Genomic DNA, 137,155 nt, shown 5'->3' with positions numbered 1-137,155 from the left:
TTCTGTTGATCCCGGACAAAAATAAACCGAGTTCATGAATTTCCGAACTGATCAGTGGAATCAATTTAAGATGGGCGTAAATTTTCACGAAAAGCCGTCGGGCCGGGAAGAGGAAGGAATAGGGAAGTGCTGACGGCAGTTTCAGGACCCATCGTGACTTACTTTGAGGCGTGTTTCCCACGTTATGTGGGCCTGTCGTCCTCCCGCTGTCTTGAGTTTGGAACCACATATAGCCGGGAGAGGGTGTGCGAGTGTATGTGCAGTCATAGATAATCAAATTTGGCACTAATTCACAGCAGACACGCAAAGCATAAATAAACTTGCAATAGTCTGTCTCCATCATGGCTTTTGTCGATTTTTCCGTTCGTTTTTTCTGAGTTGTTTTCCAACCACAAGCCAAAAATCAACAACAGCAACAAATGGTGACATTTTTCTATGGTCTGACATTTGAATACTCTAATTGAGAGCTACACTCTTTGTGCTGTTTACTTTTTCGCCATTTGATTGATTTGTGAGCCAGGCATTGGCTTATAAATCGATTAAAATATCAACCAATAATTTAAACAAGTGTTATCCATTACCAGAAAGCCAAAAATGTCTCTCCTTTTTTGATAAATATAATTCATAATGTATGCCAAAATATCCTCATAAATATTCATAAGTAAAGCTGTTTGACGTATCCTGCTTATGGCATTATTCTGAAACGAAATTCTGTGATTTCTTAATAACATAACCTCTCCCTAGTCTTATGCACTATTCAGAAGATCTTTTTTTCCCCTGCCTGCACCGCCACGTCGAGCAACTTTAGTGATTTCCCTCACTTTTTTATACCGACCAAAAAAAAATAAAGAAATTGGCTAAAAAATTGTGAAAAACCCGGCGACAGCAAACTTCAACAGCACACTATCCACTGGCCCCAATCCACCCGAAACCATGGCCAAAACAAATTGAAAATGGGTGAACACAGCGAAGCAAATATGAGTTTGGGGCCCGGAGTGGAATAAACAGAAGAAGTCGGAGGGGTTTGGAGGGAAAAATAAAAATGGGTGCCATGTCTATGGCTATGGCTCATTTAAAAGTGCATGCTAAAGTTGCCACAGCTCGTGGCACGGCTGGCAACGTGGCGTATGAGTAACATACTCCAAATAGAGAACGGAAAACTGCAGAATTATGCGCAAAAGCCAGAATCATAACAATAATTTGCCCGCCACGCAAAAAACTAACGAGCATAACTGCAGTGAGTGTGGGGGAAATGGTTGTCGTTGCGAGTCACCACCCTTGTTAACCCCTTCCAGAGGTCAGCCTGACATTTTGGTTTATTGACTTTGGCGAATAGTTGTCGGCTCAGGTAATAACATCAATGCAGTTGCCATTTTTTTACAGGTTCGAATCGACCTCATCACCCTCTTCCTGTGCGACTGCCACTACACGGAAATTTACAATCTTTCGCTCACTTTTTTTTTCCACGCTGCCCTGTCGATGGGCATTGCATTTTATTAGCAACTATTACACGTCCCCAGAGAAGAAGCCTTGGGGCAGCCAAAGGCAGCAGCAAAAAAATATAAGGAATCCAGACCAAAGGACTGGCCACCACGGACCACATAAAGCCAAGAATTATTATAATGTGATTATTATTATGATTATGCGATCGTTATCGTAAATAATTTTCAATGCTTCGCATGTACTTCGACTACAATTTCCCTACTTCCTTCGCCATTTCCGCCTTCTTATGGAAATCCGTTTCGGTCTTCCCGTTTTTTCCTGCGCTTTTCCGCCAAAAACAAAAAAAAACCTTCTGGGCGCCCCAGACCTACCTCCTATGTCCTGTGTCCTTTGTCGCAACGGTCGGTGGGTCACCGCTTTTATGACAAAAACATGAAAATGTAACTATCGGCCAGCAGAATTATCACATACTAAGTCAGCTACTTAGAACACTTTGTTCTATGCAGCAGTTCATAAAGCAGAATGCAAAATGAGCTAGAAAACTTATCATTTTGGCCGCGGACTCAAAATGCAAAGGACTGAGGAAGTGGATCCATCCAGGATGATGGCCGATAGAGGAAGCCAAGTATGCAAATGCAGATTAGATGGAAATGAGACAAAGAATTGCGGTTGGACGAGAGGGAAAAAGTTTAAAGCTATGAGCCCTATTTGATTGGATATATAGCGCTTACATTTAAGGGAAAAACATGCCGTCCAAATTATAATTTCATTTCAACTACCCGTTGACGTCGACAATGTTGAAATTGGTTGCACAAATGCCACGAAATCGTTGGCCGAAATTTGTCATCGAACTCTAATTGGAGTTGGCCAAATTGATATTTCGGGTTTTGGCTTAATTAGTGACCGTCACTGGCAACTAAAATGAACTATTAATTGGGGCTAATAATCGATAAGTGAGTTATCAACTACTGGATTCATTACCCGCAAAATAACTTTGGATGCAGTGATTCCACTAATTATTAAAGCACAGATTTGATTAATCCTGATATTAACTGAAATTTTATTTATTATTATTTTAAAAGTTTGAAATATAGCTGTCATCATAAATGGAACTTGGCATTTAACAACCTACTTCCCTGCTGGACTGATTTAGTGGCTTTCTTGTTTAATTTGTATAGCTTTTAAGCCTCCTAAATCTCATCGCAGTCTATATTTTTCACCGCTCATGAGGTCAACTGCTTTTCATGCATTTTTTAAACCTGCACCTTCGTCCTGCAATCTCCGACAGCTTACTGGGCGGCAATGCCGTGTGATTATTTCGAAAGCATAGAACACATTTCAAGACGCACAGATGGGGGATTGGAGATAGCCAAGGACGAAGGAGTTGGGGCTCCGGAGTAGAAGCACACAAGCAAGGAGAGCCAGCGAAGCAGCATCAACTTATCGCCTAATGGTCACTTTGCAGATAATTACCAAGGCTTATAGTTGCTTGTAGGATTCTATGATTAAAGGCACTGCGAAAAGGAATACGGGGAAAGAGGATTGACGCTCCTGGCAGGACGAATCAGCAGCGGACAAAGCAGTGAACTGGGTGTCTTGGTGGACAGCGGTAAAATAGGAGTAAATAATGCGAAAAAGGTTAGGAGGTAGGGCGTAAGCTGAATGCAACAAGCTCCACAGTCACCCTAACATTTGAAAAGGTCATAAATACAACTGAAGTAGTACTGCACAGAAAATTATTCATTTTTTATGGAAAAGAGTTGAATATATTAAGTATATTTTCTTCTATCCATTCAAACACCTTCATTTAGTTATAGATTTCTTCAAAACTTTGTAGTTAATTATGAATACTGACATTTTGTATTGGATAATAAAGGAACAGTATTTCAGTGTAGTCGATTCCCTAAAGGAATATCACGAAAAAAAGCTAAGAAAATAAGAAGGCTGGAGTGCAAATTCGCAAGGAGGAGTCCTGCAAAGTGCGAACCAAGTCTTTAGGCTCGTGGCTCTTCTCACCTTTCGCACTCGCATGCCGCTTCCTCCTTGGATGTCCCTCTCCAGGGACATCTGCCAATCTGTAACGAACTAAACCCAATTAGGTCACATTAGGATTTGCGTGGTTTAATTAACTCAAATTGGTTGCACGGACTGCAAATAAGCCCGAAACGGAATGTGCCTTGTCTTGGTCTTTGGCCCAAATCTATTTTCATTTCCTCGAATCAGCAGGACAGCGCCCAGGCAATCGGGTTATCTTTCAAAGGGATCGGGAAGAGCTGGCGTCGTATTTTCCAATCTATTAGCCATGTCATAAAGTGGTCTGATGATACTTCAACACCTCCATACACATATACATAGATTCTTTCACATATTTTTCTTAAAGGAATCTTCTATCAAAAATAAGTAAAATTTAAGGTTTCCTTTTAAAGCTCAGTTATCTCTTGTCCTTTGACTTTTCTTTACCATTTTTGGCCTATAATAAAGGAGTTTTCCTTTCGCAACTTCTTCGGACTGCACGTGTGTGGAGAAGAAACTGGTGGTTTGGGGCATCAACAGTAACAAAGGCACCAAAGCCACCGAAAAACTACTTGAGAAACAACCGGCCAAAGTGGACTTGAAAAAGTTCGAGCACTTGAGCGTCGTCAGCATGTGTAATAAAGGTTATTTATGTATATTTTAACGCCCACCCCGCCTGAAAAGCCGTTTCCACCCACTCGAGCCTCGAGATTGGCCAGGTTGGAACTTGTTTGAGTAGTTCTGGCCATGGTCAGGATTTATTTCGGCCATCTAGCTCGGCAATTAGACGAATGAAAAGTTGCTCATATAAATGCTAATTCCCGAAAGGAGAACCTGAAGCGGGAGCGGGAAAACTTTCTTTCGAAATTGCAATTGCAATTTGTGCTTGCCCCGGTGGTGGCCAGCTCATTACGCGAAAGGAGAGAAATAAATTAAAATTCAAACGGTGACACGGCATTAAGCTCAAGGACCAAGCACAAGGCAGGAGGCAGCAGGACCCAGGCGAGCACCTTGTGCCACGCCAAAGTGTCGAAACGGAAGTAATAAGTGATAAAACGGAAACACATAGACAAGACGGAGACAAAGGTGAAGTCGCAGGACGAAGGACGAGTTGACACGCCCACACCGGATGCGCATGCAGTGCCAGGAACTATTGCCAAAGCTAATCACAAAAAAAGAAAAGTGGCAGTGAGCTAAAGTTGGTGGGGCGAGTTGAAGTGGTGGCACATTGACATGCAGCAATCGACCTTTATTAAAAACTTTTTTTTCCACCAACCGCCAAAGCCAAAGCAACCAGCATACACAAAAAAATAAAAATGGAAGAAAAGTAAGCGGCCCCCAAGACGCAATATATGTGGGAAAACTTCCACTTACTTTTCTGCTTCTGCCCCTCTGCCCCTACCCCACACCGGAAAACACATCTGAGGGTGACCCCTCCGGGAGTCTCTGCTCTGCTGGCAAACCAATAGAAAAATGTTTGTTTGCGGCAGCATCAGGCATCAGGAGCAAGTCGGAGCAGCAGTTGGTGCCATTGTCCTTCTCGAAAGTCCGGGAACCAGAAGCACAACTAGGACCCCGGGCGATGACAATAGCTTATTGACAGATTATTCAACTGTTGGCACATATTGCCGCCATAGTTTGGCACCATCGGGTACGGCCAACACCCACCACATCGAAAAAAGGAGAAGGCAACACCAAGGACAACAGATCAACCGGCAGCAGCGAATAAATCGACAAGCGTTTCAAGCAAATAATTAAAAAAGTTGCCAATATTAAAACCGAGCCACATCAGCCAAAGTTCCAAGGGGAAATTGCTACGGATATGTATAGGTTTTTGGACACTCCCCTACCCATTGGGGGAGGAGCAACTTGAACTCGCATCTCTCAAGATTTTTGTTAACAGCAACACAAAATAGAAGTATATCATTTAATAGTTATTTTTTATTTTTAGCTACTAATTTTAATATAATTCCTGCCAAAATTATTAGCCAAATTACAGTTCTTATAATAGTTACATTCATCACTGTCTTTTCAACCTATTATTATCTCTTTTCTAACAAAGTTCATTGGTATTCCGTCTTGAAAATTCGTTTTGATGCCATAATCGGTCAAGTCCAGATTCCCAAGACATGGATGAAGACTTTCTGCTGAGATGGCCTCGAGGAAAGTGTCTGTTTATTGAACCTCAGTCCCACAGTTTTCAACCCAAACTCCCTTTTCACCCTCATGAGGATTCTGCATTCAACTGCTTTATTACTTCTCAGAAATGAAGTATATTCTGCAGAAAACAATATATTTCAGTAAACACACTCCCACACACCATATAAAAAAATATTCGAGGCTTGATGTGATACCCTTTGAAAGGGTGGATGGGGGCACACTTTAATATTTTATTTAAAAATTTAATTTTGAAAAAATAGTCAGTCAGCAGAACCTGGTGAAGCCATAATTTTATTGGCAGTCCTTAAATTATAGAGTATAGAAAGTCATTTAAGTCAGTCAGTTATCCTCTACATTTGCAAACACGAGTGAGATGTGAGCGATAAGTTCGGCATATTGTGCAATATCCTTGAGCGACCTAGAAAGGCAGCTGCCACTTTCCATGACTTCTTCTCACGGTACCCACGGCGTATACTTGATATGAAAGTGCTACCAAAAATGCAACTTAAACAGCACCACAGCAGAACACAGCAAGGCTCAGAGATAGTCTGGAGGTAAACATACAGAAGGCCTGTTCCAGTTCGGTTCTCACTCCTGGCAGTCACTTTGCAATCGGGTTGATTCATGAGCCAAATCTAATAAGCATTAGGCCAGAGTATAATTCTGTTTTCTGGCTCTCTCCGGCTTCTGCTCTGTCCCCGCTCCATGGCCAGTCATCTTCAAAGTCTGCTCGGGCATGGGTTCATGAACCACAAAAGCCCAAAGAGCAAATGCATAAAACCAGAAACCAATGGAAGGCAACAACAAGGAAAAATACGGAGAGAAAACCAAAAATGAATGAAGGAAATTCAAACAGTTTTCCGAGAGTTGCCAAAACCGTTTTCTTCTGACCAGCACATATACACTCCAAGAAAAAATTGGTTGGAATTCGAAAGTGGGCGGCAGTGGGTGGCAGGAGATAGAAGGAAGGAGTGGAACGAGTGAACCAGTGAAAAACAAATCAAGTTGAAGTTTTCTCATTTCCATAACTAATGCAAAAATCCAATTTCTTATGCAAACATAAAATTTTCCACTCGCAATGGGCTGGCCAGAAAACGGAGGCAAGGGCCAGTGGGTGGAGCGAGGTCCTTTGGTTGGCGGAGAGGGCTCGGTGGCACCATGCATGCATACTATAAAATTCAGGTCAAGCAAACCATAAAATCATTCATCATTTTCGTGTAAGTGTTGGGCCACACGTACAAACAAAACTCACACACACCCAGTCTTAGAATCCTTGCCTTCAGTGGTGTGTGAATGTGTCTGTGTATGTGTGCTTGGGGGCGGGTAACTGGTTTCGTTGTGGTGGCTTGTGGCTTTAAAAAACGGCCGACGTTCGCATTTCCACAATAAAAATCAAGAAGCGAAAATGCCTCCCAGGAAGACCCAACCCACTTGCTCGGATATAAAACAAAATAAAAATAATAATAATAATAATGAAGGCTATCCGAGACTGTGCAAGGGAGACAGGTGACAAGGGCCTAGACTCTAACACTCACACACACGCAAAAAATTTGCATGCACTCGAAAATAAAACTGGATTTCCCATTCTCTCTTCAATTCAATTTTCCAATTCTCTCATGCTAATGTCATCTAATATTTAATATTCTCTATAAATAAATAAAATTTAGAGATTTTTTAAGGTCTAGTTCACTCTAGGTATTCAATAAACTCACAGATTTTATTCAAGTGATGGACAAAGCCAGGCGGGGCAGGAGATAAGTGTCAAAAAAATTTGGCAATGCGTCGGTTTCTCTCTCATTTTACTGGGCTCCTCCTGGATGGTATGCCCATTTTTTATGCATCGTGAATTGTTGTTGTGCTGTGGAGTGTGTATGTGTTTTTTTTTTTTAATGGTAAATAGGCTTCGCACACCCATCACCCCACTCTCCTCCTGCTGGGCCTTTGTCCTTTGTCCCTGCCTGCGTAGGCAATTTAGGCTTTGCTGAGTCGGCCGCCAAGGAAGTTTTTCATCGCTGTCCCTCTGATTTTATTTTTTAGATTCCCAAAACAGCCCACTCACACATTAATTTATAAGAATTTATTGTTCTCTACCTCAGAGCACAGATAAAATAGCATAGCAGCATGGTGCTAAAAATAAAAGCCAAAACGAGAGCATAATAAAAGTTCAATTTAAATTCGTTTAGATTTTCCTTTTGCACATTTTTGCTATCTTAATTGCTGTCAATATTGCCTACAAATCAAATGAATTGTACTCGATCTGAGGCATCCTTTTTTGTGCCACAAAATTGAAAATGGTATTTTTGTCGAAATAAGTGAATCTGCAGCCATTATACCCAAATAAATTTAACGGAGCATATTTATTTATTCTTTCTAAGGGAACTGTAATATTGAATGGAAGAGCTGAAACTAATACTAACTAATTATAATTTAAGAACAAAATCATTTCATCAATAGAAAAATTTGGAGCCAAGCCACAATCTCATCAACTCTCTGGAAATGTTCTTCCAACTTATAATTGCATAACACAATGAGCCAATCTGGGCTAGAGTCTTCTGGACCACGCACGTCCAGAAAGTTGATAACTTAATTTTTTACCATCGACACATGAGAAAGCTATCCGATGGGGCAATGGACAGACTCACTTTTCACACATCCTTGCAGCCACTAATTTTGTATTATTTTGCATCACTTTCAGGGCAATGGAGGCAAGTAGCTGGCTCTTACGATTCCCAGCTAATCAAGGCCAAAATGTCGTACAATAATTTATTATAGTTTCCCTAACCGCTAACCACCAAGCCAGATACACGACATTGTACAGCTCTCCGCCTCCTCCTCCGCTTCCGTCTCCGGCTGCGCCTTCCAGGAGCATACGAATGGAGCATGTTGGGGCGAAAATTAATTGAATTTTTGTACCACAAATTCTTGAGAATTTTCTCGGCCCGGCATTTTGTATTTAATTGCTGCCATCAGCGTAGCGGTTAGCTTTTAGAACCGAAAATGATAGAGCGAGCGTGGGGTGCTGCCTGTGGGAGGGAGTGGGTGTCCTGGAATATAGCCTGGCAACCGAAAAGCTCTCTCCGGCTGTTCTGGCTCACTAGAATGATTTTTATATTTAAAACGCATTCCCCCTATCAATCGGCCTTGCCACCATCGTCGCTGTACAACCTTTCATCCATATCATAGTTGCGGTTTCTGGTCGGAGGGATGTGGCCTTGGAGGGTTGGAAAAGATGGAGGAAAGAGGGTGGAGCCCGCTTGCCTTGCGGTTAGTGCCGCCAGTAATCAAAGCAATTGCTTCTGCTAGGCCCTTTTTGTCTAATATAATAATTGAATTGCGGCCATGTGGTAATATCCCTCCACTTCAAAGCCAATGAGCCAAATGCAATTAACCATCGGGCTACAGCAACGCAAGTCGAAGTCGCTTTAAATTCAATTAATATAGGAATTGGCTAGCTAGTCGAAAGGAATTTGTCTATTGTATTAATAGCTGACACGTTTTTGGGAGAAGAGTTCATAAAGTTTATTTTTCAAAAAGTTATGCTTTTGATTTCAATTTCAAAATTACATTTTTTGGTTTAGGTTTTAAATGATTATGGATTTAAGTCCCTAGATAAGATCTTCTATTCTTATAGAGGATTTACTAAAGAGCTTATAGATTTATTGATTTTGTTTAGAATATAATGTATATGGTATACTATTTTAATCCGTCAAGGCTCTCCAAAAACTGCCGCCAATACCTTTCATTCCGTCAGTTCGTTAACTAGCAAAGTACGGTAGCTCTGTGTGGCAATCCCCTTAGCTCCTTTTAAGCACTACAAATTGGTAAGGAGTGGGCTGTCCGCCTAACTGCAACAAAGTGTTTGCTGCCAACGTCGCTGATGCTCCACTTTACGCATATGCAAAATATTTAAGTGCAGACGGCAAAGAGCAAAGCAAAGCCTCAAAACACACTCGACAGGAATCCAGCAGCGGTGCGGCGCACCTACGCCTCCACATGACATGAAAGCCGGAGCGGAAGCCGCCCTTTTTTCAGCCCACATCAAACCATCTCTGAGGCAGGCCCCAATTCCAACCGCGCACTCAAAAATGTTAACCGTCTTATTTTTGCCACGGCGGCGTTGACGACGTCGTCCTTTTACCCATTCCTGCTCCCGTTCCCGAAGCCGATCCTGCCACTCCTTAGCACACTCCTCCTCCAACCCATTGGCAAACCCCTACCATGCTGCTGCACTGCGTCTGCAGCACACATTTCGAGTGCTGCACAAACATTTGCACAGTGAAACGAAGCAAGCTGATGAAAATAAGGAGTCGGGAGAGGAAAAGCGACGCCTAAATGTATGCAGCATATAATTATTGATGGAGTGTGCTGGAGAGAGAGAGCAGGCAGGCCTGAAAATGATGACTATGCTCACTGGGTGCTGGAAGGGTGCTGGGGAAGTCCTTGCTAGTTAATGTTGTTAGCAGGTGCTCGAGACATTTGCATATGTTTGTGGTTCATTGCAAGTGCGAATCCATTAACATCAAGTGAAGCATTAGACACAGTGCACTTAAAAAAATGATTTCCTTACTTATTTAGGAAAATGTTTGCAAGAAACGCTTAATATTACAAGCTGAATCACTTTAAGGGATAATTTTTGATCATTAATTAAATACCAGGTACTCTCCTACTCCTTCTTGGGAGCCTATGCCCCTTAGACTAGTACCTCCTTAAACCAGAAACTAAACTAAATAAAAAAAAAACTAAACTACAACTAAATAACAGTAAGAAAATTGTAAGGACTTTTTATTTATAATAAATCCTATTCCAATCCGACTCCAATCACAATACCATTTTCATACCTTTACTCCATTTTGCAAAACACAAATTTTTAAAATAGATTCTGTTCTATTTTCTAAATTAGTTCTAAGAAGTTCAATCATTCATTTTAATGAAGAACTAGCCGATTATTATATTTATAACTACCAACTATTTCAATCAAACCGGATTGATAAAAAAAATGTGTCAAGTGTAAAGCAATCTCTTGCAGATGCAAGAAAACATGCTTGGGTATTAGGGACTTTAAGATGAAGAGCTTTTCAGTGTGACGGGAGATTCTTAAGTACCCCGAGCCTGGTTATAATTTTCTCATTAGTCAGCCAAAGAATTTCTATATACCACAAAGGCAATAAATCCAAAGAATTCCAAAAAAAGCAAAGGAAAAGAAATATTCCTGAGAAATTCTACAAAAGGCAACGGAAATTGGGGAAAGACCAGAGTGGTGGATAGGGAGTAAGGGAGAAAAAAGTCAATATAAGGAAATTAATTTCCAAAGTCCTGACCAGGCTTGTGTGCTGGTGCTGGTGGAGAGGGGGTCGTAAGAGGGGAAGACAATCTTAAGGATTGGCGACCAACACATAAAATTCAATTAACCCGCAAACACACACACGGCTGGGGTCGGGAGGGTGTTGAAGAGAGTACACCCCTAACACTTGTCAGCTTGGTTGAAGGAGTTACTTCGCCTCGGTCCACACACACACTACATATCCTGACCCTCCTCCAGCTCACACTCCACAAAAATAAAAGCAATTGAAAGAACATGCGAAAAACAATAAAAAGAAATTAAGGTGAAGTAGCCTGTGAACGGTGGCCCGAACGGGGGTAGAAACGGGTAAAAAGGAATCATTGAATCATTTAATTAGCGTTTAGATTACACACACACATGCAGCTTATATAATATGTAAGCCAGTAGAGTGCGACAAGGGGAAAACCGCTGGGAAAAGAACCATTTTCAATTAGTTTGCCAGCCAATTTATGCGGCTACAACAAGAAACGAGCCAAAATAATGAAGGAAAGAGGATAACATGGCAATGAGTCTACTTACACAAGTATCCTTCTTCTGTCTGTGGGAGTGTTAGTGTGTGTGTGTGTGGAATACAGTCAATGCTTTCGTCACATTTTCAGTTAAGGCTAGAACCTTACCAGCCGAAAAAGACCAGACCAAACTGAAGAGGCCAAGCCAGGACATTCTCTTTGCAGCCTGAAAAGGATGAAAACCACAAAAACCGTTACCAACAACATATAGGCCCGCCGGGCTTCAGTTCCACTGATAAAAAGCCAAGTATATGAATATATTTTCTACGAATTTTCTGGAGCAACAACCTACCATTCAATTTTAAAATGTGAAATATTTTTTTAACTGCATTGTTGACCAACAAGCAGCATGGATCTGAATCCTCAGCTTCGACTTCGTTCGCAACCAAAACCACAACAAGCCAAATAAAATGTGTTCGCCTTACTTTGGCAGGACTCTCTTTATATGCCTGGTACATTATAAAAAAGAATGCACATTAAATACCTACATTTTCTTTTTGTTCATTCAACGGAGCTGGCGCTGGGCCTGGAGCTGGGTGCTGGATGCTAGGGGACGAAGAATGGAGCACAGAGACAAACACAAAGTAGCCGCGGGCGTTTTACAAAAGAGTATAAATTATTGATTTTTTTTACCCATGGTTTCATTATCCTCCCACTGCAGCACCATTGCCGAGATCATTTTTGCATATGTATATGGTAATAAAAAATACAACAAGCGGGGCAGCGACTGACACCACACCGAACAGAAGCCAGACATCCTTTAACAATTATTATTCAATATTTACAGACATATACACCATTGATAATCAAGATTAATGGTGGAGAAAATTTATGAGTAATTTGTCGGATAATTTTTTAAAAATTTAACTTGATTCCTTGAGAAAAAGGCTTTCGAATTTCATAATTAAAATAGATTTGTGTTGATTATTTATTTAACACTTTCCATTGGCAAGAATTAGTTAATTGTAAAGTCTATAATAATCCTTTTTATCCCTTATGTAGTTATTAAATTTGAAATAACCCAGCTATAGTACCTTAAACTACACCCAATAGAGGCCTCAATTCCGTGCACAAATAAGAGCCAAAATAAATAAATCGAAATTTGCGATTGATTTCTGTCCAATATAAAATGTGCAAAAGTAATTGTTGTATGTACTTAATGCATGAAGTGCACATATAGTTTCATGTACCATGTTGTACCACAGGATATATGTGAAGAGGGAGAAAAAAGAACCAATCATATGCAACGGCTACATAATAAATAATGTCAACACTTACGGTCCTGGAGTCCCTCGATGTTGATGGGCGGCAAATCATATATACACACTATTATATATGCATTGCCTGGTCTATTGAAATGGAATTGGATTCTGTCAAGGCATATATCCATAGTGCTATGGTATGAATCGCAGTGGGATAAGGGCCAACGAATGGACAAACTCACATTTCGATTCATCGTTGTCATCGCCGTTGAATGACACAAATTTTTATTGCCTTTTCAACGTCCGAGCGGACACCGCCGAGCAGGAGAATATTAATAAATATAGCATGCGAATGCCTCAACCAATCTGAGGTTGACCGACAAGTGTATCGGGTCAAAGGACTCATCCGTTGAAAAGGAATATACTCGGGAAAGTGCGGATGCGTGTGCACCAGACCAAACCGCAGACAATAATGATCAATAATTATATAATGGAGCTATCACCTGAAGACAAAATTGCCTTCGTCAAAGCGGCAGAGACGCCCGACAAACCTTCAACCACAATTCCCTTATCGCAATTTTGAAAAAAAAATTGTTTGATGGGGTTTTCGATACGAATTATGGTCCGGAGATGCGGTAGGCTGAAATGCATCACCCCAAGCTGAAAAAAAGGGCAAAAAGGGAGAAAGCGACGCAGAGTTCAAGCCAGAAACTGTCACAGCAAATATTCTTCGACATCCCGTCCGAAATGTGCCGGAATCAGTCAGACGTGGCTTAAATGCCTCCCGCTCCCACATACACATGGAAAGGTCGAAATAAAGGAGCCGGGGCGAAAAGGACTCGTGGCGGGACATGGGCCAGATGAAGGCAAAAGACCGCACTAAAGCTATTTTAACAAGGAAAGGGACTGGAAACAACAACACCCGAAGAAAAGGGGAAAAACTCCATTTACGCTTGCTTAGTTCCTTTTAGAATAAGGTTTAAGCTTAACCCAGCATAAAATCAACTGGTAAATTTTTTATATCCCCCCCAAATACCCGACCATTCAGCCATCAAGGAGATTAAAGAGTTAAATTTTGTACCCGATCCGAGCGCACAGCGAACTGACATCGAATCAAGCCTAAAACTATATACTCGAATATACATATTCGCATGGAATATGATTATAGGGGTTCATTCATGCAATCTCTTTCACTTTTCCCTGTTATTTTTTTTTGCCAACCACTCTGTGCGCAACTGTATGGCATCGTAAGCCTGTTATGATGGAAACGACATGTGATCTAATCAATTGGCTTACAATATATTTGTCGATTGAACCCCGCCCTAGTTTAAAAGTACATAATGGCACGGCTAAAAATAAGTTTAAAGACAAAAATAAGAGGCTCTAAAAACAGGCGGAAGAAATTTTAAATCAAAGCCTACTAGGCTTAGTTTAGGGTGGGCTTTTCATGTTGGGCTGATAAAAAGCACAAACAAAAATCGTCTTACCTACTTAATAATTTCTGGCAGTGCATCCATCACCAGGATTTATCCAGAACCAGATCCGGCTTCAGGTCCAGGTCCAGGTGCGTCCGGAAACACGTCTGCCGGCCATTTTGTTTGGAATCTGAAATCAAACCGGAAATGTTAAAATATGCAGTGTGCCTCGGACTCTTGACTCGGCCACACCCCTGCCACCCACTTTCCCATCATTTGTTCATTTGCATTGTGTTGGATGATTGTTGACGTTGGTTGGTGTCGACAGCCAAGCTGGAGGACAAATTTAATGTCGTCTGCAATGTGCCTGGTCCTTTTACAGCTGGATTTAAAATAAAATACAGCACTCAAGCTCTTAAGTCCTCGTCCGGCTTGGCTGAAAGTGTCTTCATTGGCCTTAAAGATTGCCAAGCAATCGGCTCTGAGCCAGAACAACCGGCTCAGTCTAAGGATAAGTTTTAACACCAAAATCGAGTTATAATCTAATCTCATCAACTTGAAATGATTTCTCGGACAATTAGAAATGGTCATTTGAAATGGAAATGGCTTTTATTCAAATACAAGAAATTGAATAGGCTCTATTGTCGGTAGATTAAATTTTGAATTAAGGCAGACACTTAGAATGAATTGGACAATTGTTTTTGCTTAAAATAGTTTGATTAAGTGAATAATTACAAAAAAGGAAAACTAACACCGGTGGGGGATTGACACTTGCTCAAAATTGGCAGTTTAAAAGATGTATTTCGCAAACATAGGATATATTTATTCTAAGATTTTAATGAATATTTAAGAAATCGTTTAAGAATCTGATAGAAATTGGTCATAATACAGCCATCGCTGTGATTTATTAAAAATATTTTGTTGCTTGATTTTGATGCCAAATGATGGAGAATCGCTCTACGAATCGTTTGAGGTATTCCGCTTAAGAATCTGACTGAAATTGGCCAAGATACAGCCATCGCTGTGGGCCATAATGTCCTTGCAAGCACTTTTCGGATTTTTGTAGGGGACCCCCCACAAAATTTTACAAAAAATCTAAAAAATATTTTGTTTCTAGATTTTGATGCAGAATGGTGGAGAATCGATCTACGAATCGTTTAAGGTATTCCGATTAAGAATCTGTTCGAAATTGGTCAAGATACAGCCATCGCTGTGGGCCATAATGTCCTTCCAAGCACTTTTCGGATTTTTGTAGGGGACCCCCCACAAAATTTTACAAAAAATCTAAAAAATATTTTGTTCCTAGATTTTGATGCAGAATGATGGAGAATCGCTCTACGAATCGTTTAAGGTATTCCGCCTAAGAATCTGAGTGAAATTGGTCAAGATACAGCCATCGCTGTGGGCCATAATGTCCTTCCAAGCACTTTTCGGATTGTTGTAGGGGACCCCCACAAAATTTTACAAAAAATCTAAAAAATATTTTGTTTCTAGATTTTGATGCAGAATGGTGGAGAATCGATCTACGAATCGTTTAAGGTATTCCGATTAAGAATCTGTTCGAAATTGGTCAAGATACAGCCATCGCTGTGGGCCATAATGTCCTTCCAAGCACTTTTCGGATTGTTGTAGGGGACCCCCACAAAATTTTACAAAAAATCTAAAAAATATTTTGTTTCTAGATTTTGATGCAGAATGGTGGAGAATCGATCTACGAATCGTTTAAGGTATTCCGATTAAGAATCTGTTCGAAATTGGTCAAGATACAGCCATCGCTGTGGGCCATAATGTCCTTCCAAGCACTTTTCGGATTGTTGTAGGGGACCCCCACAAAATTTTACAAAAAATCTAAAAAATATTTTGTTTCTAGATTTTGATGCAGAATGGTGGAGAATCGATCTACGAATCGTTTGAGGTATTCCGCTTAAGAATCTGACTGAAATTGGCCAAGATACAGCCATCGCTGTGGGCCATAATGTCCTTGCAAGCACTTTTCGGATTTTTGTAGGGGACCCCCACAAAATTTTACAAAAAATCTAAAAAATATTTTGTTTCTAGATTTTGATGCAGAATGGTGGAGAATCGATCTACGAATCGTTTAAGGTATTCCGATTAAGAATCTGTTCGAAATTGGTCAAGATACAGCCATCGCTGTGGGCCATAATGTCCTTCCAAGCACTTTTCGGATTTTTGTAGGGGACCCCCCACAAAATTTTACAAAAAATCTAAAAAATATTTTGTTCCTAGATTTTGATGCAGAATGATGGAGAATCGCTCTACGAATCGTTTAAGGTATTCCGCCTAAGAATCTGAGTGAAATTGGTCAAGATACAGCCATCGCTGTGGGCCATAATGTCCTTCCAAGCACTTTTCGGATTGTTGTAGGGGACCCCCACAAAATTTTACAAAAAATCTAAAAAATATTTTGTTTCTAGATTTTGATGCAGAATGGTGGAGAATCGATCTACGAATCGTTTAAGGTATTCCGATTAAGAATCTGTTCGAAATTGGTCAAGATACAGCCATCGCTGTGGGCCATAATGTCCTTCCAAGCACTTTTCGGATTGTTGTAGGGGACCCCCACAAAATTTTACAAAAAATCTAAAAAATATTTTGTTTCTAGATTTTGATGCAGAATGGTGGAGAATCGATCTACGAATCGTTTAAGGTATTCCGATTAAGAATCTGTTCGAAATTGGTCAAGATACAGCCATCGCTGTGGGCCATAATGTCCTTCCAAGCACTTTTCGGATTTTTGTAGGGGACCCCCACAAAATTTTACAAAAAATCTAAAAAATATTTTGTTTCTAGATTTTGATGCAGAATGGTGGAGAATCGATCTACGAATCGTTTAAGGTATTCCGATTAAGAACCTGTTCGAAATTGGTCAAGATACAGCCATCGCTGTGGGCCATAATGTCCTTCCAAGCACTTTTCGGATTGTTGTAGGGGACCCCCACAAAATTTTACAAAAAATCTAAAAAATATTTTGTTTCTAGATTTTGATGCAGAATGGTGGAGAATCGATCTACGAATCGTTTAAGGTATTCCGATTAAGAATCTGTTCGAAATTGGTCAAGATACAGCCATCGCTGTGGGCCATAATGTCCTTCCAAGCACTTTTCGGATTTTTGTAGGGGACCCCCCACAAAATTTTACAAAAAATCTAAAAAATATTTTGTTCCTAGATTTTGATGCAGAATGATGGAGAATCGGTCTACAAATCGTTAAAGGTATTCCGCTTAAGTATCTGATCGAAATTGGCCAAGATACAGCCATCGCTGTGGGCCATAATGTCCTTCCAAGCACTTTTCGGATTTTTGTAGGGGACCCCCCACAAAATTTTATAAAAAAATCTAAAAAATATTTTGTTCCTAGATTTTGATGAACAATGATGGAGAATCGGTCTACGAATCGTTAAAGGTATTCCGATTAAGAATCTGATCGAAATTGGTCAAGATACAGCCATCGCTGTGGGCCATAATGTCCTTCCAAGCACTTTTCGGATTTTTGTAGGGGACCCCCCACAAAATTTTACAAAAAATCTAAAAAATATTTTGTTCCTAGATTTTGATGCAGAATGATGGAGAATCGCTCTACGAATCGTTAAAGGTATTCCGATTAAGAATCTGATCGAAATTGGTCAAGATACAGCCATCGCTGTGGGCCATAATGTCCTTCCAAGCACTTTTCGGATTTTTGTAGGGGACCCCCACAAAATTTTACAAAAAATCTAAAAAATATTTTGTTCCTAGATTTTGATGCAGAATGATGGAGAATCGCTCTACGAATCGTTTAAGGTATTCCGCTTAAGAATCTGGTCGAAATTGGCCAAGATATAGCCATCGCTGTGGGCCATAATGTCCTTCCAAGCACTTTTCGGATTTTTGTAGGGGACCCCCCACAACATTTTACTGTTATTTTTACTATTTTTATACTCATTTTGTTTAACATATTCATGATTATAATTTTGCTTCCATATTTTGTTGTCCTTGACGCTTGAAATAACAAATATATTTCCTTTTCGTCAGGTAGGTGCAATTTCCTTTTAGAAGAAGCCCTTTGATCTTCCATGCATCAAAAGTTAAACCTGACTTAAATGTAGTTCACTCCTTTTATTCCCATTTTTTCTCTTTGCCATTATAAACTGATTTATTGGTTCATTTCCAGGCGCATGTGGGTGAAGTGCAGCCAGTCCCGTAAAAGTTGGTACGGGATATCGACAAAGGATGGAAAGGACTCAGGTCCGGGGCCAAGGTAGACAAAGTAAATTAGATTTGGCACGGCACTGCCTTGATGATGATGCATGCGACAAGTGAGTTAAATTTCCAGACCAGGTGGAGCTAGGTGCTGCCTGGCGAGGATGTGGGGGAAAGAGGGTAAGTGGGAGTACCGTCGTAGTGTGTGCTGTGGGGCTGAGCCAGTCAGGTGCAGCAGGCAGAAACAATAAGAGCAACAGACGTACGGGCATAGGTAACTTTAAGCCGATATCAAATCTTTCAATAATTAATATGGCACACAGCCGCACGCAGAGAAAGGAGCCGAGCCGAGTCGAGCTGGTTGTGAAAACAAACGCCGGCTCATAAATAAACAGAACGTTTCAGTTGGTAAAGTTTTCCGTTCCGCGCACCTACACTGAAAACTAAGGTGGCATAATAGAACAAATAAGGCTCTAAATACGTAAATTGAAAAGGTTAGAAATAAATGTTTAATCAAATACTCATTACTCCATTAAATAACCTAGACTCTTTCCAAAATAATCACAGATTTTTGTTTAGTTTAGTTTCTTCAAGTGCCTGGCACACATCAGCACGTGTTCATTTCCGGCTACAGCATTTACCGTGCATATCCTGCGCCAAGGATGCTTGGCCTGCTCTCCTTCCCTTCCCAGCCGTGTCCCGGTCTGGCCCGGTATGGCCCGGACCGGCTTTACCGGATTGGTCTGGTCTGTTGTGTTTTGTTGCAAAGGTGGCTGCCTAAGCCGTGCTCCATCGTCGATACAGAAAGCTTTCAGATTTAATTTTAATTAGGTGCTATTGAATTTATAAATTTTTCAGCTCCTGTCGCCGTGCTTCGTCCTTCGAACATATCCTCTTCACACCCACACCGCACACGTAAAACTTTCACAGCCATTGCCAAAAGTTTCCGGCCGGCTGCCTGCTACCGGCTGCTATGGGCTAAAGGGAGTTCCGCTGCCTGCTGCCTGTTGCCTGACACTAATAACAATAATCGCAAATTGTATTTTCATGAATTTTCAACTCGTAATTACTAATATTTCAATATACACACAAATTCATAATCTATACCTATACCCCAACTCCAACTGGGGTAGCTCCCCAATAGAAGCCAAAACTGGCGGCACATAATTAAAATTTGTTGTCCGCGAACTCGGTCAAAAAGGGATGGTTTGCTGGTCGCTGGGCTGGTGTTTGGGAGATTTACCTTTTACAATGAATAACAATGAACAATGTACATTAATTTTCCGTATTAATTGTTTATTTGCGCAGGCTGCATATTAAAATTTCTACTAATCAATATTAAGCCCCATTCGAAACAGATTACTTTTCAGCTGGCTTTTTGTATTGTTTGCTGGGTTCTGTCGGCCTATTGGGAAAACTGTCTTAATTGGATTTTAAAGGTTACTTTGAATTCTGAAATAAAACAAGGTTAATTCAATTAGATATTAGGTTTTATTCTCAATTCAAACACTAATTGATGATGTACCTGTATTACACTTCTAATAAAGCCAAAAATTGAACGAAAAAATATGTATTTTACTTTATTTTCAGTAACAACTCAGTCGTCACTTAGCATTCATTTAATTCGCTAGAAATTCTTTCTAATACACATCACAGTTATAAAGAAACCTTCCAGACTTGACCGGAGTTAGAAGACAATGCGTAGGCTCTTGGGTGTGCTGTTTTTGGTGATTATCCTGATTTTCGTCCTGACTGCAAGTTCTACGTACGATGAGGAGAGCTTTTCCTGGGATTTGCAGAACCTCCAAAGGTTTGTTAAATGCCGAGACAAGCATTACGTGGGCACCAAGGAATTCTACTTCAACTACTGGGTCCTGAAAAACTACATCAGGGCGGAACACGGGCAGCTGTCCTGCTTCAGCAACGTTACCTATACCACCCACGCAGACTACAGGTATCTGGACAACTTGGTGCCCCTTCTGGAGCGATGGCGCTCTCCACTTAGTCTGGCTCTCTATGCCCCTGGCGCCGATTTCCAGCCTACGCTAGACAGTATCCTGTGGCTGCGACAGTGCCATCCAGGCAGCCACCTGGTGCGCGAACTGACCAGCTTCCACTTCTACTTCGATGTGAATCACTTGCCGCAAGTGGTGCCCAGGAGCAAAGTGGCTCTCCGGAGGGAGGTCAATTGCAGCGCACCACCGCCATATAAGAATGTGAAAATGGACCAGATGTACAGGGGGCAGAAAAGACTCGATTATCCTGTCAATATTGGACGTAATCTGGCGCGTTTTGCCTCGCTGACACACTTTGTTCTGGCCTCCGATATAGAGCTGTATCCCACGCCGGGATTGGTGCCCAACTATTTGAAGTTTTACAGCAGAAAGGTATGCCATATTAACCTTTTTATTCAACTGTATGAAAACCACTTAAAAATAGTACGATTTTTTAATAAAATGTTATATTTACGACGAACTCCGCAGGTACTTGGGAAGCATGGTAGCGTATCCCTATCGCGTTTGGTACACGTTCTACGTATCTTTGAAGTACAGGCTAATGAGACCATTCCCAAAACCAAACCGGAACTGCAGAGAATGTTTAGATCCGGAGCGGCTGTGTTATTTCATATAAATATCTGTGCAGATTGCCATCGGGGACCATTGCTAGAGGAATGGATGAATGAAACGGTAAACTCACAGGATCTAAATGTATTCAATGTGGCCCACCGCACTCAGCCATATAATACGTGGGAACCGATCTTTATCGGCACTGTCGACGATCCTCCGTACGACGAACGTCTCAGCTGGGAAGGACAAAAAGACAAAATGACGCAGGCGTATGCAATGTGTGTCCTTGGCTACGAATTCCAAATCCTGGACAACGCCTTTTTGGTCCACAAACCAGGCATCAAACGGGGAAGACCCCGTATGGGCTTTTTCCAAGCCCAGCGCACCGATACCTTGATCAATCGTAAGATCCTCCGAGAGCTGCATGTTATGTACGGATCGCGTAGCGGATGTTTAATATAGAAAAAAAGCGAGAAAACGGCTTAAATTTTATGTTTAGTCAATTTTTTTTTTATCTTTTGGCAATGTAAATTAAATTAGTAGCCAACAATCTCGATTATTTATTTAGCACAACTCGTAAATGTTTTAACAATAACCGTTTTCAATAAGGAAGAACTTTAAATTCTCTGTAGAATGTAGTCCTCAAATGATTCTTAAAATCTGTTAAAATAATTGAAAATATATTGTACTTTTTCAATCCAAAATATCAATAAGGAAAAAATATATATAGTATCATTGTTACGTAAAAAGCCAATTGAAAACTCTTTGTGCAGGGCATTCAGTATTCGAGGCGCCCCAGGGCCAGAAGAGCTCCTCTCTTCCGTCAATGTTTGCTTAACTTTTTCTGCTGGGCAGTTTACAGAAAAATAACAACGCATGCAGCATAATCAATAGTATAAAATATGAACTGCAAACCTGAATAAATATTTATTGTTTGCTTCGTCCTAGTTGGACGAGTGTGTGTGTGAGTGTTTCGATTTGTGCACCATATCCATGTAGTAAAAAGGAATTTTAGTTTAATTGAATATCAATTCATTTTGAAATGCGCGCAATAAAATGGTTTGCTGAGGGCTGATATAGGCGAATTTTTAGACTGAATAAAGAATTGGAATAGTACATATAAGGCTTTTATGATTTTCGCAGCGTATGCCGGAATTGGAAAGATGCGTGTTTGTCGGATTGTTGGGTTGTTGGGGGATTGCCCCGGAGGTGGCAACGAAAATGTTATGGAATATTTATTGCGCAAATTATTAGCATTCAAAATGCAATTGATGCCCTCCAGTGATTAATTAAAATGTTTCCGAGCGCATATAAATTCATATTGTTTATTGCGGTTCATGAACAGACACAATGCTCTCGTATGAGTGCGAGGTCAGTCGCGTTTTTGTGGTTCACTGCACACTTTTGTGGATAATTCGAGAGTAGCAGGCCTGAAACGGAAGCACTATTATTTCACATATGCGGTTTCATAATTTTCGGCTAAATAATTCACAGCTAATTAAAAAATTCAAGTCAAGAATTCTATTGTTAACGGGTTAGACCACTTATGTACATCAAATATTTTTGAAAAGTGCGTAAAACTCAGCCTTCTGGCTATTCGGAACTCCATAACGACGGAAACAGCCACAAGAACCCCCGTCCAGAACATAAATATAAACAACAAAAAAAGGATAAGTGACCAAGTCCTGGGCAAGGACTTGCAACGATGGGCTGCATGGACGGAAGTATGTGTCTGTCCCATCCCCGTCACAATGACATGGCAACTTGGCGAAACAAAGTGAGACGAAAAGTTTCCCAAAAAGACAAATGACCCTTAAAGTTGAAACTAACAGTGACTAAATGGAGACAAGAGAAAAAAATTTGTGTTTACTCAGAACTGGCTGTAAAAAAGGAACAAGATGGTCGGCCAGCAAGGAGGTCCTAGAGGCAGAACCAAGGACATGGGCCCTCCAAGGGATTGGATAGATGAAGGAGTAGAACGGAAAAAGAATCAGCTGAAGCAACTGAAGCAGCATGAAAATCTTTTAATTGCTGCCACCAGTAGCCAAGCAAGCAAAAGCTTTCCATTTGTCTTCCAGCCAACTGCTGACGTTGTTGGATTTACCAAATGCAGAGCAAGACGGCCAATGCGATTAACTTGGCCAAGTGCGACCGAGAAGGCCAGAAGGAGAGTGGCGAACAGGACGAAAAGGAACAAAGCCTGAGGCCGCGTGAAATTGCAAAACTGTTTCACCTGAATGCATGAGGCAATGTTCCAGCTGCCCACCTTCTGAGCTTCGGACACGTCTGAGACATCGCTACAATAAGATGACAGCGAAAGAATCTTGTAAAAGACAAACGACTGTATCGAAAATTGGTCAACTTTAGGAATAAAAAGGATTTTCTATTAAATCTGGAGCTAGGCTACCAAACATCTATTCAACTGCTGCAAAAAAAATCTCATTATTGTCAGATTAACTTTAAAATATTAAAATAAATGTGCAACTCACTTTTTATAGACAGCCTGAGGGGTCTGGGTTTTTATTCATAAACTATGTTTATTAATTGAAAACAATAATGGCTGTAAGTGGCCGGAAATGTGTTTTTCTATCCATGCAAAATGCGCTTAATTGAATTACTAACAAACTTAAATGCCCCCAATCGCATCGCACGTCAACGTTTACCTTCAAACACTTTATAGTTCAAGAAAAACTCGAAAAGGCTACTCGACCCAAGATGCCCCATCGACAACCTTTAGCATTGACCACAATAGGGGCCGGACGGAGAACCTTTCAATAAGTCCTTTACCCCCAATTTCCCAAGCTGCCTCTCCATTGTTATACAGAATGAAAAACTAGAAAACCGACGAGAGAAATAAACAAAACTGGAAAATACAAAAATGTAGCAAAGGGAATACAACAAAAAGGAACAGCTGCGGAGGAAAAACTTCAAACAATGGGTAGCCGTCAAAGTGAGCGATTGTTGCAACGTGTCGGGGCATCAATAGAACGTCCTAGTGGAAACCAAAACGGGGGCTAATTTCCCAAATGCCTAACCAGTGGCAAGATGGCTTATTAGTTATAAAAAAATACACCTGATAACTTACTATTATTTTATACCAAGATCAGGAAGTCTTATGAGCTAACCATCTATTTTTCTTGCTATCCTTACAACATAAATTTTAAATTATCCTGAAAGAATGGACTCTTTCATGGCTTAGAACTGGCTATTTATAAATGGGCGGAGACTTTCTTAAGGCGTTTCTGCTTCAAAAGCGAGCCTGGGCAAACATTATCAAATGAATGGGCTCTTCTTCATACATATGCCAGAAAGCACTACAAAAAAAAGCGAAGCGTCTTAAGAAAATTGTAATTTTGATGTCAAACAGCGATTAAAAGCAACGAGATTACCTGCTGCATATTGCATGAATGCATTTATTGTGTTTGCCCAGCGTTTCCTCCCCTTACCTTATAGATCGCTCTTGTCTTTCGTCCTGATTCTAAATACCTTCAGGGAAGACAAAAGGAAGGCAGGGGAAGGGGAACTAACAGGAGGACAGACAGCAAATGCAGACATCGTTGAGCTCATTTGCACTTTGACGCATCCTCAGCTCAGAATTCCATGACACGGCATCGTTTGCCAGGACGAAACTGCAGCGTCAGACCGGTGCAGGTGCACATGACAGCTATGGCGATGTTAACGAGTCCACAAAACAGCACCAAAGCACAGAGCCCATCCGAAACCCATCCCCTTTTGGCACCACCTATTCCCTTCCATCCTTTCCCACACCACCCTTCCATTTAACACCGCAAATCGATGCAAATAAGTAAAGGCGTCGCTATTGCCCAGTTTGGGAGTGTAGTCCTCCCATATCCGCACAGGACTCTATTCTGCAAAGGCTATTGGTGCTTTTGGAAAAAGCTGGCAAGTGGAATAGCTAATTTTTGAGTTAGTACACAGAATATTTTAAACATTTCCATGTGAAATTTAAATCCAAACCAGTTAGTTCTTTAAACGAGTATATTTTAAAAGTAAGCCCTTTGTTTATCTCGAATTGAAGTTTGTTCAGGTTCCGATTTTTACTTTTTTCAGCTCGGGTTGTCGGTTAGCGAAAAGTTCAACCGCAATGTTCAAAATAGCAGCGGAACAGAAGGGGAAAATCTGTTAAAATTTCAGCAGTGAAATTGCCAACCGCGATGGCAATAGGCGCTTAAAAAAAGCTAATGGAACATACGGCTACATAGGGCTGGGAAACGGATCTTGGCCCCACTCCTCTTATCCACCAGGCAAAAATAAAGGAGCTTACATCCCAGCCCCTCAAAGCTCTTGAAATATTCTGTGCACTGGGAACAAACTTTGATAATTATTTTTGTTTTAATTTCTATGGTGTATTTTTTAAAGAAAGATTTTACTTAATGATTAAAGTAATAGTTTAAAATATACCTTTCAGAAACTTTGTAGAAAACTTTTTATACAAAATATTGCCTGCAAGACATTACGTATACGTAATGTCAAATATTACTCATTCGCCCTGTTGTCCGATTGCCGAATTTCTCTTTGTGTGGCCCCTCCACGTACAATTTCCGGCTGAACACATTTTGTGGTCGGGTGCAAATGCATTTATATTTGAGCAGAAGTAGCAGCGGCACCGCCAACAAAAACAGCACTGAGAAAAATCATGGGGATGGGGATGGGGGGCAGAAGTAAAGCAATCAATGGGGGAATCGAGGGGTTAAAAAAGAGTAAAGCCACCATTGGCGACGTTTTGGAAAGCTTAAGCCATTTCATTTTTGGTTCGTTGGCGTTTGTAGCGATTGCTATTTTGCACTATTTTTATGACTCACTGCGGGGGCAGCAATGCGGAGGCTGGGAACTTCAAGCAGCCGCTCGACCAGCCACAGGGCACTCATATTTCTTCAAACACGAGCAAACACTCACAAAAACTAATGGAGAAGGCAGCCGAGAATCGAAAAGTAGAATAAACATGGTAGAACCCAGAGAACAAATACAAAAACTCAATCAATAATGAATGGTATATGGGATATGGGATATTCTTTTGCTGGAAAATGCTTCTTAATTACTACAACAAAGGGTATTCAGTTTGCCAGTCACTCCGGACTACCACTCTTCATGGAAGCGTAAATAAATTATGAGCATATAAAGCATAATTGCGTTTTATTCAGCATATCCAAATGTTTTTAATCTTCTTCACTCCTTTGAGCCACTAGATTCCCCATTTATCCTATTCTCTGTAAAGAGTAAAGAGGCTCGGACCAGCCGTGATTCCTCCCTTAACCACATTTTCATTGCATATTTTTCCATCTAGTATTTTGCTCTTGATTGTTCAGAGACCAGAGAATTCCCGCACCCGCACCCGCACATTGTACCATACGTGGAGCCAAGGATCGAATGCAAATGCCTTTCGTACAATGGCTAATCATGGAACAATCTACGACAAGGAGGCCTGGCAAGACGAAGCCACTAGGTCCAAGTTCATTTAGCAATTTATTAAACGCAGCTATAAACAAATCGAAAGCGAAATGCTCGCCATGGCACCCCAATGACCGCATTTATGTCGATTTAAGCCATATCAGCTGGACCGAAGCCATAAAGGAAATCAGGGACATTGAGGGGAGTGTGGGCCCAGTGCTCTGAGGGATATATGGAGGAGGTACTAAGCCAGTCGATGGAACTACACCCGTAGTCTCTCCGTCCGGCCGGCCGGCAATGGACTTGTGGCACGGCGTATTTTGTGGACTGGAGACACGCACTGGCCTATGGAACATGCATGAGGTCTGATGGAAGGGGGGCGCAGATTGCACATAAATAGCTGCCAGAAGTCAGCCAGGGTGCACTGAGAAGAATATCAGTATAACTTTCAGAGGTGATTATGCGGTCAAAACCCTATTTAAACTGCAAGGTTTATAATTTCAATTAATTAACATCATTTTGTTGAATTTGTTGCGGAGTAGAATTAGAAGCTAAGGTAGGCTCTACGGTAATGGTATTATGTTCATCTATTTTGTAGAGTGCCTGGGCACTAAGCTAATTTACTTTCATATGAGCCCAACCAAACAGTACCGGGCAGGGATCTGGCAGTGGGGAAAGGAGCAAGGATAGGGGCAGGATCTGATGGAAGAGAGGTACGGGGCGAGCGGGAGCTAAGCGGGCTGGATGCAATGAGCATCTACATAACGCCCAGGAGTGATTTTCTGTGTCATTTGGTTGTAATCGTGTCTGTTGTTTGTTACTTATTAGTATGTGGGTCTGTGCTTCAGTGTGTGTAAGTGAGTGTGTGGCATATTGCATGTCCTATGCCATATTGCGGCATTTACCAGGATCAATGTGTGTGTGTGTGAGTGGGCGAGTGCATGCGTGTGCGTTTGCAGTTTGACTTGTCTTAATGGTCATGTTAAACAAATGTTTATCAGGCCATGCAGCTGCTATTGCTGTTGTTTTAGCTGCTGTTGCTGCTATTGCTGTTCCTACTACCGCCATTTTCAATTCCATCCTTTTGCCCTGCCACGCCCCCACCACTTAGCCCACATAATCCCACCGCCCGTCAAGGCCATTACTCAATTCGATAGTTGTTGGTGCATTTGTTGTTATTCCAGTACATTAGCCAAACGTTGCAGCTGCAACAGCAGCAGCAGCAGCAACAGAGACAACTGAAGCCACACCAGTTCTAAGGTTAAGGTTGCCTTTAAGTGTTTCCTCCCAAATGAGCAAAAGGCCAAGTGCCGAGCTGACAAATTTCAAATTCAAACATTTAATAGATTGCCAGATAACATATGGCAACAATCGCACCCAAATGCAGCTGGCTTGCAACTGGGTTGCATTATTTTAATGTATCCTTCCGGAGGAGCTTATCTGTATAATTGGACTGCCACAAATATAATTAGTATAAATCCCCCAATTTCAAGATGCTATCCCGGCAATAATTAACTATTTAATTATTTTTAAATGTTTTTCAGCCACTATTTTCCATGCAGTGGTTGCTCTTTATTCGAATTCCATGTCCCAATTAAAGTGCTACTCTTGGTCTGTAGCTTTTGGCTATTTCCAGTAGCCTAAAGCATGCTTACTATTGCACACATTGATATTTAAATATGGGTATTTATTCACGCTTTTGCAGCTTTGCGCTCCACATTAACAATGCCCGAAGGCACCCTGGTGGGTCCAGGCTGGAGGAGTTCTTTACCCATTTAACGTTTAATGTAAATATGAAAGTTTTTTGCTAAAATACCAAAATAATGTATGTGCTTGCCATGTTATATTATGCGCCAAAAGTTTTCGAATAAAATGACTCACGTAGAAAATGGTGGGTCGGAGAAATCAACAGGTGGAAAATGACTTTCTATTTTTCCATTCCATTTCCTCCTTTTCGCATACTTAAGAGCAGAAATCAAACTCAATGCGCTTGTCAAATAAATATTAAACACACACATACACACTCATGCACAATGGCGCCCATTCACTCACAGGTACACACTAACTCTCACACACACACTCGCATAGGCAGAAGCGGAAGCTAAATGCTATAAAAGCGCACTGCCACTTCCTGTTCCTCGCTCGGCCCTAGACCCATTCTACTCATGACCGTTTTCCTCTTTTTCTCTGTTTGCGCTACGTTTTCAGTTGAAAGGCAAAATTAACAATATGCAAAATTCATGTTAAAATATCGGAAAAATATATATTTCTTTCCTGCGCGCAAGCAAGCAATCCCTTTTTCCTTTCGCTCCCAGTCCCCATCCCCCTTCCTCATTTCGATTTTCCGGTTTTTTTTTTGCAGCCCTTGCAGCTCTTTTCGTTCGGGTTGGCAGCAGAAATAAAACCGAAACAACAACAAAAAAGGTTACCCACGAATGGCAGCAAGGATAATGTAAAAGATCGAATTTGAAATGTACTCATAATAAATAATTCTTGCAAAAATATTTTTGGCCAAATGGGTTTATTTTAATCGGTTTTGCAAGAGAAATTCAAGGACTTTTATGTATTTTTAGCAATTCTAAGAACATTTCAATCTATAAAGGAGTTTGTTTAAGGTCGTATTTATTAAAATTTAAACTCAAATTGTTCGAAACAAAATCTTAAAATAAACAAAAAATACATTTTATGATTCAGAATGATATATTTAGGTTGTGTATCCAGATCCTGCGATAGTGTATTCAGGAGGAAAAAGCATTAAAGGGTTGTGGGTGTGTTTTCCAGATAGCAGGAATGAGTCCGTTCGAGCGGCTTTCATATGCTCCATGCCAAGCAATAAAAATGTAACTCCTGTTCTTGTTGGTCATGTGGAGGCTGTGCTTCTGGAACAACCAGTTCGGGCTGTGGTTGTTGCTGCTGCCATTGAGCGAATGAATGAATGAATGAAGAAAGGCGTCGACCCATCGACGACTCAGCTCCACGATATGCGAAATCGAATCGAATCTCGAACCTCTCGACTCTGCCCCAGAAAAGTGAGCTCCAATATGTATATGTATGCTTGGGAGATGAGATCCTGAACTTCGTGTGCATATAAAAATACAGTTATCTGTTCTATTTGCGCATTTATAAATATTTGTTTGCCTCAGTTCTCGACATGCACATTAAACCAAAGGAAGCACAAGCCTCCTCAGGCATCTCAATCTTCCACTTTTTTTCTCCGGAGTCTGAGCTATTGAATTGGGCTAAAGTCGGGAGCGGGTTTGCCGACCTTTTGGCCCCCGTTGCCAAGCCCATCCAGTCGAATTCTCAATCCATTCTGCCACTGACATCCAAAAGAAACGGATGAAAGCCCACCCCAAACCCTTCGCACTGCTCTTTTGTTTGGCTCCGGTCTTTATTTGAATTGTTTGGGCATAAGTATGTCAAATTTCAAACCATTTACTGGCTCCGGCCAGTGCATAAAACGGGAAAAGAATAAAAACGTTGTTAAAAGACTGTGTATCGGGAGATGATGGTTTAAAGCGTCTTTGGAGAGGCTTTGTGGGGCCAAGGTCAGAGGTATTACCCAGCTACCAGTCGCCAGAAATTTAATAAATATTATATTTATAAAGAGATTATGTAGCGGAGTGGGTTATTGTAATAAAATGGTTGTAATTTAAATATTTAAAGGGTCGGTCACCTCACTTCACATATGCTGTTGCAGTCGTTATGAGGAATTAAAATTACATTTTTAATAATCGCATTAAGTTCCCACTAGTGCGAAGAGAAAGTTTTTATTTATAATAATGCTGACCATATGTACCATTTTTAACAATTTAACAATTTTGTTTGAAATTTACGAAACAGTCCGTTACTATCTTTGGTGTCTTAAAGTTTCCTGAATCCTCTAGAGAACAATTTGCTATAGAATGGGAAAAATTCCGGATAGTGCAGTTGAAACTTATTGGAAAAAATCAAATTAACTCACTCTGCATATATAGTACACGAAATGTTACACGAAAGTTGAAAAACTATCCCCCACCCCACCCAGCCAACCCCACTCCCTCAAGGTCATTTGGCAGTATAGCTTAACGACAACGCAATGGAAGGAACAGAATAAAAAAATTCAAATACGAAACAGAAAAAAAAAAAATTGAGGAAAATTTCATTTTCAAATTGCACCCCAGTGACACATTTAGCCGAACTCCTAACCTTTCACTTGCTCTCCCCACATCCCCCATCGGTCTGGAAGGCCAGTGAGACAGTCCCAAGACAATCGAAAAACTTTCAGCTGGGTTTCCTCAACCGCTCTTCCACTTCCTCCCATTGCAGGAGGAGTTTTCATTGTTTTTCTTACGACTCATTTCACGTTTTAATTTCTACGCGCTGCGCCGACTTTCTGCGTCATTTGACACCGACGACAAAAATTTGTCGAGCAGTTGGACAGGCTGAGTGGATGAGGACACTTGGAAAAAATGGTTTATAGTTTGTTATTATTTCTATGCTAGAGATTTAACAGGATTTAATGCCAACTAATAAAAGGGAATACTTTTAAGAGCCATCCAAACACATTATGAAGATAATATTAAATTACTAGAGACTATAGTCCCATCACTCTTCTCTCAGTGTATATGCGAATTTGAAATATTTGTCATTGCTGGTATTTGCACTAAAAATTCAAATTGCTTGGCTCACTAAGAGTTCAATTACGAGCTCGTGGTAGATAATGATAGAGAGTGGGATGATGATGATGATGGCCCAGATGATGGCCCACATTGATAGCAGCTGCGATTGATGAGTGGGCGCAGGGGAGGGTGTGAGGATGGTGGAGTGGTTGGACAGAAATGATCCGAGAGGTCTAGGTCCCGAGTCCAGAAATTGGTTTAAATTTTATTTATGAGCTGCCATCAAATCAGCATAAGTAGGTTAAACGCAAATGTCAATCGTAAATTCGCTGACTTCCAGCCACGCCCACCACTCAGATCCTTCCCTCCTCTTGGACACCGACCCACCGCGACCCACAGCTCAGCATTGGTACCCGTAAAGCGGCCAAATAAATTAAATTGTCGCCATGTCGCCGCAGCTGAGCTGAAATGCTAACCAAAGTACGTGCCACCATCGATGTGCAGCATCTCCATCACTTGGGGGAGCGTGCCTCCGACCCCTTACCACCCACACACCCTCAATCCGGCTCTGCTTCCTTCCTTCCGTCGCGAAGAGGGCGGAAAAAAGTGTTTGCAATATTTCATAAAGTGGCCGAGGACGGACTGAGAGGGCCGTGCAGCTTTATAGAATTAGCTAATGCTGACACAGATACCCGGGAATGGAACCTAATCCCGGGCCGTCGTTTGTTTAGCCTAAATAGGGCAAGACTCGAAATAAGAATTCGGCTCGCACGGCCAGGTAAGTGGGGATAAGTGGCTTTCGAGTCCAGCTGAACCCGCTAATTGACACTTTGTTTCGAATATTATTGTCCTAAATTATGATGGAAAGCTACATCCATTAATAATTCCCATTTAAAGTGACAAACGTTCGCCATACGTTTAACTAATTGCGTGTTTAAAGACCCAAGCATGTTATCTTAAACCATCACTCTGGGGGATGCACACTCCAAGCCCGCACACATAACCCTAATCTAAAGCCTTTTAAGCGTGGAAAGTCCTCCACCCGACCAGAAAAACTTCACTTGAGAACCGTTCTCCTCGAAAACAATAGCAAAGGGATATCAGATGTGCTAAACATTTTGTTACAATGTTGTTCGCATTAAAGTGAAGCCTTTCAGTCCACTCCCTGTTAGCAAAATCTCATCCAAAGGATCTCCCTGGCAACCAGGGGCGTTCAGAAAAAGGAATACTCGGGTGGACTAGAAGCATAAGGTAATCAGGTAGCCAGGCACACTAGTTTAAATAGTTGGGATATGAAATTGAAAAACTACAGTATTTTAAAAAATATATTAACTATGCATACTGCTTAAAAGTAAAAAACTCCTTTCCGTTTTGGACAATTATGGGCAACCATGAATCCCCATGACACACACACTCATGTACATATTTAGAGAAGGAAACGTGTTCACCCAAGTCTTTCAGTTAAAACTCAAGCATTTCTCACTAATGATGAGGGTGCCCCATCATCATCCACACCACACACAGTTCTCAGTTGTCCCTCCTCCTCCGCCTCTACTTCATTTCGGAGCACTGTCTCCACACTTGTCCTTAGCCTGGTTAAACCTGTTAACGTTAACTTTTGCTTCACCACCAAAACCCCCGGCCCCATAGACACACACACACTCGGGGGACAAATTGATGGAGCCTCCTTTGGGGCCCGGCTTCCTCGGCTCAGTCGTGCGCACTTGACCACACATTGGCGCATTGTCACGCGCCGGGTTCTCCGCCAGCCGGCACCCGCCATCCTCAAGCTTCCCCTGTCACATATGAGTGACCCACCAGCATATTCATCAATAGAGTAGCAAATGCTTCCATCCGACCCGGCGACCCCTACTTCAGTTTCCGTTCTCGCCTTTTCGGTTAACAAAAAATCTGTTAAAATAAATCACAACAATTTGTACATTTTCGCCTCGTTGGAGAGACTCCACAACTCTGGTGGGGATTTCGGGCGCAAGGGACAGCGCGGGTTAGTTTCCCCACAACGGTGAAGATGATGGCATAAGGCGACACATGGCAGCCAGCAGGAATCCTTGAGTTCGAAGAGGACAATGTCTTCGCTTGGCTTGATTTTTTGGGCGATTAAGCTGTCATTTGGCTGCGGGTTGCTTAGCCAAGGGCGTCGTTAGAGGGGGGGAATATGAAGTAATACACCTATATCCTAGATGTTAAAAAGTATATTTCTCAATAGAAAACAGGACTTCAAAGAACGACCTAAACATTTCATTTTATAATACCTTTATTAATTTTTTATCTTCTGATGTTTGTTTAGCTAAACATATAATGGTCTTTGGAGCTATTTAAAATGTACCCCCCCATGGAATCTCTACCCCTGGACACCGGATACGTGACCTCAGTTGTCATTCCCGTGTCCAGGTCGGCGTGGGCATTGCCGGTGGCCAGCTCGGCTTATGACAGCTTTGATTGCAGTCAATTTATTAGCAGCTTGGCGCCGAAAAAGAAATCTGTTTGTTTGCCAAAGGTGAGGCATGTGCTCGTGGTGTGATTACGTGTGTTGTACAAATGTCAGTCATAATTGCTTAATCCCGTTTTTTTAATTAGCCGCCACCTGTGGCCGCCGCAACCGAAAACAAACAGACCAAAACACACCAAAAACCAAACATTGCAAGCGCAGTCTAAAAAATTAAATATTTCACACCAAAAAAAAAGCTGTGAATGTTTGCCGGGATATGCTTAAAACCCTATTACCATGGTAATCCTTTTGACAAATGAATTTTAGCATGCTCACACACACATACAGACGACGCACACCTCGACTGTCGACTGTCACATGCCATCTACGGGAAGTAGCGAATAGACACACACAGACACCGAGACCGACACCGACACCGGTACCAGCACCAGCCCCAGCACCGAAAGGCGCGGGCAGGAGGCGCGAAAAAGTATGCTATAAAACCCGTATGCTCTCTTTCGGCTCTAAATGGTGGAATCTGTGCGTGTGTTTGCTTGTTTTCATGTATGGGTGTAAGTCCAGCATTCACATGTCTTGCATCATAGGCGTCACACAGCATCCGTATTTCAAAATAAAACTGTTTGAAGTAGAGTCCAATGGGCATCCGGTTTTGGACAATTTGCGGTTTTCCTCTATCGCCATTCAGTATTTAGTGGCGCTTTTTGGGAAGGACTTTTCGGTTCTTTCTATAACATAAACGTTCGTATTAGGAAATGCATTTAGTAAACGATTTACGATGTCTTTCATTTGAAAATAAGTGCCCACCTTTCGCTACTAAATTTTGTAAATAAATAAAAATTCATATCCAGCAGATATTTCGGGACACAATATTTTGTTGAATGAATCTGGAGAGCAATAGAATTGAAAGCACCCCATGACATCCACGACGGAGCACTTGGTACATCCGAAATGGCTCCTTTGATGCGTGTGCTAAGCATTCATGCCAAGGACCTGCCCCCCAGGAGTAGGAGCCGGATTAGGAGCAGAGTCAACGAAACATATTTATGTTCGGCTGCTGCACGCACAATCCCAAAGCGGCCATAGAAGCAGCCTTCGGGTGCGGCGGCAGCAGTTCCTGCCACCGTTTCCCAAATCTATACACAGTGGATTAAAACAGAATTCAGGTTTTGTTCTAATTTTTATGGAAACTAATTGAATATTTTAAATTTACCTATAGGCTATAAAATATAAACGCTGAAATAGAAAATTAAATTAAAAGAAAATGGAAACAAATTGAATAACTCATTCCTGCTTTCATCCCACTGTGCTGGGGTGGAACAGGAAAGAGCTCCTATTCCTGGTGCACGGCGGGTGGCCAATTTTTGGGTAGCAACTTGCCATACATCAAAAATCTTTCACTCACTTTCGGCTGCCGCTGATGCGCGGAGCAATAAAATATTCATTTGGCCCCTTTTCGGGGGAGCCAACGATGCAACTTTCAAAGGAGTTCTGGCCTGGGCCTGGGCCTGGGCCACGCCTTCGCATTCATGACTCGGGAGACGGGGGTTGACACTCGGTCTGGCAGGAGCCGCGTGGAGCGGACACCCCTCATAAAAAATGTAATTTTCAAACAGCAGAACAAAAATATATGTATTTTGCGTATTGACTGGGATGATGCCGCGACAGAGGACGAAACAAAAAACATTTGAAAATTTCAAATTGAATTTGCCGCACGCTTGAAGTTTTCCTCACACCACCAGCCAGCCACCCATCCAGCCAGCCCCCCAAGAATGTATGGAGAAGGCGTTGCCAAGATTACCAAGTGAAATGCCAAGTGAAAGACCAGCCGGCTCGCATAAAAGCCGCCAAAGGGGTGGTGGCCAAGTGAAGGGGCTTTCAAACTTGGGCGAAAGTGTAAGTGACATGAAAGCGAGCACACAAACCTCACACAAAACGTTTAATAACGTTACGCTTTTTGTTTTCAAGTGCACTCCGCATCCGGGCTGGCTCGCCCAAAAACGCCCACAAAACCGAATCGACGGCCTTCCAACTTCCCCTTTGAAGTTGCCTTGAGTTTAATTCTTCTTATTTTCCTACACTTGCACAGTAAAAGCTAAACTAAAGCATCGACAAGGACACTGTTTTTTAATAAATTTTAGGAACAGCCTCCGACCACCTCTCAGACCATTCAATGCGTAATTTATGACCTGTTTATTGTCAATAAATGCAGCCTCCAAGCAACCATTTGTGAGCGCGCCTAAATAAAGACAAATGGAATGCTCATTTTCGGTGGGTGGTACTCGGCACCCGGCTTCCAGCTCCCGGCAAATATCTAAAATAAATACTTCATATACCATATCTGTAGGTGGATGGGTAATAAGTTGCCCGAAATTGTCTCCAAACTGTTTGGACTGCTTTTCAGAGGCTTATAAATATAATTTATGGCCTGGTTTTCACAGTCAGCCAGAGTTTTGAGAATTAAGCTTAAAGCTGTCAAATGCAAGCATCTGAAGTTCGAAGGATTTCTGAGATGACAACACTATAAGTGCTGTTTAATTCTTAATATTCACTTTCCCTGAATGATAAATGCATCATTTTGAATATATATTAGTTTTATTAATAAGTTTTATTATTAATGTAGAGCTTAAATATGAAGAAAAGGAAAACTGTTTTAAAAAGATAGGAAATATTTACATTTTCATAAAGCTACATCTATTGAAACAGACTAGTATGGAAACTAAGGCAATAATTTGAAGATATAAATTCAAAATAAAGAATGTTTAGTTTTGTGGAATTCTGTAATCCTTTCTTTTACAAATCTTTCTGAAGTTGTGAAGCTGAAAATTGGAATTCATTTCGGACACAAACCCTGAAAAAAAGCTTTATTCAGGAAAAGGAATTTAAAAGAAAGCTCTCAAATTCAATGTACCTTCCACTTGAGAGGTACCTTTTTCAAACAAGGAGCTTTTAAGGTACAAATAGAAGAATATTTCATATAATTTATCTTCTTTTTCTAGTAAGGAAAGTATTATTATTATTCATTAAACATAATTAAGTATTTTAAGAATTGTTTCTTTATTTAATCACTTTGTTTTAAGTATACATTTTACAAAAGTTTCAATATATTGATTTAACTACGTTGACCATTTAACTTACTGATCAGATCAGTTGAAGGCAAAAAATTCTTGAGTGAGTTTAGTTTTCATTCTCATTGTTCTTTCATTACAGGTTTTTTTTATTTATCTTAAGTACATAAATATGTAACAAGGTTAAGAGTGTTATTCCTTAAATCTGTTTTTTTTTTTTTTGAGTTTTTCTCTTGTTCTCTTGTTGGAAACTAAGTACAGTAGACAATACAAAAATACACTCAACTATGTAAATTCATATACATATCAAAAAAGGGGAATACATTAATCGATTAAGTAGCGAATGGCTTTCAAAATTTTGCTTAGCCTAATGAACATTCCGTTGGTAGTTACTAATTTCATAATTTAGTTTCTGGTTATTGTTTTTGTTTGTTTCCTTTGTTTTTTAGCTTTTTGTTAAGACCGGAGGTAGGGCATGGCTTAAAGCTTACGTTCAAACATTTAATTTCATACAGCTACATTCCTAGTTTGTTTAAAACGGGACACACACACTTGCATTTGAGTTTCGTAGAGTTTCAGATTGACATTTTGAGGATCTTAAACTAGGTTGGCGTCCTTGGCCATGCTGTAGAAGGCGGACTTCGGGTTGTCCAGCAGCTCTGTCGGCGAAGCGAACTCCGTAATCTGACCCTTGTCCAGCACAATGACCTTGTCAGAGTCCAAAATAGTGTTCAATCGATGGGCAATTGTGAGTACAGTGCACTCCTTGAACTCGGTGCGGATGGTTTTCTGAGGACCAAGAAGTTCAATAAAAATGTTTGAGAGAAAATCTGAAAGTTATTATTTACCTGAATCAAGTCATCTGTTTCCAAATCCACAGCAGCAGTGGCTTCATCCAGAACCAGCACCTTGGTCTTTCGCAGCAGGGCACGAGCCAAGCACACCAACTGCCTCTGGCCCACCGACAGATTCTCACCGCCCTCGGCAATTTCGTGGTTCAGACCAGCGGCCAAGCTCTTCACAAACAACTTCAAGTGGGACAGCTCCAGAGCCTTCCAAATCTCATCGTCGGTGTTAACCTCAAAGGGATCCAAATTCATGCGCAGCGAGCCGGAGAAGAGCACAGGATCCTGTGGAATGATCGTCAGGCGAGAACGGAGCATATGCAGACCCATGGTGGCAATGTCCACTCCATCGATGGCGATGCGTCCGCCGGCAGATTCAATGATTCTGAAAGTTAAAAAAAAAGATTTTAAATAAATTATTCCCTTGTGGAAAGGGGGTTTTCTTACCTGAACAATGCCAGGGTAAGACTTGACTTTCCAGCTCCTGTGCGTCCAACAATGCCGACCTTCTCACCACCCTTGATGTTGAAGCTAACGCCACGGAGCACCAGGTCCAGGCCCTCGCGGTATCGCACCTGGAAGTTCTGGAACTCGACACGTCCTTCTTCCGGCCAGTTCTTGGGCTTGTTCTTATCAGCCTCCAGCTCCCAAGGTGCCTCCTGCTTGGTTTCTCCGTACTCCTTGATACGCTCCACGGACACGATGTTCGTCTCGATGTCGGAGGTCATGCGCACCAGCCAGTTGAGGGTTTGGGTCACCTGCAGGGCGTAGCTCACCGAGAGACCCACCAGGCCAGGATTGGTTTGGCCTCCCAAGACGGCGAACAGTGAAGCGAAGAGGATAATCAAGTTACCCACCATCTCCAGACGGATGGCCAGCCAACGATTGGCGATGACCGAAGGATATTTGCACACTTGGTTCTTGTCCACCTTGGCGTCGGATTCCTCAATGAAACTAAAGATTTGGAGAGTAGAAGATCAGATATCTATAACTACAAACTATATGGGAACTTACCGATCTCCCACATTGTAGGCACGAATTGTAGAAGCTCCAGTGACTGTTTCACCAAAGTGAGAGTAGATTGGGGATCGGGAGACGGATTCCAGACGCATCAGCTGCCGGGAGGTGGCCACATAGAAGCGCTGGGCGAAGTAGTACAGGATGGCGATCGGCACAATCACGGCCAGGAAAATGGGCGTGGACAAGCTAATAACCACAATGGTAGCCAAGACCTAACCAATAACAATCAAATATTAATGACAAGTCCTCGAAAAGAGCATCAGAAATGGTGCCAGGGGTGCGGGGTTAATAGGAAAAGGATGAACTGAAATAGATGAAAGGCCAAGAGCCTTTCCTTCTGGATAAAACGCTTTTACTGATGAGAGGGAAAAAGTTTGGGGAAAGGGGTTATTTAGCGCCGCCAATGATGTGGTTATTGTACATGGAAGATATTATTGGAGTTACTTTTGATCGGTAGGTGGATAAATAGTTTGTAGCAATTTGAAGACAGTAGTGCCGGGTCGGATGATGAAAAAAATTACCTCATACGCACACCAGAGACAATCACTAATAACTTGCGGCATTTTTTGGTCAACCGACTCAACATCTTTCGAGAATCGGGACAAGATTCGACCCACCGGCGTTGTATCGAACATGGTCATGGGCGACTTAAGCACATTATCGAGTAGCATCGAGTGGAGCACATAAGCGGCATGCAAAGTGCCTAGTGCCGGTGCCAGGTCCGAAAAGAATGACGTTAAACCTGCGATTGACCAGTAGGTGTGGTGCATTAGATTTTGGAATAGTTTCGAAATGTTATAGCCACAGTTCGGTCTAAAGATTGGTGCTCGAAAGGAGTTCTTCGAGTAGTGAGTCGAACGAAAGAAGCCCAGCCATAGAGTCCATAATAAACTATCTCATCTGAATTTTCATTTAAAAAAAACTTGATTTAAGTTGATATTTTACTTTAAGAACATAGTTTGTTTAAAGTTTATATTAATAATTTAATAAAAATTCAGTAGATAACTTCATTTGTGGAGTTTCAAGGCCCTGTAGATTCGATCACCTTGGAAAGGACACAACCACAGGAAAATGAATTTGAGAGATTAGAGTTGAACGAGAATACAACATGCGCCCGCCCCGTCATCCAACTATCCATCTATATTTTTACAAGCTATTGTCTAGTGATGAGTAATAAGCCTCAAATTGCTACGAGCTGAATTTTATTTGTACAATGGGTGTCACAACACTAGTTAGTCGGGATTAGTAAGCCTTTTTTGGTTATGGTTAGTGACATGGAACGTACCCGGAACACTTGGGAGTTAAAGACGCGTATTAGTTCGGGCAAAACTAGATCCAATTTATATATATCGTTGGCCAGCCGATCAAGGATTCGTGCACGGGGCTTTATATCGAAAAACGATTGCGGAGCGCGCATGATGCGACTTAAAAGGAAGACAAACATTTTTCTGGCCCCGATCAGAGCTCCCAGGTAAACGATAACCACACTGCCTTTATAGCTGAGGACTGGGAATTTCGAGGGTATATAGATATGTCATATAGTTCTGGACAAGACACTTTATATAATTTAATTATTATTTTTAAATAAATAAAGACAAACAGAACAGGAGGGTTAGGAGTGTTAGTAGAACACATCGTGAGGTGCTGTACAAATTTGTGAAAATAAATAAGATTCGAAACATTCCATATCTAGTAGGGATCTCTATTCTGTTCAAAAAACTAAAAGAAAGAATCTTTCTAACGATCTGAGGATTACCTGAAACGCCGTATTTAGGACCATTCTTATATTAATAGGTAATACCAAGTCCAAACAGTTTATGTCGTTGGAACAGCGATCCAATAACCGGCCTTTGGGCGTGATATCAAAGAACTCGGAGGGACAGTGCAAGATGTTGTTAAAAAGTCGATGGAAGACCCTGGATGAGGCGTGTAGGGTGGCTGTGAAAAGGGTTATGGCGGCGCCGTAATTGCATATAACTACCTCCGTTCAGTGGATTATAGAGAAAGAGAGAGTTTAAATGATAGAAAGATGTAGAGATTTTTTAAAGTGTATATGAATGCAAACTTGGAGAAAACTTTCTTCAACTCAAAAGTCTTTCCCGTACAAACCATAAATTTTTTAAAGCCTACAAATTAAAATTAATCAAAATAATTGAAACAAAATCAATATTGGAATATTTTGAAGTAAATAGTTGCTGAAAATATATATGGGGGAGTTCAAATATGCAAATACCATCCAAATAAAGGTCATAAAGGAGTCCAGGGTGGCGGGCAACTCTTCGTCGATAACGTCCATATCGCCGCTGAAACTGTTCAAGAGTCGCCCGATCGGGGTTACGTCGTAAAATCGGCATACGGAGCCACGGATAATGACTCTGAGGAGATCATTGTGGATGACCTTGGCGGCCCGGAAGCCACCCAGGTAGACGATCACCACCGCGAAGTAGGCGAGCACACCTGGTTTCAAAAACGTGGAAGGGATGAGCCAGGGGCACTCGGTGAATAATTTGAAAGTCACTTTGAATTCGATGGCTGACTGAATGAGGTGATACTGATACCCTACGGAATGGTTTACGCCGCAATCATAATTCAACCGAAGCTTGATGGGTACCGGCCACTTAGAAAGAGATCTTAATAGTAGGGGCTCTGGGACCAGTAGATATCCAGATTGTATTACCACAGCCTCAGATTAATGTGTATTTGAACTCGATTAAAAAAAACAATAATTCGCACACACAACTCGCACATCATGTTCTTAAATGGAAGGCTATTGATGATTCTCTTTCAAGTAAAAGCGTTTTCAATCAAAAAATAAAGGCTCAACTAGTAGTTTAATAGCTTAAGAGGGGTGTTAGTTGGATGAAAATGATGTTCTTGCTTGGGTATTGTGGGAAGGTTGCAAAGGCTTTTGTTATTGAAGGTTTAGGAGTGGTTAGTTGATTTTCAGGTTGAAGAGATCATAAGTTGTGGTTTAAATGTAAAGGCAATTGTTTTTTTTGTTAGTAGAAAAAGTGTAAAGGACTTGAGCATCTTCCATTAGACCGCACGGGGGAGGGCATGGGTTAAGAGGGAATCTTTACCCCGAAACAGGTGTTCAATAGCTGAACAGTTATCAGTGGCAACACGCCATCAACCGTGTCGATATCCTTGGAGTAGCGACTCAGAATCCGACCTATGGGCGTCGTATCGAACAGTTCCATTGGCCACTTGAGGCCCCTGCTCAGCAGCTTGGTGAACACATCCATGGAGCAGTGCAGCCCTCCGATGGCCAACGACAGGCCGGACAAATATTTCGACACCACTGCATATAACGTAAATCGGTTTAGGTTTTTGGCATTACTTCTAGGATTTAAATAATTGTTTTCTAAAACAAACTAAAGATTGCCCAACTGATCATGCTGCTAGTGGTAATTGCCACATTGGATTAGTGCCAGGATTAGTGATAGTTTTTACAAATATTTACACAACAGATAGTTAGTGCCAAATAGACGTTTAAAATGCTAAGGATCACCAACGTGCAGCATAGGAGGGAGTCTACTAAGAAGCTATTACCAATTAGAAATTTTGTGTAAAAAGTGTAGTCGGAAGCAGGAGACTAGAATAGAATGAAATCCCAACAAATTGGGGATTTGCTGGTCATTTACCACAAAGACCTGACTGATGACCACCCGCCACAGCATTGGCAGGACATTGTCAATGCAATCGACGTCCTTGGAGAAGCGGTTAACAATGCGATCTCCATGGGCCAACGGAATACGCTGAAGAGCAGCACCTCCAGCAGCTCCTTGGAGCAGAAAATGCATGCCAGGACCAAGGTGAGGGACAAAATAAATATGAGGTAACTGAAAGAAGATGTACCTTTTTTTGTATTTTGTTCAAGAATCTAACAAGAACATTGAAAAGCAAGGACGAGAAAGGCGGGAGAACTTTGCTAACCTTCAGTGAAAATTTTCTACCCTATTTTCATGACGATGAGCTGATTATATATTACAAAATGGACATTTACCGCAAAGGCCTGACTGATGACCATTCGCCACAGCATTGGCAGGACATTGTCGATGGTGTCGACGTCCTTAGAGAACCGATTGACGATTCGACCAAGGGGCGTTGTGTCAAACATCGCCATGGACCAACGGAAAACATTGTAGAGAAGTGCCTCTTGCAGGGCCTTGGAGCAGTAGATGCATCCCAGGGCCAAGGTTAGTGAGCAAAAGAAATATGAGGAAACTGCAAATCAAAATGTTAGTTAGAAAAGGACCGACCCATTGAGGAGATTCTACTGAGATTACATCACGTATCATAAAAACTAAAATGTGATTACACGAAGCCCTGGCCACCGATGATAAATTTTGTTCCCTGCTCTTATTTTCACAAAAACTTCAATTCTTTAGGAATTAAAATAAAATATTTTTTTTTAAATAAAACCCAAAAACTCGTAGTTGTATACCAAAATAAGAGCACAGTCTATATATAATTAGTTTTGGTTCATGATTAGATGGGTCCATGCCAAGAGGTGCGTTTGTAAAAAGCATATGCATAGGTTCCATTCCCAGATTTGATTTTTAGTGCCGTGCATGGATTAGATTTCTTTATAATGTGACATTAGTTGCCACCTAAGTGGTTCCACTCAATTACCATGAAAGCCTGCATCAAAACGACACGGATGTTGAGTGGCAGGATGATATCAATGGTATCGATATCTTTCGAAAACCGATTGACAACTCGTCCCAGTGGCGTCGTATCGAAGAGCTCCATTGGCCAGCGAAGATTAAAGTGGAGTAGGGTATTGTGCAACACCCGGGAACACTCGAGGCAACCCAATGAAATGGCAAGGGATGAGAAGAAGTTCGTCAAGACTAAAATTTGTGAATTTTGTGTTTCGGATTTAAGTGATTATTGATCGATAACTAAAAAAAGGTTTCTAAGGCATCACATTTACACACACAGACTCACAAAAGGATAATTGTTAGTAAACGGTTAGTCGGACAGGATATTAGAAGGAAGTTTTTTGTTTTAAATAATTATTTTTAAGCAAATAAGCTAGCTGCAATAATACTAGTAGTTTTATCAACAAAGAAGTCTATTTGTGTTTAAGCATTAGTGCCTTGTGTTTTGTTTTCTCTTTTGTGGGTTAAATGCATTGTGTGTTTTGTGGGGTTAAGCTGAGTGCCAATCGATTGAAGAAAGTCTATTCTAAGGCTTTAAAGTTTCAAAATTGCCTACTGGTTAGCTGAGCAGCATGTGTTCTCTGGACCCCAAAGTTAGCAGCAACACAACGACACAAATAAGCAAAAAATGATATTCCCAAAAACAAGAAACATAAATTAAATAAAAGAGATTAAAGTTAAATATTAAAATACGTAACAAAGAAAAGAAGATGAAAGCAATAATTGGATGTCATCATCTTCATAGTCATCTTCCTTAACATTTTTTAAAAAACAGAAACATAGTTACAGATAAATTAATAAAATAAAAGCCTTAACACCCAACACAAAGCATGCAATATTAATTTGGTATAGAACTTAAGCTTAAGGGCAACAAAATGGACAAAACGAACATGAAACAAGGATAATCACTAAAAAATAGCCATCAAATCGAATCACAATGAACTCACCTTGACCAAAACCAAATGCGCCGTAAACACCGAGATACATGTCCCTGAGGCTAGTGTCGTTCTCGACCCTCTGGTCGTTGGCCCACTTGGTGAGCCAGAGATTCGAGCCGATTTGGAATGCTTGGAAAACAAAGTTCAGCACCAGGGTGGCCACCGACAGGAAGATGCCCACGCTCTTGATGTAGTGCTTATAGACGGCGAAGTCGACGCCGCCAGTTTGTGATTTTTCGGTCTCGATCAGCTTGCCCTCGACCTCCTGTTTCTTCTTCAAGGATGCGGCGGAGGCAACGGAGTCGTGGGAGTCCTGGCGCTTGGCACGGCGCCGCAGGCTGTTGCCTCTTCCCATTAAACTATCCGCAGAAGTAACAGAGCTAGGATAGAAGAATATATAATTAGCTTCATAATTTCTTTTAATTTTAATAATTTAATAGTTAATAGTGTCTTATGGTGAAATTACCCTATTAAATGTTCCTCACGATTGCTATAAGTTATATGAGATATATTTAGATTTTTATTTTAATTCTTTATATAATTATTTCATTTGATTTAGAGTATAAATTTTAGACAAAAAAAATATCAAATTATGCAAAAAATATTGTAGAAATATTAAACAAAATTAGGCACAGCTGGAGTACCATATTTAAAGTGAAAAATTATATTTAAGAAACGAATTTCTGTTTAAGAATTTTATAAAAATAAATATAAATAAACAACTATTATTCAAAGCCTAGGGCTTAACTCACATAGAATCCGACAAGCTCTCAGTTCGGGCCAACTTGATGGCCTTCTCGACACTGCCAATCAGCTCAGGGTCATCTGCGGTGCTGGAGATCTGGCGTTTGATCTGGTTGAGCTCCTCCTCCTCCTCGTTGCCATCCTGCAAGTGCTGGATGATGAAGTCGGCGAAGGCGCCCTTGTTCTTCACCAGCTGATCGAAAGTGCCGCTCTCGCTAATCTCACCGGCCTTCATCACATAGATGCTGTCCACCTGGGGCAAGAAGGTGACGCCATGGGTGACAAGGACTCGGGACTTGCGAGCCAGCATGCCCTTGGGTCCGATAACCTCTTCGAAGATGTGCTTGCCCACATGGGCATCGACGGCGCTGAGGGGATCGTCCAGCAGATACAAATCGGCATCGCTGTAGACGGCGCGGGCCAAGGAGATACGCTGCTTCTGGCCACCTGAGAGATTAATACCCTTTTCACCTATTTCCGTTTGATCTCCGGCCGACAGGATGTCGATATCGGCACGCAGGGCACAGGCGTCGATCACTTTGTTGTAGCGCTTCCGATCGTAGGTCTGGCCAAAGAGGATGTTGTCCCTCACAGTAGCATTCTGGATCCACGCTTGCTGGGGCACATAGGCCAGCTTGCCCACCGTGTTGACAACGCCAGCAAGTTTCTCCATTTCGCCGAGGAAGGCCTGCACCACGGACGACTTGCCGGAGCCGACAGTGCCCACCAGAGCCACCAAGCTGCTCTTACGCACCTCGATGTTGATGTTGCGGAGCGTGATCTCGTCGCCCCAGGAGAACTCACCATTTTCGATGCTCATGGGATGGGCTAAAGGAATAATTTATTTGTTAAATTCCCAGCTAAGGGTATGGACTATTTTGAAAACATACGCTTGGAGGGATCATGGAGAACGCTGTTGGGATCCAGTTCCTCGCTGTTCAGGAACTTGTTAATACGGTTTACAGAAACTTGCGTCTATGGTTCGCACATGAAATACGGTGGAATCGGTTAATAAAAATTCGAAATATGTTTTCAAACACAGAATGGGTTAGTAAGAGGAAAAAAGGGTTCAGGAAAAGAGGAGGTATGATAGGGGAGATGGTATGGAATGAAAAGTATCCTCGGAGTCTGCCGAAGTATCTGTATACCTCTGCAGACGACAAGAGCTTTTAAAAGAAAATTAAATAAAATAGATCTTTAAAGTGAAGTATTTAAAATATTATTTAAGAAAACTATTCGGACTAGACTCTTTCAAAAGCAGACAATAAATTATTATTTAATCGCAGAAGGTAAGCACCCTTGAATGCCCTCTGCAACGACATATTTTTTGAAGAAACCCAAACAAGTGGTTGCTATCGCAACTTCCAAAAAAAGGGAATCCCATGACCCGACTAATGACTACTTGGAACTGAATTAATTCGGATAACTTTAAAGCCCAATTGCATGCAATGAATAATTTTGAAATAAATATTAAGTCAAAAAATCAATGAAGAGGAAAGGGGAAACAATGGTTAGATGGTATATATGGGGGATGGTATTGTCTTTTGGCTAAAAAAGAATATAAATTGAGTAAATAAACATAAATCACAATCACAAAACGGCACAAAATCGTCAATGACAGTGTTGCTTGGGAGCTTTGTTTTTAATTTTTTTAATTTGAAGGACCTCCGTAAGTCACACTGTCATTGAACCGAATAGTGGATATTGGTATTGCAATCGAGTATAACTTACTTGCACCAGGTTGGTGATCAGCATGGGCAACATTGTTAACGGAAAACGAAGAATGTTGAATAATGATAATGATACAAAGGTTTTGGTGGCATCAAGCACGTTATTTTCATCGATTAGAACGTAAGTGGCGAATGTGACTAATGATACCTAAAAGATAATACACAATATCGTTTAAAGAATTGCAAAAAAGATGGTTGATTGTTCTCTCGATCCATGTCAATTGCGTTTTTTTTTTTGTGTTGGTAAATGGATGGGTGATGGCAGTGATGCACCATAGCCGAAGAGGTGGAGGATTCCTTCCAAGTCACTGTTTAGACTGTACCTCGGCTATGTCAACACTGAGCATGGGCAAGACGGTCAGCGGGATTTTCATAATGTCGAAGAGGGCGAGTGAGACGAACACCTTCTCGACGCTCAGCTGATTCGCCTCGCTGGTTAGCACGTAAGTCGCGAACGTGACCAAGGAAACCTTTAGATTTGTTCGAACACGAAGCACACAGATTTTCCAAATTAGATCCAAAAAGCTCAATAACGTCGCACGTCCAACACAACTCATGGAGCCTGAAAAGAGATCTCAGAGGACTCGGAGCCCAGCTGGGCTGGCGATTCTTACCAGGAAGGGGGCGCAGGACCACAGGAAGGATGTACTGGCGTTCAGGTAGGCGGTGGATCGCAGGGTGGCGATTTCCTTGTCACGGATGTCCAGAACTTGCTTCTCGAAGCTTGGCTCCCAAGCATACAGTTTCAGGACCTGTATAGCATACATATATTTACTTAATTTTATAAAAATTTAAAAAATAAACAAACTTACCTTAATACCACTCAGCACTTCGTTCATCAGCTTGACGCGCTCGTCCTTGTACTTCATCTGACGGATCTGGTAGGTTTTGATGCGGCTGGCAATCACTCCGTTCACGGGGATCAGGATAATCATCACGGCCAGACCGGCCAGCACGGACGGTCCCAGCTGCTGCCAGAGGAAGAACAGGGCCAGACCGATCTGCAGGGGCGCCGACCAGATCATGTTTAAGTATGTGGTCAGCTCCATGAAGCGCTGCGCGTCCACGGCCATTAGATTGACAATTTCTCCCACGGTGGACTCCTTCTTGGTCGAGTTGGAGATGCGCAGGGCCTTGCGGTAGATGGCATTAATGAGAGCCGTCCTAATTCTCAGTCCGACGATGAACATCCGGTGGAAATACTGGCCCAGAATGAAGGTCTGAGCAGCAGCCAAGACGAAGAGCAGAACAGAGTACAAAATGCCCTTCCATTCCGGTTGTTTCTCCTTATCCTGATCTTCCACAAAGCTAATGATGAGACTCAGGACCTGGGGCTGGGCGAAAGTCAGACAATCCGTGAACAACTTCATCAAAGCACCAAACATGAAGACGCCTCCGAAGGACTTGTAGATGGGCGGCATGATACTGGCCACGCCCTTCTTGCGACCATTCTTTTCGCCGTGGGGGTTCTCAAAGGTGACATTGCCATTGCTGAACTGAGCCTTCGGCTCCACACGAGCTCTGCCCTTGTAATTCTTGCGCACGTTCTGATTCCAGTGGTAGGCGAAGGTAGGCATAACTTCGGAGCAGCTGTCCTGCGGACGCAGATCCCACAGATCCTTCTCCTCGAGTGGGTTACGGTATCCCTTGAGGGCCATTTTGTCGAACCATTGGTAGGTGATCCTAGAAAGGAAGCTGGCCGACAGCTCGGGAATCTCATTCTCGCCTCGCTGGTACTTGGTCTGCCTGGGCATTCCGTCCGCAAAGCAGTTAAGGATCAGCATTATGGAGGTGAAGGTGAAGAAGACGAAGAAGCTGGTGTACTGGTACTCCTCCCAGGCGTACTCCAAATCCTCCTGCTGCGATTCCAGGAGCTGTTGACGCAATCTATCCGCTCGAACCTCGGTTCTACAGCGCGGTATCGAAAAAATAGTGAGCAGAAACCAGAAAAGAAACTGGCAGCCGGTTGTCTGCACGCCATACTTTCGATTCAGGGGGATGAATAGAAAGATAAGGAGGAAGGTGGCGAACTTGATGATGGGTCCCCACACGTCTAGCTTGTACAGTGGCGGCTGGTCGTCCCCGCCCTTCTTGATGAGGGCCATAATTAAGTCCAGGGCAGTGAGGACTAGAAGACCAACATTCACCAGCGCCTTGCTCACGTTCAACTTATTCCAGGGTATGTTCCGGTCCAAGCTGGCCTTCAGGTAGTAGAAGTCGAAGACGACGAAGAGCCAGTAGAAGGCGCAGGGCGTCCATACCAGCACCGTTTGCTCAAAGCATGGCGTAAAGTCTGGGTCGGTGGTCCACCATGTCTCCGTTGAGTTCTGTTTCGGGGTTTTTAAAGAAATTAGGGGTTATTAAAGGTATTCCGAAGCCAAGAGCCCAAGGCTCCATACTCACCCAGAATGTGGAACCGCAGAACTCGTCCATCGGCGAACTTGTGTTCACCTCCATGGTCGTCCGTCTTCTGTGGAGCCTTCTCCGTCACGTGCACTCCCTTTTTGGGTTATATCCTATGGTGTAACTGTAAAAGTAGAACCAATGGATCTATATTTTTTCTGCCCAACAGCTGTTCCTTCCCAAGCGGCAACAATAATAACAATAATAGCCTCTAATGTAATAACGGCTTTCGTAGTGGTATTTTTATAGCTTACGTTAAACGTAGAGTACAATGGGCTGCATCTGCGTAACGTGAGCAATTTTGGTAAAAAATGTTAAACTTTAATGTGGAAAAGAATTCCTTTCATTTAATAGTCCTGTCTTTATTGTATTATTTTAGAACGTATTTAATTTGAAGCTTTAATGTAAGGCACTAAAGTTAATCATGCTACTAAAGAAGTATCTGTATAGATTATATCTATAGATTTGATCCTCTTGTAACTAAAGTCTAGTGCTTAATTTTTTTTCATGAAGTTTAGAGAGTTTAGAAGTTAATTAATTTAAAGATCAATTTATTTATAAAGATTAATTTATTTCATAATTATATGTAAAAATTGGCCAAGTTACTGTAAAGTACAGTATTTTCAGTATTTAAATGTTATTTTCGGTATATTGATAATTTCAGCGAAGGGTCACACTATTAATGATTTTCCTGAAACGAGTTGACAGTTCAGTCTCCTGGTCTCTCAATAAAATCTATTTTAATGAAACTTGCGGCGTAAAAAGCAATTGAAATTGTTAGCTTTTCTTTTTATTCTGTTCAAGCTTTAACTAAAAGTTCGACAAGATGGCACGCCGCTCGAACTTTATAGAGAGCAACGACAACTTTCGTGAGCAGAATCTGCGATTTGTGAGGGTAAGTAGCGTCGCAAAGAAGAAGAATGCCAATGGAAATGGAAAAATAATATTAATTTCCTTAAACGCAGAACGAGTTTGAGGACAACATCAACCAGTTCTTCGAAGGGGCCAATCCGAGCGGTGGCAACCAGCAGGCTCCTCCTCGCCGGGACTCGCTAATTGTGCAGCCAACACCGGGTGAGTGTCGAGTCTGACGATAATTTCGTGTTTTTTTTTTTAGCATGACTACGAAAGTTAAGAACTTATGCGGGTTAGGCGAAGAGAAGAATTTCGACAATTCTTGCCGGCACCGCATGACACTAGCTTTTAAATATCAATAGCCAGCCACTCGTTCGCCCGGCTGCAGCTGTTCACCGATAATCTGTACGAGTGCACAACCACCAACCATGTCTCTCAGATATACCCTGATTGCGTGGTCGGTCGGTACAGGGACACCGCGATAAGACGCACTGAAACGTAACAATGATAACTACCGCTTGCTGTCATGGGAGACTGTTTGGAAAACTAAGCATTTGTTGCCAATTACTATCTAATGAATGCTACAAGAATGGAACGATTTGATTAAAAACCTTTCGCCGAAGCACTGTTGGACTTCTGACTTTATAAGGAAATAATGAAATCCCCTCTTCAGACTGGGAATACCAACTTTTGTGACACATACAGTTCTTAAACTCGAAGGGCAGCTCGCCAAACTCTTAACGTACTATCACCACACTAGATTAGTAACGAAGATAAGTGTTTGTGTGCCGGGGGCCACGTCTAAGAATGAAGGAAGGTCTGCTCGCACCCACTTCAAACAATACAACAATATATTAGCTATTAACAATTCACTGTCAATGACAAATATGCAACGAAAACTAGTTTTTCGACTCTGAGGAAGAACACGAGGGCGCTCGAAACCATAAACTTGACGTTAGTCTTGACCGGAGAAGCAAAAATTTCGTTAAAGGCGTTGGGCTAGTCACATTTTATGGGCGCTGGAAACTTGTTTGATCATTTACGCGTGTTTTAAGCAGCCAGCCAGCGGCTTTAGATAAAATTCTAGTACAGCAGAAACGGGTATTTGATTTAAGATATAATTGACGGCGAAACCTGTTTCCACGCTAATATTATATAAGCACAACAATCGAAAAAAGGAATCCCACGCGGGAAATTAAACACTAAACTCTCAATTGAAGACAAAAATTCAAAACATCGCCAGAGAAATTTCTCTTTTCTTAACAAAATATGCACCGTCACGATGAGATGCTATCCAAAAAAGATGAAAAATAAAAAAAGCTCTGAGAGGAGGAAAAAAAAACGTGGCTCCTCCATGTAACATGTATAATTTTTCTCTTAAATGACTCATATATGTTTAGTATATAAGCGCTGAACTGGAGGAGCCGGCATCAATTGTTTACACTTCATTGCAGAGACAAACAAACAAGAGTGATTTATTTTGAGGGTATACTACCTTAACGACACTTGACAGGTGCTGACTTTATTAAAAATGCCCGATATGGAGAGAGAGTCGAAAAGGCTCTTCCTTCTGGCCACAAGCAGTTCCTTATCGGCACTCGGCACACTCGTTTAACCTTATCGGCACTACCAAAATACTAGATGCTTCTATAATATAGTTGTGTTTGTTATTACTCTAGTTCTGAATTGCATTTTATAATCCTTTATTGTTGCTTATCGCTCTGTTTGCTCTAGTTGTTGCTCCATGAAGGCTTCGAGCTAATTATCATAGCCAGTGGTTAGTGGTTAGCAGCAGAAGCTGTCGAAGCTATAGATACGGTCTTCCAAGGCCCCCTGACATGACGTCATGTCGCTTTACAGAAGAGCAACACGAAGCGAGTTCGTCAAACAATTAGTGGCTCAGTGGCTGGTAGCCATGTAATTTTCATTTGAATCGTGCATACTATATAAGTGTGCTTGCCGGGGGAGACCTTGCGCACTCAAATTACTTTTTTTTATCAATTAAATAATCGCGCTACAAGCATGACAAAACACTAATTGTCATTATCACAGAATACAGATAATGATTCATGCGAAATGTAAAGTTTTTCGAAGAATGTTTGCGCGCAATTCTCCATTTTTCCATCGATGCGTGGAGCATTTGATTTGGAAATTTCACAATTTCAGCTAATAGTAACAATACATGTTCAGATAGATAGGCTCTCACATAGATACACACACACACACACTCGCACACTACTGACTACTGGCACGTTGGGGTTACGCTTTGGCGGACAACAATAACGATTGGTGTCTCGATGCGACTGAAATGTCACTTATAATTACCTCGACGTAGGACAACAAAAAAATCTCTGCGATTCGAACAGATCCGAGTGAATAGAAGAATTGTTGAATCGAATCGGAATCGGAATCGGAATCGGGGTCGGATCGGCAGCTGGGAAACTGAAATGAACGGACAACCGGCTCGTTGCGAGCTAAAAAGGCAACTGAACACGAGCGCGGCGGCGAACAGACTTATTTGTTTTGACTTTCAATCAAGATACACATAGCTGCTCGCAAAACAACGCTCTAAACAAAAGCGAGATAATGGCCCGAGAGACTGAGAAACAATGGAAGAGAACCGAACCACCTACCCATTGAATATTATAACATTGCTGAAAGTATCTAGATACCGGCCGACTGACTCTCTGGAATGGATTCGATCTTTTTTAATTGACCAAAAAAAAAAGATACAAGCTCTCTCTTTCGGCAGAACTTTCTGGCTCTGATGAAATTCGGCAAAAACCCTTGGAAAGAGCACCAGTTCTCTTAGACGTTTGTTTATATAAGAGCACCCCCAATCGCTACTGATAGCGATATGGAAAATAATAACTCTTCGAAGCAGTCGAAGGCTCCCCACAAACGGAGAACTTTATTGGTTTTCGGTGGGGTATCTACTGTTTACTGTCGTACGCGTGGCCATTATACGAATAGCTATCTGTAGCTATCACATACACATGTTTTTTGTTAAATTTTTTGCATTAATTGGTCGCTTGGAAATGATTATTTCAAAAATATATGCAACTGAAACTATCTTACTGTCATGGTTCTTAGTAGCTCATTGTATCCAAGCGGTCAACAATTATGTATCTATTCTTAAGTAGAAAAGTAATCGTCGAAAGGATGTGTTTAGATACATCGTTACTTAGCTCTAATCCATCTATGTATGTCTGCATTTCTCTTCCATTTATAATATTATGTGATTCCATGAAATTTGACGGAGATCAGATGGTCAAATGGAGGGTTTTCGGAGCACTAACCTGGACGCACGGAGAAAATTTCTCCTCGAGCTGGGCGCCAATCGAATGGTGGCCCATGGCCTGGCAGTCCGCTCCCTCAAAGTCCCGGAGTTCAATTTGCGCGACTTCCAGCGCCAGAGATTTCGGCTCAGTGTCGAGCTGGGCGACAGCCAGCAGGGCGTGGTGGACTCGCAAGTGCTGCGCTCCATTGGCGACTACGTGCAGGACTATGAGCAGGATCTCGTCAGACCACGCACTCCTCCGCCGCCGAGGAACATAGATTGGCACCAGCACACCCGCGAAGAATCGCCGGAAATGAGCCAGCGATCTCGTCCGAGGGAGCGCCGAGAAGAGGGAAACTCTCATGGAGGGCCGAGAGGATTGATGGAACAAAGTGGACAGGATAGGGAACCATTCCCCCGTAACCAGGGAGCCATAAATGGTTCGTTGGGCAATCAGAACAATCGCAGAAACGCCAACCAGACACCAGGAGGGGAGCCAAATCGTAGAAATCAAAATACGAGAAACAATTCCAACTCCCGGCAACAAAATCTTCAGGGCAGGAACTCGAACCCGATCGGTCAGCGGTTTGTTCACAATTCGAACCAACCCGACTTCGAGCAAGACACTCGAAACCCAAACAATCGCAACGCCAATCAACCGGGGAATGTCAATCGAAACCCTCCCAATGAGTCGATTAATGGTCGAGGCGTTAATCAGGTGGAATTTAACCGAAATAACGTCAATAATGGGCCAAGTGGGCCGAACAATCGCAATCCGAACAAACCGATGCAGAATCGGAATCCAAATAACTATCCATTGAACCGCAATGCTCGTAACTTGGATCCACAAGAGATGAATCGTAATAGTGGACCTCCAAGCCGCAACTTCCCAGAGAACTTTGGTTCCAGTCCCCAAAATGTGGCCATCCCCTTACCGATTAATCGAAATGAGAATCGCAATCGAAACAATCGAAATATGAACATGAATGATATGAGATTGAAGCAGAGAAGTTTTGGAAACCCTGAGGAGTTCAATCATAATAATCCAAGAGCCCAAGACGAAGACTTCCATCCAAACCAGCAGCAGCAAGGTCAAAACCGTCAGGGACCAAACCGCAACAATCGAAACCAACATATCGATTTTCGTGTCCAGCAATCGAACTTCACAGACGATAACTTCGGGACTGATCAGAATGATTTTCAAGAAAGAGTGGACTGGGATCCTGTGATGGAGGAACAAGGCGACATGGGTGTGGGCCACAACCCACAGAACCAACATTTTCGTTCGATGGGCCACGATCCAATTCGGCCCCCAATCGGACGCCCCAACTATCAGCGCATTGTTCATGACAACCAAATCACCATCTGTCGCACCGACTTGATGGATGCTCATGAACGAGGCTATGAGGAAGAGGATCCAAGAATTCCCTATGGAAGAAATGTTCATCAGATGGACAATGAGCGTTTCCGCGGACCCCAGCGGTCTGGGAACTTTGAGAGACCCGGTTTCCGCGGCCCGGATGAACCAAATGAGCGTTTCTTTAATCCCAATCAGAGCTTCGAGGACCATCCAATGGAAGAATCCTTCGATGATAACACTTTTGGACGCAATGATCGCTACTTGGATGAGAATCATCGCCACTTTAATAACGAGGAGGAGAGGGAACGGCGCGACTTCGCCGACCACTTCGATCAGTCGGATAGTGTGCGTGGTGGCGACAACCATCGCCTTTCTCCACGAAAACATGGTGCCGTCCGTGGCTCAAATAACCCCAACATTCCACGGAATCAGTATCAGGGAGAGCGCGGATCGGGTTCGGTTTCCGGGCCGCCCAATCGCCACCGCAACGACAACATGGACGGGCCAAATAAACCCAGGAATGGACCAGCACGTCGACCCAGCCCAGGCCGGAATACCAACCCGGGTGGACCAAAATCCAATGATGGTCACAACAAGAAGACAGCACGAGACTATTCACAAGCAAGTCAAGATGGAAATCCACCTGGTCGTGGTCCAAAAGCGAAACAACGTCAGGGTCCGAACCGAAACCCAATATCTGATTCGTCGACAAGTCATGGCCGAAACTCCAATTCTGGCGCTCAGCAGCCAGCGGCCAAAAGAAACGCGAATCCAAGAGTTGGTAAGGAAATAAGCTCTTTAAAAAAAACCTCAAATTATAAAAAATTGGAACCATAATTAGTACGAAAAGTTAGAATAGCTTCTTAAAACATATATTTTTTTTGAATAGATTTTAATTTTGTAGAAATGGTTCCTAATTTTTTGCTTGGATCCGATTGAAGACGTTGGGTTGGAAATGCAAACAGATTGTGGCTCAGAATGTGGGCTCAGAATGGTTTGCCTTCCACCGTCGTCGCCAGCCAGTTCCCATTTAAGTAACTAAAGCCCTATATCCCATTTTGCAGGCCAAAAGAGGGCTGCCGCGGGCTCTGGTCTAGAGGGCCAAAAGCGGCGAAGAGTGTCTACTAGTCGAAAGTTCATTATCGGCGGCTACAGCCTGCCGTACATCGAATCCAATCGCCAGCCACTGCCTCAGCCCGAGGGCGAGTCCTACGCTGTGACTTTCTTCGAACAGCAACCGAACTACAACACCCATCCGTACGCCAACGAGGACGGTACTGTTGACAATCATGAGGAGTCGGAATCAGACTCGGAATCAATTGACTCGCACCGATCGGACAATAGGGGCGGCAATAATGGTGGACGGGCCTCGAAAAAGATACGCACGCGTTTGCGCAAAATGTGGACGAAGATGTACAGGGAGAAGAATTACAAGGACTGGAAGAACTGGTGGAAGGATTTCAAGTGGTGCGGCGCCGAAATCAACAAGAAACTTGAAAAGTTCGGAAACATTAACATCCAGCATCGATTTATTCCAAAGTATGGAAAGGCATCGACGGAGCAAGTCGTCAAGAAGGTGATAACGGCTGCCCACATGGGCCTGGAGAAGAACACCAATAAGGTGTACCGCAACATGCGTTCTATATTTCTGCTCATGAACGAGACTGTCCTGGACAATCTGTCCGAGGAGCAGATGCTGCAGGTGCAGGACCTCATCCGCAGTATTCCAAACCACTTGTGGTTGTACAAAATCCGGAGCATGGTCTTCCTCTGGAAGATGTTCCATGACAGTCTCAAGACACGCACCTCAACATTCGTTCAGGCGGCTAGCGAACTGAAGGCTGTTTCTCGGAGCTGGGAGAATCCGCTCTTTCATTGGCTGGCCAAGCAGGCATTTGATGAGCTCAAGGTAGGATCACAACTTACAGATATCTTCCTGTTAGATTCGATTTTTAGACCAATCTATAAGGATCAAATACTTAAGAAGCATGATTTTCCTTTGCAGGCGGTGAGCGAGATTGCCTGGCCGGACCACAACAAAGTCTATCCCCAACTGGATGGATAAGCACCGATTTTTAATTCTAGTATTAGTTTTCTAGAAACGCATTTCAAAAAAACATGCGATTGATTTGTAAACGGAATAATGAAACAGCAACAATAAAGAAACAGTTCAGATACGATCGCGTGATATACTTACGAATTAGTGTTAAAAAATAACTAAATACCGAATATATGTTTTTAATTCTCCAATTTAATCCCATTTCCCCGTCTCCCATTTTCCATTCCCCGCAGGTATCTGTGTGAAGAGCTTTAAGGTGAACAGTAATGAGAAATTCTTCATTAATGTGTGCCAGGCTCGGGAGGTTCCCCCACCAGAAGATGTCACCGAGGAGGAGCTGATCGCCATCCTGGAGTCCACCACGCCCGGTTCGTTTCGGGTGCCAATGAGCATATCGGAGCCCAGACTCACCAAGGATCGGTCCGACAAAACTGTGGACGTCTGCGACATCGCCATCCATCCTGAGTTCCTGGTCAAGATTCTGAAATCGCAACTTTTCAAAAACTTCTTTTTGCAAATAGTTGCCGAGGCCATGAGCGAGAAGTTCAATATTCAAATATCCACGGAGAAGACTATCATTCTGAATAATCGAAAGTTCATTGGCACCTTGGTGTCCCATCGGGTACGCAACGATGATGTTAAGAAAGCTCAGCCGGGTGCTCAGGCAGCCCCCAGTCCTGCATCTGCCCCGGAGAACCATGGTAAACTTGTCCAAGAGATCAACGAAAAGGATGCAGCAGTCATTAGAAACAGCCGCGGATTGTTTGGCGTCGCACAGGACTTGCAGTACAAAATTCGTGCCCGAATCCGTGATGAGTCAGTTGACGAAATTCACGCCGAGATTTACCTTCCCAACTGCGTATGTTATAAGGTTTTTTATATATTAAGTAAATCATTAAACATGTTTATTATTTACATAGGTATCCTCACAGGAGGTTAGCTTGGACATTGGAGAAGATCGCATCCTAGTGGAGTCCCTGAGACACGGCTATGTTTTCGATAAATTCGTTAACTATCGCCTGCAGCAGGATCGCGCTCAGGCTCTTTTTGATAAAACCAGCAAGGTATTTATATCTGTAGAGAAGGATCTGATAGTTTTTAATATCTTTCTTTATTTTTTTCAGATGCTGCAGATTCGCATTCCTGTTTTTAGTCATTAATTATCGCCTTATGTAAAGAATATTAAAAATAAATGCAAAATTAAAGCGTTATTCTTGTGTCATTGTTTCATTAATAGAACATTCGTGTTTTTGTACTCTGAAAGCCTGGGACTTCAATCCGAATGGAAAATTCATCTCAATCTCAAACATCGTCGTCAGTTTTTTAAGCAGATTGGTGAAGAATCGATACACCAATTGTGTGCGGTATTCTGTTTCTAGAACAGATAAATATTGGTAGAGATATAGTTTTTAGCCACATATAGAAACAAAGGGTTTTACAGAGGATCCCATCATAAATAAAAAAGTAATAAATTTATGCGAAGTTTCTTGGTGATATTTTTCGATGCAGGAAGATGGAGAAAAAATATAAAAGTCTTTTAGGGGTATTTCGTATGGAAATTGGTCGATATATAGCCATCGCTGTAGGCCATATGTGGTCCTTCCATGAATTTTGAATGGGATCCCCCAGAAAACTTAAAAAAAAATCTCGAAAATATATTGTTCTTGGATTTCGATGCAGAATCATGAAGAATGCATCTACAAATCGATTTAGGTATTCCGCTCAAGGATCGGATGGAAATTGGCCAAGATATAGCCATCGCTGGGGGCTATATTGTCCTTCCATGTATTTTGAAGGGGACACCCCAGAAAATTTCAAAAAAAATCTCAAAAATATTTTGTTCTTGGATTTTGATGTAGAATCATGAAGAATCCATCTACGAATCGTTTAAGGCATTCGGCTCAAAGATCGAATGGAAATTGGCCAAGATATAGTCTTCGATGGGAGGGCAAATTGTCCATCCATGTATTTTGAAGGGGACCCCCAGAAAATTTCAAAAAAAATCTCAAAAATATTTTGTTCTTGGATTTTGATGCAGAATCATGAAGAATCCATCTACGAATCGTTTAAGGTATTCCGCTCAAAGATCGAATGGAAATTGGCCAAGATATAGTCTTCGATGGGAGGGCAAATTGTCCATCCATGTATTTTGAAGGGGACCCCCAGAAAATTTCAAAAAAAATCTCAAAAATATTTTGTTCTTGGATTTTGATGCAGAATCATGAAGAATCCATCTACGAATCGTTTAAGGTATTCCGCTCAAAGATCGAATGGAAATTGGCCAAGATATAGTCTTCGATGGGAGGGCAAATTGTCCTTCCATGTATTTTGAAGGGGACCCCCCAGAAAATTTCAAAAAAAATCTCAAAAATATTTTGTTCTTGGATTTTGATGCAGAATCATGAAGAATCCATATACGAATCGTTTAAGGTATTCCGCTCAAGGATCGGATGGAAATTGGCCAAGATATAGCCATCGCTGGGGGCCATTTTGTCCTTCCTTGTATTTTGAAGGGGACCACCCAGAAAATTTAAAAAAAAATCTCAAAAATATTTTGATCTTGGATTTTGATGCAGAATCCTATTCCTATTTAGGAATCTTTTAAGATATTGAACTTAAAAACACTTTTATGAAAAAATCGATAACGTTTATAGTATTATAGCAATTATATACGAAAAAATATACTGAGGTTGTGTAAAAGTGTTGGAAATTTAGCCATTATCTGGCCATTTGTCGCTAAAAAAAATGGCATCATGGCTGGTCAGAGACTTTTGTGCTATAACTTCTGATAACTTCTTAAACATTTTATCATTTATTTTAGAGAATAATCTGTAACATAATGAATCTAGTTTCCAAAATTAAACCGTTTTCGTTTGGTATTTTTTCCAAATCGACTATTTTAGGCTATTTGAGTTGGCCTGATTGGCTATAATAGACTGTTAATAGTTGGCAACACTGATTGTATTCTAAAGCCGTATATATAGCCGGTTTTTCACTCGTCTTGCAACCCTGACTGCCAAACTGCGAAAAATTCGGGAAACATTTTGAGGCTCGACAGAAATTTGTGTCGTATTGTAAAGAAAACTATAATATTTCGGAGCGTTTTCGAATTCTGTGCAGCTAAGGTACACTCAGGTCAAGCAGAGGATACCTGAGATACCAAACGCAATGGACTTTCGTCAAATGAATAGAGACGCTTACGGAGTCGGCCAGCGGCGTGGAATGGGAACTTCATCTGGCGGCGCTGGTGGTGGTGGCGGCGGCTTGGGTCCCCAGTCAAGTTCGTTTGGAAATTCTTCCGGATTTGGTAATTATGGTGGAGGTGGCGGCGGTGGTGGTTACGGAGGTAACCGTAACCAGAGTCCGGATGGCGGAAACTTCAACCGCGGCAACTACAACGCCCAAAGCAGTGGCGGCGCCAACCGCGATTTTAATGGCCCCGGCTCCAACAACAACTGGCGTTCTTTCGATGATCGCAGTGGCTTTAATTCGAATAACCAGCGCTTCGAGAACTCAAATAATAATTCCGATATGCGGCGCGGTGACTTCGAGGATAACTTCCGTTCCCAGGGCCAGCAGTCCAATATGGGACGTCTGATGGACCAGCAGCCCATCCGAAACTCCGGTAATTTTAACCAGGACAATTTTAATCGTGGCAATCAGCAGTCGCAGTCAAGGTTCTTCGAAGATGAAATAAGGAATCGGGGCTCTTTTGGACAAAACGATGGCGCCGCCTTTGGCGGCAATTCCCGTTCCTTTGGTGGGAACGGCAACTTGGCCGACAACTTCAACGAGCAGCCATCGCCCAACTTCGGCGATCAGCGTGCCGGCTTTAATGACAATTTTGGACGCAACGGAGGTGGCGGAAACTTTGGCCAAAACTTTGGCTCTTCTCGCTCCAACTTCCAGGAGGACAATCGCGACTTTGATAATTTCAACAACCGCGGATCGGGCGGCTTTAATAATAGCTCTGGTGGATCGGGTGGCTTCAACAACAACTCTGGTGGATCGGGAGGCTTCAATAATAATTCTGGAGGACCATCTGGAGGTTACAACAATTCTGGAGGAGCGGGCGGCTTCAATAATTCGGGAGCATCAGGAGGTTACAACAATTCCGGAGGATCTGGAGGCTACAACAATTTCGGAGGATCAGGAGGCTTCAACAATTCGGGAGGATCAGGAGGCTTCAACAATTCGGGAGGATCGGGCTTTAGCAACAACATTAGCCGCAGCTTCCAGGAAGCCAACTCTCGCAACTGGAACAATTCACAGTCGACTTCATTCCAGAGTTCCGGATATCAGTCCGCCGGCGGAGGGGGTGGAGGTGGCGCCCTTTCTGGCTGGGAAGCGAGTCAGCGTGCCTTCAACTCGAAGCGCAACCAGCTACAGAAGGTTAACGTCAACAACGGAGGAGCTGTTCGAAAACCAACACAGCAGCCTGCTGTCAAGGCAGTGCAGAATATCCGTAACAATCCAAAGGCGGCGGCCGTAGTCCGTAAGAGTATTACCAACAATGGAAACAAACCATCGGTGAAGCCAGTTGGCGGGCCGAACAAGGCTCCAATTGGAGCACCCAATAAGCCGAAGGCGGCTCCCACTTCCGGCAATGCCAGTACAGTCGTCAGAAAAGCTCCCGTTTCCGGACAGCAACCAGGCAAAGTGGCGACCGGATCAGGAAAAGTTGATACTGGAGCTCCCAAGACTGGACCAGGGGCAGGCAGAACGGGAACAGCTGGCAAGAGCGGACCGCCAGTCAATAAAGGTGGCCAAGGGCAGGCCAGACCTCCAGCTCAAGGTGGCAAATCGGCGGCTCTGATTCCGAAAAATATTCCAGTTTCCAATATTCAAGATCCGGAAATCGGTGAGTAGTATAGCGCTTCTCCACTTCTTTCTCTAAGACTGTTTTTCTTTCAGGACAAAAGCGCGTAGCTCCACCACCACCACAGTCGAACGAGCCAGTATCCAAGGCCGAAAAGAAGTGGCGTCGCGTGGCTCGTAAGCGCGGCTTTCTAATGGGCGGCTTCAAGATTCCCTATCTGAACGATCAGCCGAGGAAGATGCCCCAGCCGGAGGCCGACTCGTACGCCGTGGCCTTCTTTGAGCAACATTTCAATTACAGTACAAACCAGGACGCCGACGACGAGGACTATTCGTCGGCTGCCATCGTACTGAACGAGGACTCGGAGGATGAAGGCGTGGACGATGCAAAGTCCTCCCGCAAGGTCAGCAAGCGCTGCCGGAAGCGGTTGAGAAGCGAGTGGGCGCCGCTCTATGAGTCGAAGAAGTACAATGACTGGGCTAACTGGTGGAAGGACTACAAGACTGTTGGCGAGGAGATCAACAAGCAGCTCAAGGATTGCGGCGATCTTAACCTGGAGCACTGCTTCCTCCCCAATTTACCAAAGCTCTCCACCGAGCAGGTGATCTTCGCTATCATTAAGTCAGCCCATTACGGCCTTGGCAAGAACGCAGATGTGCCGTTCGACACCTTGAAGACTATCTTCACTTTAATGAATCGGACTTTCTTGGATAACGTTACCGAGGTGAACATGCAGGAAATCCAGGACATCATTCGCGGTATACCCAACGACCTCTGGGTATACAAGATGAAGAGTATGGTCTACTTGTGGGTCAAGTACAAGGCTATCGCCAACTCCACTTCCAAGGTCGAGGACGCTGTCCGGGATCAGCAGGCTACGGCCCGAGAGTGGAAGAGCCCATGTTTCCACTGGCTGGCCAAGCAGGCCTTCGACGAAATATTTGTGAGTTTCAAATGCTATTTTATTTTTTAATAAACTAATTAATAAATTCTATTTTTAGGCAATTAGCGCTACCGAATGGGATAAGCATGCCGAAACATTTCCGGCTGCTGTTCAGGAGTAAGTGCAATTGACGTAGAAAAACGAACATTGCATCCCTCATTTACTCAAAGTTCGACCGCATGAAGAACCCACATCCGATGCATTGTAGATCATCTTCTGGATTATTATACGGAACATAATGTTACGCAACTAGATTATATTAAAGACCTTTATATGCATAAAAAGAAAACAAAAAAAATCTGTCTACAGCAAGTAGTATATTTAAATAAAGAGACGCGCGACGAATACAGATCAACAGATGAGTAATTATGCTCCAATAATAAGTATAGTGTTTTAAAATTTTGCAAAATATAAATTTTTGGATGATTGTAAGACCGATTGTAAGACCTTAGATGAATCCTACTCATAATTTAGTTTTGTAATTGGAATAATTGAAAATAAATAGCCTGCCAGCAAACATACTATCCATTTTAGAACTATCTATAGCTTTTAGATTGAATTTTTTGAGAGAAAGTAAGTTTTCCCCAAATTGTCTTCTTATAAATGATAAAATGAAACAAATTTTTCCCAATTCTTTAACAATTTAATTGCCCGTCAAAGGGTTACAAAGTCTTTTATGGCATTATTTAAACGTTTGCAGTTTTCGAAACCAATCCATGGTGCAATTATATAATTATGCTGCTCGTGGAATCACAATAGGGTTCGACCCTTAAGCTCCCAACTGCTTATAGAGAATGGGCACATAGTCGTCGTACTCCGCCTGATACAGATTGCCAGCCACGGGAGTGCCGAGGGCGTACTTCTTGGCAAATGTTGCAATCTTAAATCCTCCACGACCTTCGCCGCTGGTGTTCGGCAGGCGCTTCTCATCGAAGGTCAGCTTGCATCTCTGCTCATAAATGAGGAAAACGTACCGATGGAGACCAGTGTCCTTCGGAGGACCTGATCCCACGTAGGCGGAGAGCACCTCTCCTTTCGAGACATCACAGCCGGGAATATTGCCAACCAGCCAATGGTGCCACTCGCGGAACGTGGGTTCCTTGCGACTGGGGGCATCCGGATCGGTCATGCATAGGGTGTAGAGCTTAGAGCTGTCCGCCTCCCACTTAACACACGGTTCATCCTTCACCTGGGTGGGGGTCAGTATCTGGCCCGGCTTTACGCTGATATCACATGGGTACTCGACAGTGGCGGTGGCCGTCGGGGCCTTTTCGATAACATCGGGTACCACGCAGTGTTCCTCCATTGTCTTGGCAATAGCTTTGCTCGAGTAATTTCGTTTGGCTCCAGTAAATGCGAATTCTTTGGTTAAAATGGGATATTCGCTTCCTGCCGAAAAAGTTTTCAGCGTTCTAATGGCGGCCGGGTCACTGATATGGTTGCTGATTTTGCCGGCATTCACAGCGGTGGTGCAACGGGCAAAGTTATTCCACAAGGAGCTAAAAGTGTTACATTGCAGATTACGCAACGACCGTAGACGAACCAGACTCATATTTAAGGATATTACAATCAGAACTATTATGGAATTTGCGTTTTATTGTCAATTTAATATTTTTCGCTTCGTTGGCAACTCTGCCATTCACTGAGAAATACCGATAATTTCCAAGTCGATTGTTATCGGTAGGAAACGTTAAATTTGAATTTGGATTTGAAATAAGTTTCTTAAAGATAAATAAACGATTACTTGATAAATATTCTTTAATATTTGAAATGATATATACACTTTTTAAATATTTTAAGACAAAAATTTGATTGATTTGATTCTTATAGTTTTAATCTAAAAATATCTTTTAAGAGACTTACATCTAAAATCAGTAGTTTTATATTTAGTTTTAAGTTTTAATTATATTTGTTTATTTTTGTTTCTCATTTCGGCAAGTATCCACATATATTGAAGATACATTCGGCTACAGTTCGCAAATATTATTCGAAAAAACAGTTGCCTATTGGGAGTAACCAATTTGAAAATTTTCAGTTGGGGCTTGGCCAAATTGTGTTTAAAGACATGCTCCCACCAATCTCTGTCGCATAAGAAGTACTTTCGTTGAGGTCCAATCGATAGTTTCTCTAATGCACAAATGAAAGATTTCAGGCTGTAGATGGACAGTGCATTATACAACTTAAAGTCTAGATCTATAATGGATTGCCCTGGAAGAAAACTGAGATTGTAGAAGGCTAGCAGGGCCATGTGGGCGCCGAGGCAGTCAAAAGTTTGTTCCGTAATCCTTGAAATCCATTGATTTAAAGCCAGCAATGATGTAATTTTTCGCCTCATACTTCTAACAGATCGCAGCTTATTTTGCTGGATAGCTTGGGGCAGATTCTCTTCGAGAGAGGAAATTGTATTCCTTATCCACTCGTTGTATCCGTCAAGAAGCGATATTGCCAAGCTCGTGAGATGACAAATCATGAAAATTAGCCAAATTATTATAAATCTTGGCAGGATGAACACAAATTCAACTAAGTCTGCTTCAATCAACAAGTCCATCATTATGTTTATATATATTACTTTAAAAGCAAACGAACAAAGAATCGACCAGTGCCACGAGATATCACCTTCACAATGCCGATAAAGTTTTGATGAAATCCGCAAAAAATCGTTAATTAGCCGGACTTGCTTTTCAAAAACACTTTTCGGAGTAATTAACAAAAACACCATGAATACTATTATTCCGATATCGTCCTGTTGCCGGCTGTAGCTCTCGGAAACGACTAGTGTTTCATAAATTATATAGAACATTAGGACTATTCTTGATATTCCGATATTTTTGGATGTGTATTGAACCTCATTTCGAGATTTATCGTACTGAAGGCGCATCCATCCGAGATAATACAAATTCGAAAGATAAAATCGGAGCAGCAGGACCCGGCCTCCAATAAAGAACCTTTTACGGAGTTTCAAACGGAGTTTCAAAAGAGTCATTGTTGCCTCGAATCTACCAACTTATACCGCTCCAGTGTTGGAACTTCAATGGATTAAGTATGAAAATTGTACACTTGGATGGGTAGTTTTCCATATTTACCACTAATGTGTATCATTTTAGCTTCGTATTAACGGTAATTAATAAAATAATACCCAATAATGGTTGGAAATTATGGACTGAGACTGGAATTGTGACTGAAAATCATTCAAAACTGTAGGAAAATCAGTTGAGGATTAGAGTAAAGAATATTACAAAAATCTTTTATTGAAAAATTTAAATATAGTTACATATCTTATGCGGCAATGAAGTGATGTATTATAAGTTTACTTTCAAAGGGTAATTTGTTATTTCCTGACTTCAGCGCCGCCTGTTCCCACATAATTTTCAAATAAGCAATTGTGCAATAGGCGAAGACGATATTGAACAGGAGTCGTTCGTTGGGAGCGAACAAGCCGAGAACTTTCAGGCGAGCCTTAAGCAAATGATGCATTGAGTCCTGGTTGATAAGCTCTGACCAATCCTCGGTCCTCCACGTAGAGAACGTCTTCTGCATCCAGTTATGATTAGACCGGAATTCGTCAAAGTCGTACATGGGCGTCACTTGGTTATTTACGATATTAGTGCCATACATCGTTATCAACTGGCCGAGAGACCTCAGAAATGTATGAAGAGACATTCCGCAGATAATATTTATAACGATAGCCCTTTGATATTTGAATTGTAACGTAAATAGGAAGCTTACGTTGAAGTACATCAGGAATAGCAACTGGCTACCCAGGCATTCGAATATCATTTCGATGATTTGGGAACACATTTTCTTCAGGTTCTGCATAAGGATCAGTCGCCGTTTCATCCGGCTTACCGCACGGTGCTCCATTCGCAGGATCGCTACCGGCAGTCTCTTTACAATGGTAGCAATTTCTTTATTCACAAATTCAATGTATTTAAATATCAGGGAAATGGTAGAGCTCATAAGCATGCAACTTATGTAAATGATGTAATTCGAAACCTTGGAAGTCAAAATTTTACCTCCGATTAAAATAAAAATTTTAGAATTATCCTCTCCGCTCATCATCTCATCAAGGTAAGTGAATTTAATGAAAGAAGTGAAGGGAAGGGTGCCGTTGATATGAAACTTTCGATCGTAACGATAAAATAAATGCGGAGATATCCGTAAGATCTTGTTAATTAGCCTGATCCGTTTTTCAAACACCGAACGGGGTTGCAATAGCAATGAAATAACGAACCCCAACTGCATCCCGTTGATGGGCAGGTCTCTACACAGTACACAAACCAAAAAGAGACCCACCATATTGGCAATGGTGACACTATAGTAGGTCAATGTCACCTTGTTCTGTGATCGATCGTATTGGTGTCGCATCAGGCCGAAGTAGTGGAAGAATACACTGTAGAAGCGCCATAGCAGGAGCTCCACGTATACAATAGTATGGTTTGTGTAACTTGTAGCGTGGTTAACCATTGGTAGACTAAAGGTTTGGATCTAAATTCCAAATTCTCATGTTCTCTATTCTATAGGCACTGTGGTTGGGCTATAATATACTTTTGATGGTGTTCAATTAGGGGGAATGTTTGTCATTAAACAGAGTACAGGGGATATATATTACCAGTTTCCAGGTAAGCGTGTGTTGAAGCAACTGCTTGCACTCTGAAGATATTAATTTTCATCTCTCAAGGAGTTAAATATACAGAATTATAGGAGTTATACAGAAGAGACTTCAAGTACCAGATTTAATAAAAATTTATCTAACACATTTGTATAATAATAAGTCGTTTATATATATTGTCGAACCTAAAATTAGTGTCTTATACTAGCGAATGTATGGATAACAAAATGGAAGGAACAATACATGGCGAATATGATATATGGGATGATATATGAATGTGATATGCACAGATATTTGGACCGATGCTTCGCCTACGGCGTCTCTATGTCGCCCGCTGCAAGGGGTGCAACTACACCTGATAGCGCTGTTTGTGTCAGGCCTTCCGGAACATGTCTCCGGAACCGTAGGAGATGCGTCGCTCCTTGGTGTTGTTCGTTACCAGCACCTCCTCGTCGAACTGCGACACCCGTTGCATTTTCGGACGCATAAGACCACGCACGTCGCTTAACGATATATCTATATCCTTGAAGGCATTGAGTAAGAAAACAGCAGTGATAACAATAAGAAAGCCGCACACATCGCCGAGGATGTCTTCGAACTTCATGTGGGTGAACTCCTTGAATAGAATGGCGGATGCCACTATTACCAAGGTGGTGAACATCACATAGTAAACAGGGGTCACTATGCTAGTGTTGAATATGTCCAGAGCCTTGTTGAGATAATTCATTTGGATGGCTATGAATGTGACCGTCACAAGGATAAGGAACCAGGGCATCCATGTCAAGAACACGTTGCCACCATTGTTGAGCGTCTGCCGGATTGCCAGTCCCAGGGCCTTGCAAGACATCACCGTGAGGGACCCGATTCCGGAGCACATGAATATATAGACCGCCACATTCGTGTGGCCGTGACGGGGGGCGATAAAGAAGGCAACGAACACGGTCGAACCAACTATACAGATCACGTAGAGAATGAAGACTGGATCCTGCAGCATGTCGAACAGTAACTGCAGATCCTCGACCTCCTTTTCCTTGGGCGAGTGAATCACTATGATAGTAGATCCCAATATGCACAGAAAGCATCCAATCTTTCCCAGCAGGTTCAACTTCTCGTTGAGGAATCTGGAGGCCATCACGGCCGAGATGATCACACTCAGAGCACCCAAAGGGGTCACCAAGGAGGCCGGAGCAAAGGCGTACGCCGCAAAATTGGCTGCCTCTCCCAGGCCCACTGTAAAGACAAAAACGGAAAATAATGGGGCGATGAGTCAACTCGGTTAGTGCGATAAGAAGATATGTTTGTCTGTTTTAAATAGGGAAACCTTCATTGTCGGCTTTAGGCAAACTGTTCTGACAAATAAGGTTAAATTATAAACATTTAAAGTTTAAGAATTTAATCAAAAACTAATGTCTTTTGAGAGAATCTGAATAACTTTAAAAAATCTAATTTCCTCTTTCAGTTTTTCCACTTACTTGTAAGAAGCCCAGCCCACCAGATCCACTCCCGTAGGTATCCAAAGCCTCCGGCCGACGCCCGCACTTCACCATATCTGCTCAGTCGGATGAGAGCCTTCTTCTTGATGATGAAGCTGGATCCTATGAAGAAGCAGGAGGAGATCGCCAGGCCGACACCAATGTAGAAGTCCGTGTTGGAGATGGCGGCTGCAATGGCGGCGGGTGTGGCTGCGGGCATTTGGCTGGCTTCCCCCACCGCCTGCGGAGAAGATGCCAAGGGCATCTGCAGTGATGAGGCTTCACTATTCATGTCTAATTCTTTCGGCTCCAAATGTTTATCTCCTGCTTTTCGCAGCCCCTTTCGCGTGAGTCACAATAGTACCAGGGTTGTTGAATATATCTAACTATCGATATCTATTTATAAAATCGATATATTTATTGTCATCATGAATCAGGATATAGATTTTTCCTATCGAAAATACCAATTTTGTTTTGTTTTTAGATTTTTTGTCCAACTATTTAACTTTTTAATCGATTTTTTCATGATTTTATAATTTAAGTGACCTTGATTTGAGTTCCTCGATTTTCAAAAACATGAAACGTATTTTCTCACAATTTAGGTTTTAAGAATTTTAACTTTTAAGTAAATTTTTATGGGAAAAATAAATTTACATCTATTTTATTTAAAAATATATTATAACATTTATTTAATATTGTATTTCTTATTAATATCTCCTCCTTAAATGATTCCACAGTAGAATTATGAATGAAACCATATATTTCAATCAAGTTGGCAGCTCGCGGATCATAATAAAAACAAAACGTGCAACCGGTGAGAGAAATGCCGCCCAAATCAAATAGTAAGAAAAATCAGGCCAGTTGGTTTCACTGCGAAACTTGCGGAGCTCATATTCCCTCCAAGGCGAGGGACAATCATGAGGAAATATGCCCCACTCTTAGTCAGGGCGAGATTGACCCAAATTCCACGGCGGAGTTTGTGCGAAGTGGGGTCCTCTATACCACAAGCGTCCAGCAGCGAAACTTTGAAGTGGATTCCCTCAAGGATCTACCTCTCAAGTACACCAACATGATCATCTTCCTCTCCGAGGGAGCTATGCAACTGGCGCAGCTACATATCGGTCAGCACGTGGTTATTCAGGCGTTGGCGACGGAAGAGCCACCTTTGGTAAGGATCGTATGGCCAATTCCGGAGCAGTTCCTTTCCACCATCTTTGTGAACGATGCGGGTAAGATTTATTTGTAAATTACTTAGCATTATAATGGCTCTTTCTCTCTCTTCTAGACTTCAAATTCCATTGGACCTCACTGCGGGGAAAACTCTTGAAAATATGCGCCCTGGACACGAGTCGACTTATAGCCGCTTCCAGCATCTCACTTCGTCAGATGAACAGCAAAGAGGCACCTTTGCGCGCAGAACAGCTTCAGGACGCTACCCACATAGTGAAAAAGGACATTGTGAACCATATCTATTGCGTGGGCAGTCGAATTCGTACAAATTTCTTCAACAAATCGCTGACTTTCGCTTTCGAGCACTGGCAAAGTTCTGTGGAGGAAACTTTGTCGAATCTTAGTCTGGAATCCAAGCCCCTAACTTTTGTACAGGTCACTAATGTCACGAAGCTCCAATTGGTAAATGGAGCTGAGGAACATCCTCAGGAGAAACAGCCGAGCAGTAGTCGCATCACGAAGTCCCAAATCGGTGGCCTAGACAGACACTTGCAGCTGGTTGAGGAAAGCATGGAGTATGCTTTGGGTTTCAGGAAATTACCAGCAGGTAGGTCTGATTAAGTAAAATAAGACTAAACAGTAGACAATCTTTTCTTTAGGCCTTAAGGTTTCCCGTGGAATGCTACTCTATGGGGCTACCGGCTGCGGAAAGTCCATGATCCTGGAGGCCATGTCCTCGGTGGCCGAGGAACGCAGCCACGGGCACATCAAACTGATACCCATCAATAGCTGCGAAGTGTATAGCAAATTCCTTGGCGAAACGGAAAAGAGACTGGCTGAAATTTTTGAACTGGCATACAATCACTATCCGCATCCCACTCTCCTGCTGATTGAGGACATCCACAACCTGTGTCCCAAGCAAGAACCCACTGACTTGGTCAAGCGCGTCTCGCTCTCCTTTCTTTCCCTTCTGGATCAGCTGAATAGTCCCCGGAATCTAAAGGGAAGTAAAACTTTTGTGTTGGCGACAAGCTCGCAGATTGAGGCACTGCATCCGAGTATACGAAGAGCTGGTCGGTTGGACAGCGAAGTTGAGCTAGGGGCGCCTAGTCCCACAGCCAGAAAGGACATCATCAAGTGTCTGACGTCTTCAGTACAAAACATACTAGGTGAAGAGGATCTGGAGCACATGGCGTCCATAACTCACGGCTACGTAGGAGCGGATTTGGCGAATTTGGTTTATGCAGGAATGCTAAATGCTCACCCGAATCCCCTGCAGCTCCAGCATCTTCAGGCAGCCTTGACACGCATCAAGCCCTCAGCCATGCGAGAGGTACTAATTGAGTGCCCCAATGTGCAGTGGTCGGATATCGGGGGTCAGTCCGAGCTCCGTTTGGCGATGCAGCAGGCGATTGAGTGGCCGCTGCTCCACGCGGAAAAGTTCCAGCGATTGGGCATCAAGCCACCCAGAGGAATCCTTATGTTCGGCCCACCAGGCTGTTCGAAAACAATGATAGCCAAAGCCCTGGCCACGGAGAGCAAACTAAACTTCCTGTCCATCAAAGGGCCGGAACTCTTCTCGATGTGGGTGGGTGAGTCTGAGAGGGCGGTGCGGGAGGTGTTCCGGAGAGCTCGTCAGGTGGCTCCTGCCATAGTTTTCTTTGATGAAATTGACGCTATCGGTGGGGAGAGAGCGGACGGTGATTCAGGGTCGTCCTCGGTGAAGGAACGCGTCCTGACGCAGTTGCTCACCGAAATGGATGGCGTGGAGGCCCTGCAGAACGTAACCATTGTGGCGGCCACCAATCGACCTGATATGATCGACAAGGCTCTCCTCCGTCCGGGAAGAATCGATCGGATTCTCTACGTCGGATTGCCGAAAGCCGAAGCCCGCCGGGAAATCCTGAAGATCAAACTGCGAGCAATGCCTCTAGCCGATGGAGTGGACATGGAGAAGTTGGTGCAACTAACGGATGGATATTCTGGTGCGGAGATTCAGGCCGTGTGTCATGAGGCAGCACTGAGGGCTCTGGAGCAGAGCTTTGAGGCGGAGCATGTTCAGTGGGCGGACTTCGAGCATGCCCTCAAGGCGGTGCCACCAAGGACCAGTCCGGAACTGTTGAAACTCTACGAAGATTATCTGAAAAGGTAAACGGTCTTTATAAGAAATAGAAGTTATATGTGATTGTAAATATTTTTAATAATACTTTGTCTAATAGAACTTTAAAAATTGTATAATATAAATCACAAGTCTTCTGATTCTAAATCAACAAGGCAATGTCAGGCAATATTAAGATATATAGGCTGCGTAGTTGGTTTAGAACATCCCCTGGCTATAATTTAGTGTCCAGAGATTAGGCCGAAATGATAAGAAACCCCCAATGCCAGTAATCAGGGAACTGCTTGATTTTCATTTGTATTCTACTCCACTTCAGCTTTTAATTTTAAATAAAATTCCGGCATGGAATTCGTTTATAAATCATGTGTCGAAACAATGTGTTCTCAAAAAATTTGATGCGTCAGTTAATTGGAAATAAATTAATTTCGAGCAACTGAAATTTCTCAACTAATAAAGGGGCTTTCTCGAATCTTAACACAAGTGGAGAACTGTTAAGTCTTGTTGTTGGGGAAATCAATTCTTTTTACTCGAAAAATATACTCTCGACGGTCTCAGATCTGAGAGCCGATATAGAATTCAATTTTAAGAAAAATTGTTTGTTTCACGGTCCACTAAGGTCATACAGTGTTGACAAAAATTTAAGATTTATGATGAAATAAATGTTAATTTTTAATCTTTTTTTTCACAAAAATAAAGTAAAACTATGTCTTTTTTCAAATTAAAACTGAGCTGGCTTTTATTTTCTTTATTTCTAAATTTTAATTTTAGCTCAAAAATGTCTATAACTATATTATTTTAAATTATATATATTAATTTAAGAAATTTTTGTTTTTTATATTTTTTTAAAATTCTTTAAGAGAAATAAAAGTGGAAGCTTGATAATAATCCTTGTGATAAGAACTCTTTTTTCGCAATTGTTGTGAGTGAATACTTTTGAGCCCCACTGTGGATGACTGCCCGAATTGAAAAAGAGCGAAAAAGCTGAAAAAGAGACCTCTCCTCCAAGTGGCTCTCGACCAGGGCGATCAGTTGCCGGTTGTCGTTCGTCGCGTGTTACGACACCGATCTGGGAGCGCAGCACCTGTCGCCGGATCGCAGCGGAGGAGTACCATTCGTGTCCAATTTAACTAACAACTGGCCCGGCGTCATGGACAACTGGCTCAAGATCTCGTTGCTGTTGTGCACTTTTGGATTTCTACGGGAACTCCGGCCCTCGGAGCCGTACGTAACCGAATACCTATCTGGGGATTTCCGCAACCTGACCACCGAACAGGTCTACCAGGAGGTTTACCCATTCGGTACCTATGCGGTGCTGGCCCAGCTGGTGATAGTGTTCCTCATTACGGATCTGGTGCGGTACAAGCCTGTGATTGTTCTGTCGGCAGTGGCGGGAATCGTTTTGTTCTCCCTCCTGATCTGGTCACGGACTTTGAGGTGGTTGCAGGTGGCACAGGTCTTCTTTGGCACATTTACCGCCGCCGAGGTGGCCTACTACACATACATCTATGCCAAGGTGGACAAGAAGCGGTATCAGATCGTCACCGGGCACACCAGAGCCGCGATTCTGAGTGGAAAATTCCTGGGCGGAGTACTGGCTCAAATTCTGGTCTCCACCGACAGCATGGACTTCCGGGAGCTGCACTATATTTCACTTACGACTCAGGCTATATCGTTGGGAGTATCCCTACTCCTTCCGAGCGTGCCCAGGAGTCTCTACTTTTATGCAACTGATAATAAGAATCCGGAAACCGGTGGCGAGGTGGAGCAGCCGAAGTTCTCATTGGCCAATGCGGGACGTCTGTTGGGCTACCACTTTGTCTCATCCTACACCAATCCCGTAGTGCTGGTCTGGAGCTTGTGGTGGGCACTGGCCACCTGTGGACAGATTCAGGTACGCATATTTTACTTTCATAGAACTATTATATTAATAATTATCCTATTTTTTTTAAGGTGATATCCTACATACAATTTCTGTGGAAGGAAGTGGCTGAGGATAACAAAAGTGTGTACAATGGGGGCGTCGAAGCCCTGGCCACTTTACTTGGAGCCATAGGAGCCATCTTGGCTGGATTCCTGCAGTCTAACAACCGACGAAAAACCTACATGCTGGGCATATCCATCTGTGCCGCCTTTCTGGGTGGACTGCTCCTCATTGCTGCCAGGACGCAAATTGTATGGGTGGCATACGGCAACTATGTCCTTTTCTGTGCCTTGTTCTTCTTCAGCATCACCGTGGCCGGAGCTGTGGTGGCCGAGAATCTGGTGGACGACAGTTTTGGGCTGATTTTCGGAATCAACACTCTAGTGGGCCTGTTGCTGCAAACGATTCTCACGGTGGTGGTCGTGGAACCAGTAGGATTTGGTCTAGAGCCAAGGGACCAGTATGTGGTCTACGGCAGCTACTTTCTAGTCCTGGCTGGAGTCTATGTGGTGGGCTTAATCATTACGGCGTTCTGCCAAAAACGAAGTGAAACCCCAGAGACTACCTAAATCTTTAGATTTCAATATTGAGCTTAATTCAAATTACTATTATAGGTGGTATTTTTTACAATATCAATGTCCAAAGTATAATTTAGTTTTAAATATATTTTTAGAGATATTTATACTATTACTTCTTGTAGCTAATTCCCTAAAGTGTAAAATACTTGGCAATTTGGCAAGTTGTTAAATTTTCTATGTTAAGTATGTTAATTATTTTTATAATTTAGACATCCAACTGAAGTTTTTCCATTTTTTTAATTATGTAAAATATTAAAAATAGAATATTAATTCAGCTTAAGGAACTCTTGAAACAAGGAACTTAATGTTTCGTTAAGCCATATGCATTAAGTAGACCCCTTTCGAGTGAAATTTGAAAAGATTTGAAAAGTTTTTAATAAAAAAAAATGGGAAATTGGTGGAAGAAATGACTCCTTTTATGCACTTTTGGTTTTTTCCGTGAATTTCGCCCTTTGGAACCCCATCTAACAGAAGTTTTGTCCGGAAAATTTTCGGAATTTGCGAACAGATCTATTAGGATGTGAAATCCTGATAAATTATGGAGTTATGAATTAATTTTTGGAATCAAGACTCTGGTGGCACTACTGCTGAAGACGATTATTATCATTGTAAAGCCAAATCTACACTTCATAGTGACACTACCTAGTGGAACCTGAGCTCCAGACCAGAGCTATAAAACATTTTAAATGGTCTAAGTTTTGCAATAAATACTGACATTTTATTTAGTTTACTCTTCACATAATAACCGACCTGATTTATTTATTTTTAACTATGCAAGCCGCTTAAACTAATTATAAAAACCCTTACACCCTCCATCGCATACTAAAAATTTGTACTATAAATGTTCATTGCAGAAGCAAATCCATCTCCTCGGCATTCGAAGACATCAGATCCCGCTCCAGGCTGGTGGTGGCAGCGGTGGCCTGGTTCAGAAACAAATCGAAATCGTAGGCATCCTTTTGGGCTGCTATGGAGTCCTTTTGGTTGCTGATGGTCTGCGGATTGGAGAGCAGGTCCACATCGTAGAGGCCCAGTTCCCGGAGCATGCTGTCGTTGTCGTTGTTGGTCTGGCCAGAGGAAGACTCGGTGGATTCCTTGACATCCACGTTGATGATGGCCGCCGGCTGCTCCACCGCCTCGTATCCGCACTCAACCGAGGTGGAGCTAGTGGTACGTGGAATGTTGTTGGCCTCGAACTCGTCGTCATCCAGCTCCTGGGGTTTCAGAGTACTCGACTTGTATTGAAAGTCGGTTTCCTTAAAGTCCACCTCGATGGGGAAGAGAGGTGGCAGGGCGTCCAATCGCTCCACAAGGCTCCTGTGCAGCTCCGCCAAGCTCTCGAGGAGGCTTCTCAGTTGCTTATTCAAGTCCATGGCGTGTTTGCACTCCAGAAGCTCCATCTTCTCCAGGACGTCCGTGCGGAGCTTGGCAAATTTGGTCCTTGCGTCTTGCCGACATCGCAGAATCAGTCTGTATTCGTAGTTTCCGGTTTCCACCCGGTACAAGGGCTCTTGAAGAGCAGCAAACCCATGCTCCTCGTCGTCCATCTCCTTGACTTTCAAGCAGTACGAAAGGTATGTGAATTTGGCATCCGCATAACGTCGAACAGTGAGCTTGGTATCTGGAATGGCCTTGTTTAGATATGTGCCCAGGTCGGCCAGCACAGGCTTAATCTGCTTAATGATCCCCAGGCCATCCTTCTCGAGGGTGCGATGGAACTCTCCAAAAGTACGGAATGCCTCCGATGCCCGTTGCTGCGGTTCATGAACCGAAATCTGGGTGAAGCAGTCGCCGAATGACTTGTAGGTCAGCAGGAGGTCGTAGTAGGCTTTCAGCATTCTTCGGGCATGCTCCACCAGACCCTTGTACATCAGTTCAGTGCCCTCCAGTTCCTCGAGTCTCTTGACCAGAGAGTCATTGCACAATATGGCCCTGGAGAGTCCTAATGTGTCTGCCGTGTTGCTGGACATATTGTCGACAATCCGATGCTTGAGCTTCTTTAGGATTATGTCTAGGGTCTTGCCCTGTTCGGGATCGGCGTGGAGCTTGTTGTAGTGAATGACCACTTCGTCGGTGGCCGTTTGAATCATCTTGGCCACCTCCACCTTGGTTTTGCCTTTAACGCTAACAGAGTTCACGGCCAGCAGTTCGTCTCCGGATTGCAGGGATCCTTCGCGAGCAGCCGGAGTTCCATCAAAGATCTGGAGTAAAGGGAGAGATATTTAATACATTTTTTTATTAAACCCTTAAAAACTAAACTAAAATAAACTAATGTTAAACAATTTGAAAACAATCTGAGAACATAAAGCGGGCTCTGCCTCGATGACATTGTTTAGTTTCTTTTTTAAGGTTCTAGTTCCGATGTAAAGTCTTAGGAGTATCTTTTTTTTTATAAAATTTTGTTTTACTCGTGAATGGATTATCGTGTCAAGCCCAAGCAATAGCTTCTATATTTTGTCTAGTCTTTTAAAATACGTTTCAAAATTTAATCGGAACATTTTCTTCCAACTGAAAAATCAAAATTGGGCCGACGATATCATGACCATCACCAACTGGTCCAAGTGGAATGGTGTTGCCTCCAACAACGATATTCAGAAGATCCGGCCCAAGGTGATTCAGGGTTTCGATCGTTTGGATGGACGCCTGCGGGCTGTGATTCAGGAGCAGGACTTTGTGAAGGACTCGATGAAGCGGAAGCAGGCTGGCCAGGCGGACAAACGCAAGAAGGCGAAGAGACCCAAACGGGCCGGCAAGAAGCGAGCACCGCGTGTCTGTAAGTTTCAGGACATCTATGCCGAGAACCACCAGGAACTGCGGCGTGATGTGATCAGGCGGCAGCAGAATAGCAATACGTTTCGCAGTCGTCCGATTCCCGATTTCCAGAAGTGCCACAAGCGCCTGGAAAAACGTCGGGCTTATTTGAATTCCTTGAAGACGGTGACCAAACCGCAAACTCCTCGAACCCTCAGTGTCTCTCTGGAGGCGCTCAAGAAGCGGGAAAGTAGGCTGAAGACCCAAGTCCAGAAGTCGGACAGCTTCATACCTCGGATTAATCGTAAATCTTTAAACTATCTGCGGCGTGCGCCGTTTGTGCCCCGGATCGTGTCCACTTTCATCAAGCCGCAGCCCTTTAACCTTCACTCTGAGGTGCGGGCTGAGCACCGTCGGAAGTTCGACGAGTGGTCTCGGATGCGGATGATGCAGAAGTGGCAGCAGAAGGCTTACGACTGGTTCGATCGGGAGCGTCGAGAGTTCCTCAAGCTGCGCCGCCAGACAAATTTCAAGGCAAGACCCAGCCCCTGGAAGAGCATTTAAGTTCTTTTAAGGATAAGGAATCAGTTGGAAAGATATCCTTAAACTTAAATTAGTCTAGATTAGGTTGTTGGAAAAAAAGAAAAACTTTAAAAAAAATTTTTAAAATATTATTTTAAAAATAAAAAAAATGAATATGCCAAAATTCTATAGTCATCTCTTACAAATTTGTATTATATAACATTATAAGTACATATGTATGTATATATGTATATACTTATATAAAGCATATATATGTATATATGTGTATAAATAGTGTATAATAAAATATTATGTTGTATTTGTTTTAATTTTTTAGTTTTTTTAATTTTTATAACCGGTAGAGCTATAAGATTTTTCATTTTAGACTCCTCCCACGCAGTTTGTTTAATTTTAAATAATACAAACACAAATAAAATAATTTTAATTTATTCTTAATTCATAAATAGATATATTTTTTACAAATCTTATTAAATAAATACAATTTTATTATTTAAGTAACTATTATTAAACTCACCTGAACAATGTACAAACACGGACACATGGGTGCTCCCCCACCAATGCTGATTCCAATGAGGTTACTCTGATCCTTGGTAATGACCACCGAATTAGTGGTAACAGTCATACCCCTAAATAAAGTACAAAGTTAATATTTCCAAAAATGTTTAAACAAAATGGAGGCATGAGCTACGCGTGCTATATATGAATTGATTATAGTATATGGGTATATGGGTTTGTGTATGTGATTGATTTTAATATCATTTTTGTCATAATTAGTAATTACTCACAACGGTCGGTGCAGTGTTTTTAAGTCATTTTACCAGTTCTAGTAAGGTAATTCGACTTCAACTAAGTTACCTAAGGCTCTTACAGAATACTGTTGATCGGAGCAGCTTGGGCCAAGGCCACCTTTTTAAGTTATAGTCACTAGCTAGCCTAGCTATTAATTAGTTTTTAGTATAAGAAGCTAAAAGACTACGCAAAGAAATGAAAATCTGAATAGTCCTTTATTTTTAAAGCGGTTTAAATATTAAAAATAAAAATATAAGAACCTCTAGTCGGTCGGTTATTGGTACAGAATATATTACGAATATAGAGGTCACTGCATCTAAGTGTCCTTTAGAAATTATTTAATAACAAAATAATACAAAAATCATAGTAACAATTTACAGGGATTATGTGCTATTCTTATAATGAAAAACTAAAAAAATAACTTAAAGTAAATAATAAAAAATAAATTTATAAACATTTTTTTTAAAGCTAGAAATGTTAACAAGCGACCACGGGTAGAATATATATTTTACTCTTCTGGCTCAAACGGAGTTGACTTACAAACGGTCTAACTCATATTGCTGCCTAGCGGAGGAGCCGGAGGACTCATGCCCAGAAGAAAAGCTCGCTGGGGAGCAAAGCATAACGGTGGCATCGCCGACAGAAGCAGAAACGGCGGAGGAGGTGGGCAGTACTTCTGAGGGACACTCTGCCTCTCGGCGGAGGTCCTGGCTCGGTCGGACATCCGCCGAACTATCGCCATCCAACTGGATAAGCTGTGCCTCTGGCCTGTGTCCAACAATATATGTTTGACATGATTTAAAATTATTGATTTGTCACAGAAGCTTTGGCACATTTTAACATATTGTTGAATTAAAACAAAGCTATGCGAACAGTTTGAATCAAATTTCGAGTTATTCACATATCTTACATCTTATCCTCCTCGAAAAAGAAGTCATCCTCCGTGTCCGTTAGCATCCTTGCTTGTTTTTAATATAAATATATTTATTTATTTTTGGCAACTTTAAATCCTTTGGTATTATCGAGGGCTGGAGAAGCAGTGTAACTGTTATCGAATTATCGCCATCTTAATACTCCATCGGAGTTTGTCATTCACCGCGAAGCGTAACCATGACCACTTGTTGCCTTGGAAACGCTGAGGAAAAACATAAACAAAAAATGATGGACTGGGCCGAAGAACTCAAGATGACTATACGGAAGGTGAAAAATAATAAATAGTTTGGTATACAGTGCATTTTAGTTTCATAAAATTCCACAGACAACGGCCCGAAAAGGCCGGCGCTCCAAGAGTCGGGATGTCCTGAAGGAGGAAGCCTCGCAGGGTCCAGCTTCTAAGGACATATCCATCGACATCACGCTGAATGTGCAGGCTCAGGGCGGAACTCCTCCCACAACATCGGATGGAGGCACTTCATCCAGTTACAACAACGAATTCGATTCCCATCGTCCTCCTATCAGGCGAATTTCTGGAGGATGGGCTGATTCTGGACTCAAAGGATTGAGGTTGGTTTGGTTCATAAACTAGAGAGATTCCTTATTGATTTTCCTCCTTTCAGATCCAAGAAAAATTCTTTTGATGAGTAAGTCTTAAAAGATATTGACATTATTTATGAGTTATTCTTCTAATCCTATTTAAAGTGAGCGTTTCAGACAAACGAAATCAGCTACCAACTCCATACCAACGGACGACATTCCCGTCATTCCGGATATGGATGACATCAAAGACGAAATAATGCTCAATGAGATAGTGGAACCTCCCATGTAAGCACAGTCGATGAATTAAATATTCCTCTTATTTAAATAACTAAAATTTATGCTGATAGTATGGGCACAACTCGATCCGCTGTCTTGAAGGAGGCCAACTCGGATTTGCTTTCCCAATACGCCTTTTCGGCAGTAGATGGATTTGATCTCTCGATCCTAACAGATTGTTTGGTACCCCAGGAGAGCCTAAATGAGAAAGACGATCTATGGCAGTGGGATCAGCTTTTCACAGAAGTAACAGCTGAAATTCATTCGGATAAAGTGCCTAGCATTGGCATGAAGATCGGACCCGATGTGGTGCCACCCACTCAGTATACTTAAGACTTAATACTCAATATTTCTGCAAGATTAGTGCAATAGTAAATGCATAGTACCAGTAAGTAGAGGAAAAACACTTCACCGAATCACATACTCATTCTATTAACGGATATACACTCAATTAAATTGATAATTTAAAATATAAACAGACTTCTGGTCGTTATTTATTGAACGGCTCGACCAACACCGTCAAAGGCGTTCTCCTTGTGATCAGCGGCATTGGCGCGGGATTCATAATTGCAGATGGTTACGCCATGATAGTGAGCTTCTGTGAACTCCCCGCGAAGGCCTGAAATAGGGTCTTAAAATATTGTCATCAAGGAATCAAAACTACCCACCTATATAGTAAATTCGAGTAGTTTCATCGCCAAAGTTGCTGGGAAAGTATAGCGACAAATGATGCACGGAGGAGAAGGTAACCACTTTGGGGGAGTATTCGATTTCCCCTCGAGAGTCACGGGTCAGCTCGAACTCCTGATCCGGTTTGGCCTTGGCGTCATCAAAGGACATCTTGGGACGATTTTTGAAACTGAAGAACATGTCAATTAAATAATAAATAATAAGAGCTCCTAGAAACCAAAAACAAATCGGCCTATTGGATGCTAACATTTTTACCCTATTGGGATGCGAGTCATCATTGGCGCCGCTTACAATGATTCCCTTTAGTTTCACATTGCCTGTAAAGGGTATGTTGAAGAGGAGCTCCTCGTCGGCATCGCTCTGGACGAACTTGGAGAGGTCCCGGCGCCGTTCGTACGGCTTGAATACGGTTTTCCCCTGGCCATCCGTCTCCTCGTTCAGGCACTCCGTGTTATCCAAGTCGATTTTTGTGTACAGGCTATACTCGATGCCCATTTCCAAGGCATGATCGACGTCTGTCGCCTCGTGGCTGCAACCACCATGATCATGGGAGTGTCCGTGTCCGTGCGGCATTTTTCCGGCAACAATTTACAAACAAAAACAAATAATTCAGCCAAGTCACCCAGAACAATGCAGTCACTCTAAAAAGCATTCACACAAAACGTCAAATATCGGTAACTATCGTGAATATAGTGTGACCGTTGCTGCTGCGTACCGAAAATACCACCCATTATCAGTGTTGTGGGAACGCACGTCCGTATTAGCTACATAAAATAATTCCAATTTTTTAATCTGTGCTAATCGGATTGAAATTCTTCGGTAATAATTGTGATTTAAAAGAAACCGTCAAGTTAACACTCCAATGGCGCCCAAGGCTAAGTCGGTTAGCATCAAGCCCCAGGCGAAAGCCTTCAAAGACAAGTCCAAACCTACGGATGTGCGTTTGTCCAACATCCAGGCGGCAAAGGGTAAGAAAAATATAAAATTTAATGAAATTATTAGTTAAAACCTATGTGGCTAGGTAATTTAAGGTGATTATGAGGTGTTTAGGCCATTTTTGGGCTGTGTTATGCACCATTTGCATTCAAAATGGCTTAAGAAAATATCAGTTGCGGTGCCGGCTGTCTGGAAACTTCTTACGCGAAGAAGAAGAGAGAGCATTACTCATGTGATGCGAGGAATTGAATTTTTAAGGTTTTTTTCATAGGGAGTTTCCAATTAGGGGTTTGTTTGGGGAAAATGGGTCCTTAGTGGCTAGTGGGTTATTATTTATAAAGCTTTACATGGAAATTATAAACATTTATACTCACATATGTTTATTACAGCTGTTTCCGATGCCATCCGCACCAGTCTGGGACCCCGTGGTATGGACAAGATGATCCAGGCCGGCAACGGAGAGGTCTCCATCACCAACGATGGTGCCACTATCCTGAAGCAGATGAACGTCCTGCACCCGGCTGCCAAGATGCTGGTTGAGCTGTCCCGCGCCCAGGATGTGGAAGCCGGTGACGGTACCACCTCCGTGGTGGTCATCGCCGGTGCTCTGTTGGAAGCCTGCGAGAAGCTCCTGCAGAAGGGCCTGCATCCCACTGCCATTTCGGACTCGTTCCAGCGGTGCTCCAACAAGGCCGTCGAGATCCTCACACAGATGTCCACACCCATTGAGCTGAATGATCGCGAAACCCTGATCAAGAGCGCCTCCACATCGCTCAACTCCAAGGTGGTCTCCCAGCAGAGCAGTCTGTTGGCTCCCATTGCCGTTGATGCTGTGCTGAAGGTAACTGAGCCCGGCAAGGAGACCTCTGTGGACCTGAAGAACATTAAGGTTATCTCCAGTCTGGGTGGTACAGTGGAGGACACCGAACTGGTCGATGGTCTGGTCTTCACCACCCGTTCGGCGGGAACCAATGCTCCCAAGCGCATTGAGAAAGCTAAGATTGGTCTTATTCAGTTCTGCATCTCGGCTCCCAAAACTGATGTAGGTCTTTTTCAAAATGTTTTTTGTTTCTTTTGTTAAAAATTGAATCGTTTGTCAGATGGATCACAATGTGATTGTGTCAGACTATGCCGCCATGGACCGCGTGCTCAAGGAGGAGCGATCCTACATCCTCAACATTGTCAAGCAGATCAAGAAGGCCGGCTGCAATGTCCTTCTGGTCCAGAAGTCTATCCTGCGGTATGTAATTCCTACTTTTCATAAAATTGAATTTTAAAAATCAATCATCCCTTTTTAGAGATGCCGTCTCCGATCTGGCCCAGCACTTCCTGGACAAAATCAAGTGTCTGGTGGTTAAGGACGTGGAGCGGGAGGACATCGAGTTCGTGTGCAAGACCCTGCACTGCCGCCCCATTGCCTCGCTGGATCACTTCACTGCTGAAAATCTGTCCAGCGCCGAGCTGGTTGAGGAGGTGGCCAGCGGTACCAACAAGTTCGTCAAGATCACTGGCATCCAGAACATGGGACGCACCATCTCGATCATCTGTCGTGGATCCAACAAACTGGTATTGGAGGAAGCCGCCCGTTCCCTGCACGATGCCCTGTGCGTGGTCCGTTGCTTGGTGAAGAAGCGTGCCCAGATTGTGGGCGGTGGTGCGCCTGAAATCGAGATGGCTTTGCAGCTGGCCGCCGTGGCAAATACGGTCGAGGGAGTGGATGCCTACTGCTTCCGTGCCTTCGCCGATGCCCTGGAGGTCATTCCCTCAACGCTGGCTGAGAACGCCGGCCTTAATCCCATTGCGACCGTGACAGAGCTGCGTAATCGTCATGCCCAAGGTGAGAAGACGGCCGGCATCAACGTGCGCAAGGGCGCCATCACAGACATCCTTGCCGAGAATGTTGTGCAGCCACTATTGGTCAGTATTTCGGCCATCACCTTGGCCACGGAGACAATTCGCTCGATCTTGAAGATCGATGATATTGTAAGTTTTAAACAATTTCTTAAAATTTGTTTAGTTTTTAAACTGTTTTTATTTTCTTTTCAGGTCAACACCTTCAGTTAAGCATTTGGACCCCGCTCGCTTCACTTTTCTGTCTCTGATAAAGATCAAATTTACGGCATTTTCATCTAATCCTTCACATATTCTACACATGCGCCTGCGCATTTAATTTGAATAAAATTCATACTATACACTACGCCTTACAAGCTTATTATGTATTTAAAACAAAAACACAAAAAGATCTTAAACATAAACAATTCGCTAACACCATACAAAAAATATTTTATTCTTACCTGGGAGGCTCCGACTGGCTGATCGTGACTCGTGTCCTTTTCGGTCTCTGGCCGCCTGGCTCCGGGCTTGCTCTGTTGGGTGGTGGTCAGGTGGGCATCATGATGGGTAACCTTCTGACGGTTGTGCTTCTTCGGAGGAATCACCTTGGGGTCCTTGGGTTTGTGATATTTGTTAGCCATTTTCAAGGATTTTTGTGGATATCTTGTATATAACTTACCGTTAGGCGTCATCCCATCCCTTGGTCCGGCCATTTTCATGGTGGGCGCTTCCCAGTCCGGCTATGATGGTATCCTTGTCGTCGTCCTCTTCACTTCCTCTTCTTCGCATGGGTCTTTTGGGTGCCTTCTATGTCGGCATGAAACTAAGTCCTCTGGACAAGAGTCCTAACTATACCATCACCAACGGCATGGGTGCAATCATGGGAGTGATCACGCTATACATGATCGGGGTGATTCATTCTCTACTTTAGGGTGCTTGTTTAAAGAGGCGTTGATATTTGGCAGGGACACGTGTTCGTGGCCACCTAATATTTCCTTTTCATCTTACAAAATTAAAAATTAATAAAAAAAAAACAACAAAAAAAATTATTAAAAAAAAATACAACAAAACTATATAAAAAAAATTATAATAACAACAAAAATAAAAGCTATAATAAACATTACAACAACAAAAACCATTACAAAAACAAGAAACGAAATTAACAACAAAATTTACAAAAAAAAAACTAATTATTTTCAGTTTTCGGGCTTGCTTAAGTGCAACCTATGAGAATCGAGGAGGAGGGCGCTATTTTATTAATTAATTTTTTAAATTTTATTAATTGAATTACTGTCAAATCATAAGATCTTCAGCAATGTTATTATATCCAAAACAACGGTAAAATTTTACTCTTCATTGCTAATCCACTTCATTGTGCCCTCAAAAGTAGGCAACGGAAATATGAGTGTTTACATTTTCAGATTTATAATTCGTAAAAAATCAAGTTTTTCTTTCAAAATTATAGAAATATTCATACGCTTTACAAGCTCTGTAAGCTGGCAACTATATGCCGGATTATATTGTACCGTTATTTAGCTGAATTAATATATTAAACACAAAAAACTTAAATGACTTTCATAATGTTATAGGTATCCATAGTCTTATTAAACAACGGCATAATTCATAAGGTATTCTGCTCAAGAATCTAATAGAAATTGGTGAAGATATAGCCATGGCTGGGGCCCTCATAGTCCATCCTTGCGATCTTCCGATGTTGGAAGGGGATCCCCCAAAAAATTGATCAAAATATCTCAAAAATATTTTGTTCCTAGATTTTGATGCAGAACGATGAAGAATCGATGTAAAATTCGTTTAAGGTATTCCGATCAAGAATCGGATGAAAATTGGCCAACAAAGATATGGCCAACGCTGGGGGCCATTTTATCCTTCCATGCGTTTTTCAAAATTTTGAACCCCAGGAATTTAACAAAAAATCGAAAAAATATTTTGTTCCTAGATTTTGATGCAGATTGGTGCAGAATAGATGAACAATTCGTTTAAGGTATTCCGATCAAGAATCGGATGAAAATTGGCAAAGATATGACAGTCGCTGGGGGCCATTTTATCCTTCCATGCGTTTTTCAAAATTTTGAAGGGGCACCCCAGGAAATTTAACAAAAAATCGAAAAAATATTTTGTTCCTAGATTTTGATGCAGAATGATGGAGCATCGATGTACAATTCGTTTAAGGTATTCCGATCAAGAATCGGATGAAAATTGGCAAAGATATGGCAGTCGCTGGGGGCCATTTTATCCTTCCATGCGTTTTTCAAAATTTTGAAGGGGCACCCCAGGAAATTTAACAAAAAATCGAAAAAATATTTTGTTCCTAGATTTTGATGCAGATTGGTGCAGAATAGATGAACAATTCGTTTAAGGTATTCCGATCAAGAATCGGATGAAAATTGGCAAAGATATGGCAGTCGCTGGGGGCCATTTTGTCCTTCCATGCGATTTTCAAAATTTTGAAGGGGCACCCCAGGAAATTTAACAAAAAATCGAAAAAATATTTTGTTCCTAGATTTTGACGCAGATTGGTGCAGAATCGATGTACAATTCGTTTAAGGTATTCCGATCAAGAATCGGATGAAAATTGGCAAAGATATGGCCAACGCTGGGTGCCATTTTATCCTTCCAAGCATTTTTCAGAATTTTGAAGGGGACACCCCAGAAAATTTTAAAAAAATCGAAAAAATATTTTGTTCCTAGATTTTGATGCAGAATGATGGAGCATCGATGTACAATTCGTTTAAGGTATTCCGATCAAGAATCGGATGAAAATTGGCAAAGATATGGCAGTCGCTGGGGGCCATTTTGTCCTTCCATGCGATTTTCAAAATTTTGAAGGGGCACCCCAGGAAATTTAACAAAAAATCGAAAAAATATTTTGTTCCTAGATTTTGATGCAGATTGGTGCAGAATAGATGAACAATTCGTTTAAGGTATTCCGATCAAGAATCGGATGAAAATTGGCAAAGATATGGCAGTCGCTGGGGGCCATTTTGTCCTTCCATGCGATTTTCAAAATTTTGAAGGGGCACCCCAGGAAATTTAACAAAAAATCGAAAAAATATTTTGTTCCTAGATTGTGATGCAGATTGGTGCAGAATCGATGTACAATTCGTTTAAGGTATTCCGATCAAGAATCGGATGAAAATTGGTATTGGTATTGGGAAAGATATGGCCAAAGCCTTTGCAAGAGTATTAAAATAGTTAGGGCTTTCTTAGTATTATTGTACTATTCTGAGATAAATCACTACCCTTTCCCCCGCTGACATTTGGGACTATCAACTAACGTTATCTAATAGGCGAGCCCATTGTCCCCACTTTTGGCCCCACATAGGGTTTCAAAGGGTTTTCATCCCTGCCATACCATTGAAAGCCACTCACGGAGTATTTTTGGGAATTCTTTCCCTCTTTTTGTCCTGGGTGTGTAAATAAAAATCACTTGATGCGATTTTTATGATGTGCGTTAAATGATTAAACCACTTGAACTGGTTTCAAATTGTCAAAAAAAGGGAGGCGACGGCCAAGGGTCTTTATCCTTTTGTTTTCCTAGCCCCAATTTTGGGAATTTTCTTCGGGTTTCGTTTACGCTGGGGTGTGATTATTTGGGATGGGTGCGGGGGACTATCTCCCGTGGCCGGAAACTTTCGGCGCGTGTAAGTTAATTAAATGTGTAAACATGTCAAAGGGATCAGTTTTCCCGGCCTACTATCTGTCGCTGCCCATCTGAGATGGTGTTGATTTCGGATCACGCCCTCGATTGGCTTTGATTTTTGAGCCACAAAAAAAGCTATTCCTCTAATTGGCTAATGTTGTGCCAGAGAAAGGGTGTTTCACACCTCCCTGGGACTTCATGCAAATTTTTCCATTTTAAAGTTTTCACCAGCGGCCATTGTGATGAGTGTCCATTTTTGTTTTTCAAGGGTGGGAAGTTTGGGATTTGATTTTGGGCCTTAAAGAATAATTTTATTTAAGAATATTGTATGAGAAAGAGCAAACCGTAACTAAATATTAAGTTAAATAAATAAGTTTCTGTGGAAAAAAGGTTTAAATATATATGTATCTCATTTTATCTTTAAAAGGACGTGGCATTCTTGATTTATATGGCTTTCTTTTACATATTTGTTCTATTTTTGCAACTTTTGTTAGATGTTTACTCGCTTGTCTTGGGGCATTGTCGTCCTCAATCTCGTCCCCATTCTCGGTCCAAATTTTTTCTTGTTCAAATATTGAATTTGCGCTTTTTTCCGGAGCTATTTGCCAAGCTAGTGGCCCACACTTTTCAAACTTTTCATTTCGGGGATTTTTCCTTTGTTTCGCCTGTTTGCTTAATTTTTGTATGCGATTTTTTCATATACTTTTTGCTCATTTCATATTTTCATTGTAATTCAATTGTGTATTTTCTCGTTGCTGTTGTTTTTTGAGAAATGTTTGAACAAGTCTTATGTTCTCTTCAGTTCAGGCGAAAAGGGGTGGTTGAGTTTTCCTCCCGACTCTACGGTGATTGTCCTTGGTTTGTATCTTTTTTTGCGAAAAGAAATTGAAATTCAAAGCACCGAATTGTCAACCAGTCACGCAGAAATTTAACATATGTTGGCCATATAATTTAGAAGCACTTTTTATCTGGATGAACTTCCAACGTATGCTATTCTTTAATTTGTCTTAAGTTGGCTATGGGATTATAATTTAAAATTAGTGGAAAAAATAGCAGAAATATATGATTACTTTTATTAAATTTAATGCCTAGTCTAGGTTGCTTTATTATTACTAACCAACTCCTAGGAACAGACTAGAAAAAAATAGCAAAAGCACAAAAGAAACTTAATTTTCGTTACTCCTGCCAAGTGAAGAGTGATTAATGACATGGAGGTCGGGACAATATTATGAAAACGCATTCGAAAATTTCATTAAATTGTTATAAATGGAGCTGGCGAAAGGAAAATTAAATGTTTCCATGAAAGAGAAATTCAATTTGCAAATTCTGCAAATGTTTGCCTGGTCAAATAATGGAATCTATCATCAAATGAAACCTGAATGAAATCTTGGGCGGAGATCTTCCATTGAATGGCCCACGGGCGGCTTATCAGCCTGATTTGACCAGTTCAGGCTTAGGGCTCAGGGCACTTTGAATATGGTCAATGCAATTGAAGCGGGTTGAACCCCGAAATAGCTGAAAGCCATTTTCGTTTCTTTTTCACTTTAGGTTGAGTTTTTTTTTTTTTTGACATACGTCGTCTGCAAGGGACTGATAACATTCAAAGGTCCCCCAAGCTGAGATTCGAGTGCTCGCCAATTATGTGTGAGTGCTGGCTTTCGATTTGGCCTCCGTTTGATGTTAGTTCGAGTGTGCTGGCGAATGGCCTGCAAATTAAATAGGGTAGTAAGCCTGCGAGTCAAAATTTAACTTTGGGCGAAATTAAAAATTTATTCGCAACGCTGGCCAACTGCCAGAAATGAAAAACCTCAATTTTTAAACGAAAATGGATGAAGGGAATCAGGGAGAAGCTTTGAATTTGGGCGCATTCTTGTTGGCTTTAAGAATTTTATGAAGTTGTAGGGCTATATCAAGCTCATAAAGCCTTCCTTTAAATAGATTAAACCTTGTTTAGGTTTATTTAGACAGTAAAATAATAAAGATATTTCTTTTTAAAAACATTATTTTTGATTATCCCTAAGTAGCCCTTTTTTGATTTAAAATAATTTACTTATATGTATATTACCTCAGATCAAGATATCTCTTTTAAAAGCTTGACTCGTTTAAGTGATGTCAAAGGGATACGTCTGAGGAAACATATAAACTTCCACATGTGGGACGGATAACAGAATAAAACAGCATCAACCACCGAAGCGAGCACCATATGACATAACTATGTGTGAATTGATGCCATAAACCCCTTCCTTGCCCCATCTCTTATCCATTTTTTAGAGGTCCTTCCTAAACGAATCAGAGCACGGCAAAGTTTGCCCGGGTGAAGGGACGTTCGGGATGAGGGATCGGAGATGGGGGTTGCTCAAAAAAAGGATTTACACGCTTGCTTCGATATACAAATAAGGGTTTCTGTCTGGGCTGCCATATTGACTGTCGCCGAGCCCAAAAAGATGAAGTGATTTCTTATCCAACAAATCCACACTCGACAAGCAACAAACAACGAGGAAAAGGGGTTGCTGGTGTGGGTTCTTGGCATCCTTTTTGTTCCTGGCCCGCGTTTGCCAGGAAGTTTATTAAAAAATGGCCTTGTTTGCTTTTGTCGCGTGGCTGGCAAATGCTTTAGAAGCGGGCCAAGGAAATCAGTTAGCTAAACATATTTATTTAGGTAGCTGTTAATGAGATTCGAGTGGGTTGCGAATGGCGCGTGGCTTGAAATGTTCTTGAAACCAATGCTAATTGAATAATAAGATAAATAAAGTTTAGAATCGAGGATAAACTTCACCTTGATTACCACCAATAAGTTAAACACATATAATTTTTGTTTTATAAATAAATTTATCAGATTAAATTTTTATTGAAATTTTTGGATATTAAGATCTAAGTGTGTTCAAGATCAATTTACATTTGGACATCGTATAACAACATCGGTTTACATACACATCTAGGACAATACGTGTTAGATACATCTAGTAGAATTAGTTTGTGGCGCAAAGGATATGGGGGCACAACAGATACATACATACATATATGGCATTCGGGACATACATAAATGTCTAGTTAGAACTAGGAACTCTACTAGCATACAGATACGAATGGGTATGTAGAGCTATATGTACTCATAAATTCGTAATGGGGATTTTTCTGATACGACTGACTATCACCTAGGATCCATAAATACATCCATGACATTGTGTTGCATTGATATGGAGAGACGTGTGGAATGTTGTGGAAGAATTTGGAGAACAAGCTATGTACAGGATTGGGCATTGTCATTCCCATCAAAGACGTTTACTCTCCGGAACTGATGGAGCTGCCGCAGAGAGAACCGGAACCAGCCTCCAGTTGCATGTGGGACATGTTCAGAGCCTGGGGCGGATAACCGAAGCCGTGACTGCTCAGGGGAGTGCCCGTGGGACTGTCCAGATCCAGGGAGGGGTTGATGCGCTTCTCCTTTTGCCGGCGATTACAGAACCACACCCTCACCACCTCCTTGTCCATGTTGAGGCGCTCCGAGAGCTGGTTGATCTCCTCCGACGTGGGCTTGCAGTTCATGAGGAAGGCCTTTTCCAAGGTGGTCCGCACAGTGGTCTCAATCGAGGTGCGCTTCTTGCGTCGGCGACCGAGTATGCTCTCCGGAGTGCTGGTCAGACTGCTGGTCATGGTGTTGATGTTGAAAACCCCTCCGCCGGACTTGGCCACAGTAGTGTCCGCATCCTCAAGCCACTTCTGGAGCAGGGGCTTCAGCTTGCACATGTTCTTGAAGCTCAGATTCAGAGCCTCGAAGCGGGAAATGGTGGTCTGCGAGAAGTCGTTGCCGTAAAGTTTTCCCATGGCCAGGCCGACATCGCCCTGAGTGAATCCCAGTTTGATCCGCCGCTGCTTGAAGGTCTTGGCAAACTGCTCCAGTTCTTCCAGGTCGGTGGTCTCCTCCGGCGATTGCTCCAGCTTGGCCATGGCGGAGGCCACAGTGAGTCCTGCCTGGGGCTTGGGGGTGCTCTGTTGTTGCGGCTGCAACTGCTGTTGGTGCATGCCGGGAGTGTTGGGGGTCATGACGGCGCTACTTAGTCCCAAGCTGTTGGCACTCATGGAGTTCGGAGGTGTGCGCTGCTGCTGGGACTTGCTGTGCCTTGGAACGGGGCTTAAGGACGGACTTCTCAGTGGGGACTTGGCCACCGGTGTGGAGTAACTGGGCGGCTGGGACTCCTCGCGTTGCTGCTGTTTCATCTGCTGGAGAGCCTGAAACTGGGCCAGGGCCTGCAGCGAGTTCTGCAACAGGAACTGGGTGGCCAGGTTCGGATTGGGAAAAGCCTCTGGTGCCAATTGGCGCACCATCTCGATGTAGCTGTGCAACTGCAGCTGCAACGCCTGGTGCATGTCCTCCGGAGCAAAGCCCATCGGCAGGGCCGGAGTTGGAATATTGTCTGGCTCGTCTTCTATTTTCAACTCCGGCTTGGCTTCCGCCAATCGCTTGGGCGGTGGTGCCAAGTCCAGCACTTCGTTTTCCAGCTCCGGGTCGAGTTCTCGGGCTTGGCGCTTGCTGCTCAGATTCTGTGGCATGTCGCAGTTGTCGGCCAAATCGAGCTCCTCCTCCTCGAAACTCTTGCCGCAGTCTGTAAGAAAAGCAGAGAAGATATTTTTATGTAGTAGATGATTACGGGTAGTTTGCTTTTCAATTTTCCAACTCAATGAAGTTGAAGTAGCCACCCGGACTGGCCAAAGCACGCGGCGCATAATTTGATTTTAACCAAAAGACTGTGCAAGTTTTTCAATAATTCTTCAGCTATTTTGTAGGGTATACTAGGGTCTTTTTGACTTGGGATGGAAGTTAAGACTTGAAGGAAGATTTATTATAAACTATGATATATCTATGAGAACCACAAAACTTATTATTCAAAAATTATATCTATAATCTCTATAGTGGAAAATATTTGTAACTGCTATGATCAAAAATGATTTTTATTTTGTCAAGAAAGAGTATTAATCTTGGGAGTTTCTTGAACCCAGTTTCTTTATAGACTTTCAAGGCAAATTTTATTCAATCTTCCAATTGAATGGCCATCCTTTTTCGCTATCCTGTCCAATGTCTGGGTCCTGCGGTTAGCTACGATAAACGCTCAAGCGGAAGGGTTTGCCTTTGTGGCTTCCAGGTCCTGCTCCTTTTTTTGAATTTCCCCATCCAGCCACTCCCAAGACTGTTGTTGAAAATTCAATCATGCATAATAATTGAAAAATAGCCATACATCAGAGGCCAAGCAGGAAGCTTCCTGAGTCCTTTTTTCTTTGATAAATGCGCAGCAATAAGAATCATAAGGCTCAGATTTCATAATTTTGTAAAGAAAGTATTGCTTCGAAATTATGAGATGGAAACTTCCGACACTAGAAATTTGATATAAAGTTTGGCGAGACTCGAATTTAAAGATCTAGCAGATAATACAACTACTCTACTACTCTCTAAACCGATTAAAAAGGGATATTATAGCTTTAAGCCGATTTCGATGTCTGATGTTATGCCTGATTGCGATGCGGGCGTTGAAACTGCAACTAACTTGCATGTGGGCAGCTGTTTTTATGACTTCCATTATGTAGAACGGGGAAAGTCGATCGCGCCGGCAATAAAATTAGCCATTGCGAACCGACTGGGAACCAGTCAAAAATAAAAATTGGCCAAGGGTTAGGCACAGTCAAAATTTGTCACCCTTTTGAAAACTATTTTGCAACCCTCGTCCTATAATTTTGAATTTGAAAATCGTTACAATTTCGAATGCACGAGTCGCGGATTAGGAGAGAATGTAACTTGCCATTGGGTGGGGAATTAGACGACATACAAGCAAAAGGGTTACAAGCTGCATTGTTATCCTGCAGAAAGAAGGCAAGTCAAGAAGCCTCGGGAGCAAGTTCAACCCAAATAAGAACACAGTGCTGTGATCCTTTGTGTTTGGAATACGCCTGCAGCGAGCTATCCACGATCCAGGATCCTCGCTTCTCCAGCCAACATTTTCGAAAACCCAAAACCAGGTGATGCCGCTTTGTCTGTCTTCGGGGCAGATGTGTTATCCTGCTGACGAGGACGATGCTGAATGCAAGTTCCTCGTCGTGCCACAATGGCAATGTGTGAATGTTTCCACTGACAAATGAAGTGTTGCCTCTATTTTGGAAAATTCTATATACTCCTTTATGTTGATGCACTTTTTAGGGGTTGATTTTGCGCCCCGGCAGTACTGGCAGTCCTGGCAGGGAGAGTAAAGTGCGTTTCAATTTATGGGAAAGATACAATCGGCAATAGAGTCGGAGAGAGAGTCCTCTGCTGGAGAGATTTATCGCGATAGAGAGCGTCAGTCCGAAAATCCAATTATCCTTGCATATTCCATGAATTTTATGGACTATGAGCTTAGACTATAGAATTTTAACAATTATAATGGGGATTGGAAGAAATTTATAATTGATTAAATATTTTTGATAGGGGAGTTTCTTAGTTTATACGAAAATATATACTTCTTGACTTTGATTTTCTCTTAATCATTAACTAATGTCTTAAAAAACTTCCTTTCTTTTATTAAAAATGCAAAAAGCCTTCCATATAATTACTTTTTCAAAAGCACTTATGTATTGGAGAACTTGTTTCCCTGTGATATACAAAACGCCCATGAAAACGCCCTCGAAGGCTCAGAATTCACAAGCACCCAATCAAAACCGCTGATTATAATATCCTTTTCCCGCTTCCTTTTTAAAATTAACCTTCAATTAACTTCACGCAACCAAATCCTTTCAATTTGAATAACCGACAGAGGGGTTACTCACTCAACAAGTGGTGCTTAAAAAACGAGGTGGCGAAGGGTAACCCTTCCCTAAAGGTTCACACCTCGATGCTATTCAAATGATATGTTAAACAGGGTTGAGCCGGATCAACAGTTTGTCCTTTTTTGTGGGCAATGCTAATATGACGGCACTTGAGTTTTTTTTTTGGCGGTGGAAGTCAACCCTTTTTTTATTGGTAGGGAGGAACCCTTCCCCCGGGATGTTTTGACAACATTTGAATATGCATAATGGAGAGGTGGGCTCAGGCTCGAGGGTTAGGCACCCTTGCCATGATTGACTCACCTAATTTATGTAAACCAATAAAAATGTTAGTTTAATTGTCAACTAGGGCCTCACATTTGTTTATATTCAAATGGGGTGGATTTCCCCCGGCATGTTTTTGCATAGATTAGTCGCAGCCTGTTAGGGGTTGGCCTTTGGTTCTGCGTCCTTGCATCCTTGCGTAATTGCTATCGGGGCCATCATTTAAATGCGGCGTTGCAGAAATTTACATTTTGACAAATTGTTATTTCTGTTTGTTTGCGAACAGAAGAGGGTCGTGTTAGGGGTCAGCCAGATAACTAAGGGGGGAGGTCAAAAGAGCATAGGGTCTAGCAAGGATGATCTCCAGTTTAAGCTTGTTTTCCTCTGGGGGTTGTTTTCGGGGGTGAGTGTGTGGGTGGGTGGTACTCCTTGCCAAATGGTTCAATGGAAAATTAATAATGGAATAAATTAAACTAATTTCAGAGAAAAGGAAATAGTTTTTAATAAATATTGAACTTCTTAAAGCGACCGAAAAGGACCTTCGTCCTGGCTCAGTCACACTTCCGTCACGTGCTAAACAGCACCTATAAATATTATAGAAGCCCCGAACCTAATGCCTCATGACCAGCCACAGACCCAACTCGAGTCCTTAGTCCTTAGCCACACTTCTGAGTTACTACCTATGCCAAACCCAAAAATAAACCCAATGAGGCTATGAAACTGGGAGAGAGGGGTTGCGGGGCACTTTAGGGGATGCAGTCGATTGCATATTGCAAAAAAAAAAAAAAAGTAAAATAAAATAAAAGGATAAACTGGAAACTATAAAAGTGGTCCTCTGTCTATTCGCCAATGCAGCTCGTGTGAGTAATCAATTTAGCCACAAAGTAGCCACGTTCCGACACGAGTCGGGAGCAGGATAAAAAGGACATGCCAGCTGAATGCCTGCCCAGGATTAGCTATATTATGGTATATTTACCTGATAGAGAGCGCAGCGGCGAGGGTGGTGTGGGGGAGTTGGACATGTGTCGCATAACTGCAAATAGAAAATAATAATTTTTCAATTTTCAATAATGTTCATAAACACACAGAAAAGCAAAAGAAACTAAAATGCAAATGACACGTAGTCTTCCAGTACAAATAAATGGACAAGGCAAATAGGACTTCGGAAAGGAAATGATGGTTGGTGGTGGGGGAGTGTTGAGTGTCAGGGTGTTTTCTTGCCATGTCTGGGCCGTAAAATGTCCATTAGGAATTCGGACATAACACATTTCTTATGGCGCATATAACATGCAAAAATTTCTTTGAGTCCTGGGCTGAGTGCTTGCGCTGTAAAGTTTTTTAAGGACTCATTCCAAAGGCTCATAATTTTTAAAGTAGTTTACAGACATTGTATAGTATTAACTGACAAAGTCTTTAATATTTATTCTTTTCAATTTCACTCCAAATTTAATCCCAAATCGCACCAACATTCGAGGGAAATTCTTCATCACCTTTCATCCCTTTTCTACTACTGTCCAGTCCAGAGCTCCTTTTTTTCGTGCCATTTGGTTTTTTGTTTTGCAAAGTAGATATTAAATTTATAGCTCCCCGGGGGCGTAAGCAAAGTAGTATCCTTGCACGGTCGAGCAGGAAAAAGTAACATATTTTTACGACAATATATTGTCGAGACTTGGAGAACCTCGGACTTGGCGAATCCTTGTGCATAATGCCGAGTGCAGGACAATATAAATATACAGATTACGCATTGGCCATTCGGCTGGCGTTGTCCTTGTGGTTGGGTAATGGCAGCCCCCATGGGATTGGGGCAGCTTATGGCGGAGTTGGGGGGCATTCTTATACCCTTCCACTTGTTGGCAGGATGGCAAGTGGCATTAGTCAAAGGATCATTGGGATTTTAGGTGTTTAGATGATCTGCATGTATGGCAATGTATGTTTCCCATTTTTCACCCTCATTTTTTGCTTAAATATAATTAAACAAATTTACCTTTTGTGGCTAATTTGGTTTCTTTTTTTTGGTAAAACTATTTTCCACGCTACAAGCGTTTTTTTTTCTAAAAAATGTTTACAAAAAAGAGACCCTAAGGCTGGAGAGAAAAAAACATTTCGATTTTCTTTGTTTTCGTGCAGAAATACCCCCGAAAAAAAGACAACGTCTTGGGCACAGGTAAAAAGGACATAGCTAGGATGCAAATGAAAACAAAAAATCTCCGATCACACGTCCCACTGTGAGGACGTTTCAAGGACAGCTGCTCCTGCTGCCCAAAAACGACACCATCAGCAGCAGGACATCGCATCAAATCTATTGCAAAACGCCATGAAATCGTCCATCTGATAGGGAAATTGTGTGTGTGCGCCTTCTATGAATACTGTCCTATGTCCTGCATCTGATCTCAGGACCCTCTGACTGGGATAATGTGTGGGCGTGTAATCATCATCGGTGCCCTTTGTCCATGCTCGACTGGTTCTATTCTCTTAGTACTTTTTTGGGAAATTTATTGCTCGAGAAAGTGAAAAGTTTGCCAAACAGGTATTGAACGGAAAGAGGACTATAAATATACAGCCCAGAGCCCATAAAATGTGGTTTATTTTTAAGAAGGATTTAAATCAATGATATTGGAATCATTCTTAAGTGATTTAATAAAACACATCTGGAAAGGCTCCCTTGCTATCTGAGGTATGAGTGCGTTATCCTTGAAAAACTCACATGTGTTGGCTGGTTGAGAATTTTCCTGGCAAACTTTTGTTGCCGAGCTTTCCACGTTTGGCGATTGTTGTGGTGATGTTGTTGTAGTTTTTGTTGTTGATGTTGCATCCCAGAGATGCTGTTGTTGTTGTTGTAGCACCATCATGATTAGATTTTGTGTTTTTTTTTTATTTCTTAATTTATTAAAATTAAAATGCAAATACACTTGGAGTTGTCACGAATGCAGTCACGCTCTTTTCGGGCACTTTTCTTTGGATCGGTGTTGTAGTTTTTCTTGTTTTTTTCTACTATAAGTTATTTTTTTGTCGAGAGCACTACCGTCTTCGTCGGCCTTCGATAACCGAATGCAGTCCAGAGCCACGATAAACATTTACGTTTGCTGCAACCGCTGTGGGACACGTTAACTGGCGTTGCATGCCGTTTCTTTCTCACTTCCTCCTTTCTGGCTTATTGTTTTCCCAGCGCCTCTCACTCGGCATGAGTGTGTGAGTGATATGCTTTATGATTTGCAGCGGCAGTTTTCCTCATTTCACTCCGGCGCACTCCGACCTCCGCTCTCCATTCTACACTCTCCACTCAAGCGACCCACTCGCACTCACACACACACACTCAAGCGTTCGCTCAATCTCACTCGCCATTCAACCCTCGAGGTTCACAGGGTGTGTGGAACGTATTCTTTGTCGCCTGCATTCTGATCGGAATTTCCCTGCACTCCATTGTTGCGCTTCCCCTGCACATTTTCCTGCATTAGCATAGGCCACAATCTGACTTTTCTCCTCCGAAATGGGTGTGGCCTATGTATTATGCATTTCGGGCTTTTCTTTATTCTGATTTTAGATTTTCTGCGCAATATTATTACTAATTTTGCATATTTTATCTCTTGTTATGAAAAATTGTAATTGTTTTTTGAAGGTTTTCTGTTTAAACCTCTAAGTTTTGGATTTATTTTATAAAATATATTTTTAATTATTTTAAGCCATTCAGACAACCATAAGTATCTCACTGACATTTTCCACATTATTTTTATTTCCTCAGTGTCTAGAAATCGTTCGGTATCCTTTTCTGAATCCTGCAATTCTGCCCTCCAGTCAGCCCATCATCTCGAGAATTTGAACGTGATTATATAAACACAAAAACTCACTCATATAAACATCAGTGAAGCCATCGCACCACGACTCTGGCTGGTAATTACAACAAGTGCGACGCTTTTTCCTCATTTTCTTTCTCTCTTCATCCACCCACCCACACCAACACCAACACCCACACACATGAGCTGCAATTTTCCTCATGTATTTTCCAACGAAGAAAGCCAAAACGGAAAAGCGCTTATGCAGCCCTGGCGACATCGCATACTTTTTATGATTATGACTGCAAGTGCACTTTCTTTTCTCTCCCCAAGATTGTGGGAGCTTCAGGATGGAAATGGGTGGAAAATTCGTTCTCTTTTCTCCCATTTCCCTTTGGCTGTACCCATTTCCCGTTGCTTCCGAGCGTTTTAATTAAAATGGCAAAATTGATGTTTTTCCTTCAGGAATAGACTTCCTTTTTACTTTAAATCGTGAAGTAATTAAATAACACTTATTTTAGATAAAAGAAATTACATAATATTTTATTAACTTGTCCCATTTAATATCCTAATTCATAAAATTAATAAAAAACAAATAGTTTTTTGGGTTACTTAATATTAAAGTGACAAAATGATTGAACAACCAGAAGAAGAATAGAAAATCAATAATAGCCTTCGATTCTCCCCCAAAACTAATTTTAAGAGTTATCCTTTTTGGTCCAGGGTCCTGCTGCTGTTGCTCCTGATTAAACTTGTCACTGGGAGACAAAAGATAAACAGTTCCTCACTTTGGATAGTTTTCCCTGTCTGTTATTTTGTGTTCATGGGCGGTGTCTAGGCAATTTGATTATTTGCCAGGAGCAGACAGTTCTGGACAGCGCAGGACACACCAGAATACAGACGAACACTGGACTGACCGGCAAAATAATGGGGGAGGCCCATACACAGTCGTCGCCGCACATGGCAACCGAGAAGTTTCAGGCATTGAAATTAATCAAGAAAATAAACGCTTGGCAGAATCTCCGGGAAGTTGGCGCGAGATGGTGGGTGGGAGGAGGCGGTAACCACACACACTTTGCATGACGAAAACAGACGGGACAAGGACAAGGACATCGGCAGGATGCGAAGCACTAACTCGGAACCCCATACAATTTTTGGGTGGTTGTGAAAACTCTAACATTTCCCTGTCGTCCTGCGTCGCCCTGTGTCCTTTTGTTGTTGTTGTTGCAACGCATTAAAATGACATACCAATTTGCGTTAAGCAAATAAGACGAGACTAGCATTTGGTCTTCAGTAAGATCTATTTTTTTTTGTTTCTCTGGACAGGGCCAGGGCGAGGCTAAGTGGTTGGGGAATGACAGTTTTATTTGGGGTTCACAGCTCTTTACTGCCGGGTTGTATTTAGATTGAAATGACGAAAGTACGAAGCAAATTAAGGATATTCAAAAAAGAAAATATATAATATAAGTAGTACTAGTAATATATCTTAATTTTTTAAACATATAAGCAAGCCATAAGGCAGGCCACCATTTTAAAAAAATCTAGAAAAAAACATGGGTTTCTACATACTACACATACTATTTCATTTCTTTCAATACACCAAAAAATGGGTTAAAAAAACTGGCACATAAATCAATAACATTTCACCCAAAAACTTGTGAGAAAATTTTCCCAAAATTCCGTTAGATATCTTGTACTTAATCATGAACCTATAGCAAAAGGAAAAAATAAATAAAAAAGGAACCGCAACCCTCATTTTCTCACCCAACTCTAATGAAAAAAATCGCACAAAAAATCACCCAAAAATTCGTCTATTGTTCAATTTGAATTTCTTTCAATTTCAAGATATTTTTACCTTAAAAAATTACGCATTATTGGGGTACGTTCACCCTTAGGTAGGGCGCAACTAAGGGGTTGCTTCTTCTCAGAGTATATGCCTCAGAGCTAAGCTGTGGAAGATCTTGGGTAATCCTCGACAGTGATCCTCAATTTTTACCCTTGAGTCCTATTATTTTCTTCTTGTTTTTTGCCTGTTTTCTATCCCAAAAAAACGGTGCGCAATTTTCTTCGCCATTGTGACTGGAAAAAATCGGAAGAAAATATATGATTTTTTGTCGGGATTTCGTTTTTTGGTCGACAGCGAAGGGTTGCAGTAGCGGATGACAAAGATTTTCTGTGGCAGATTGCCGCTGGGCAAGTCGAAATCAATAAACGTTAATAAATAATCCAAGAAGGGAAGATGCTGCTCCACGAATGCGGAAGTAAAAGGACATTTGGAGGCTGCTTTTGTCCTTTTTGCTCTATTGATTTCCGTTACTGAGGTTTCCTCATCGATTTGCACTCGCTTTAATCGGGAACCTTCCTCTTTTTTATTTCGCATTTTGGCGCGATATTTCTGTTGATTTTTGTCCTTAAACGATGCTTGGGTCAGCAGATGGATGGAAGGAGTTAAAAGGATGTTTTGGAGGGAAGATGGCATAGAGAGTGATTCTTTTGTGTTTTCTAACGGTTGCCGGTGAATAGAGCTTTCAAAAAATAAAGTACTATCTGTGACAGCTCATGGCCCATCTCCACCTCCAGCTCTACAGGGATGTCCTTCATCCTAGTCGAACATAAATCTATGCAAATCTAACCCTTATGCTTCTCAGCAACCATTTTAAAAAATTCACAGCATTAAGTTCCATTTAAATGAGGGTAGGGTGGTGGGTTTAAAAAACAAAAATGGATTTATGATCTTTGCTTTACAGCTTGTAAAGCGTTTTTATTGGATTTGCCGCCACCCTTGCCGGAATCTACTCCCCGAGGCGGAGCTCAATTGGCCATAAGCTGCTCAGAGTACCGGGTCACAGTTGGTAGTGACACCAGTTTGAGTCAGAGCTTTCCTGTCGCGTCTCCCTCTGCCAGGGTGAGTTCTTTTTTTTCACTTTTTTTTTGTGTTGTGTCCCTGTCAAAGGTTACCTCATGCAATTGTGGTTCGGTTTTTTTGTCCGCCACAAGCAACCTTTCAAGACAACCCGACTACCACCCACCGAATGACCCCAGCAATGACCCACCCATCCACAAGCCCAGCAACCCACTGGGCGCACAAAGTGGTTTTAAATTCCATTAAATAAAGTTGTAAAGGTTCCCCCGTCGTACTTGAGAATTTTCACGCATATTATGTTCGCACTTTTGTAAAATTTATTAATATTTTAGTGATTTCAAATGGAGTTTGTATGTTGGAAATTCTAAAGTGGTTGGGAGGTGGGTTTACTTTCTAAGGGATTTTGTTGGGGTTACTGGTTTTTGGGGTAGGTGATAGTATGGAATGTGTTCTATTATGTTGAGAGCTTGTAATTGAGTTGAGTTTTTGGGCTTGCCTTTGATTTGGAATATAAGGAAGAAAACATTGATTGTTTAGGAAATAAAAATTCTTAAGAATGAAGTGCTCTATATTATAATGTCTGTTTCAACAAATTAACAAACTATTTTGTAAGGTAAACTACCAATATATTTTAAGTTGATGACACTACCCCGTCATACTCCATTCCATTTATAAATAAATTTTTTCTTTTCTCAAACAATTAATTTGAGCATAAAACTTACCTTTGCTGGGGGGAAGACATAGTCGACCATTTGGCGACTGCTCGTAAATGCTGAGGTCCTTCGGCGGCACCACACTCGTCGGACAGGCTGTCAGGATGGCGCTCGACGGCAGTGCCTGCCTGATGGGCGGAAAGGATGTTGGGGCCACTTCGCGCAGTTTCTTGGCTTGGCCATTGCCATCGCAAACGACCCCATGCCAATGATGGTTATGCTCCAACTTAGAAAGCGCTTCTTGGGGCTTCTCTTGCTCCAGCTCCTGCTCCTCGGCCGATTCCTGCTCATGGAGAACTTCCTCCTCGTCACGCAACTGCTGGTGCTTTAGCTGGTGTTCCCGAATGAGACGATCCCGTTCGTGAAAATGCCGGACGAACAAGTGCTCACCGTTGTGGTGGTGCGGCTGTGGTGGTTTCGGTGGGGTTAACGACTTGAATGTCTCTGTTTTCTGCGGAACGAACCCTACCAAGCCGGGTGGCAGACTATTAATTAATGTGCCCATTGTCCTTTGCTGGTAATGATGTTGTTTCTGTTGCTGCTGGAACATAATTTCGTGCAGAGGTATTAGAAAGTCTGGCAGGGATTTCTGTCTCGTTGGCTGGCTGTGGTGGTGGTGTTGCTGGTGCTGGTGTTGATGGCGCTGCTGGAGTTGGTGCTGTAGTTGCTGCTGTTGCTGTTTGATGGATGCCAACGTTTCCATGCCAAAATATGAGGCCGGCAGACATGTCTGGCCATCCTCCATCGGGAAGATACATGCGGAAGTCATCTGCGAGGCAACAACATCCTTCGCCAACTCCCCGCTGCCATTGTTGCTGTTGCCATTGTAATTATGATATCCGAGGCCCTCAGCTGGCCGTAGATACCAGGGGCTTAATATTGTTTTGCCACGACAGCTTGTAGCCTGTGCTATAAATCAAAGAGGGGTTTGCAAGAGAAAAGGGTTAGCAATTGCATTTTTATAGACTATCCAAAATGAAGTGAGAATTTGTTGCTTTTTTGCCCCAAAAAAATAGCTGATAAAAATGGGATAAAAAGGGTTAGAAAAAAAGGGGTTTCGATGTCATTATCAGCACTTGCTGGCCTTTCACCCCTCCGCCAGTCAACACACCCCTCGATCAGCAGCACCTCCACCACCCCTTTTCCCGGATATACCATATTGCCAGTGGAAACCGTTTATGTCACTATCAATTACTCATCATTATGCGACTTTGATACGCCCTTCCACCTTGTACACCCCTTCGCAACGCCTCCTCCTCCTGCCCCATTTGGTTACGCTTTGTTTTTTGTTCCAAGGGGGTTGTATGGGCGCCATTCTGGCCAATCAGTTTTTGTTCTATTCCAATCATTTCATTTATGACTTTGATCGATTATGAAATCTGAACATCATTTGGATTTTATAGATTTTAGATAAGAGGCGGGGGGACTCAAAATTGAACATTTGTTCGAGCTTATCGCAGAGACACGCCTAGGCCGGGTCATAGGGTGACTCTATTAGCCGATTGGTGTTACGAGTAGTTGGAAAAATGCATTCAGATGGAACTAAACCAGGAACTCTCTATGATCATAAAATTATGAACACATCATCTGTTCTCTGAATACTTGATGTCTACTTTTTGGGTCTTACGAGGTGCCTCTGTGTGGTCCTACTTCTCAATTAAAAATATTTCCAAAGAAAAAACATAAAAAAAAAACGTATATATATTCTGCAAAAAAATTCAATCGCATCCATTGCGTAATTGAAAAATCCTGAAAGGATCGACGGGTACAAGCCAACTGCTCCTGTCTGCCAACTACTATTGCGGGGTTGCCCCTTTCATTTTCCCCTAGTTTCACTTTTTTTGTGCCCAATGTGTTCGCCAGCCGGTGCATGCAACAAAGGAGCACAAAGGATAAAGGATATTGCCGCAATGTGAAATCAAATCGCATAGGAAAGTAATAACGACCTGGAAAGGGGGACCAAGTAGGAGAGCAGGATGCGTGCTAATCGCCATGTTGCAGGTAAATATAATCGCACAAAGTAACAATGCAAAGGCAAAGGATACCTTGGAGCGCCTTCAGCGATTTGGTTGAAACAGCTTGCCAGGCTTAGGAGCACGGCAAAAGGATGCACGGCTCCTGTTGTAGCAAATTGAGCCTGAAAAAAGGATTTAATGTTCAGTTTTTTAACAATTGCGGCTTGTGCGGCTGAAGGAGCAGCTGCTCCTTGCAACTGCAACTGTGCAAGCAGAGACCTTCTCCACCTCTCTTTCTATTTTTTCTCATTTGATTGAAACTTTCACCTTTGGATCTTCATCTTTCAGGGAGAGTCGCCCCTCCTTCTACTCCTGCGACAGATTGAAAGGACCTTGACTGGCACGAGTATTGAGGCGGTTTGACAGGAGCAGTTCCAGGACCATTCATCTATAGGAAACAGGAAGCATTCCCAATAATTGAAAGTCAGCTTTCGGCTCACCCACCCTCATTTCATTTTCATTATCCCCGGCACACTCCGATTCCTGGCGACAACCCTTTCTGCATCTTCAAGATGTCGCGTGGCCAGCACAAGCCAAAGGGGTGTCAGAGGGTTAAGCGGTGACTAATATTTTCAGAATTGTTATGCTAAAGAATCTTCTGGCGGTCTGTCGGGTAATGTGACTTTCTGCGGCTTTGAGGGCTTTGTTCTACCTGATACCGTAGACATAAATCAAGTTAATACCCATAACAGCGGCTCTGATCCCAACTGACTACCAACTGCTCAATCACAATTAAATATCCTCAACTTCTCTCATTACCCCGTCGATAGTTGGCGCTCTAATGAACATTTTGTGGTTGCCTTGGCGGGACTGGGTGATTTTTTATTTTCATGTATCATTAGCCATAGGTCAGAGTTTCATTCATGAAGTGTTCTGCGTTGTGTTTTTTATGACCCACAATGAAGTGATCATGAATGCCATACAGTAGCCGCAGCCTGGTGAGGGAATAAATAATTTTTGGATACAAAAACATTAAAAGAATACATTAAAATTGTAATGTATAATGAGAAGAGTGCCAGTCGAGATAGCTATCTCTTTATATACATATCAGATAATCTTTCTGCCAAAAAATACATTTTTTAAGCATTCCTAATAATGAAACGCCAATTGATTCTCCAGCCATCTAATTGAAATGCTATTTTTAAACCCAAATTATGTTTGTAGAAATAATTGGCTTTTTTGGATATTATAATTCTGGTATTATTCCAAGCCAGACAGCCCCCTCTAGGCTTTTCTCTCGCCCAACTGGCTGATGTAACGAGTCTATTCCCAGCCCAAAATAAAACAAACTAAACACAAAAAAATAAATAAAATACATATTAAAATAAAATGAGCCGGCGGATGAGAGAGTTAAAAACCATTTAGAAGTGTGTGCATTATAATTGCGGCGATTATTTCGGATCGGGGTCATTAACATGTGACATTCGCAGACACAAACACAAAACATTTAAATAAAACCAACAAACAAATGTCCAAAGAGTTGGCGGCGGAGAGAAAGAGATTCCTGGGATATCTCCAGATGATCGGGGGGCCATCAGAACTTTCTTCTAGCCACCGATAAGACTTGGTTTTTGGAGAATCGCGGTTAATTGAAGAACGCCGAGATTTGGGAGGAAGATTCGGGCCCAGTTCTAAGCAAGAGCCATAAATTTGTTGTTTGTGGTTCCACTAATGTGATTTCTGTGGTGAGCTGGATCCAAATGAACGAGAGTGTTGTATTAGCCAAGCCACTGAGGCGTGTGGATGACCCCTCGCTGCCTCCCATCCAACAAAAACAATAAAATTTGATTGTATAAATTGCCAAAGCGCGTTGCCAAAAAAGTTTAGAACTTTTCTGTCCGCTGCCGGGCGCGCAACTCCAATTTAATTATTGCTCTCGCAACGCTCTTACCCGTTTTATTACCATGGCCAGCCGGCATTGGGCCACGTTAGTATCGCTTGTTCTAGTCGGTCGCGTTTTGGCCAACGATCTGTTCTCCCTGCCACCTGCCACGAATCACAGCGAGGAGCTGCTGGAGGACTATGGCCAGTTCCTGCTCTCAACCATGAACCGCAGCATCGATCCGTGCGAAAACTTTTACGAGTTCAGTTGCGGTGGCTGGAAGAAGGCGGACGTGGTGCCGCCGGAGGCCAGGAACACGAGCTTTCTCCACGCCATTCAGCACAAGATCGACGAGCAGATCCTGGGCTTCCTGCAGAATGCCACAAAGCGAGAGCTGGGCGATCTGGGTGTCAATGGAACCAAGTCTGCGGAAATCAAAGCCAAGCAATTCTACGCCAGCTGCATCGAAGTAAAGGGCAACTTGTCGCTGGCCTACCAGTACTTCCAAGAGCTCGACGAGGATCGTCTCAAGGACTCCAACGCGACATTCGACTGGATGTACATCAACTTCATGTCTAAATATGACATCTACCCCCTAGTGCCCATGAAAATCCACTACAACACAGCCACTAGGAAGTTCGATGTCCTTCTGTCTCCGCCCACGAAAGTCCTTGCCGGCTACAGTGAGGAGCAAATAAAAAACATGACCAGGGAGTTTGGCTTAGATGCCAGCTCGGAAACGGGCAAACAGTTCATTGAGAACTTTAACAACCTCACAAAGTTCGAAAGGAACTTAACATCCATGACCAAGTTGCGAAACGAAACAGAGCGCCTTAACTTGAAGGACTTTGTAGTAAAACACAAGCAGGATCGCCTGAATTGGACGCGCTACTTTGAGCTGGCCTTCAACGGCAGCCAAGAGCTTCAGTGGCCAGTGCTAAACCAACTGGACAGTGTCAACGACTTGGTCTATTATATCGAGCAATCCAATCTGGACACTCTGAAGAGTTACGTCCAAATGCGAGAGCTCCTGAAATTCTATGCCTTGTGGAAGACGCAGACCAGGAGTGGGGGAGTTTCGAGCGAATGTCGCTCTTTGGCGGAAACCTACTTCAACTACGCTCTCTTGCCTTGGTTCATAGGAAAGGTCTTCGACAAGGACCGACGGGCTGATATACTCAGCATAGCAAGGGACATCAAGGACACGTTCTACGACCTCCTCGATCACTACACCTGGCTGGATGACGAGACGCGGTCCCAGGCCAAAACCAAGCTGGCTTCTATGGACGTTCTGGTCGGCTACACGGATGACTTGCAGCATCGGGAGGTGATCGATCAGGTGTACGCGGACATCAATATGACCAGCAACTGGTTCGAGAACTTGTGCATCCTGGAACGCAGTCGAGCCAGGATAAGGCTTCGCTCCGTGGACAAAGCCCTGATTCCGCTGCTGATGCCCACGAGAACCGTTAACGCCTACTATGCGGACTTCCTTAACCTGGCCTTTATAACCATCGGCATGGCCCAGTGGCCCTTCTACCACTTGGACTTTCCTGATGTTCTCAAATACGCTGGAGTTGGCAATATTATAGGTCATGAGATGGCCCATGGCTTCGACTCCTACTGCTATCAGTACAACTACGACGGCAAGAAAATCAACTGGTGGTCGTCGGCATCCTTGAGGAACTTCAAGGAGCGCTATCGCTGTCTGGAGTCCCAGTATAACAAGTTCATCCTGATGGGCGTCCAAACCAATGGCACCCTCACCTCGGGCGACAACATAGCCGACAACGTGGGCACTCGGATGGCCTACTACGCCTACAAGCGGAAGAGTGGGGACAAGGCGTGGTCGGAGAAGCCTCTACGTGGAGTGAACTTCACCAACAAACAGCTGTTCTTTGTTAAATTTGCTCAGACCTGGTGCAATGGGAAGGACAGTGGCGAGAAGCTCCGGAGGCTCAAGACGGATGTCCATGCCTATGACGAGTTCCGGGTACAGGGCACTCTCAGTAACATGCCCGAGTTCAGCGAGGCCTTCAACTGTAAGCTGGGCACCGAAATGAATCCTCTCAAAAAGTGTGTAGTGTGGTGAAATAAAGTTTTAAAACCTAAAATTAGTACAATATTTTATTAATATAATTTCGATTTAATAGCTTTCTAATTTCATTCTTGATGGCTTCATCTTCTACTCAAAGAAAGTTTATCTTCCTTGGAGTTATTAGCGATTTCTTGGTCCTTCTGTCCGAACAAAATTGATGTTCTATGGACGGAACTAACGCCCCCCACTTGGAACAGCTGATGGCCATCGAATAGAATAGAAATACTAATTGATTTGATGCAGAACCTGACTGTGTAAACTCCCTCACTGAAAGGTTCTCGAACAGTGGGCGGATCCCGGCAATATTTGTCTTTTGACTTTGCAGCGATGACACCTTTCTCATTACGAATTAATGGCATTTCGGCCTGGCCAACAAAAGGTGCAACAAAAGAAGCAAGAAGAAAGTCAGTCACTGGGTAGCCGAAAAAAAAAGGTGCAGAAAGTGAGGCTTTGGCTGAAAAATCGTTGGCATGTTCTTCTGTTTTTCCCAAAAAGAAAAACAGTTTCTACTATCATTAGTCGTCACTTGAGAGTCAGATAGGAGTACAATGGAAAAACGATGGAAAAGTGCCGGGGCAGAAAGTCAAAAGGAAGCGAAACCGTTGCACCGAAGGATGCAGCCTGCATACGAAATACGAATTAAGGATATGTTGGTATTTGCTTAAGGATCTTCGGGCTTATCTCGGGCGTCCGAGCGGCGGCCTAACGGATTTTCATGCATTTGTTATGGATTTTCGGCGCCAGGTCTCTTATTAGCTGGCCAGGACAGGACAGTCGATCGAACATAAGCAGGTAACTGATCCTTGCAACGGCCAGCCTACCAGCCTTTACACTCACACAGCAGGGAAGCATTCTGGATCCTGACTCCTGACTCCTGGCAGGTCGTAAAAACGCACTGCAGATAGATCATTAATTTAATGGCTTTTGTGCAGTTGGAAATGCAAAGTGCAATCCCCGGACAGTACCTACATCATACAACTGATCGCGGAGGTGGTCTTCGGGGCAAATCAAATTGCGAAATCTCCTCTCGGGAGGCCCGGGGAAACCCTAGACAGCACTCCCGTATCCTCTCCATCTCATAATTGCATTTGCCTTGCACAATGGACCAGTCAAATTAGCCTTCATTTGTAATCTTCTAGCACAGGTTGCCGGTCTCCGCCTCCGCCTCCGCCTCGGCCCTCCTCAACGCTCTTCCTTCGATACCTATTCGATCGCATTAATTTCATTTATGTAAACCATTGCGGCCGGGGCTTGTCCTCGGTAATTCGAAAGGCGTAGACGGTGTAATAAAAAATCAACTTTCCGGGAGAATCCCGGATGGGTGGGTGCTGTTCGGGATGGGAGCTATAGCGGGTAATCTAGTTAAGATAGGGTTTTCTGGTAAGGTTTAAACTTTAAATAAAAATTAATCAAAAGTACCATAAGATAGCATCTTTCCGTTTAAATATATTTGTATAATTTAACGTTTATTTATTTTATAAAGGTCTTATATAACAGCTTATAAAGGTCTGCCTGGCAACTCTCTCTCCTCACTTACTGTGCAAACAACTTGCCAAAACCATGTTTCCATAATTACATGCAGAATGCCTTTTATGCCACGGCAACCTGCTTCCGCCGCTTGGCCAATAATGCCTCATCGCCAGACCCAGCCCCAAGTCCCAGTCCCAGTCCCAGTCCCAATCCCAGCCTCAACCTCAACCTTCACCCACCCCATGCCGAATTTCTGACCCACCATCCTCATCATCTTCATCTGGCTCCACCATCGCAGCATAAATTGAACGAAAGGGGCGTCGTCGCAGGCCAAGTTAAGAGTTCGGCTAAGCCAACAGCCGGGCCCAGGTATGAACTACCAAAACAGTTGCACTTGCCTTGGTCTTCCGATGGAAGATGGAAGAAAGCGGCAGAGGCAGATGCAGGAGCAGCAGAGGGGTATGGCGATTTGGATCGGGAGGAATCCATCGGAGCTCCCGCTGCCAAGTCGGGTGTTCACGGTGAATTATGAAAATCGTTGCGAAATTAAGTTAAGAACGTTTTTTAAGCTTAGCAGGAAGTAAAAAGGCTGCAGTCGTGAATATAAGAAATTGGTATGGAACCGTGAGAGGAGCTTGAAGTTAAAATAAAATATTAAAATATTATATTGATGCTTTTTTATTAATAAACTTTTGCATGAGTAAATGTAGTGTGATTAAAACTTTAAATCCTAATGATTATTGATTCATTTTTTGTCTAAAACAGAACTCATCGAAATCTTCAAAAGTCTTCAACAAAAAAATGGTTTCCCAAGCTTTCAAGTTTAGTTTCCCATCTCTAATTCCCAGCCAGCCAATGGACCTCTTTCTTTATTAAATGGAGATGATCAATTTAAATATTTTGCAATTGTTGTTCCCGGTGGTGTAGTGGTGCGTGAGCGCCCTGACCCTTCCAGCTTCCATGGTGATGTCGGCCACTAGGAGCCACGGCAGCTGATGCAGCAGCAACATCATTGGAGCGGGGCAAATGCATTCGCATCTTGATGCAACCTGCTGCTGATGCTGTTGCTGTTGCTGCTCTGGCTGCTGCTGCTTTTCCCGAGCTTGCCGCCTCCTCTCGAATTGTATAAAAAATTTGCTTCATTTTATTTTCGGCCGCGACCCGCGTCCGCCTCCGTATTTCTGGACGGGTAAACGCCCCGGCTCTGAAGCTCCAAGTCCCCACTCCCGAAACCAAAAACGCAGGCCAGCCAAAAATCCAGTAAAAAAAAACACTTAGTGATTTAATGGATTGTTTAACTCAAAAGTTTAAAAATTGAAACAAAAACTCAAATAATATTCTTCAAAAAATGGCTTCAAAAATAATCTATAAACATTTTAAAAATAAAAAGAAATAGCCTGTTAGGAACTATTATTCGATTTATTTTTCTCAGTGCTTAGATTCTGACTTTGGCTTCTGCTATATTTTCTGTATTTTTTAGCCAACGATTATCTAAATTGCATACGAAATTATTTTAATTAAAAATCTAATTTTCTTAGCAGCCTTACAAGGCCAAAATAAAAGAGTTTTTTTCATTTAGTTGCCCACCTTCATTTGGAAAAAAATTGTTATTTACCATATTGATCTGGAGAGTATGGGAATTTTTCGGGTAGTTGTCTTGTTTGTTCATTGAACCTTTAATTTGATGCGATTAAAATGATATTAGTGGATCACTTTAAGGCAGCACACCACATCTGTTGCAAGTTGCAGTTATCTTCGGTTCGTTAAAGGTTTTCCATCCACGATTCCCCGGACCTTTCCCGAAGAAGGTGTGAAGATGTGACGGCGTCAGCTGGGACGCATCTTAACATACGTGACCGTTTATTGATTAATGATGCATAATTCGGTGAGGAATATTAGAAGGGTCGGCTTAATTGACGCCTTTCCGGTAGGGTTTCGAAGGAAAAGGGATCAAAAGGATGGAAGAGATGTATTTACTTGATGGCACCGCGAATTTTGTGCATAATTTTAGGAGTAATAACCATCAAATATAAAAGTTATTTGTATCTCAAGGTAGGGAAGTTCCCATCACTAGAACTACAATCTCCCACCATCCCGAATTGAGTTCATCTTCGGTAACTGGAAAGAATCAAGCTTGAATGCAATTCCATCAACCACCAGCCGATGCATAAAATTTAAATAAATGTTTGATTTGAATTTAATTGCTGCGGCAGAACCTGTCTAGGCTCCTCCGGAGAACCTCAATTGAATATAAATCAAATGCAACCGACAGCCGCGCATCAGCGTGCGATCAAAGGGACGCGCTAATCACACGCTGGGCCAAATAGGATCTAATTTCCACACACGAATAAAGACCATTTTTTATATAAACATATTCTATGATGAACAAAAGACCGGCTATGGAGATGTGTTTATAGAGAGATCAGGTGCAGTCGTTGAGCATTCAAATTTCGCGCATCTTTCGGATGATAAATGATTGCAGCAGGTAAGATAGGTAGAGCTACAAGATGCGAGATGCGAGCTGGCAGCAGGTAATCCAACCATTTCAATTTGAATTTCGACAATAATTAAGCGCAACAATGGATTTATTGGGTTTTCCCTAGCATCCACAGTCTTCAAATCGCTTCTGCGGTTCCCGCTGCCAGAGAGCCTGCAATTAGTTGAGAACTCAAGACCCTATCCCTTCCTACCCCATCTCGTGGCAGTTGCAATTATAATAATTATTTTCATTCATGCCGCGTTGCATTGAGCGTCAGCTCCAACCGACAGCTCGTCTCTTCTTCTCCCGGAGATTCGATTGGCGAGATAAATCCGAAATGGTTTGAGTTCCTAACGCCGTTTCCCTTTTGTAATCCCGGCCTGCTGTTCTCACAGAAAGTGCCAGTAGTGCAGGTTACCGGTTGCCAATGAACTGGAAAGAGGATGCATTCAAATCGTATGTTTTTCTTTGCATTTCCGGCACTAGTTTGAAGACATTTCACTTGATTTTGAATAAGTACCCTTTTTTTTTGGGTAGGGGTATTTGTATTCCGTTTTTTCTCAGACCTTCATCAAAATGAACAAAAAATAGGATTTATTCCACTCTATTATTCCCATACTAGTTTAAATATATATTTCAGAATAAGGGTTTATTTTATCTTGAGATCTTCTACATCTCAAGAAGCTTTTGGTTTGACTGACAAAAATATTTAAATAACATTTCATTTACAATAATTTATTAACTATTAAAAATATACAAGTACTCCAAATAAATGAAAGCTTTTCAGTATAATATTCTGAATTATCTCAAGAAAAGTATCTCCAAGCTCCTCCATCTCCAAGTATCTAGTAAATGTGCTTTTATATGGATGCATCTACGAACTAGCCCACCTATTACCCATCATATACCCATAGTAGATGTGCTATTGTGTGGCTATGCCTCGTTTATGGCAAATTATTGTTCAAATCGTAATGAGAAGCTTGGCTTTAGACCTCGGTGATGGATCTCCCCAAATGCTAACGATCTGGAGGCCGTCCAAAAATCACGAATCTCTAACAGAAAATCTAATCAAAGAAATCAACTTCGGTGAGTTACATTTGCCTAAATTGACTTTAATTTCCGGTCGCGTGTTGGACTATATATACTCGGATATTGTTGGGGGCCCTCTCCGCCTTTGTTTTACATTAAATTTTTGATAATTGCGGCACTTAAGGAGATTTGATTTTTTCGTTGAGGTTTTGCATGTCACGGAGGCATTTCCGAGCTGGATCAGAGGAAATGGATTTACATATGAAGATGAATGAGATGCTTGAGCTGATCTCTAATGATTCCTATTTAAATTTTATTCAACCTTTGGGTCTCCGCATGGGCTACCTTTGAAATAGAGGTCACTGAAAGTGTTTTGAAGTCCCCAGGGCGAGATCATCAAAATGGCAAAATGGCAATTTCAATAATCGAAAGAAAACAAGATGTTCCACCCTCCCTGCTACGGGTTGGGCAGGAGCAACAGGATGTGCTAGGATATCGCCTTTTACCCTTTGCGGCCCCTTGTGGGTATTCTTGTCCTTGCGCCTCAAGATGGATGAAGTGTTTGGCAACCCTTTCAATCTTCATAAATGTTCGCACTCGTGCCACAGGGCGTTCGTTGTGAGGCAAGTCCTCATTCGCAATATTAGCCCGACTCCCTTGTGTCGCATCCTTTTCTTTTTTTTTTTTGTTATCAAGATGACGGCGACCCTTTGCCAATAAAAAATGAAATCTGTTTCGATGCATAAAAAATTGGAAATCTCATAAGCATGCGTTTGGCACGAGTACTGGCCCTGGGAGTGTTCACCCCTTTTTATGGGTCTGGGCTTGTTCTTGGGGTTAAGAAGGCCGTGAAAAATGGCAAGGTTGTTGTTAACACATTGTAAATACCTCATTTTTCACTTAACGGGTTTTTAAATACACATATGCTATGGAGTGGGTGGTGGGGGCTATAAAGTGCCTGATATTGGGTCTATTTTTCCGAATATTATATTAATCCGAATTACATATATATATTGTATATTATTTAAATTAAATATTAAACATCAAAGATTTATTTAAAGACTCACCTGATGTTGCTGCTGCCTCTTGGTGGGTAATGGTACCTCTCTCCGGTGGCGACTCCATGAATTCCTGCTTGACTTGAATCTGCGGGGCGCGCAACAGTCCCTCAAAAGCCTCCTTGGTGGGTGGAACTGGTGGGCAGATGTCTTTAGGGGAAAAGCCATTCAAATGGCCAATGTTAGCGGCATAATTAGCCGCTGATTTAGCCGCTTGTGTTGCCGTTTCTGGGAGTTGCAGTTGATCGTTGACTAGAGTTGTTGCAACGCCTCTGCCAGTAATTTGAACATTAACACCTGCTGTTGTTGCTGTTGCAGATGCTGGTGGTATTGGTGTTGCAGTGGCAAGGCAGTGAGTGGATGCTGCTGTTGCTGATGGCGACGCCAGCAACATGGTTGCTGCTGCTGCTGCTGTTGCTGCTGCAGTTGAGCTCAAGTGTTGGTGATGGGAATTGTTGGCGAGTGTTGTGGCCAGCAGTAATGGCATAGTTGTTGCTTCTCCTCTGGCTTTTGTTTTTCTGTTTGTTGCTTGTTGCCTTTGCAGTTCGTCAGCAGCAAATTGCGTCGCTTTGATTTATGGGACCGTCGACTGCTCCTTGCTGCCTCTGGCGACTTGTTTGCTGCTCCGCTTGGTGTCTCAGATTATGATATTGACCCATGGACCGCTGGCGATATATATTCTGGCATCTCCTGCTGCTCTCCCCTGAAACCCAGATGATAATTAAAAACGTCTTCTTCTGCTGAAAGCCTAATTTGCTGTTAACTGCTTTTTAAAATGCTGTTATTAAAAAAAATGAGTACTGGGCCGATAGGCGATAGCGGAAGTTATTGATTTGGCTCATATAACTGACCAGTACTATGCACATATTTCACGTGACACTCACCCACCTCACGTTGCAGGTTGCCCGAATACAATGGATTGCTTTTAATTTTTCTGGAATTCGATGGCGGATGTTAGCATATAACTTTATTGCAAAAAAAAAAACTGGATTAGTGAGGGGTAGGTCTGGAATCTATGACACTTTACTGAAACTAACTTAGTTAGTTAGTTATATAAACTAAACACCCCAAATTCAGTGAATTTTGAAAAATTCCCATGACTCTCGGCCTGTAAAATCAGCTCCCACTACTTCCAAATAGCCCGCCATATCATTTTACAGCAGTAGACGCCATAAAGAGCACTTGAAAAATAAACTTTATATTATTATGCAAACAGAAAACGGGGATGGGAAAAGGTGAGTTTGTCAGAGCGGCCTGAAACGAAATTGTTGTAAATTGAAAACAAATTGAAGTCAAATGATAACAGAACCGAACCGGGGTGGGATGGGTGGTTGTCTTGCAAGTGTCAGACAGCTCAGGGCGATGAAATCAAAGGAAATGGAAAATTAAACTACATTGACAGAGACCAGAATAAAACAAGAACAAGCCGCCTGGTGGAACGATCAAATGCCCCGAACAACAAGTCACCTGCCCCGATAAGATACGGCGCTGAAAAGTGCATCGAGTTTATGGAAATGGGGAGGAGTGGGGCCCACTGCCATTTACATACATAACCATATAGACATAGTTGGGAGAGTGTGGTGTGTGGTAACTAACATTAATGGCACTTGTAAACAAATCAATTGAGTTGTCAGTATCGACGGCAAATTGGCCCGTTGCCAAAGTGCCACACGAAGATTGTTTATCAATTTTTGCCGGCTCGGTAAATTATGTTCTTTGCATGTCAGCAACCAATTGCCAAGAATCGTTATGCCTGCCGGCCACATCAAAGCACCGGCTTTGGCCAAATGCAGTCGCTTTTTTTTTCACCCAGACCCAGACCTGTGGCTCTTTTGGCTTTCCTTCAATAATTCCCCCAATCGAGCTGGTAATTTCTTATTGCCACAATATCGAACGCTTTTCTATTTTTGTTTAGCTTTATCTTGTTTTAAAATTAAACACAATTGCTTACTCTAGTTGGGATCGTATCGGTTATCGTGTAAAGCTCTACATAGCACTTGGTGTGTCTTCAAATTGGAATTTGTGTTTTCATAATTTTGGGTTTGGTTGTAAAGATAGGACGAGTTCGATGATGTGATTTTATTTCTTTAAGATATAGTTCTGTATGGTTGGGTAATAGTTGTGATATCTTAGATAATAACCTAAGCTTTTAGTATAGAGTGGAATAAGGAAGTCTGTTTCTGGATTTCTTTTTTCAAAATGTCCTTCGAGATATTAATCGTCAGTCATAGCCCTAGCATAGACCTCATCGTGACACTTGTTGGCCGTCAAACGCACATGACCAATTAAGGACTCGCACACAGAATTCCTGAGGCACCTCATTACCAGTTCGACAAGTCAGGAGACCCTGTTTCATGGCTACATCTAGGGGGGATCTATCTGATCCGATGATCGTCCCAGTAAAGTGTGTGGGCGATACATGGCAAGTTCCTGAAGAAAACTCACTTGGATGATGGCGCACCTCCTTTCTAGTCTTTCCTTTTGTAGTTTGCTTTTTTTGTTACTTTTTTTTTGCTGCCATAAGATGAGGCTCCTCGCCACGAGCGAATTATAATTTAATTGTTTATTGTGCCACACTTTTGTTTATAAATTGGAAATGGCAACGAGAGCCGCGACAGCTTCACGCCCTCTGTAACCTTCTTGGAATTGAGGGGAGGGTGCTGATCTTTTGGGACAGTTCTCCGAGACACGCTTTTTGATTGACTTCCGACAAACGACTGACTTAAAAAAACGCGCAAGGAGATATGGGCAAAAAGTATAAAAAAACACAGAGCCAAGAAAAGAGAAAGAGCAAAAAGAAGCCAAGTTCGCGACGACTGCCGACGACGTCCGACGTATCCACAAAATGTCAAGCGAACACAAAAAAAAACACATACTTTTTTTTATAGAAGATATTGGAGAGTGTGGGTGAGGTGTGGGGTTGTGAGGGCATTCAGGCTCCTGTCCTGTGTTCGGGTGTGTGTGTGTGAGCTATAAAACCCCCTGACCAGCAGGTGGTGGGGGTGGTTGGATGGGCGAGTTTTGGGGCGTTTGACTTCGTTTTTCATCGTTTTTCTCTCCCCTCGTATTTTTTTTTGCACGTTTCCCTGCACGAGGTTTTAAAATCAAAAGCGTCTATTGTGTGGGTGGAAAATACATACAAACATTATATATATATGTATGTGTGTGTGTGTGGAAGTGCGGGTGGCTGGGTGGCCTTTATCGCATTTGGAATTATGTATGTATTGCCTGCCGCTGCTTCTGTGCGCTCCGAGGAGAAAGGTTCGTTTGGGTATAAGTGCTCCTAACTTGATTTGTAGTTTTTCAGCGGCATAGAAATGAACTTTTGCATTGGATGGAAAGCGGTGGCCAGGCAGGACTTTTGTGCGAAAAAGAGAAGGCTATTGGGCTATATGAGGACTCTAATATATAGTGACTAGATTAATATAATTGATTCAATAGACGAAGGCATTAAAGCGAAATCTTTAAAGTTATTTTAAAGCAATAACATTTACTATTTATAATTATTCCATTTAAAATGTTTATAGTTCGGATTTCAAGGTAAAACTAGCAATACTAAGTTAGTTTATTTGTCCTTGATAAATAAAACCGCTTTTTAAAATGCTCTCTAGTTCCCATTACTTTTAATGCCGTCGGCATTGCACTGAACCCATATTACGTATACGCCCTGGTGGCTTCTTGAAAATCAGCAAGTAAACGCAAAACTTGCATTACAATAATGGCGGACCTTCGAACTCTTCGCTCTTCTGTCAAAAAGCAACTATCGAAGCAAAAACAGAGACTAACTATAGTATGTAAGCCAAAAGAAACAGATGAAGCGGCAGCAGTCAAAACGCGATAAACGCATAAATTAAAATAATTACGAAGGGAGACTGTTGTCTTTTTTTTTACGCACACACAGCTATAGAGATGAAACAAAAATGAAAAGAGCGGCGAGGACGACAAACGGACAACAGCGTTGCAACTGAGAAACTGCAATTGAATGCAACTTGACCAGGCCAAATCGACAAGAAGAAGAGCAGAACTAGTCGAAGAAGAAGCAGCAGCATCCAGAGACTATGCACTCTAGAAAATTTTTGATTTAAGTATTTTATAAGAAAAGGGATTCACAATTTAAAGAAATAAAACAATAAACATATACAATTGTATATTGATTTTGGGTTTGGGATTTTTAATAGCATACTTATATTATATTAAATAGAATAGATTAAATAAATATATATATTTCCTATTAAAAATCGTATTCTCAAAAAATATATAAATATTCCCACCTATAATATAATCTTAATTTTTTTAATTAATAGAACTATTTCTCCAGTTATAGTGCAGATTTTTTCCACTCGACAACTTGGGATCCACAGCGGTGCAACAAAGATGTGGCTGCTGCTGTTGATTTTATTCAAAATGGTTTGTTTATGCCCAACTACTGGGAGAGGGGGCATTAAGGAGGAGAATAAAAATCTTGAAAGGGGAAATGTTCACATTCACTCTCTTTCTCTCTCTCTCTTCCACTTACACACTGAAAAGGTGGGCGACAGCCAATCGTTTTGGAGCTTTGACGCTCTCAGTGGCGCATGCCCGCTCTTTCGCTCTTGTGTGCTCCAAGTTTTTGAATTCGCCGTCTTCTATGGTCTCCATTGTGTGTTTTTGTTCTTGGACGAATTCGCCGCTAGATGCTGCACGAGGGCTTTTACCTTTTGACTGCTAATTTCCGTTCATTAAAGTTGGCAGCGTCTCGCTCACTATTTCACCCAACCACCCTTACCCGCCGCACCGCCCTTCCCACCCGCCACTAACTTTTGTGGTAAGTTCTTAAAGCCATTCCGCCTTGGCCGCAACTTTAATTTCATTGATTAGCGCTGGGGAAAGCCTTCGCCCTTCCTTCTCCTCCCTTCCCGCAAGGATGCTCCTTTCTCCCAGTTGTTGTTTTGGCCCTTTTATTTTTGGTTTGTCACTTCTATTCAATTGTCTGCTCGTCTGCTTGTGTTTTGGTTTGTTGTATCTTTCGCCATTTTCCCTCGCTTGTATTTTTTGTTTCTCTAAGCATTTAAGATTGGGATGCTTAAATCCAACTAATCGATGGGTCGGGGCTGGAAGTGGGATAGTTTGCTGTCGGTGGGGGGTGGGAGGTCGAGAGGGTAGGTTCCAGGAAGTCCTTTCTAACTATTTATGTGATAACTGTTGGGCAATCTAAAGATAGTTACGGTTAGTTATATGCTAGTGTCTTATGGGATAGGTTGACATTAGTAAAGGGTGATATTATTTGATGCCTGGTTGATAAGATGGTTAATATAAGGGACAATAATACCAGATTTATTAATTGAATACGATTTAAACATTATTTTATTCAAGACTTTTTTAATAAAGGTATTGTTTCATATCCTAACCTCAAACCTCTTAGTACTTAACCTCAAAAAAATAAAAGATATTTTGGAAATAAAAATTAAAAATGTGATAGAAGATGTATAGCTTAGCAGCTCCTTTTTTATTTATTTTTATGCAAACCACAATGCCCACCCTTTGAAGCTAGAAAATGTTCCTTAAAAGTGGCTGCCAAATTCTCCACTATTATTACAACGTATTGCGTATACGCCCCATAAAACTTGAAAATTTCGTCAGCTGCCTTCCGTTCGTCTCCCTCCAATCTTTTGTGAAACTCCCCTCATTTTTCATATTGAAGGGCGAGCACCTAAGGACCAACCAACAAAGCTAAGCTGACGGTTCCCTGAGTTATGTTTTCTGCCATAGAATCCACTCCCCATATCTACGGAAACTTTTTGAATTTTGCACTTTCCTTTTTTTTCCTGTGCCCATACATATTGGTAACATTTCCTGTCTCTTTTTATTTACATTACCCCCGAAGGACGAGGCGACATAAAAGTTGAAAGTTTCCTATAGTGTCTATGTGTGAGTTTTCATAAAAGTTGATTTGTCGCTGTGTGTGTGTGTGTGTGTGTACAATGGCAGGAATATATTGTACATAAGTGGAGGAAGAATTTGCTCCTAACTGAGGCTGTATTTCGACGCAATTCTCATCCTATTTTCCGTTTCGCATTTGTGACTTTTCATTTTTCATATGCTGGCTGCCTCCGAGCACCACAAACACTCCAACACACACGTGCCACACACACATAGCTCATGCCTCTCTCTCTTTCTATGGTTTCCCAGTTTTCCATCTCCTTTGGCTTTCCTGGGTTGGCAAGTAAATGGCTTTTGCATTGTAAAATGTTGCATACATTTTCCTCTACTTTGCCTTTGGTACATACCTATATGGAAGTATATATATATAACAATTCTGTGCCATATACCGTTCTACACAAGAAGCAGAAGGAGCAGGAGCCGGAGCAGGACAAAGGAAGCACACATGCTCTTGCTCTTTCTTTCTTACGAACGGTATATTTTAAAATTTATGAAAAATAATATTTTTCCATCTCTCCATGCTCACAAGCACACCTACATACGTATGTGTAGAAGCCCTGAAGGAGTCCCGGGCCGTAAGGCGCACAATCAGAATACAATGGCTGCCTAGGGCTTCCAAAAGGGGGCAGTGGATGGGTGGGTGGGTTGGGTGGTTCGGTGGTGCAATACATACATTTGTATGTGAGGAGCTGAGACTGGTCAAGGGAAGGGTCAGGGGAGAAGCCAACTGTGCTTCGCTGGCATTTACGTACAGAGTTGCATAATAGAGATGCTTCAAACAGGGTTGCCGACATTTATAAAAGGATATATTTAATTTTTTCAAAAAATTGGTTTTTAAAATTTATATAGTTTTCCTAGAAGATAGAATATTTGTTACAAAGAAGCTCCTAAAATAGGGTTTAGCGATTAATTATGGTATTTACTAACTATGTTACTGTGTTAATAATATAATATAAGCATTACAAGATTTTGAACTCTTTCAAATATTTGTATTCTTCATCTCGTTGACAACTCTGTCTCACTCAAGTCAAAAGCATTTCCATTATGATAATGTAAGTGCACAATTTTCCAAACTTGAATGCGGACACAGATGCTATATACCTTTCTCTGTCTCTGTTTTTTTACCTCTCTCTTGCACTCGCACACACAGGACGACTCGTTCATTGCGCTTGGAAAATTTTCATATCCTGGCCAGTGCACATGAGAGCTTGGAGCATGAAAAACTGCAAAAATGTGCAGAAAATGTTGCAAACTACATGACCCGAGGAAACTGAGTAGAATGTGCATAGCCACCAAAAAAAGAAAAAGGGAAAAAAATAAGGGAGAACACGGACCAGGACAACGAAGCACTTGCACATAAAATACGATAACTGTGGAGCAAAGTGCTACATATGAAAGGTATTTCTTCGTTCACCGCTCCTTATAGCCACTCTACATACATACATACATTTTGGCCATGGTAGTGTGCAAGTTTTTAGAATATAAAAGGCGTTTCCCTTGGCCCGAAGCGGGAGGTCGTATGTAATTACGCTTACCTTAGAGAAAACGAATACATATGGAACTCTAAAATATGATGGCTGCTTATATAACCCAAAAATATCTTTCCTCTCCTCTTGCTCCACCTCCCACATAGTTGCCTATATAAACTTTGGCATTTATGCCATAAAATTAAGTATGAAATTGAAAAATTGCTTACAGTCCAGCAGTACAGACAAGTCCCAAACATATTGTGAAATTAATTTTTAAATATTTATGAGACCATATATACCAAAACTGTACCACCAAAAGGCAGCTATTCTCATATTTGTTTACGATGGCAGGGGGCGCATGGCAAAAGCAGGAGGGCTGATGGCTATTGCCCGTTTTCAATTTTGATCAATTTCTTCTTGGGTCTTATATTGAATTTTCAAGTAGTACGAGTGCTGGTCGAGTTCGTTTTCTAGTTGCTTCTTACACGATATATGAGAAAGAAATTTCATTTTGATGCATAGAGGGCCGCCACAGGGCGTATGAGTAATGTGCTTTTCGTGTTTTTGTGTTGCCAGGAACTTAAAATAAATGTGAGCTATTGGGGTGTATCTGTGCAGATAAATTTAATAAGAGTTAGGTTTTCTAATTTAATATAATCCCTAGAAGAGGAACCAAACACAAGAAGGGGTCCTACGAAGTAGTATATAGTAAGTAGTAGTAAGTAGTAGTATATTGTAGGAATGGTAACTCCGAATTTTCATCTAGACCCTGAACCAGTTCATTATATTAAGAAAGACAATTTATTTTTTAATCATAGCAAACTTTTGCCTAATAGTCATTACAAATCGGACCATCCATTGAGATCTTAGCTCGGTTCTTACACTTTGCACGTTTTTAATTTTTGTAAAGAAGTTAGTAGACCATAAATTAGTAATGATATTAGTGGATATACAAGAGTTGAATAAACAGATAATTTGTGAAAATTTGTGTTTGTAAAGTACTTTAAGTGTTAGTGTCGAATTTAAAGTCGTCTCGAGAATCATTTTAAAGATAAGTACATATTATTTGTATACACTGTACCATATAGTCGAGAAACTCCATTTACTTGCTGAAATGTTAAAGAATGTCTATTTTTTCTTTCAATGAACTTTCAGACCTTTATTATCTTTTGAGAAAATCGCTTTCGTGTGATACTTTGATAGCGATAATGATACTGCTTCTCTGAGAGCAACTCCGCCTTGCCAAACTGATTATGATAATAATGCGTGATCGGGTTAAGCCCAGAAATTGCTACCTTTTTGTAAGCCATTCTCTTGAATCTTTTTTTCTGCTTTGCTTAATAAGACCCCTAAAGAGGTCCACAAGCCAAAAGTCGGGCAGACAATGTAGGAGACCTTGCTGTTGTTTTTTCTCTTGGCTTCTGTTTTTTTTTTTTTTTGAGTTGCAGGCACAAGTGCTTAACAAGCTGTTTTGCATGGAGTCAGATCTCCCAGCTGCCCTACAAGCCATCGGACCACATTCAAGCCCGGTAGCCCCGAAACAATGCACTTAATGTGGGAAAAACGTCAAGAATTTGCACGCCAGCCCAGGAGACCACAAGAGAATTCGCCAGCTTCTCCTGGTCCCTGGTACCGTCTTCCTCTGTCTTTGGGTACCGTCATATGCAAAAAGCCTGCACTGAGGTGGCTTTTACTTGTACCTTTTTTCTAAATACTCTATACATTAGTTAGAAGACGTTGTAGAACAATCTTATAACTAGTAATCTTATAAGAAATATATAAAGGAAGAAATATATGTAAGAAAACTATAAAAGGTACACAATTCGATATTAGATAAGTTGTTGCATAAATATAAAAATCTTTCAAGTATTAGATTGAATTTTAAGAACGTTAATTTAACATGAAGACTTCAATTTCTGTTAAGCCGTTAAAGAACTAAACTGATTAAAGAGTATGCAAATGCTTGGTCTTAAAAAAAACTTCCCTCGCTTTTAAGCCGTGCCTTCTACTTATCTGGCCAACTTCGCTTTGGGCACGAAACAATTCACACTTGGCTGGGGACTCCGAGGAAGGTCGGCGAGAGGGTAGGACTGCCTTGTTGCGTGTCGGCAGCTTGCTCTGTGCCTGCTGCTGATCATTTGCTTAAATAGCCCAAAGGGGACAACGGCCGATCCGATTCATTGCGGAATATGGGTGGCTTGCCTCAAATCTCCTTTGGTTATAAAAAATAAAAGGAACAGAGAAGCCCATAAAGGTGTTGAGCGTACGGAGTGGATTTTGCGTGTTTATCGCGATGCACCAGCTAAAGAAAATTATTAAGGCTTTTTAATGCCACAAGGCGGTATAAGACTGCACAATATGTATATGGGAATTTGGTTTAGACATATTGTCAAATAAAAAAATAATAACATTTTTAAAAGTCTTAATATAAATCTTTTGTTCTTTCCTGGTTCTTCAGTTAAACTTTCTCTGCCTTGGAAGTTGAACTGCTAGAATCTGTGCTTGATTTCCTACCACTGATATCGAAATTTTGCTTACAATGATCTCCATCTGGGACCTGAAATGAGTATGAGAATGGAACTTGGCAGGATGACACTTTACCAGGCTTAACTGCCACCCACATGCAGTTGCTTCGGCCAGACTTTCCTGTTTCCCTTGGCTTACAGAAGACTAATAGACATTTTGCCTATTTTAATAAGTGGCAAAAAGGCGTGAAATAGTGACTGCCTTTGGGATATTTGGGAAATACCTTGGTTCGACTGGCTCTTGGCAGCCTATCAATGGACCAGGAGCTGTGGTCTAGGCCACCTTGGTAGGTGCTGCTCGGGGAAGCTAAAGTTGTTGCCTAGCTCGGCTGCTAAATATGATTTTTTCTGCAGCTGCTTTTTGTCTCTTCCTTTCCCTATGCCTGACTGCAAGTCTACCAATAGTACACTTAAAAATATTAATCACTTCCAGTTTGAAGAGCAATTTCTATAAATATAAAATGGGGGTTCAAAAGATAACTTGGTTCTGTCTTGCCAATTTTTTTCGTAGAACCCCTTTGTTTTCTAGTTTTTTTGAGTGCACTAACTCGAAATGGAAGTCGCAGTTTCAGTTTAGCTTCAGCCCGAGCTTGAGCCCAACTCCAATTTGAGCTGCAGTCGAAACGGACCACAAGGTGAGAAATGAGATTTTAATCGGACGTGTCTGATTTCAAATGAGCCTTAATGGGGAAGCCATTTAGCCCGGCACTTACCTCTATCCATGGTGTGGCAGCCACCTCCGCCGCCGGAGGGAGATCCCTACCCCCACTCCCAGCTAACCTTATCTGCCTTCGCCACGAGGTCTTTCCTTTCAGTTTAGTTCAGTTCACTTTAGTTTATTTATTTTTATATTTACTCCGTTTTTGTTGCCTTGTTATGGTTTTTTTGTTTCGCTACTTAGGTCGCATATGTGGCAGGTCGCATTGGTTCACAACTATTAAAGTAGGGATACTCCCAGGAAGGAAAGTTTGGGTATTCACTTTGGTTGAGTTTAAGAAATAATAGAATTACATTAACTGTTTGCTGTGAAAACTAGTATTTCGGTATCTTAGGAAAAGAAACCAAATTATTAACCTTTAAAATGATGTCCTGACTCTTAAATTTCTTCCTCAAACTGCTCTCTTTCTTTAATTTCTTGAGCAAACTTTTTTATCGCCATTATTTATCCATTGAACACGCAAAACCAAATGTGAGAGCCAACGAAAATTTTTCGCAATTAACTTTTTGCGATTTTTAAATATTATGGAACACGCACAGAGCGGCATAGCTGGGGGTGGAGAGAAATGATGCAGCGAGGAGGGAGACACACGTGTATGGGGCTACGTAGCAGCTCCCACACACTGAGGAGCCCGCACTTACCTTCCTCGGTTCGGGAGCACTTGCCAGCACATCTGGAGTGGTGTTTCGGTTGCGGGCAGCATCCCAGCGATCTGATAAGACCTAAAAACCAAACCAAGTCCAGCAATTTGCGAAGGCCGAGGATGCTGGAGCTGATCCTAACCTTGCCCAATCCCCTGGAAGCTGTGCGGTCCGATCTTCTGTGGCTTCCGCTCGGCGGGTGCAGTCTTCTCTGGGCATTAGTCTGCACTGAAATCTTTTCTGGATGGGTTTTGGATTAAGCCAAAGATAATTTAGATAATTGTTAGTAAGATTGCTTTTAAGAGAGCAAATTTTCTTTTATCTTCTTTGATTAAATTTGAAGAAAAGGAAAAAATAATTAAAAATCATTTAAACAATACTATTTTTTGCTTGGTGTTTAGCTAAATGCTATCTCTACTGGTACTAGCTACAATTTTATTTACGAGTCATGCGCTCGATAGTCGCCTATAAGACGCAAAAAGTCGGACTCCTCCACCCGAAAAACGAGGACTCTACCTCCTTCCTTGCGTGAGTACAGCCTCAATTTTTAAGCTTCTTTACTCATTCATTCATAGACTTGCCCCAAGCTGGACACGCACCTAATAATTTTTGATAAGAACTGCCTTTGATTGAGTTTGGATGGGGGAGGGATAATTAAAATTTGGGAAAACGAAATTGGAAAAGGATAACAAGAGCAGTGACCATCGGAAATAATTAAAGAAAGCTTCATAAACAATGATATCAGAACAGATATAAAAGAAAATATGTAATTGGATAAGTAATATTCAACAATATCTCTGCAAAGCTATACTTTTGAGTCAACTCAGTACTTTAAAAAAATGTTAAGATGCCGTCGGCAAAGTGCTGTTGGATGAACAGAACCCACCAAGACCATCAAGCAAGCTTATTGAAAAGTTTAACTATTGACGGGATAAGTGAACCACCTCGTTTTCAGTGACCTGTCTTAAAGTTCCCCCGCCTGGCCGCGACTTATGTATTTATTTCACTTTCGCCGCTTCTAAACTTGATTATTTTTTCGCGCGAAATTTTTCACTTGCAGTCTTCTTCTATTGACCTTCGCTGGCCCGAGTTTCCTCTCGCTCGTCCAGCGAGTCTGACTCACGCCTGTAGGATTTGTGGCATGTCCTTGACTCCTGCGTCTTGGCCGCCGACTGTGTCCAATTGTATTGTGTTTCCTTCTTCGCAGCCAGTTTTCACTTTTTCCAGTGGCTCATAAAACAGCAAGTACGACGAGTATTTAGCAGTTCTCTCACTCGTCCCATGTATCTGTATCCTTGTATCTGTTTCGGGCCGTCCGTTCCGCGAGGTTCATTGACTGCACTCGATTTGGCAAATGTCCTGGGTTATGTAAACCGTCTGGTTCCATTTCATTTATCCCGCCGCGTTTTGAGTTACACTTAAACGACGCCCAGATTTCGGGGTCAGCCTGGGTCAAGCGCAAATTTTGTTTCGCAGAAAGACATGTTAAACGGTTGGCGCATTTCGTAATCGGTCTTAGCCAAATGAAATCAATAGCCCCATCAATTGTCCTAGGTGTGAAGCCATTTGCTAATATGTATCAAGTGGTTTCTGCTGAGATTGGGGGTGCTGTTGTCAAGAGGGTGATGTATTTGAACTTTCATAAATAGCTGGGGTTCTCTAAGATATTTAAAATGGACTTACACCTATCCTCTTCAGAGAATGGAGGCGTTACCCAAATAAACTAAGACCAATAGAGCTCATGGCATGGGGATCTCTGTTGGGGACTGAAAAGAGGAGGTTTCTCCGTCCTCTGACTCCATCCACGATCAACGCCTCTCATTGTTCTGAGCTGTCTACTTTGATATGCATCCAATCACTGTGCGCCATTCGGCCCGATGTCCTTCTGATGTCCCCGGAATCTGAGCTTGGCCCTGTCAAAGTCTGTGCCCTGTCGTCGGGCTCGTCATCGGCGGCATCTTGCTGAAAAGTTTCTCTGGTGTTCCTTCAATGTTCTGGCGTCCACTTATATAGAGTTTTATGCGTCCATAACAATTGTACTTTTTCACATACTCAGGCGTTCCCAGCCAGATTCCACCATCTTCTTATTTTCAGCGTTTCTGTAGTTCTCTCGTCCATCCATTGGATCTTCCTTTCCTGCTTTTTTCCAGCTTGTTGTTGTTTGTACATTTTTATTGCATTTTTCAAGCAATTACTTTGAATATCACGAGTCGGTCGAGGGATAGAGAGAGACAGGATCCAAGTCCAAGTCAGCTCGGGATGTCAACGTCGATGGCTGTCACAAGCTTGGCTAGTGAGGAGACCGTGAATTGAGCTTTTTTTTGGAAAATGTTTTAAAAATAAAATCTGAACTCTACTAAACTATGATACGCTATGATAGGATCTCATAGATTCATAGAACTTTAAATAAGAAAATGGTTTTTGTAGTCTGTAAACCAATCATTCAATCACCTCATCACCTAGGACTTTTAACTTAATTCTTTAAATAAGGTGTAAAGGGATCAAAGGTAGTTGCACCTGAAGGTCTCCTTGAATCACGCTTCCATTCCTAACAGTTACCTGAGCAAAAAGCAGTCGTAAGTCTGATTTAAATCTTCTTCGTTGGTCCATCTCCATCTTCATCCCGGCAACTGCTGCAACTCCAGCTCCAGCTCCAGGTCCGACTGCAAGTCGTACTCATGGTAATTGCCTCTGGAGCAGGCTCGGCTTCTCTTTGCATTATGGCTGCCAGTGATGCCGCCTTGAACTTGAAAGTGGCACCGACTTTTCCTCCGTCTTCTTCTGGCGTCAGTTGGTGGCGACATCGACATGTCCTCGGACCTTCCGCTCCACCATGCTCCCCAATACCTCCTCTATTCCGCTCCTGGGCAATGGCTTTTGGGCAATTAATGGATGAATACTTTAAGTGAGTGATGGAATGACACTTTTGTGTACTTGTAAAGCATTTTTATACCCGTACTTTGTCTGCGCCTTCTCTCTTTTTGGTTCTGGTTCTGGCAAGAATCCTTAATGCCGGACCTGTATTAATTGGACGGCGATGGGATGGGGCGCCCGATGGAGGCGGGGGACAGCGCCAATTAGTTGTCAGCTCGAAATGCTAGAGAATTGCCATAGAATTTATGAAAATCATCGAAGATACGCTGTGAATTATGTTGATAATTAACTACAAGTTATTTTCATTAGTTCTTACTTTAGGGGAGACTACACTGGCATTGTTTTTGAGAGTTTGGCTTGGAAATGGGAACCCCCCTTCATCAGCCTGATTCACAAATAGAGGCTCCATCACAGCTGCCGCATTCCCTGAACGACTTTTTACGCCCAACCACCGAAACACAATGAGCGAATCATAATCATAATGAGTGCACGATGGTGAAAAAGGGGTCTCCTTCGGGGTCTAAGCCATTTGACAGCTCGTGCACGCGTTTCGCGTACTTCCCGAGATAGTGATCACCACAAGGATGAGCTCACTGGCAGTGGCCACAAAGAAACTGAACTCTGCTGCCAGATGGAGGTGCTCATAGGACTCTGTCTGCTCTGCATAGACGGCAAGTGTAGTTCAGTTTTGAGTGCTTACCATATCGAGGTGGCCCATCGCGGATCGGAGCAGCAGCTCCTGCTGCCACTCCAACTTTTCCGACTCCGACTCCAAGTCATACTCCCACTCCCGGCCAGATCTTGTATCTCTGCTATCTCTGGCCTCATTACGGGCCGAGATTCGCCTGTTAATGGCCTAGACCATCGCGAAAAGATGCAGGCGATAAATATGCGATGATCACGTATCGGAAATGAAATTTTTTTCGCCCTGTTCACTGTTTTTTTGGTGAACTTTTCCCCCTGCCTCTGATTAGCCAGAATTAACATGCGTAAGACGCCTTTAACAAATTAAACGCATTCCAGTTGGCTTGGTAATCATTCCAATTACTGATAATTCCCAGCCAGAGGTTCCAAAAACAAACAATATCTCACTTCTTCGTTTTAATGAATTTATGTACTTTTCAAATGGGTCTGATTGCTGGTAATATTACCAATCTCTGCTTGCCTTCAGTTTTAACCATTCTAATTTTCACAAAAATCAAATCATTTCCCAAAAAAGTTGTAGGACGTAATTGAATTTAAAAGAATTAATTATGTCAGAGTTGTATCATTCTTGGCTTATCATTTGATTTGTAGAGGTAGCAGTGGTAGGTAGTTATGATTGTAGAAAATGGAAATAGCTCCATCTAGTAACTCCCTTCTACTACTATCATCGCTCTTAGCCTGACATCTTTTTCATTTTCTCGTTCAGTTCAGAGTGGCAACGATATCTCTGGGCCAGCTTTGGTCTATTTTTGTTGGTTTTTAATACGCTCTTAGTTATTGTACGCATTATTGTAAATTTAATGACTTCACCGCCATAGGAAGGGGATTCATATATATATGTACATACATACGTATACACTTAAGATACAATGAAATCGTTTCTGTTATTAAATTTTGTGTCATGTTGTGTGGCCGTGTTACGGTTTTTGCCTCATTGCCACTTGATGTGGATGGGGAAGACCGGGGGCTGTCATTGCTGACACATTTGTGCTGATCGTAAATACATTAGTAATACATAGCATCAAGTGCATATATGCTTAATTGTCGTGGACCCACCGACTGGCCGGCCAACCAACCGGCCGAGCCGACCAATAACGAATTAATAACGAAAACATTTACGATTTGACTTTAGCTTTCATTGTCACTGCGGATTAATTAATTTATGCGTAATGTCGTCATTAAAATGATTCCTTAATTGCTATTCGCATTGCATTGGATTTCACATAAGGTGCACATGTTTCTAGGTCTGTATAATGATTATACTATAATCGGATGTCGGATATATATTTTTTTATGAATTTTATACTTTTCATATCTTTAAAAACAAAAGCAATATATATGCAATAACATATGAAGTAAAGCCCTCTTTCAATTGTAAAAATTTTCCCATCAAACTTGATGAAAATTTAATTAATGACAACTTCAGCTTAACAATTAAATTTTCTGCTTGGTTTTAATCAAATTTAAATTCTGTGTCTTTTGCGTGGGCGGCACTTTTCTAGACGATGAAAGAGCAGCCGTCGTTGGAGCGCCAGGCAGTGGAGTAGTTCCAGAAGTAGTTCATCAATTTTTGTTTAATATTATTACATGTAAAAAATCTTTTACAATAAAATTATTTTTTTTAAGAAAGAATATATATATTTTTTAGTATTTTAAAAACTATCCTATTGACCATCTTTTGACTACGTCTCTGTCTAGACTTCACCCCTTCAAGCTCTCGATTTCACCAATTAAACCTTAAATGAATTTGTTTGACTTTCGTGGGAGCCTCAGAGTGGTGTTCTCTTCTCCAGCTCCTTCCCTGAGCTCTTTCCCCGAACAGCTCCTGCTTCGTTCCATCTGCGATCTTTCAATTCGATTATATTGAAATTAATTAAACGTTCTTCAATTGAATAATTAGCAAAACAACAGCCGAGTTGTTCCGATTCGATTTCGAGTGAGCTTGTTCCATTGAGCTTCCATCCCCCGTCCGGAAAATGTCACTGGATCTCCTTTGGCTCACATCTGGGCGTCAGTTACAATTAACCATTTCGGCTTCCCTGAGAACTATATTCTATATTGTAGTGAAGAGGGTCGTTCCTCGTTCCTATTGATTTGCTTTGACAAATTTCGACGACAACGACGACTTCTCAGGGGCCATAAATTCTCATTGCATTTAGTTTATGTAAAAAAAGCATTGAACGGCAACTGTTCAAACTGCGTGGGCTGATCAGCAGCTTAATTAATTAATTGGCTGCGGATAGCCAATTGAATGAATAATTGTTATGGGGGTCATTTAAATAAAATTGTGTGCAAACAGAGAAGTGCCAGACGTGTAAATGGCACAAAATAGTTGACTCTCACATCCCCAAATGTGAGATAGACTTTAGTGCCAGCTCATTAATGCAAAGTACCCCAATTATTAGTGATAAGTATTCCCAAAATATTGAAAACCCCATTTTGATAAGCAAAATAGAGTTTAACACTTTTCTACGACCTTTTCCACAACCGATCAAAGTCAACAAAATCGTCTGGTTATGACTGTGTGGAATATCTTATCTCGAAACGTCCGACAACCTTAAGAATTTAAATTTCAAAAAACAGAAAGATACTTGTGGAAAGAGAGTATGTATGGTGCAATAAATACAAAAAGAAATGACCGATTATTTTGGGGAAATTATACCAGTATTTCGACCAATGAACCGAGTGGTAACGAGTACATGAAATTTCATTAAAGAAACTCTTCGGGTAAATGGGTGGACAACCTGTCATGCCCTAAATAAATACTCCAGATATCAGGTAAACTGATAATGCACACAATAATCGGGTGCGTAATTCAATTCAAATTGTATATCGGAGGGGGAAGCGGGTGAACAAGCAATTAATAAATTTCCGGAACCAAGCTAGTCGGACTGATTGTAATTGCTATCGGTGTATAAACAAATTTTGGAACGTCTCGACTTGTTGTTGCATTTATTTGGTTCCTATTTGTTTATGATATTTACGTTGAGCACCTTTCCACAGGTGACGATGTTGCGACCGCTTATCTCACCCTTTTTCTACTGATATAAATAACAAATATTGAAATTCCTAGAATCACGGCGACAGTTTCTCGAACAAAATTAAAAATCAATAGACATATAGTACTACATGGGCTAGAGACAAAGTCAAAGTCTAAGTGCATTGGGATTCAAGTTAAGTGCGGAAATTCCACTGGTTCCCGGATAGTCCCCCCCTTATTCATATGATTATTTAGTCAGCCATTTTATTGTATTCCCCAAGATTTTGCATTCTCTTTTTTGTCGCCCCGAGTCCCGAGTCCCCAGCCCCCATCTGTCGCCGTTGGCAGGCCAATCAATCAAGTTTTTTGCTCCGTTGCCCTTTGCATGCACCGACGAGATACAAGATGGAGTCGGAGGAGGCTGAGTCTCGGGTTAGGGCCTCCTCCTGCCATCGGAGGCCGCCTTGGATCGGCCAAGACATAAATATGCAAGGCTCTTGGGGTGCCGGAAAAAACGAACTCTTGGAAGTCGCGTCTTGGAGCATACAAGCACCCTCCGGAGGGGAAAATTTACATTGCAGGTGTAGGTTGAGAGAATAACCTTTTCCAAATGCTCTTCAAGAAGGTTTTCAAAGAATTTATACAGAATTAATAATATATTTTTTGAATCACAAAGATTTGTGAGGAAGTAACTAATTGTTTAGATTGTTTTTTAAGAAGAAACCAACATATTACGATGTGATTTGAAATATGTTCTATGTTTCTACATAACGCATGTACTCCTTTCCAATAAAATTAAATCAACATCGTGTAGACTCAGTCACAATGACAAACTGCACTCTGGGCGCAGTCAGCCAATAGTTCTTCATCGGCGGAGTGGCCAGAAGGCGACGCATCAGCCTCCGAGATGGACATCTTGTCTGAGTGGATGGGCAGTGGCTTCTGTATCTGGTGTATCTGCATTCAACATTCTGGGTTTTTGCTAACTTTTTCTCTGACTGGGGACTGGTCCAATCTTAATTTATGCGTTTCGACCGCTCGATATGCAATTTTGTTTCCATTGCGATGGCTTCTAATGATGACTTGGGTCTGGTGGTTTGTCTTTGGGTTTCTGTGAGAATTCCAGTTTGGTCCTTGGTTGCTTGTTTGCTGCCAGCTTGTTGCCGTTTATCTTGTAAAGCTCCATGAACATAATAAAAGACAAATAATTAAGCAGAGTGCATTTAAAGTGAAATAACTATATGTATAATACATGCGGAGTGATGAGATTTAATTAATAATAATCATGATAGCAAAGACAAGAAGTTACTTAAAAGTAATATCTATTCGGAGACTGACAGAAGCCTTAGTTGGTCTGATCAAGGACGTATTTTTCTCATATAATTAATTACATATAATAATATTAATGTTCTTATGACAGCCATAAAAAATTGCCGAATATGATTTGCATTTTCAACGCCCAAAAACTAAATTCCCATGAGAATGGACCAAATCATGTCCTGCCAATTGTCGTCATCGCCGAACTTTCATGCAAAATGCTCATTAAATAGCTCACTGTTTCGGGGATGTCCTGGCCATCAAGCTAACGCGATTCGGCTTTTGGCCTCAAATCCACCCCCGGTCGGGTGTCCTATCAAAACCAGTGACCAGGGCGGAGGGAGGAAAAGGGTGGCGACTTCGCTAAAAAATAGAATAAAACAAAATCCACACGAGAATCATTGAATCCTTATTACTGTCATTATCGATGCGTTCTTGTGGTCGTCGTGCGGTTACTTTTTCTCCCTTTTACTGGTATTGGTAGTCCGCGCTCCCTTCTTCCCTAGCCCGCGTTAAGTTTCATTTTTTATCTGTTTTTTATCAGCGCCCAGGAGGGGGTGGAGTCGCATCATTTACCAACTAATTTCAGTTTAGTTGCCCAAACGAGCGCGACGCGTGTCCTGTGGCAATTTTCAGCCTGCTAGGCGTACTGCTTTCCCCTTTTTCCCAACTCCATATAATCGGAATATATTCCCGCTTGCCCCGCTCCCGGTGAGAACTTGGTTGTGTCCTTGTCCGTGGTCGTTCCTCCTAGAGCGGCGCTTCGTCCATCGTTTAGCGTATTAATTGTCACAAAGTATCGCATGGCCAGGACTTGCTGGTAAAAAAAAAAAAAGAAAAAAAATAATCAACAGGGGTGTGGTTTTCTTTTTCTTTATTCCACCTTTGATTGCAACGTTTATCGCATTCCAATTTATTGGTATTCGAATTGTCTTCGCTGGGTATATCCATTTATTTGCTTCGCTCATCATATTGAATTTCAATTTCAGATCACCCACCCGCACCTATTTGGGGTTTCTCGTTTGCTTTTTAGTTAATTTGCTAAGTAAATATGTGGGTAAGAATGCATAGGTTGTATAACTCGAAGGTGATTCGATATGTGTCATCTGGGAGTGTTCACTTTGATGGTAGAATGACATGGTTGCCTAGAGTACGCTTAGCCTAGAGTGGCAGATAATCATTAAAAGACTATACAGAAAAGAAAACTATTTAAAAATAATGTTTTCTTTTTCAGACAACTTTTAATATAGTGGCCTAATTATTTCACACACTTTCCATTCCCCACTATTTAAATTGGTCAAGTTACAAAAAGCGTGTAATGAGACCTACTTACTTCTAATGTAATCAAATCAAATAAAAGTATAGTACCATATTCAAATGACACATGCCTTTGAAGAAAGTCACCCAATTGTGAGCCTCGTTAGATATGGACAGTTGACTTTGCCGAAAAGAAAACCCACTCCAGCATGACTCTCAACTATCTTCACGACTTCCCATCAAATATGCAATTAATCAAATACAAATTTGTGTATTTGAAAGCAAACATTTAAATGCTGAAATTCAGAATTCAATTGACCATTTAATGGCAGATAATGTGGTACCTTTGGGGAGTATGGGAAATGATTTGCATTTTCGGATTAGGATGAAGGAGAAACGAGTTCCTTGGGGGAAAAAATGGTATGGAATTTGGAAATCATTGCCGGAATAAGTCAAGGGAATTTCTGTCTAATGTTTACCAAAGTAAATGGTAAAATTTTCACAAAAAAACGACTAAATTATTCACTATTCTTTCACGGTTCCAAAGAAAACAATTTTCAACAAATTTTCATAATACTTTGCGTGACTCTACGACCATCGATTGGAGGGGAAATCCACCGACAGGAGAAGGAGAAGTTTTCCATTACGAGACCACCCCAAACCGCGACAGCTGGTGGCTTTTTGTTTCGATTCATTGGAACAATATGAATAATTGGGCATGCCCAATAAGACTCCTAGTTACTGAAACACCCGAAATTGATTGACAGCTGGGTATGTATCGCTGGCTGTTGTCATTTCAAACGTCAACACGTCCGCGTAATGACCAGCCCAGCCAATGCCCCATTGAATGGAACGCCAGACGGAACTTCGTCGGCGAATTAATTTCTTTCGAGTGGAAATATGTTTATGAATTATTTCTCAATTGCGGCAGGAGTTCTACACCTGATCGATTACGTCTGTTAGGGGACTTGGCCGATCGGAAAACAATAAACATTATGACATATTGCATGTTTGTACATAATTTCTGTGGTTGCCATAAGGCAGAACGGAAACCATTGAATGTTTAATCCATGTATGGCATAATAGGGTCTTGATTAATAAAACGCAACTATAACAACTAAGACCATACTAAGTTAAGACTGTAGGACCTTCTTGAATTCTGATTTTGACCCTATTGACCACAGTGGGTTAATCACAGGCCGTTCTTTCCAGTTCTCCACCAAAGGATTAACCAAATGCCAATTGGTAATTCAAAAACCAGTTCGGGGCGCCACTTTATCCAATTGAAATGCCAAACCACAGCCACGCCCCCCAGTCCTCTGGATCGTATACAACCTGCCATACCTCTGGCTCCCTCCTGCTAGCCAGCACCACCCCCCAGGGTTATCCTCTCATCCGCAATACGAAATTAATTCTTTGCATATTGGCATGCTATTGTATAAATTAAATTTGCTTACACTGCCACACGCCCATTGCATGTTGTTTAGCATATGCCACGCCCCCGGATTGGAGCTTGGAGCTCGGAGCGCTCCGAATCCTTTTCGGTCGCTTAATTATAGCTTATCACATTTCCATAGCCGGGAATCGAGCTCGTTTTTCATCTTTGTCATTCTGCGGATTTCGTAATTGTGGGTCTCCGATATTTTCACAGTCGCATAAATCAAATCGGTGGACTGACTTTGCCATTTCGAAGCTCCTTCCGCCCCAAACCCCTTTTCCAGCTGACCTTGACATCGAAAAGAAATACGAGATCTTGAGATATGTAGAGTCTCTGCAGGTTAAATATTTTCCGTTACCGTTAGGCACAAAAACTAATTGCAAAACAAAAGCATTCACCCAAAAATTCCTCAATAACAAACGGGCCAAAAAAAACAAATCCAGAACGAGGAGAAAACTTCCAGGCGAAGGACCAAAAAAATGTTGCAGACATACGAGAATGCAGCGGTTTTTTACTCCCCGCTTTCATTGTTTGCTATTTAAATTTTGATGGCATTGTGAACACCAACAACGATCGGTTCAAAGAGCTACCGAAACCCCCTTCCTTTTGATGGTTTGGGGACCGAAATCCGGTGCGGAATACGGTAGCAATGCATTAGCATCAAGTTCCCCTCGATGTATCTTTGTTTTGGGGTTTTTGGCATTTCATCATTTCGATGTGGAATCGCAACTACTTGCGGTAGTTGGCAGAGCTGCCAGGTTGAATCTATAAGTTTTCGAAACAGTGGTTTCGAAAGTTAAGTTTCAAATTTGTTGAGCTAAAGTATTGATACTAAAATGCATTTGTATATTCATTTAAATTTAAACCATCATATAATGCCTTGTTGCCATTTTACCTTTTTAAGGTAAGTGAAAAAATAAAAAGTTTTAGAACAATTTCCAAAACTCCAAAGAGATGACAACCCTAAGTTTTGAAATTTTTGATTGCCATGGCAGACAGAATGTTGGCGATTTCAATTTTGCAACTCGGCAAGAAACGGCTGCAACTTCCATTCAAAGCCAAAACAATCGGCCACAATCAACTACCAATTCAATCTATAAGCCGAAAATCGAAAATATTTATGCATTTTTATGCGGCAAAATGAATGATTTGGCTTTGACGAAAAGATGTCAATGCCATGAAAAGAAGTCGCGAACACAAAAACGAGAGACCGAGGCTGGAATGCTTTGGGGACAAGGACTGGCTGCTTGGCTTTTGGTGGATATTAGTGCAAAACGCTTGGATCCTGCCGACAATTTAAATGCGCGGCCCCAAGCTGCTGCTGCAGAAGAAGAAGTAGAAGCGGTAAAGAACCTGATCCGGTCCACAGTGGCAACAATAATCAGAACATGGCCTTAGCTCCGCTCTTTTCCTTTGTGGCAAATGTTGTTGCCGCTTGATGAAAGCGTCAGAAATTGATGGATGTGAATGCTGGCTGGTTGGCTGACTCGCTGGCTGACTGACTGGCTGGCTGACTGAATGTTTCTGGCCTGGGACTCTTTGGCTTTGGGCCGCAACGCAAATCTTTTGGGCTACTGTTGGGATGTATGTGGCTGCTGGTGCTACTGTCCCTGGTCACAGCCACCGGCTTGGCTCTTTGATGTCGTTCGTCGCGGTAGCAATTTGTGCTTTAATTTGAGTTTAAAAACTATGCACAACTTGGCTAGCGAAAAGAGTCAGAAGGAATGGGTCTACAAGTAAGTTGATTTAGGCGTAAAAATGCATTTTTTTTGTAGCTTAAGAGTTTTTTTTTATTAGTTAATTATTAAAATAGCTACAGGTATGATTGAAGTAGTGTCCTAAAAATTACTAGAATCTTTAAACTTGCAGACTAAATGGATCCATTGAGATGCATCCTACATCCTATATGCATGTTTATCCCAAAGATAAAAACAGAAAACCCCCATAAAACCGCAGAATCCGAGGCAGACATTTAAATTTGTTGTAATAAATTGTGGCAACAACCAGCAGCCATCGAAGGGGCCAACAACAATAAAGCGTGACCGACAACTGACAGCGCAA

General features: G+C 42.0%; 16 protein-coding genes across 49 annotated transcripts; 9 read left to right on the top strand and 7 right to left on the bottom strand.

Moving 5' to 3' along the window:
* The first annotated feature begins 19,839 nt into the window (after positions 1 to 19,839).
* On the top strand, positions 19,840 to 21,444 carry LOC6498460 (beta-1,4-glucuronyltransferase 1). The gene is made up of 2 exons (XM_001962835.4): positions 19,840 to 20,669; positions 20,766 to 21,444. The coding sequence occupies exons 1-2, from the start codon at positions 19,980 to 19,982 to the stop codon at positions 21,309 to 21,311; spliced, it is 1,236 nt and encodes a 411-aa protein (XP_001962871.1). The 5' UTR covers positions 19,840 to 19,979; the 3' UTR covers positions 21,312 to 21,444.
* A 14,920-nt stretch (positions 21,445 to 36,364) lies between these two features.
* Positions 36,365 to 52,142, bottom strand: LOC6497037 (multidrug resistance-associated protein 1). Of its 27 annotated transcripts, none has more exons than XM_044716503.1 (14): positions 51,922 to 52,122; positions 48,742 to 48,865; positions 47,151 to 48,665; positions 46,953 to 47,090; positions 46,662 to 46,808; positions 45,499 to 45,583; positions 44,617 to 45,436; positions 44,331 to 44,354; positions 43,874 to 44,244; positions 40,493 to 40,716; positions 38,254 to 38,471; positions 37,687 to 38,193; positions 37,243 to 37,624; positions 36,365 to 37,183 (listed from the first exon to the last, which is right to left on the bottom strand). In XM_044716503.1, the coding sequence occupies exons 2-14, from the start codon at positions 48,793 to 48,795 to the stop codon at positions 36,992 to 36,994; spliced, it is 4,677 nt and encodes a 1,558-aa protein (XP_044572438.1). In that variant the 5' UTR covers positions 48,796 to 48,865; positions 51,922 to 52,122; the 3' UTR covers positions 36,365 to 36,991. The 27 variants fall into 27 exon arrangements, with proteins under 27 accessions (XP_044572438.1, XP_032311194.1, XP_032311192.1 ...); XM_032455303.1 differs by lacking the exons at positions 40,493 to 40,716; positions 46,662 to 46,808 and adding exons at positions 42,895 to 43,115; positions 46,340 to 46,486 and having other exon boundaries at positions 51,922 to 52,120; XM_032455301.2 differs by lacking the exons at positions 40,493 to 40,716; positions 46,662 to 46,808 and adding exons at positions 42,266 to 42,486; positions 46,340 to 46,486 and having other exon boundaries at positions 51,922 to 52,120.
* LOC6498461 (PIH1 domain-containing protein 1) lies at positions 49,391 to 57,506 on the top strand. Of its 3 annotated transcripts, none has more exons than XM_001962837.4 (5): positions 49,391 to 49,636; positions 49,707 to 49,815; positions 52,864 to 55,017; positions 55,301 to 56,145; positions 56,242 to 56,414. In XM_001962837.4, exons 1-5 carry the CDS (start codon positions 49,568 to 49,570, stop codon positions 56,299 to 56,301), a joined length of 3,237 nt encoding a protein of 1,078 aa, XP_001962873.2. In that variant the 5' UTR covers positions 49,391 to 49,567; the 3' UTR covers positions 56,302 to 56,414. The 3 variants fall into 3 exon arrangements, with proteins under 3 accessions (XP_001962873.2, XP_014762138.1, XP_014762137.1); XM_014906651.3 differs by lacking the exons at positions 52,864 to 55,017; positions 55,301 to 56,145; positions 56,242 to 56,414 and adding exons at positions 56,529 to 57,154; positions 57,216 to 57,359; positions 57,420 to 57,506 and having other exon boundaries at positions 49,407 to 49,636; XM_014906652.3 differs by lacking the exon at positions 52,864 to 55,017 and having other exon boundaries at positions 49,396 to 49,636.
* Positions 57,507 to 59,269: 1,763 nt separating this feature from the next.
* LOC6498462 (uncharacterized transmembrane protein DDB_G0289901) lies at positions 59,270 to 62,581 on the top strand. Its single transcript, XM_001962838.4, has 3 exons — positions 59,270 to 61,156; positions 61,210 to 62,057; positions 62,116 to 62,581. The coding sequence occupies exons 1-3, from the start codon at positions 59,464 to 59,466 to the stop codon at positions 62,176 to 62,178; spliced, it is 2,604 nt and encodes an 867-aa protein (XP_001962874.1). The 5' UTR covers positions 59,270 to 59,463; the 3' UTR covers positions 62,179 to 62,581.
* Positions 62,582 to 62,678: 97 nt separating this feature from the next.
* Positions 62,679 to 63,813, bottom strand: LOC6497036 (phosphatidylethanolamine-binding protein homolog F40A3.3). Its single transcript, XM_001962839.4, has one exon. It carries the CDS (start codon positions 63,607 to 63,609, stop codon positions 62,827 to 62,829), a length of 783 nt encoding a protein of 260 aa, XP_001962875.1. The 5' UTR covers positions 63,610 to 63,813; the 3' UTR covers positions 62,679 to 62,826.
* Positions 63,814 to 65,278: 1,465 nt separating this feature from the next.
* On the bottom strand, positions 65,279 to 66,737 carry LOC116656041. The gene has a single exon (XM_032455272.2). The coding sequence runs from the start codon at positions 66,519 to 66,521 to the stop codon at positions 65,334 to 65,336; it is 1,188 nt and encodes a 395-aa protein (XP_032311163.1). The 5' UTR covers positions 66,522 to 66,737; the 3' UTR covers positions 65,279 to 65,333.
* A 15-nt stretch (positions 66,738 to 66,752) lies between these two features.
* Positions 66,753 to 68,512, bottom strand: LOC6497034 (magnesium transporter NIPA2). The gene is made up of 2 exons (XM_001962841.4): positions 68,139 to 68,512; positions 66,753 to 67,896 (listed from the first exon to the last, which is right to left on the bottom strand). Exons 1-2 carry the CDS (start codon positions 68,428 to 68,430, stop codon positions 67,040 to 67,042), a joined length of 1,149 nt encoding a protein of 382 aa, XP_001962877.3. The 5' UTR covers positions 68,431 to 68,512; the 3' UTR covers positions 66,753 to 67,039.
* A 327-nt stretch (positions 68,513 to 68,839) lies between these two features.
* Positions 68,840 to 72,145, top strand: LOC6498463 (ATPase family protein 2 homolog). Its single transcript, XM_001962842.4, has 3 exons — positions 68,840 to 69,367; positions 69,424 to 69,915; positions 69,968 to 72,145. Exons 1-3 carry the CDS (start codon positions 68,962 to 68,964, stop codon positions 71,458 to 71,460), a joined length of 2,391 nt encoding a protein of 796 aa, XP_001962878.1. The 5' UTR covers positions 68,840 to 68,961; the 3' UTR covers positions 71,461 to 72,145.
* A 158-nt stretch (positions 72,146 to 72,303) lies between these two features.
* LOC6498464 (thiamine transporter 1) lies at positions 72,304 to 74,329 on the top strand. Its single transcript, XM_001962843.4, has 2 exons — positions 72,304 to 73,318; positions 73,378 to 74,329. The coding sequence occupies exons 1-2, from the start codon at positions 72,575 to 72,577 to the stop codon at positions 73,915 to 73,917; spliced, it is 1,284 nt and encodes a 427-aa protein (XP_001962879.1). The 5' UTR covers positions 72,304 to 72,574; the 3' UTR covers positions 73,918 to 74,329.
* Positions 74,330 to 74,618: 289 nt separating this feature from the next.
* LOC6497033 (PRKCA-binding protein) lies at positions 74,619 to 79,056 on the bottom strand. 3 transcript variants are annotated; one of them, XM_001962844.4, is made up of 4 exons: positions 78,920 to 79,056; positions 78,550 to 78,777; positions 77,735 to 77,846; positions 74,619 to 76,127 (listed from the first exon to the last, which is right to left on the bottom strand). In XM_001962844.4, the coding sequence occupies exons 1-4, from the start codon at positions 78,964 to 78,966 to the stop codon at positions 74,772 to 74,774; spliced, it is 1,743 nt and encodes a 580-aa protein (XP_001962880.1). In that variant the 5' UTR covers positions 78,967 to 79,056; the 3' UTR covers positions 74,619 to 74,771. The 3 variants fall into 3 exon arrangements, with proteins under 3 accessions (XP_001962880.1, XP_014761486.1, XP_014761487.1); XM_014906000.3 differs by lacking the exon at positions 78,550 to 78,777 and having other exon boundaries at positions 78,920 to 79,048; XM_014906001.3 differs by lacking the exons at positions 77,735 to 77,846; positions 78,550 to 78,777; positions 78,920 to 79,056 and adding an exon at positions 76,186 to 76,328.
* Positions 76,274 to 77,528, top strand: LOC6498465. The gene has a single exon (XM_001962845.4). The coding sequence runs from the start codon at positions 76,465 to 76,467 to the stop codon at positions 77,239 to 77,241; it is 777 nt and encodes a 258-aa protein (XP_001962881.1). The 5' UTR covers positions 76,274 to 76,464; the 3' UTR covers positions 77,242 to 77,528.
* Positions 79,057 to 79,084: 28 nt separating the features above from the next.
* Positions 79,085 to 80,237, top strand: LOC6498466 (intraflagellar transport protein 43 homolog). Its single transcript, XM_001962846.4, has 5 exons — positions 79,085 to 79,209; positions 79,268 to 79,512; positions 79,566 to 79,589; positions 79,648 to 79,770; positions 79,833 to 80,237. Exons 1-5 carry the CDS (start codon positions 79,120 to 79,122, stop codon positions 80,092 to 80,094), a joined length of 744 nt encoding a protein of 247 aa, XP_001962882.1. The 5' UTR covers positions 79,085 to 79,119; the 3' UTR covers positions 80,095 to 80,237.
* Positions 80,169 to 81,101, bottom strand: LOC6497032 (PITH domain-containing protein CG6153). The gene is made up of 3 exons (XM_001962847.4): positions 80,699 to 81,101; positions 80,430 to 80,620; positions 80,169 to 80,380 (listed from the first exon to the last, which is right to left on the bottom strand). Exons 1-3 carry the CDS (start codon positions 81,022 to 81,024, stop codon positions 80,256 to 80,258), a joined length of 642 nt encoding a protein of 213 aa, XP_001962883.1. The 5' UTR covers positions 81,025 to 81,101; the 3' UTR covers positions 80,169 to 80,255.
* Positions 81,102 to 81,172: 71 nt separating this feature from the next.
* On the top strand, positions 81,173 to 83,584 carry LOC6498467 (T-complex protein 1 subunit delta). The gene is made up of 5 exons (XM_001962848.4): positions 81,173 to 81,419; positions 81,777 to 82,429; positions 82,488 to 82,627; positions 82,686 to 83,370; positions 83,434 to 83,584. The coding sequence occupies exons 1-5, from the start codon at positions 81,314 to 81,316 to the stop codon at positions 83,449 to 83,451; spliced, it is 1,602 nt and encodes a 533-aa protein (XP_001962884.1). The 5' UTR covers positions 81,173 to 81,313; the 3' UTR covers positions 83,452 to 83,584.
* Positions 83,585 to 89,709: 6,125 nt separating this feature from the next.
* On the bottom strand, positions 89,710 to 115,998 carry LOC6497030 (POU domain protein 2). Of its 4 annotated transcripts, none has more exons than XM_001962851.4 (5): positions 115,697 to 115,998; positions 113,261 to 113,954; positions 101,290 to 102,189; positions 94,911 to 94,967; positions 89,710 to 91,485 (listed from the first exon to the last, which is right to left on the bottom strand). In XM_001962851.4, the coding sequence occupies exons 2-5, from the start codon at positions 113,736 to 113,738 to the stop codon at positions 90,164 to 90,166; spliced, it is 2,757 nt and encodes a 918-aa protein (XP_001962887.1). In that variant the 5' UTR covers positions 113,739 to 113,954; positions 115,697 to 115,998; the 3' UTR covers positions 89,710 to 90,163. The 4 variants fall into 4 exon arrangements, with proteins under 4 accessions (XP_001962887.1, XP_032311181.1, XP_044572436.1 ...); XM_032455290.2 differs by lacking the exon at positions 115,697 to 115,998 and adding an exon at positions 114,136 to 114,202; XM_044716501.1 differs by lacking the exon at positions 115,697 to 115,998 and adding an exon at positions 114,140 to 114,195.
* On the top strand, positions 104,858 to 107,210 carry LOC6498469 (neprilysin). Its single transcript, XM_001962852.4, has one exon. It carries the CDS (start codon positions 105,200 to 105,202, stop codon positions 107,207 to 107,209), a length of 2,010 nt encoding a protein of 669 aa, XP_001962888.2. The 5' UTR covers positions 104,858 to 105,199; the 3' UTR covers position 107,210.
* Positions 115,999 to 137,155: the final 21,157 nt, after the last annotated feature.

Source organism: Drosophila ananassae, chromosome 3R, assembly GCF_017639315.1.
Source record: "Drosophila ananassae strain 14024-0371.13 chromosome 3R, ASM1763931v2, whole genome shotgun sequence".
NCBI lineage: Eukaryota > Metazoa > Arthropoda > Insecta > Diptera > Drosophilidae > Drosophila > Drosophila ananassae.
The sequence above is the reverse complement of the archived record's forward strand: the minus strand, read 5'-3'. Positions and strand labels throughout refer to the sequence as shown.

Excerpts from the sequence above, each read along its gene's own strand:
- LOC6498460 (XM_001962835.4), top strand. The coding sequence starts at position 19,980 with ATGCGTAGGCTCTTGGGTGTGCTGTTTTTGGTGATTATCCTGATTTTC. Across the intron at positions 20,670-20,765 it reads TGAAGTTTTACAGCAGAAAG|GTACTTGGGAAGCATGGTAG; the intron begins GTATGCCATATT and ends CGAACTCCGCAG.
- LOC6497037 (XM_044716503.1), bottom strand. The coding sequence starts at position 48,795 with ATGGAGGTGAACACAAGTTCGCCGATGGACGAGTTCTGCGGTTCCACA. Across the intron at positions 48,666-48,741 it reads TCTGCGGTTCCACATTCTGG|AACTCAACGGAGACATGGTG; the intron begins GTGAGTATGGAG and ends ACCCCGAAACAG. Across the intron at positions 45,437-45,498 it reads TCTCCATGATCCCTCCAAGC|CCCATCCCATGAGCATCGAA; the intron begins GTATGTTTTCAA and ends TTATTCCTTTAG.
- LOC6498461 (XM_001962837.4), top strand. The coding sequence starts at position 49,568 with ATGGCACGCCGCTCGAACTTTATAGAGAGCAACGACAACTTTCGTGAG. Across the intron at positions 49,637-49,706 it reads AGAATCTGCGATTTGTGAGG|AACGAGTTTGAGGACAACAT; the intron begins GTAAGTAGCGTC and ends CCTTAAACGCAG. Across the intron at positions 56,146-56,241 it reads AGGCATTTGATGAGCTCAAG|GCGGTGAGCGAGATTGCCTG; the intron begins GTAGGATCACAA and ends TTTCCTTTGCAG.
- LOC6498462 (XM_001962838.4), top strand. The coding sequence starts at position 59,464 with ATGGACTTTCGTCAAATGAATAGAGACGCTTACGGAGTCGGCCAGCGG. Across the intron at positions 61,157-61,209 it reads TATTCAAGATCCGGAAATCG|GACAAAAGCGCGTAGCTCCA; the intron begins GTGAGTAGTATA and ends TTTTTCTTTCAG. Across the intron at positions 62,058-62,115 it reads AGGCCTTCGACGAAATATTT|GCAATTAGCGCTACCGAATG; the intron begins GTGAGTTTCAAA and ends TTCTATTTTTAG.
- LOC6497036 (XM_001962839.4), bottom strand. The coding sequence starts at position 63,609 with ATGAGTCTGGTTCGTCTACGGTCGTTGCGTAATCTGCAATGTAACACT.
- LOC116656041 (XM_032455272.2), bottom strand. The coding sequence starts at position 66,521 with ATGGTTAACCACGCTACAAGTTACACAAACCATACTATTGTATACGTG.
- LOC6497034 (XM_001962841.4), bottom strand. The coding sequence starts at position 68,430 with ATGAATAGTGAAGCCTCATCACTGCAGATGCCCTTGGCATCTTCTCCG. Across the intron at positions 67,897-68,138 it reads GTGGGCTGGGCTTCTTACAA|TGGGCCTGGGAGAGGCAGCC; the intron begins GTAAGTGGAAAA and ends TTGTCTTTACAG.
- LOC6498463 (XM_001962842.4), top strand. The coding sequence starts at position 68,962 with ATGCCGCCCAAATCAAATAGTAAGAAAAATCAGGCCAGTTGGTTTCAC. Across the intron at positions 69,368-69,423 it reads CATCTTTGTGAACGATGCGG|ACTTCAAATTCCATTGGACC; the intron begins GTAAGATTTATT and ends TCTCTCTTCTAG. Across the intron at positions 69,916-69,967 it reads TTTCAGGAAATTACCAGCAG|GCCTTAAGGTTTCCCGTGGA; the intron begins GTAGGTCTGATT and ends TCTTTTCTTTAG.
- LOC6498464 (XM_001962843.4), top strand. The coding sequence starts at position 72,575 with ATGGACAACTGGCTCAAGATCTCGTTGCTGTTGTGCACTTTTGGATTT. Across the intron at positions 73,319-73,377 it reads CCACCTGTGGACAGATTCAG|GTGATATCCTACATACAATT; the intron begins GTACGCATATTT and ends ATTTTTTTTAAG.
- LOC6498465 (XM_001962845.4), top strand. The coding sequence starts at position 76,465 with ATGACCATCACCAACTGGTCCAAGTGGAATGGTGTTGCCTCCAACAAC.
- LOC6497033 (XM_001962844.4), bottom strand. The coding sequence starts at position 78,966 with ATGCTAACGGACACGGAGGATGACTTCTTTTTCGAGGAGGATAAGAT. Across the intron at positions 78,778-78,919 it reads TTTTTCGAGGAGGATAAGAT|GCCAGAGGCACAGCTTATCC; the intron begins GTAAGATATGTG and ends TGTTGGACACAG. Across the intron at positions 77,847-78,549 it reads CAATATGAGTTAGACCGTTT|GGGTATGACTGTTACCACTA; the intron begins GTAAGTCAACTC and ends TACTTTATTTAG.
- LOC6498466 (XM_001962846.4), top strand. The coding sequence starts at position 79,120 with ATGACCACTTGTTGCCTTGGAAACGCTGAGGAAAAACATAAACAAAAA. Across the intron at positions 79,590-79,647 it reads AAGAAAAATTCTTTTGATGA|TGAGCGTTTCAGACAAACGA; the intron begins GTAAGTCTTAAA and ends TCCTATTTAAAG. Across the intron at positions 79,771-79,832 it reads GAGATAGTGGAACCTCCCAT|TATGGGCACAACTCGATCCG; the intron begins GTAAGCACAGTC and ends TTATGCTGATAG.
- LOC6497032 (XM_001962847.4), bottom strand. The coding sequence starts at position 81,024 with ATGCCGCACGGACACGGACACTCCCATGATCATGGTGGTTGCAGCCAC. Across the intron at positions 80,621-80,698 it reads CATCCCAATAGGGTAAAAAT|TTTCAAAAATCGTCCCAAGA; the intron begins GTTAGCATCCAA and ends CATGTTCTTCAG. Across the intron at positions 80,381-80,429 it reads TACTCGAATTTACTATATAG|GCCTTCGCGGGGAGTTCACA; the intron begins GTGGGTAGTTTT and ends ACCCTATTTCAG.
- LOC6498467 (XM_001962848.4), top strand. The coding sequence starts at position 81,314 with ATGGCGCCCAAGGCTAAGTCGGTTAGCATCAAGCCCCAGGCGAAAGCC. Across the intron at positions 81,420-81,776 it reads CAACATCCAGGCGGCAAAGG|CTGTTTCCGATGCCATCCGC; the intron begins GTAAGAAAAATA and ends TGTTTATTACAG. Across the intron at positions 82,430-82,487 it reads TCTCGGCTCCCAAAACTGAT|ATGGATCACAATGTGATTGT; the intron begins GTAGGTCTTTTT and ends ATCGTTTGTCAG.
- LOC6498469 (XM_001962852.4), top strand. The coding sequence starts at position 105,200 with ATGGCCAGCCGGCATTGGGCCACGTTAGTATCGCTTGTTCTAGTCGGT.
- LOC6497030 (XM_001962851.4), bottom strand. The coding sequence starts at position 113,738 with ATGCCATTACTGCTGGCCACAACACTCGCCAACAATTCCCATCACCAA. Across the intron at positions 102,190-113,260 it reads AGAGGCAGCAGCAACATCAG|CACAGGCTACAAGCTGTCGT; the intron begins GTGAGTCTTTAA and ends TTTGATTTATAG. Across the intron at positions 91,486-94,910 it reads GCCGCTGCGCTCTCTATCAG|ACTGCGGCAAGAGTTTCGAG; the intron begins GTAAATATACCA and ends CTTTTCTTACAG.